This window comes from Ochotona princeps, chromosome 27, assembly GCF_030435755.1.
Source record: "Ochotona princeps isolate mOchPri1 chromosome 27, mOchPri1.hap1, whole genome shotgun sequence".
Classification (NCBI taxonomy): Eukaryota; Metazoa; Chordata; class Mammalia; order Lagomorpha; family Ochotonidae; genus Ochotona; species Ochotona princeps.
The window spans coordinates 1,652,487-1,792,637 of NC_080858.1; the positions used below are offsets into that span (position 1 = coordinate 1,652,487).

The following is a 140,151-nucleotide window of genomic DNA, read 5'->3' on the forward strand; positions in this document are numbered from 1 at the left end:
CAACAGACAGAAGATCTTCCTCTCTGTGTCTCTGACTTTCCAATACACATAAAATGCATCTTTAGGAAGAAAAAATAGGATTTTTTTTTCAGTTTGCCTTCTTGATAAATAAATCGAAAAAGACATGGGCGTTCTAATGTTACTGCAGATCAACTTTCCTTTTCATTCTGTTTCCACACAGAATCCCTCACACACTATCAGGCCTTACACACTCAACTTTCATCCGCCTAACATAGCTGAATTAGCACCTGTGACATTGCTAATGCCTGTTTTTCCGGTGTCGCAGCAAGACTCAGGGGCAACCACACAGAGCATGCGTACAAGCGGGCAGCGGAAGCTGTGTCTACGAAGATTGATGCAATGGTTTTATGAGTGGAGTGACAGACTGATTCTCCCCACCCACCAGTTCACTCCCCAGATGATCACAATGGCCTGGGCTGTGCCAGGAACCAGGGGCAGGGGGCTTCAGCTGAGCCGCCCCCATGAGCGCAGGGGCTCAAGCAGTTTGGTGAAGTTTTGCTTTCACAGGTGCCGTAGTGGGTACCTTCATCAGAAGCAACCAGGGCTTGAAGGAGAGAAAGAAGAAAGATCTTCCCTCTGCTGATCTCTCCCCATCTGGCCACAATGGCCAGAGCTGGGCTGGATTGAAGCCAGGAGCCAGAAGCCTCATCCAGGTCTCCTACATTGGTGCAGGGCCTCAAGCCCTTGGACCATCTTGTCCTGCGTTCCCAGGCAGATTAGTAGAGTGCTACGTTGGAAGTTGAGTAGCTGGGATTTGAACCAGCGCCCATAGGAGATGCTGTGGCTGCAGGCAGTGGCAAGACCACACCGGTTCCTTTTACTTTTGTCTTCGTGTGTGTGCACCAAGTTCTTTAGCAGGACCAAGGGCTCCTTTGTCAGAGCCTGTAGGTGCCCCTGTTCCTTATGCAGGGTCTCCTGGAGGGGGCGCTGTACTGAGAGCACCTAGCAGGAGGTCCCTGGGGCAGGTGGCCAGTGCCAGAACCAGTGCATTCCACACTCGGAAGGCAGGGACCTAATTTGGCTACCTTGGATAATTCTGCCATTTGTTTCGCCTTGAGGCAGGATATCAGCCATCCTGACCCTGTGGTCAGGAAGCTCTCAATAGACGGTGGGTATCAATCAGTAACACATTCCTACTGCAATCCTCCTTCTCCAACTTCATCTTGAATCCGTTAAGGGAGGAAATGCGTCACAGAAGGAGGGAGCTAAAGATCAAGGAAAGAGGGAAAGAATAGCTTCCCACCACACCTAAGGACTGAACACCCTGGGTTAGCATACGGTCAATGGGGGAGAAAAACCCTAAGCATAGGTTCCTGCTACACCCTTCATTAGCATAAGGCCAATGGGGGCAGACGAGACAGCATGAATAGTAAAAGGCCCTTTTGCTAACACTGTATCTGCAACATCAGCTTCCAAGCTCACTCTGATAGTGAAGACCAACTCCACGGTGGCAGACAATGTCTAAATAGGTTACAGAATTCTCAGCGGGGTTGTCCGGTGCCCATGCAAAGGGAGGTGGAAATGCCTTCAGGTGGATGCCGGTTCTAATCCCAGCAGTTCCTCTTCCCATCCAGCTCCCTGCTTGTGGCCTGGGAGAGCAGTTGAGGACGGCCCAAAGCCTTGGGATCCTGCACCTGCGTGGGAGACCTGGAGGAAGTTCTTGGCTCCTGGCTTCGGATCGGCGCAGCACCAGCCATTGTGGTCACTCGGGGAGTGAATCATCGGATGGAGGATCCTCCTCTCTGTATATCTGACTTTGCAATAAAAATAAATAAATCTTAGGAAAAAAAGACATCCCATCTGAGAAGGAGCCGGCACTGTGGTGCTGCGGGCTAAGCCACCACATCCGTATCACTGCGCCTGGATGCAGGTCCCGCCCCTACTTCCTGTCTGGGCTTCTGCCATGGCACTCCTGGGAGGCAGCAGTGAAGGTACCACTGTCGCCTGGGTGACTCTGGTCCTGCAGTTCATCCTTCGCTTCCAGCCTTGGCCACCTCAGCAGGCAAGACCCAGAGCAGCCACTGCCCTGCTCAGACCTCTGCAATTGCTGGGCATTGCCTGGCTCACCTGCACACCCTCCCCGAGGGCAGCGAAGCTTCCTGCTCACGGATACCCTGGGAGGTTAGCCTCCTGTCATAACCCTGGAAGACCCGGATGGAGTTCCAGGCTCCTGATGCAGCCTGGCCCAGCCCTGGCTACTGTAGGCATTTGAGGAGTGAACCAGGAGATAGGAGCTCTCGCTCTCCATCTTTCTGCGGTTCAAATAAAAATGAAAGTTCATAAAACACACACACATATTAAAATACCTTGTCCAGCTTCCTACTCGGCCAAGGAGCCACAGGCCCGGGGCCGTGGCCATTGGCTCCCTGCTGCCCCCTCACCTCCTCGCTGCCCACTCCTCCCCAGGCTCACGTGAGAGCTGGCGGCCACCTGCTTGCTCAGCTTTGCTGCCTCTGCGCCCCCCGCGCCCCTCTCCAGGGAGCTGCCTCGACCACGCCTCGCTGACGGCTGCGCCCTGCTTCGCGTCTGCATTTCCCCCCCGCTCCCCGTGTATTCTGAAGGGTTTACCCGTCATGCTCTGAATCCTCTAAGTTTTCAAGCCCCCACAGCGGAGCCTCCATTCAGTCTTCTGTTCCGCCCTGGGTGGGAGCATCTGGCAGGCCACCCGGCTGTCCCCTGACGAGATCCTCCCGAGACAACAAAGATGGCCAGGAGGGGGAGCCCTTGCGTCGGGCAGCTGGCCCAGAGTCTCCCACTCCGGGGGCAACTCTGAATTGCACCTGCAGGGCAACTTGGAGCCTGAGCAGGACTGTGCGAAGAAACACAGGCAAAGTCTCTTCCTGCGTGTCTCGGGCACAAGGGTGGGCGCCCCAGGCCCCAGCAGCAGTCATCTTGCTTGCCACCACTGAGCCCGGCTATATAGCTCTTCCCCTCAGACCACCATTTGGACCCCTTACCCTCTTCTCTCAGCTCTTTTTTTTTTTTTTTTAAAGATTTATTTATTTTTGTTGAAAGGCAGATATACAGAGAGGAGGAGAGACAGAGAGGAAGATCTTGTTTCTGATGATTTACTCTCCAAGTGACCACAACGGCTGGAGCTGCACCGATATGAATCCAGGAGCCCGGAGCTGCCTGCATGTCTCCTGCGTGCGTGCAGGGACGCAAGCACTTGGGCCCATCTTCCACTGCCCCTCTCAGGGGGCACTAGCAAGGAACTGGATTGAAAGGGAAGCAGCCGGAACATGAACCGACACCCATAAGGGATGCTGGCGGTGCAGGTGGATTTGCCCCATATAGAGATCCTGTCCACCGGCTCACTGCCTGGGTGACTGCTGGGCCAGACAGAATACAGTCTGGACCTCCCCCGGGGGCAAAAAAGGGCTCCCCGTGCATACCAGCGGTAAGCTGCAGTTAGGCACTGGAGCCAGGATGCAGGGCCTGGCCACGAGGCTAGCTGCCCAGCCCCCTCCTTCTTGTTTTGTCATTGCCTGAGTCAGATTGTCATCTGGATCGCCAAAGTCGCAAAGGCCCCGGGAGGGGATACCGCAGGCTGCCGCGCGGCGTAATGCAGCATAATGTATGTGTGACCAAAGCAGGTGTCGTTCTGGTCGCTTGCAGAGGAGGCAGCGGCAGCCCAGGGCCGGTGCTGGGGCCAGGCTACAGGGACAACCGCTTCTGCCTGCCCCACTGCAGGGGACACCCTGACCTCTCCCAGCGTGGCCAGGGGCCTGCAGCATGTCCAGCCAGGACCTGAGGTGAGTTCTGGCTGGCTCACCCAGAGTCCAGCAGAGGACGGGCGGGTCTGTGTAGTCCCAGGCACATCCATGCATGTGCATGTCAGGCCCTGGAGTCAGCCGCCGCATCTGCCCAGACGGCAGGATGCCAGCCGCAGCTCTCGTCGCCGTCAATGTTTCCTGCTTATTTGTCAAGGCTGCAGCTCCTGTTGGCCCTTCCCGCTTGAGTCTGAGAAAGCTTCCTTGGTGATTTCTCAGTTTATTACAAGTTCCCCACTTAGCCAGAGGGCTGCATCACGTGCTGTGTGGCTCGACCTTCCGCTGAACTTGGAGCCATCTCTCTGCTTGCACCTGCTTAGCCTCTGCTGCCCGAAGCCCTGTCCATTCTATCAGCCAGCACCCTCCCTGGCCCCCCGCATTTGCTCATTCAACCCCAGAGCCATGGGAATGAGGGCTTGGGCTTCACCTGGCCTGAACCCCAAATGGCCTCCACCGTGGCCACGAGGGCGAGCCCAGGAGAAGCCCCTGGGTGCAGGTCGGTAAAGGATGCTCTGTGGACCCCTGTACCCTGCCAGAGCCCCAGGGTGCTGAGCTGGCTCCTTGCCAGAGGCCCCCGGAGTGTCCCCGCTCTGCAGGCAGCTCCCCATGGGTCTGGGACCACGCTTCAGGCCTGGCGAGTACAGTTCTCCAGGAAGAACTAGCCGGGTCCTGAGCGTAGCAGGGCAGGGTGGGGGGAATGAGGGTGGGGGAACAGCCATCTCTACTCGCCCCTGTACCCCTGGCCAGCCTCCTTTCCTCACTGCACCTGTCTCCTCTGGGCCCAGCCTCACGGCCAAGCTCATCAATGGAGGTGTGGCGGGGCTCGTGGGTGTTACGTGTGTGTTCCCCATCGACTTGGCCAAGACCCGCCTGCAGAACCAACACGGGAAGGATTCATACAAAGGAATGTAGGTGCCAGCGTGGCAGGAAGGGGGCGGGCACCCCTAGGAAAGCTGTGGGGCCTTGCTCCTTCCAGATACTCCCCAGGGTGTGTGAGCACGTGGGAAGGGGGTGGGCAGGGATGGGAGCGAGCTTCCGGGCACTCATGGGCATGTCTGGCTTCTGCCTCCAGGATCGACTGCCTGGTGAAGACCGCGCGGGCTGAGGGCTTCCTGGGCATGTACCGAGGTGAGCCCAGCAGGCAGATCAGGGATCTTAGGGGAGGCCTGGCTTGTGCCTAAGGGGCTCTGGGGTGTGGTGAGGGGCGTCAGGGCATGTGAGCTTACAGGGAAAACACAGCAACAGCTGCCAAGGGTCACCACCTTCCATGACACTTGGGGGCCCGGGGCAGGTAGAGGCAGTCCTGCCTCCTGATGGAGCTCTTGGGGACCCCAGCAGGTGCAGCATGGGGCCCAGGGACACTGGGCTAAAAGGCAGGCCAGCCAGTCCCGACCCCTGCCCTCCCTCCAGCCTCAGCTCCTGCCCCCCACAGGGTATCAAGACTTCCAGCTATGAAGAGAGGTCACGGGCGGTTTTCCGACACGCCCCAGTGCCACGGCCGTGGCTGGCAGAGTCCCTCCCAGGGTTGTGGCCATGGCCTTGAAGTCACTGTTAGGAGCCTGGGCCTGCCAGTGCCCCGTGGCCCTTCGGGGCTGCTGGTTTGCCAACAGAGGCATGACAACGAGGGAATGAGAGGCGGAGAGCCGGGACAGCCGGGACCGCTCAGCTGAGCTCCCCTCTCGCAGGCGCTGCGGTCAACCTCAGCTTGGTCACTCCAGAGAAGGCCATCAAGCTGGCAGCCAACGACTTCCTCCGGCAGCAGCTCCTGGGAGATGGGTACGGCCCACTGGGGTTTGAGGGATGCGGGGCGGCAGCGGGCAGCTTAGCCATCTGCACGTGGACATGAATGGGGGAAGTCTTCAAGAAGCTCGTGTGTGGATTTTCCAGTTATAAAAAAAAGACTATCCATGGACTTCAAAATGTTGCTGTGTCCAAATAATTGTTTTTAAAGATATTTATTGGGAAGGCAGGGGACTGAGATTTTTAAATTTTTTTTTCATGGTGTCTTTTTTTTTTTTAATTTTGATTTATTTTATTACTCAGTCAAATATACAGAGAGGAAGAGAGACAGAGAGGAAGATCTTCCGTCCGATGATTCACTCCCCAAGTGAGCTGCAACGGGCCGGTGTGCGCCGATCCGAAGCCAGGAACCTGGAACCTCTTCCGGGTCTCCCACGTGGGTGTAGGGTCCCAAAGCTTTGGGCCATCCTCTCCTGCTTTCCCAGGCCACAAGCAGGGAGCTGGATGGGAAGCGGAACAGATGGGATACAAACCAGTGCCCATATGGGATCCCAGTGCATACAAGGAAAGGAGTTGAGCCACTAGGCTACTGCGCTGGGCCCACAGCAAAGCTAGGAGTTCCATCCTGGTCTCCCACATGTGTAACAGGAGCACGAAGAGGAAGCTGGCTAGGAGGAAGTGGAGGATCCAGGACTTGAATCGTACAGTTTGACTTGGGTTACAGAAGTCCTACGCAGCATCTTTAAATCATCATTCATCTGTAGATGGGGCCGGCACTGTGGCAGAGCGAATTAAGCCGCCACCTACAATGTCAGGATTCCATATAGGCACTGGTTCAGACATCAGCTGCTCCCAGGGCCTGGGGTCTCTACACCCCCGTGGGAGACTGGGCAGAAGCTCCTGGCTGCAGCCTGGCCCAGCCCCAGCTGTGGGAGCCATCTGGGGAATGAACCAGTGATGGAAGCCTCTTTGTAGCTCTGCTTTTCAAATAAAGAGAAAATTCATTTTAAAGAATCAATTTTAATAATAATAAAAAGATTCACTTATTTGAAGACAGAGCAGCAGAGCCAAAGAATCTCTCATTTGCTGGTTCTCTCCCTAAAAGATCTTAACGGGCAGGTCGGGGCCAGGCTGAAGCCAGGAGCCAGGAACTGCATCCGTCTCTAACGTGGGTGTTGGCAGCCCAGCACCGTGGGCACCTTCTGCCGCTCTGCCCAGGTACATCATCAGGCGCTCAAGTCAGGACCAGCAGCACCTGGACTTCAAGCTGGTGCTCTGACATGGGACGTGGGTGTCGTGAGCGGTGGCTTCATCTGCTGTGCCACTAAATAATCAAACTTTCAATGTGTTTTAGAGCCAGAAACTGCAAGACACAGAGTTCTCATCTTCTGGCTCCATCTCCAAATGCCCTCAACAGCTAGAGCTGGGCCAGGCTCAAGACAAGAATCGGGAACGCTGAGTCTGCCAAATGGCTGGCAGGGCCCCAGTAGTTGGGCCATCTTGTGCAGGCAGCTAGGTCAGAAGTGGCACAGCCAGGGATCCTAACTGGCATTTCAATATGGGAAGCAAGCATCGCAAGTGGCAATGTAAGGGTTGGTGTCCGTGTAGTGGGTACAGCTGCCACTGAGATGCTGGTTCGAGTCCTGGCTGCTCCACTTGTCATCTGGTTCGCCGCTAATGTGCCTGGAGAAGCAGCAGAAAACGGCTCAAGTGTTGGGACCCAAAAGGGAGATCTGGAAGATGCTCCTGGCTCCTGGCACTGGCCCGGCTCAGCCCGAGTGAGCCAGGGCATCACTTCTGGCACCATACTCCACTGCACCACCACATCAGCCCCTACATCATCTTTACGAAAGAGCTCCCATTCCCCGGTTCACTCCTCAGATGCACAGAACAGCAGGGGAAGGGGCAGAACCCAAACCAGGAGCTGGGCCTGCCACCCAGGTCGCCCTCCCCGGAGTGTGCCAGGAGCCGAGTCCCCGGAGCCATCTGCAGAAGCAGGAAGCTGAATGCATTGGGCTGCGATGCCTGGGGCTGGGCCAGGCCAAAGCTGGAAGGCTGGCACTTCGTCTGCGTCTCCCACATGGCTGCCAGGCTCCAGGTCCTCGGGTCACCCTGTGCTGCTTTCCTAAGTGCCTGAGCAGGGAGCTGAGTGGAACAGCTGGGGCTCCTGTGGGATGCTCCATTCGCGCTGTCAGCCCCGGAACTTCTCCTTCAATTGCGTTCTCCATGATTCTTTTTGAAGTCGTTCATGGATATGACCACTTATGGCTGAGTTGCTGTGTGAGGGGAGAATGTGCAGCTATAATCTGGAAGGGGGACAAGCTAGACGGGTAACATATGGAATACACAGCGTGCCCGCAGATCACCACTCACTAGCTGCCCAAATGCCCTCTCTGCCCCTCCCGCTACCCGAGTGACTGACCACCTAAAGAAGCAGAGAATCCAGCCTCCACTATGGGCTGTTTCAAACTTACTCTTTAAGGGATCAGCGTGGTCGCCTAGTGGTTCAATCATTGCTTTACCTGTGCCAGAATCCCGTATCAGCACTGGTTTGTATCCCAGCTGCTCCACTTGTGGCCTGGGAAAGCAGTCGAGGACGGCCCAAAGCCTTGGGCCCTTGCACCCGCGTGGGAGACCCGGAAGAAGCTCCTGGCTCCTGGCTTCGGATTGACTCAGTTCTGGCCGTTGCGGCCACCTGGGGAGTGAACCAACAGAGAGAAGATCTTTCTCTGCCTTTCCAACAAAAAAAAATTTACTCTTGAGCTGGGCCTGAGGGTCAGGTGACCATTTGCCAACCTGGGGGAGTGGCCAAGAATGCAGAATGCCAGTGCCCATGCCAGGGCAGGTGTGGCTGGGGGAGGCAGGCCCGAGACGGAGGGCTCCCACTGCTGACCCCGCAGGACGCAGCAGAACCTCAAGCTGGAGATGCTGGCCGGATGTGGAGCAGGGCTGTGCCAGGTGGTGGTCACGTGCCCCATGGAACTGCTCAAGGTCCAGCTGCAAGACGCAGGCCGCTTGGGTGAGCTCATCTCGACGTGCTGTCGGGGGGGAGAACCCATGTCCCCCCGCGCACAGCACACCCTGCCAACACTTCCAGCCAGCAAGGATGAGACCTTGCTTCGGGAGGCGCTGGTCCTCTGTGACTCAGTGTTACGACTGCAAGTGAGCACCTTGGTCAACAGTGGGTACCTGGTGGGAAGCCTCCTTTCTGGCTTTCCCTGGATGCAAAGTTTGGGCCTCTCTACCCTTGGTCCTCCTGGGCAGGACTGGGGGAGTGTGCCCTCTGGGCTGAGCTGTACTGTGGGTGCCCTTCCCGCCTCAGTTGGGCTGCTGTGCTGGTTAACTTGGCCCGATCTCTGGAAGGGCTGCACCAGCCTGCAGCAAGCGTAAGTGAGGTTAGGCGAGCCCCACCGTGTTCCTGTGTGCCAAGAGGAAAGTCATGGTCATGTTCCTGGACACCTGCCCTTCTGTGGGGTAACTGGTGCAACCGCCCTGTTCGGGAGGGACACACACAGTGCCCCACTAGATGGTGGCAAAACTGGGGGTACGGAGTGGGAGAAGGGACAGGATCCTGTCCTTTTAACAAGCAGTGAAATTAAAAAAAAAAAGAATTCACACAATCTCAGGCTATTGAGTGCTGTGAACATTAACGGAGTTCTCATCTTAAGTGTTTTATTAAAATGCTCAGGAAAAACCAATTCCCTTGTAATCTGTAGACACTGAGCCAGCACAGGACCTCGCCCTGCCACCTTGTGGCCAGGTGCTCCTGTGCAAGGCTAGCGCCCCCTGCAGGATTCCAGGAGCGCCTGTCCATGGTGAGAGGTCTGTCCTGTCCTTCCAGCTGGGCATCAGGAGTCTCCAGCCTCCATGCCTCCCTCCTCCGGGTGCTATGCCCACGGCTCAGCGACCGCACACGAGTGCCCGTCTGCCACTCGTATTGCCAGGGAACTGCTTCGCACCCAGGGCCTGGCTGGCCTGTACAGGGGCCTGGGGGCCACTCTCCTCAGGTAAGCCTTTCTCCCTGACCCCCAGCGGGCAGAGGGCATGGCAGCCCATTCTGCCAGGCTTCCTGCTTTCTCCAGACATGGCCAGGGTGGCACAGTGAGTACCTGAAGGGTTGGCTCAGGCTCCTTCCCCAGTGACCTGGCCCATTGGGGTCATGGGTATTCTGTGACCATTGCCAGCCACAAAGTACGAGGGGACCAGCCTCACCTCCCTGCCCGCTTGGCGGTGCCTCCCTCTGTCCCGGGCCCACCCCGTCCCCATGACAGCGCTGGGCGGGGCGCAAGGGCTGGTCTTTCCTGCAGTGTCCAACAGGTGGTGTGGGCGCTGTGCCCACCCCACCCAGGACCCGCCTCCTCCTCCCCCTCCGCAGGGACGTCCCGTTCTCCATCATCTACTTCCCACTGTTTGCCAACCTGAACAGCCTCGGGTTCGACGAGCTTGCCGGGAAGGCTTCCTTCGCCCACTCCTTTGTGTCAGGCTGTGTGGCAGGTTCCGTAGCAGCTGTGACAGTCACCCCGCTGGACGGTGAGTGTGTGGCACCAGAGCAACGTGGGGTCCCAGGGTTGGCTTCACTTCCACAGCAGGCATTTCTTTGTGTACGCGTCGGTGAGGTCAACAGGACCCTGGGCACTCAGTTCGGGCACAGAAACAGCTCCAACCTTGAAAGTCTGCTTGTGCTGGAGTCTGTGGCCATTCGTGCAAACGCCCCCGAGGTCCTCGCTGGGAAGTGGGGCTCGGTGATCGCCCCCCATGGCCTCTCGCTGCCCCCCTTCCTCACCTTCCAGGTGCAGCTGGCAGCCTCAGCAGCATAAAGCGAGAAGGGAACCCTGACCGTAAGGGCTAGGGTAGTTTCTGACTGCTTCAATTTACACACGAGGCCCAAAGAGGAAGCTCTTCCTTAAAGTCACGCAGTGGCAGAACTGGCCTGGGGACCAGGTCCGCGGCGTTTGGGAGGTGAGGGGATGCCATCCAGGGCGGGAGGCTCACTGGTCCGCACCTCTGTTGTAGTTCTGAAAACACGCATCCAAACGCTCAAGAAAGGCCAGGGTGAGGCTGTCTACAGCGGGGTCATTGACTGCGCCAGGTGAGCGCCCCCCGGACCCCTATTCCTAGAACTCAGCCCACTCTCTCTCCTAACAAAGGAGACACGCTGGGGGTTCTCCTGTCCGAGGTAGCATCTCCCCCAAACTGTTGCTGATGGAGCCCTGGGCCTTGCCCCAGCGGCCCAGGGGCGCACCGCACAGGGTGCAGCTCCCGCACGCCTCTCCCCCGCAGGAAGCTCTGGACCCAGGAGGGACCATCCGCCTTCCTGAAGGGAGCAGGCTGCCGGGCACTTGTCATCGCGCCCCTCTTCGGGATCGCCCAAGGTGTCTACTTCGTGGGAATTGGAGAACGTGTGTTAAAGGGCTTTGAGTGAACGCGGCTGGCACTCAGCCCTTCCACGTGCGGCCTGCTCGCTCAGCTTGAGGTGCGGGGCTGCAGCGAGGCAGCCCAAGCACACACTTTTATGCCCTCTGGGTTGCATCCACTCAGAAACCCCTAACCACCCCGCTTCAACAACATCTCTGGCTACGTTAACTACAGTGCCTGTTTAACACACAGTAAGACTGTACATGGTAACATTTCTGGGTCAGGCTCAAGTTCAGCACTGTTGACTAAGTTTGAGGAGTTACTTGTTTTCATCTCGCACTCACTGACCGATGGATCAGAAGGTCAAGGAACCGAGCAGCACCTGTAAGGACCCGTGTCATCCAGGACGGGGGCACAGTCAACGGGAGACTCAATGGGCCGCCTGCGGGAGGCTGGGCGGCCTTCTCGGCCACGCGAGACACCCCTGAGCTGCTCCTCCCCTAAGTCAGCTGCTTCCCAGAGCCAATGACATCACACAAATGGGACCGAGCCCTAAGGAACACCTGCCTTTCCCAGGAGCTGGCGTTCACCTTCATCCCCACCTCATTTAAACCTCGGGCTGATGGGAGAGAGGGTGCTGCACTACCAGCCTTGGAGGCCTCACCCTCAGGCTTCTGGGATGCTCCAGCTCTGCCCTGTGCCACCTGCAAGACTGGCAGCGCTCAGCCGTCACCTGGAGAATGAGCCCCGGGAGTGAGGGGGGGAAGGATGGCCCTTGGGAGAGGGTTTCCAGGGCAAAGTATCCGCCCTCCAAGTTACTTTTCTTGTGCTACTAAAACTAATAAAACCAGTTTTCTGAACGCAGCTGTACAACTGTGCCAGCGCATGTCACCTGCCCTGCCCTGCCCTGCCCGTGGGAGGATGTGTGGTGACTGCGGGGGACTGGCAAGGCCACTTCTGGGGGACCAGAGGACTGGGCGGGGACAAGGGGCTCCAGTTCTGCCGACTGCTGTGGATCGCGCAGGGGTCTGGAAGGGACAGCTTTTCTGGCTCTCAGGAAGAACTCCACTCTCACACCTGTTTAGTGTCTTCCACAGAAACCTTTCGTTTTAATAAATACAGCGTACTCACGGCTTACACTTGAAGTCACTACAGCTGGTAGGAGGGTGCAGCAGGTGCAGATGGGGGAAGCCACTATTTCTAGAAAGACACATGTCTGCACACACTTAGACACAAAGGGCAGGGCCCCTCACACACAGCACCCGCGCCAGGAGACCACGGGAGGAGCAGCAGGCCCACGCAGCCCACGCCCGCGCCCTCCCCACGGGGCACGACAGCAACAGAAGGTGCAGCCTCTGTGGCACGGACAGGCAGGTTCTTGGTGACCTCACCTTCATCTCGCCCACTGGGTAACAATGAGCTCCGAAAGCGTTAGCGACACAATAGTATCTACTGACTGATAAATACGGAACAACATCAAAACAGCGAAGAGGAAGCTACATGGATAATCTTGTTTCTTCAAATACCAGAAACTTCTGTATCGTAGTCATGGAACAGTGGGTGTACTGCACCTCCCGAAGGCTTAGTCCATAAACTTCCTGTTGGCATTTGCACCAAACAAAGCTCCCCGCACTTCCGGCATCATCTGTGCAGGAACAAGGATGCGGTGAGTCCTGGCTGTACTGAGCTGATGCGCTGCAGCAAGCCCAGGGCAGCTCAACCAACTGCAGCCAAGAGAGAGACGGGCCGGTGCTAGGGCGCAGGGGACCAGCCTCACCTCAGCACCCGCAGCCCACCCGCACGTGCTTCCTGCCCCAGGCACTCCCTTCCAACCGGGCTCCCCGCTGCTGGCCTGGGAACCAGCAGCACATGGCCCAAGTGGCTGAGCCCGGGCTGGTTTGGGCTGTATGGGGAGGGTACCAGTTAGGGATTTCTACTTCTCTGTAACTCTACCTTTTAAGCAAATAAATGATTCAATCTTTCTTTTTTTGGAAAAAGGGACAAAAGAAGAATGTACATCTCGGGCCACTCCTTTGTGGGCCCGTGATGCTGGGACACAGGGAGTAGTAGGAAGACCCCACACTACGCTGCCTCCCCCTTTCCCTCTTTGAGTGTCCGGTGTGTCAGTAATGACCGCACAGACGACTTAACAACGCAACTCTGGGCTGAAGAACTTGTTGTGGCAACTGCTATATCATGCTCACGTGGCTAGTGGCTGCTCACTCGGACAACACTGCCTCAGGGTTCAGGTTACCAAGATGATACTGAAAGTCAAGGACTTGAGTTTTAAGACAAGTACTGGGTCTAGCACGATGGCTCAACTGGCTAATACTCCCCCTGCAAGTGCCAAGATCACATATAGGTGCCAGTTTATGCGCTGGCTGCTCCACTTTTCATCTGCTCCCTGCACTTGAGGACAGCCCAAAGCCCTGACCCTGCGACCGCATGGGAGACCCAGAGGAAGCTCCTGGCTCCTGGAGGCTTTGGATCGGCTCAGCTCCGGCTATTGTGGCCATTTAGGGAACGAACCAGCAGATGGAAGGTCTTTCTGTAAATCTGCCTCTCCCACAAGCAGGAAACTCAGGGAGGAACTCAACAGCCAGAGCAGATCACCGCTGCTGAAGCTGCGCAGAATTGCAAAGCAAGTGAGTTTCTCCCAACTTGCTTCCAAGAGCTCATCTGTGCAATGTGCCAGCATCTCCCTCGGGATCACTCCTGTACACACCCGCCTCCAGAGTTCCCATCTTTCCAGCAGAAGAAGAACTGCAGCCAGCCCCTGTGTCTGTAGGAGCACACGTGTGGTACGCCATCCAGCCCGAGGCCTCCCACGCGAAACACCCCCATGTCGGAGCGCGAGTGGCCAACCCCAGATGCCAGGACTCTGTGCCCTCACACGGCTTCCGAGGGGCAGGAAGCGGCCCACTCACCTGCTGGGCTATGAGGTCCAGCCGGCTTTCTAGGGTGTTGGAAACTTTTATTTTACGATCGCCGTTATAGATCTCAACTCCACCAGCTCTACAAGGAACACCAGAGAGAAAGACATTCAGAGATTTAAGGAAGACACACACACTCGCAATGGCTGACTTCTACTCCCTTACAGGAGGCAGCTTTAGTATCTGGAGTGGGGTGTGAAACAAAACGGCCAGGGGCCAGTACAGTGGCGCAACTGCCTAATTCTCCATCTCCAAGTGCTAGGATCCCACGTGGATGCCGGTTCATGTCCCAGCTGCTCTGCTTCCCATCCAGCTCCTTGGGAAAACCGTGGAGGACGGCCCAGACCCTTGGGACCGGGACCCTGCACCCATGTGGTGGTAGACCCAAAACAAACTCCAGGCTTCAGATCAGATCAGTTCAAGCCGCTGCAGCCATTTGGGGAGTGAACAAGCAGGTCTTTTCTGTCTCTTCTTCTCTCTGTAAATCACTTACAAAAGTTTAATTCCAAAAACTGTGAGGACTTCAAGCATGCATGTCCACAGTACCAAGTGGCTGCAGCGTGCCGTCCAGTTCTGCTTCTAGCACCCAGTTGCCCTCTCCCAGGCAGTCCCACCCAGCAAACCAGAAAGGGCAGGTTTTGCCTCAGTGAGCAGGGAGGAGGGACCTACTGAAGAGACAGGGTCCTCGTGGGACATTTTTTCCGTGTTTTCCTGAAGGTCGCTTTGAAAGGCAGAGTGAGAGAAGCAATGAGTTCACCCAATTTCCCCTAAATCTCCATCCTTCCTGCCCCATCAACTATGCAATCATTATTAAAAAAAAAAAAAAAAAAAAAAAAAAGGCTTGCGAAGTTTCTTTGGAAAAGAACCCTCTTGGGCCCGGCGGCGTGGCCTAGTGGCTAAAGTCCTCGCCTTGAACATCCCGGGATCCCATATGGGCACCGGTTCTAATCCTGGCAGCTCCACTTCCCATCCAGCTCCCTGCTTGTGGCCTGGGAAAGCAGTCGAGGATGGCCCAAAGCCTTGGGACCCTGCACCCGCGTGGGAGACCTGGAAGAGGTTCCTGGTTCCCGGCTTCGGATCGGCGCGCACCGGCCGTTGTGCTCACTTGGGGAGTGAATCATCGGATGGAAGATCTTCCTCTCTGTCTCTCCTCCTCTCTGTATATCTGACTTTGTAATAAAAATAAGTAAATCTTTAAAAATAAAAGGAAAGAACCCTCTTTACCTGTCCCCATCCCATATTTCCTTGCTTTTTGGGGGGGTTGCTGTGAAATGATCAAGCTTTCCTGAAAGCGTCTGATGAGACACTGTCCATGTTGCACAAGAGGGAAGCGCCACTGCTCAGCGGACGTGAGGGCCAGGGCTTGGCACACCTGCCATCTTATCCCAAGGAACCAGCGGCAGAGACGGGCACTCGGCCCGGTGGAGAAGAGGACGCATGGCACGCTGGCTCTCACGCCAGAGGGCCTGAGTTCAAGTCCAGCTCGACCCCCGAAGCAGCTGCCTATGGACGCACACCCTGGAGAGCAAGCGCCAGCTAAGTGCTGGGGTCCCGCCGCGCGTGCGTTCTGGGCGCCCAGCTTCGGCCTGGCCTGTCCCTGCTGGCTGCGTGCCTGAGAGGGAACCGACGGGAGGAAGACTTGTCTCGGTCCCTCTTTCACACACATGAAATGACACGGCCCTGTCCTGATCTGCTACTTTAAAATACCCACCAGTTTAATGGTGAGTCCACAATCCTGAGCTGCGACCACGAATTTCAAAAAGCTCTCAGAACACAACAGAAGCGAAATCCACACAGCTCCCCAAACAGGCCCGGCCTCTAGGCACTCCCTCACAGCAGCAGCAAGCAACCCTGACTCAGTCACAGCACAAAGCCCCCATTTCCCTGCAGAGGGATTCGCAGATTGGGGTACGGGGTGTGGCCGGGACTGCATCAGGAATATGACATGACAGGCAGTGTACATACGGTATTACTTTTCTAAACTCTGAAATGCGGAGATTCAAACCCAAATGTGACAGCGGCGCTCCCCGGGTCATCAGCCTGCTTGGTTTAGGAAGAGCTTTCGCGACACTTCATTTCACAGACGCAGACGAAAAGGCCAGGGCAGCAGCCACCCCCGGCCTCCCAGCCCGGCACTGCTGCTCCTTCCGCTCAGCTGCCCAGGGCACACCTCACGGCAGCCTGACGTGGGACACGCCAATGCAGGCATGACTCCACTCTCCCCTGTCGGGGACCCTACTGTCTACCCCAACAGGCACTCAGTGGATTCGGGCTGCTAGGCCCAGAAATATGCTATTTCCTCACAGTCAGCCCCTGCTATCTTTCAGGAGCCCGGTTGTCATGCAGACATGCTCATCGTGGTTCCAAGACACACAGACAGGGATTATCTTCCCTAGTATCTGACGCAGAGACGCACCCCGCTGTGGGTTCTGGCTGCAGTAGTGCCACCTCCACAGGATGACCAGAGTGATGGCAAGCTAGAATTCAGACACAGCGCACCGTAACCGGGCAACAGCACAGCTGTGAGGGGTCCTACATCACCCCGTCCTGTGGCCAGGACTCTACTGAAGGGAACACCTGTGCCACAAAGGCCCAGTGCATCCGGCCACTGCCCGAGCTGCCGGCAGCCCACGGGAGCGCTGCTTCAAGCCTCGTGGCACATCTCTGCCTTCCAGGACCCAGCCACTCCCCCCTCCGGGAGCGGGGAGACTCCTTACATGTCCTCCGGCAGGTAGGCTTCCTGATCGATCTGCACGTCCACGTCTTTTTTGGTGGCGATCTTGTACATAGGAATCGCCTTCTGCACGGCAGCCTGGGCGAAGGGAACACAGGGAGAGGTCGTAGGTACTCCGTCATCAAGAAGCGACGCGCGCATAAAGATGTTCCCAGCACAGATGCATGGCTGGTGGGCAGCGAAGTGCTATCGTCACTGAGTACGACGGGCTAAGGCAGGGAAGCTGTCTCAAGAGGGAAAGGAGGGAGGGACTTCTGCCAGCAACACAGTTATGGGGGGGTGGGGGGGGGACACAGAGCGCAGAAGCACTGCAAGCAATGGGGAGACGACACAGCGGAACGCTGGTCAGCCTTGATTTTGCTAAGTGCCGTGCCGTGGATGAGCCCTGAGGCCACACCGAGTGAAGGCCACCTCACAAGGCCAGGTAAGGGGTGTGTGTGTGTGTGTGTGTGTGTGTGTGTGTTCAAGTACATACCTGAATGGCAAAGTGACAAAATAAGATCTTACATCTGTCACTTTAACCCTGGAATGCCCACAACAGAGCTGAGCTAGGAGCTGGGAAGGCAGTCTGTGTCTCCCACGTGGGCGGCATGGGGGATGGAGCAGCCAGGAACCCCAGGGCTGGACTAGCACCCTGGCCCCTGGTTCTCTTAAATGTGTAGTGTTAGTCTCGGAACCTGGGGTGTCGCCCTCCACTGCTTTTCCCAGGTGCACGCGCAGGGAGCTGGGTCCTCAGCCAGAACCGACACGCATGCTGTGTGGGAAGCAGCAGCTTGACAGGCCGTGCCACAATGCTGGCCCCAACCATGTCAGAATCTTAAAAGCCAAGTGACTGACACAGTACCTCCTACACTGGAACAAAGATAGGTACATAGTATCATCTTAAAAGCAGCAGCCACGGCTTAAGTCCTCGCCTTGCACGCGCCAGGAATTAAATACATTGACCTATCTAAAGTAAGGCTGTGACTAGCAGGAATTGGTCAATTCAGATTGTATATTAAGTTACTCTTCGTGGGCAGGTACTGAGAGCCTGTTCGACACAGGAGTTCCCAGGAGCAGCCCCGGTCCTGGCTGGATCCTGACTGACGTGGGCCCAGTGGCTGCAGCATTTGGGGAGTGAATGGGAGATGGGTGGATCTGTGTATTAGACTTCAGGAACAGGGAACTATTAGATGTAGGCATCAAGTTGTTCTATGAGTAATGTTTTCAGAGGAAAATGCGGAAGATCCTTCAGCTCCCCCAAGAAACTATTCTTTCCGAGAACACTGGAGTGTGCACCCTTGGGAGACCAGTTACTGGGGGCTGTTTGGGCGTGAATTAAGTGGCTCCCTGTAATGCCAGCATCCACTCTTCTGCTGGTCTAGCCCCCTGCTGACACCCGTGGGCAGGCAGTGGAAGACGGTCCAGTGCTTGGGCCCCTGCCGCGCGCAGGGAAACGGGTGGAGCTCCTGGCTCCTGGCTCCAGCCTGGCTGTGGCATCCTTTCGGGAGTGAACCAATGGGAAGAAGGTCCCTTTATCTCTGTCTCCTCTAAATCTTTGTGGGGAAAAAAGTACTTTTACCAATTATGTCTGCCACATTATTGTAAATAAAAACATTTTCATCTATTTTGTTCTGGTGAGCTCATTTTAGTTTTTCAGTTTTTTTAAGTCCTTAAAATGTTTTTTCTTTAAAGATTTATTTTATTTTTATTGGAAAGTTAGATATACATAGAGGAAGAGAGGCAGAGAGGAAGAGCTTCTGTCTAGGAAGTGAAATACACTCCCCAAGTGACCGCAATGGCTGGAGCTGAGCCAATCTGAAGCCAGGAGCCAGGATCCTCTACCAGGTTTCCCATGAAGGTATAGGGACCCAGGGCTTTGGGCCGTCCTCGATTGCTTTCCCACGCCACAAGCAGGGAACTGAATGAGGACTGGCACCCACATGGGATCCCAGCACGTTCAAGGCGAGGAGGACTTTAGCCGCTAGGCACCATGCCGGGCCCCAAAAATACAAACATCGAGTTCCACAGGAGTTCCTGGGCTCTGGTTCCAGCTTTGGCTCCCAATTCTTGCTAAAAGGCTCTGAGCAGTGACAATGACTCGAGGTGCTGGCATGGACTGCGTGTCCTGCTCCCAGCTGTGGCCTGACCCAGTCCTGGCCGTTGGAGGCATGTGGAGAGTGACCTGCGCACAGGAACCCTCACTCCCAATTCATAACAAAGAAGGATTTCCTCACCTTTACCAGAGGAAAATCTTGTTTCCTGCAGCGAACAATCATTCGGGGCTCCAGCAACTGATACAAACCCTGAGATACATGATAGATGTAGTTATTAGAAAATATAAACTATAAAATAAGGCCAAACAACCCCCGGTGAGTTCCCCTAGACAGAATGTACATATATTCTATCCCTTAGGAAAGCAGATCATAGTATCAGAAACCAGAGAACCATGCTTTGGGGCCAAAAACAAAATTCACCCGAAAGTCTTCTCTGACACCAACGAGGATGAACACAAGAGCATTGCAGTGAACACGAACTCCAAGCTCGACAGTCAAGAATTATGAGACTTAGAGCAATTATGATACATAAAACGCTCCCTAACGTCCATGGCAAGCTTGAACATTGCGGTTAACTTCGGGAAGTGGAGAGCGGGAGGAATCCCAGTGGGTACCTGGAGGACCAATCCATCGAGCAGCACCTGGTACCTCGTTGTATCTTTTACCACCTTGCTGAGTCTCTGCTTTGCTTCATTCAGAAGATCCTACAAGCAGCGGGGGAAAAGTTAGCTCACGTCGGGGCAGGCAGTGCAGAACTCCCTGTGAAGACGGGGCTGGTCACCCAGCTTCTGTCATAGTGTGCCCGAGGTGTGTGCTGAAGCAGGCGTGGCAGGCAGTCCCTCCCGTGTGTGTGTGTGTGTGTGTGTGTGTGTGTGTCTGATACAGCATGGGCCAGACACTGTGTATTGTGTGTCAGTTCAGGCCCTGGCTTCCCGCTTCCAATAGAGCTGCTTGCTAATGAGTCCTTGGGGGCAAAAGATGGCAGCTGCGGTGCAGGACCCTGCTGCCCACGGGGGCCGGGATGGAGCCCTGGCTCTCGGCCTCAGGCAGGCCTAGCCTAGGCCGTCTCAGCCATATGGGGAATGAACCAGTGGGTCAAAAATTTTTTTTTTTTGTTCCTCTGTTACTCTGCCTTTTAAGTGATGGGTGGGGGGAGAGGGAGAGAAGACGGTCACTCCCAGCATCGGCACCTGGGGGTGTCATCCCAGGACCCCTGATGTGGCGCACGCTCCAAGGGTTCTGCTCAAGAGGTCTTGATAGTTCTGAGACGCTGTTGCTTTCATTGCTCCAAGGATGAGGAAATCCTTCCAAGGTCCACTGGCTGAAATAGTGCACCTCAGAGTCTCCACTAACCTAGAAGCTTGCTGTCAATGCTTGGCTGGGAAATCTGTCCAATTTGTTCTGTGCTTCATCCTCTGCCGTGGTACTAGATGTCGTCTGCAGGCCTCACTGAGCTGTCATGTCCCCCAGGTGCACCTGGGCATGCTGTCCACGGCGTAGGCTTCAGCAACTGGCAAGGCCCAGTTCTGACGCATGCGCTCCACAGTCAGACCACAGATCCTGGGATTTTCCCCATGGTCAGGAGCTTTGATGTAGCTGTCCAGTTGGAGGCGGGTGTCCTCAACGAGACCTCACCTGCAGTGACCCCAGACCTGACTGCTGTGTAAGCTAGTGCAGGGTCCAGCTCATTACGTCACCTCCATCAGCCTACACACGCACTAGAGTCACATGGTCATTTGTCCCTAGTCCCATCTCATACACAAAACAGACGCTGTGGCCCAGCCTAACTGCCCACCACACACTTGGCCCTCATGCATTCCAGTGGGAACTGCAGCCCACTTGGACTGACCCACGATAACCCCAGCCCCTGGTTCCTGCGCATGCTGGTACGTGCAGCAGACTAGTCTGGTCCGTCCTGCTTCCCACTCGGCTCTCGTACACACCAATGGCAGCTGCAGCCTAGCTCAGCCTGAAAAATTACATTATCTAGACCACACGTATGCTGGTGGGTAAAACCACACGTCCAGCCTGGTTCCCGTGTTCACCGGAGGGAGCTGCAGCCCATGAGAGGGGGGCCCGCAGTTTCCCTTCAAGGCCCACTCCCAGCCCTGGACCTCGCACTTTCCAGGTGCTAGTGTGGTCTAGCCTGTCAGGGCTTGCCCCCAGTCCTGGCACTTGTCAGCCAATGATGCGGCAAAGCCCAACCAGCCTGCACTTACTCTGGTTCGTGCATGTGGCAGCAGATACGGTCCCCTAGCCCAGCCTGGCTCTCCCCCTAACCCAGCTCTGACTCTCACCAGTGAGTGAGTGCTGATGTGGATTGAAAGCAAGAAGTAGCTCTCTCTCCCTCCTTCCCTATGTACACAGAAGAACAAAATGGAAACATTCGTCTTACCTCCTCCATACCTGACCACCCCCACTCTAACTCTAACCTGGGGCCCACGTGGGTGTGCGTCCCTCTCAACTATGTAAGCAACATAAAATACAAGATTAAAATCCAAAAAAACCCAAAAACAAAAACAAAAAAAAACCCAAGTTTGTTTTCTTTGTTGAATGACTATAGTAATGTTCAAAAGTTTGGAGTAATCTCTTCCTGTTAAATTTAGCCGACATACTCATTCCTTTGGTCCTATCTTTTATATTTTCCACAAAACTATTCCATCCACTGGTTCACCCCCCAAATACAACTGGGACCAGGTAAGGTCAAAGCCAGGAGCCAGGAACTCCACACAGGCCTCCCACGAAGGTGATGGGGGCTGGACAAGTAGGCCATTGTCAGCTGCTTCCCAAGTGCATTAGCAAGGGACTGGGTTGGAAGAGCAAGAGCCGGGATTTGAACCAGCACTCTGACATGGGATGTGAGTATCCCAAGTGACAGCATAACTTGTAAACCACAGAATCTTAATTATTCGTTTTCTTAATTAATGTTTCAGCTGACTTATAAAATTATGTGAATTAAATAGGAAAACCACAGACATCTTCCAAGCGCCTGGAACTCAAGCCGGGCCTGCTATATGAGTGGGACAGACCCAGCTGCTTGAGCTATCACCGGCACCCTCTCCAAATGTGCGTGAGCAGGAAGCTGGAACAGAAGCGGAGCCAGTACTGAAACCCAGGCCCTCCGACAGGCCAGGGGTGACTTAGCCGGGAAGGGAAGTGCAGCCCAAGGAGAAGCTCTTTAACCTTTCCCTCACGCCTCCCTGTTCACTCGTCCGACCTCCTCCCCGCAGTGGGCAGTCTGCCTTCACCCTCGGGGACCCGCGGGAGGCCCGCTGCTGTTCAGGCTGGAAGGTCGTCACGGACAGGCCTTGGCCTTCTCTCGTTTGCATCACTTAGCAAACCTAACGATGTGCTGAATCGTGTTGTCTTTGTCAAATTCCTAACTCGTAATTAATGCTGACTGCCTCTGTAACAAGCATTTTCTAACAGTAAACCACAGACGCTGTCATTACTCACCGTGATGAGGTCATCTCTCGCTCTGAGGACTTTCAGCCTCGCTTGGTTCATCAGGTTGGACATCTGACTGCAAAAGGCACGGAGAAGTGACATCAGTGTGACAACCTGCAGACAAGCAGGCGATGCGACAAGGGCCTCACAAGCAACAAACACTTCTAGGATCCAACAGAAAAACAGGGAGATACAGCCCATGGTTTCTACCACCTGATTTTTAAAGCAACAGAAATAATTAACTTGTGATTATCAGGTAGCAAACAAGCAATTTCACATCAGTTATTACAATATAGTCATTCAACAAGCCTGCATGCCTGGTATTCTTAGAAAGAAAACGCACACACCTCGCCTATGTCAGAGCAGTGACATGTCCTCAAGTGGCGCTCTCCAAGGCCTCTGCTCGGTCCTCCTGCCTCACTGTGCTGCCCCTGCCCTCGGGCCCACATTAAAGGCAGAATCACAGAGGCTGAAGCTGAGCGAGGCCAAAACCAGGAGCCTAGAACTCCAGCTGGGTCCCCGACGTGGGCTGCAGGGACCAAGAGCTGGAGCCACTCCCTACTGCATGTCGGACGGATGCCTTGGAAGGGAAACAGACTACAGGGGGAGGTGGGACTCAACCCCAGGCCCTCTAGCATAGGATGCAGAGGTCCCAAGCTCCAGCTGCACCACAGCACCTGCCTTTTTGCCACTGACAAGCTTCTTTCTTTTTTAAAATATTATTTGATTGGAAAGGCAGGTAGAGTTATAGAGAGGAGGACATACGGAGATCTTCCGTCTCCTGGTTCACTCCCTAATGGAGGCCGTGGCCAGAGCTAGGACAGCCTGAAACTAGAGAGCCAGGAGTTCCATCCAGGTCCTCCTCGTCGCTGCTGTGACCAAGGATTCTGGCATCTTCCTCTGCCTTCGAGGCCCATTTGTACGCAGCTGGACTGAAAGTGGAGCAGCTGCGACTCAAACTGGCACTTAAACATGGGACGCTGGCACTGCTGGACTGCCGGCACAGGCGTAACCAGCTATGCCAGGATGTTGCCTCCTGAAAATTTTTTTTTTTTTTTATTAGAAAGTCAGATAAACAGAGAGAGGAGAGGCAGAGAGGAAGATCTTCCGTCTGATGATTCACTCCCCAAGTGGCCACAATGGCCAGAGCTGAGCCAATCCGAAGCCAGGAGCCTTTTCCAGGTCTCCCACGCGGGTGCAGGGGCCCAAGGCTTTGGGCCACCCTCGACTGCTTTCCCAGGCCACAAGCAGGGAGTTGGATGGGAAGTGGGGCTGCCGGGATTAGAACCAGTGCCCATATGGGATTTTGGTACACCCAAGGTGAAGACTTTAGCCACTAGGCTACCATGCTGTGCTGGGCCCCTGAAAGCAGTTTTAGTTTTTTTAGAGTTAGTATTGCAACCAGGAGCTACTTACATTTTCTTCTGCTGCTCAATCTGTTTTTCCTTCTTCTCATAGTATTCCATAATCTTCAGTCTCTGCGTTTGCACAAGACGCCCTTTCTCAATGTTGAACTCCTCCTCGGCCTACCAGAGAATTAAGCAGTACGAACTCATTACACTGGATCTTGGAGAGGCAATGTTGCTTTAAGCACTTTCTTTCAACTAGTGTATTTACTACACATAAAAATCAGGACTATATGATGACTCATCTTCAAAGGCAGCTCCAGGGCAGTCAGGTAGCCTAGTGGTTAACGCGTGTCTGTAAAGGCTACTGACTGCAGCTTCCTGCGGATGGCCTGCAGGGGGCTGCAGGGCCGCTCTGGGCAAGGGGGCACCTGTCCTGACGGGGGGACACCTGCCCTGGAGGTCCCAGCTGTCAGCCTGTCCTGTCCTAACTCGGGCTGTTGCAGACAGAGTGGAGCAGCAGTTGGGAGCTGTCTCTCAAACATTTAAAAAAGATCACTTGTAATTTAATCAAAAGGCAGGACCAAAAGAAGACAAAAGACTAGTAATTTTCATCGCAAACAATAAACTAAAAAAGTAGACTTAAAAGAATTATTTTTATTGGAAAATCAGATATAAGCGAAGAGAGACAGAGAGGAAGATCTTTTGTCCACTAATTCACTCCCCAAGCAGCTGCAATGGCAGGAGCTTAGCCAATCCGAAGCCAGGAGCTGCTTCCGGGTCTCCCACGCGGGTGCAGGGTCCCAAGGCTTTGGGCTATCCCCGACTGCTTTCCCAGGCCACAAGCAGGGAGCTGGATGGGAAGTGGGGTTGCCGGGACTAGAACCGGCGCCCACATGGAATCCCGGCGCGTTCAAGGCGAGGACTTTAGCTGCTAGGCCATGGCGCCGGGCGCCTGGAAGCTGACTTCATTAGAAAGCACAACGGGCAAAGGGACAGAGCCAAGTTGCCTGTTGTGCCATGGTGGCGGCGGCATGACACAGTCGAGGTGAGGGCCCTGCAGCTTTGTGCCGACTGCGCCTTGGCCAAGCCTTTCTCTGCCGCCAGCTACGCTGTTATCTTTGCATGTTCCAGAGCTCCCTGAGCTGTCTCACGTCGTGCTTCACATGCAAGCTTGACTAGGCTGTGCTCAAACCTCTTTCCCGACTGCTGCTGATTCTTAACTTCCAGAGGCCAAACAGGCCGCAGAAAGCCCAGGCTGCTTCTGCTTCGGTCCCTGGGATCAGAGATCACAGGGCAGAGCCGCTGTCCCTCCGGGCCATGAGCAGGCGCGGCTGCTGTTCCAGGTGCAGGATCACCGCCTGCTGTTGTAGGTCCACCTGGCAGTCGTTGGGAAAGTGAACACAACTGGGGGTGGCGGGGGGGAAACAGATGCTCTCCCAAGGGGGCCTTTCTGTTGGCCTGGGTCACGGGTCATCCACTCGCGTGCCATGCCCCTCTGTCAAGTCTGCTGTGGGGTCAGGTATGGCTGCCACAAGACAATGAAAGTTGACTCAAAGAACTCCAAGCCTGCTCTGCTACACAGAATAACTCCCCCCCCCCACTTCCTGTCCGGGGTAGGCTCAGCATCTGCAGCCTCAGTGCCCAGGAGGCCCGTGAAGCTTACTCCAAGTCAGGTTCACAGCTCACACTGCCCTGGCCAAGTCGTTGCTGCCATCAGGAAAACTCGACATCTGATCTAGGGTGACGGCACCAAGCAATAAAGTTACTTATGCGGTACTGTCGGAAGGTTCCAGCACTACCCACTTCAAGTTTAATCCATTTGATTAGTAGTGGGCTAACTAAAAAACACAACTTTGGGCCTGGTGCAGTGGCTCAGTGGTTAAATCCTCGCCTTGTAAGTACCAGAACCCCATATGGGTGCCAGTTTGTGTCTCAGCTGCTCCAATTCCTTTCCAACTTCCTTCTTATGGCCTGGGAAAGCAGTCGAGGACGGCCCAAAGCCTTGGGACCCTGCACCCACATGGGAGACCCATGGAAAGCGCCTGGCTTCAGACTGATTCAACTCTGGCCTTCTTTTTTTTTTTAAGATTTATTTATTTTATTGGAAAGGCAGGTATACAGAGAGGAGGAGAGACAGAGAGGAATATCTTGTGACAGATGATTCACTCCCCAAGTGGCCACAATGGCCGGTTCCGCGCCGATCCGAAGCCGGGAGCCAGGAACTTCTTTCCGGGTTTTTCACAAGGGTGCAGGGTCCCAAGACCTTGGGCCATCCTCAACTGCCTTCCCAGGCCACAGGCAGGGAGCTGGATGGGAAGTGGAGCCGCCGGGGTTAGAACAGGCGCCCACATGGGATCCCGGCGCGCGTTCAAGGCGAGGACTCTAGCCACTAGGCCATGATGCCGGGCCCAAATCTTTTATTTTCCAAGCCAGTTCATAACAACCATTGGCAGACCTGAGAGGCAGGATGGGATGCAGCACAGGCCAGTTTGGACCGCAACACCAGCCAGTTCACATTAGGGCCAGGACTGGGGGCTGGCTGGGCGGGGCTAGGCTGCAGCACCTACCAGTCCAGGTGAGTCCCAGGGGCAGGGGGATGGGGGCAGCAGACATCACAGCTGGGTCACTGTCCCCACTGGTGAGCATGTGGATTGGGACTCGGGGCAGAACAAGCTGGGCAGGGCTACAACACCTGTTGGTTCGCACGCAAGCTGGGTTATGTAGCAGTCAGGCTGGACTAACCGACCAATCCACTGGTGCATGCGTGGGTGAGGGTAGGTGTGGGCTTGGTCGGGCTTTGCCGCAGCATCACCTACAACTGCTGGGACTGGCGGCACATCCTGGCAAGCTGGACTGCAGAGTGCCAGATGTGGAACTGGAAGTGGGCCCAGGAGGGGAACCGGGCACCTCGCTGATGGGATGCAGCTCCCACCTGTGAACATGAGAACCAGGGCTGGGGGCGGGTCTGGCTACAGAGGTGGTAGCACCTGCCGGCATGAGTGTGGGCTGGGTGGGTTGTACAAGGTTCCAACGCCCATTGGTGTACATGAGAGCTGAATGGGATGTGGGACAGCCTGGGCCAGTCTGCTGCATATACTGGCCGGGGGCAGGCCTAGTGGGGTTGCTGGGTTGCTCCGACTAGGGTACAGTCCCTGCTGGTACACGTTGAGGGCTGAGTGTGTAGTGGGCTGGGCCACAGCATCCACTGGTTTGTGTAAGAGATGGGACTGGTGGCAGAAATAACCCAACGATTGCAACTACCAGTGTGTTTGTAGGTGGATGTGGGTGATGGACTGAGCCAGATCCCGTACTGGCAAATACACAGAATCACAGATCACCTCAGACAAGATTTCTTCGGGGATCACCCCAAAGGAACCTCTGGATTCAGAACTCCAACCATGGGGAGAAATGCAGGATCTGCGCATGTGTCAGAGCTGGGCCTCCACAGTGGCTAAGACGGAGCTGTGGATGGCATGCGCACGTGTACACGGAGCATACAGCAGTGCACTGGGGCCTGCAGAGGACAACTGGGACCAGCGCCGAGAAAGGAGGGCGGAACAAAGTGGACAAGTACCCCAGCCAAGCACTGAGAGCAAACATCTGGGCGAATGGTAGGCTGCCAGTCAATGGACCTTGGCAGATTTCCTCATCCTTGGATTGGTGATGATATCAACAGCATTTCAGAACAGCGAAACCACTTAAGCAGAACCCTCGGAGCATGCTCCACATCAGGGACCATGGGATGACACTGGGTGGCAGTTCCCTGCGTACTGAGGTGGTTGGGAGGCCAGGTGTGGCTCCTCCCCTTATTCCCTCCTTTCCCCAGATACAGGAGGAAGCAAAAGAAAATCTGGAAATAATGGTCTCACTCACTTCCCCCAATCCTCGATCCTTTCCAGCCTGATCAACTAAATAAAGATAAATAAAAAAGTTTATCTTCTTTCCCCTTTTTAAAAGATCTATTTATTTATTTGCAAAATAGAGTTACAGAGAGAGGAGAGAGAACTTCCCTCGTTTGGTTCACTCCTAGGCCAGGCAGGAGGCAGGAGCCCACAGATCCATGCGAGTCTCACATGGGAGTGCAGGGGCCTAAGCACTGGTCTCATTCTACTGCTTTTCCAGGCACACTAGCAGGAAGCTGGATGGAAAGTGGTGCAACCAGGACTTGAACTGGTACCCATACGGATGCCAGGGTTGCAGGTACTGATTTTAGCCCTTAAAAAGTTTATCTTCATCTATTTGAAAAATGATGGAGATCTTCTGTCTTTTGAGCTCATCCTCAAAAGTCTGCCTCACCCAGGCTGGGCCATGCTGAGGTCAGAAGCCCAGAACTCCATCAAAGTCGCCTATGCAGGTGGCAGGGGCCCAGGCACCTGTGCCACCATCTGTTGCCTCCCAGGAAGCACAAGCAAGAGCCAGGTGGAGGCAGGGTAGGCAGAACTCTAACAGCCTCTAACACGGGGTACAGACATGGCAAGCAGAGCTCTAACAGCCTCTAACACGGGGTACAGACATGGCAAGCAGAGCTCTAACAGCCTCTAACACAGGGTACAGGCAGAGCTCTAACAGCCTCTAACACGGGGTATAGGCAGAGCTCTAACAGCCTCTAACACGGGGTACAGGCAGAGCTCTAACAGCCTCTAACATGGGGTACAGGCAGAGCTCTAACAGCCTCTAACACAGGGTACAGGCAGAGCTCTAACAGCCTTTAACACGGGGTACACGCATCGAAGCGGTAGCTTAACCCGCTGTGCCGCAGGAGTGCATCTGACCAGGACAGTAGCAGGCCGTTCATTCTGACAGGTGGAGATGGAGATAAAGTCCTAGTACCCAGGCTCATCCCCCAAAGCCTCCAAGTCATAGGAAGCAGTAGATGACTTAAGCTCTTGGGCCTCTTACCATGTAGGAGCCCAGTGGATTTCTGGGCTCCTGGTTTCAGCCTGACCCAGCGCTAGCTGCTGCTGGAAACAGACCAGCAGATACAAGACCAATCAACCTCTCTCCCAGTTACTCTGCATTGTGGCAGAGTAGCTTAAGCTTCTATCTGCGGTGCTGGCACTGCCATGTGAGTGGCGGTGGTTCATGTCCAGGCTGTTCCATTTTCTGATCCAGCTTCCTGCTTATGGCCTGGACAGCAATGGCAGAATTCAAGTCCTTGGATCCCCGCATCCACGTGGGAAATCTGCAGGAAGCTCCTGACTCTGGATTGGTTCAGCTCTGGCTGTCGGGCCATTGAGTGCCAGGCAAAGACTTGAGCCATTCTCCTATGCTTTCCAGGCCACAGGCAGAGAGCTGGATGACTACGGAAGCAGGACAGGAACTGGCAGCCATACGGGAGCCAGGGCCACAGGCGATGTAGACTACTGCCCCACAGCACCCTGCTCCCCGACTCAGCTCCCTGTTCATGCCTGGGACAGCAGCAGGCATCACCCTGCACCCACACAGCACACCCAAACGAAGCACCCAGCTTTACAATGGCCCAGCTCCTGCTGTCACGGGCATTTGGGGAGTGTGCCAGTAGAAGGAAGATCTTCCTGTTTCTTTTTAAAGATTTATTTCAAAAATTTATTCATTCATTTACTTTATTGGAAAGTCAGAATTACAGAGAAGGAGAGACAGAGAGAAGGATCTTTGGTTCACTGGTTTACTCCCCAAGTGGCCGCAACAACCAGAGCTGTGCTGATCCGAAGCCAGGAGCCTCTTGTGGATGTCCCATGCAAGTGCAAGGTCCCAAGGCTTTGTACCATCCTTGACTGCCTTCCCAGGCCAAGCAGGGAGTCAGATGGGAAGTGGAGCAGTCGGGACACGAAGCTGTACCTATATGGGATCCCCGCGTGTGCAAGGTGAGGCCTTTAGCCACCAGGCCATCACGTTGAGCCTTTTTTTTTTTTAAATAAAGTTTAGGGCCCAGCGCAGTGGCCTAGTGGCTAAAGTCCTCACCTTGAACGCCCCGGGATCCCATATGGGCGCCGGTTCTAATCCCGGCAGCTCCACTTCCCATCCAGCTCTCTGCTTGTAGCCTGGGAAAGCAGTCGAGGACGGCCCAAAGCCTTGGGACCCTGTACCCACGTGGGAGACCTGGAAGAGGTTCCTGGTTCCCAGCATCGAATCGGCGCAGCATTGGCCCGTTGCAGCTCACTTGGGGAGTGAATCATCGGATGGAAGATCTTCCTCTCTGTCTCTCCTCCTCTCTATCTGACTTTGTAATGAAAATAAATAAATCTTTAAAAAAAAATTGTCATCCTTTATCTTTAAAAAAAAAAAATAAGTAAAATAAAATAAAGTTTAAAGACACATAAGACAAGCAGTGAGTGAGGAGAGACAGAAAGACCTTCCATCTGCTGGTTCACCACTCAAGTGCCACACTGGCTGGAACTGAGCTCAAGCCAGGAGGCAGGAGATCCCCAAGGCCTTGGGTCTACCACTGCTTTACCGGGGAGCTGGAGGAGAAGCAGAGCAGCCAGGACATGAACTGGCACCCGTATGAGATCCTGGCACTTGCAAGGTGAGGATTTAGCCATTAAGTCCTCGTGCTGGTCAGCCAGCGGATGCTGGCACAGGTGGCTAATTCGGTAAAGCCAAACTGCAGAACCACCTGGAGAGTGCATGATCTGGGAGTGGGAGTGGGCCCAGTAAGGAAACAGTGGGCGCCTCCCTCCTGGGTTGCCATTCTGTCTGGTGAGCATGAGAACCAGGACTAGGGGCAGGCATGGCTAGACAGTGTGGCACCTGTTGGCAGGTGCGTGGGCTGGATAGTGGAGTGGTTGGGTTGAACTAGGTTTCAATGCCCACCGACATTTATGTGAGCTGAATGGGATGTAGGACAGACTGGACCAGTGTGCCGTACATACTGGCAAGCATGGGAACCAGGGCAGGAGGCAGGCCTGGTGAGGGTTACTGGGAGTTGCTCCAACTATGCCGCAGCTCCTACCGGCTTGCATGACCAAGTGTGTGGTGGGCAGGATTGGGCTGGCCTCCAACACCCATTGGTTTGTGTAGAAGACAAGACTAGAAACAGAACTGACCCAGCAATTGCATCCACTAGCATGAGCACAGGCTAAGTGGGGCGACAGTCTGTGTTGGACCCTGTACTGGCAAGCACACACAAGAATCTGGTCTGGGATCACTTCAGAAGAAGTTTCTTTTGGGATCCCCCCAAATCGAACTGCCAGACTCAGAACCCCAACCATGAAGAGAATGCAGGTTCCATGGTCTGACTGTGGAGTGCATGTGTCAGAGCTGGGCCTCCTGAGTGGCTCAGATGGAGCAGTGGACAGCATACCCAGGTGTACATGGAGGATATGGCAGTACACTGGAGCCTCACAGGACACTTGTACCACAACAGAGGGCAGAAGAAATTGATCAATTACCCCAGCCAAATGCTGGCAGTGAAAATCTGGGCAAGTGGAGACGCTAAGGTGTGCTATGTCAGCCAGTGGATTCTGGAGAGATTTCATCATGCTTGGAATGGCGAGACTGGCAGCAATCCAGAACAGTTGAACTATCAAAACCACTTGAGCAGGGCCCTCGGAGCGTGCTCCACATCGGAAACCCTGGGATGGGTGGGAGGGTGCGTGCGACTTTTCCCTTTGTCTCTCTCCTTTCCTCAGATACAGGAAGGAAAAAAGAGAACGTGGAAACAATGGTTTTACGCATTTTCCTGTAGCCCTGGAGCCTCTGAGCCCTAATTAACTATGTAATAATCAAAACAAAACAAATGAACAAAAGCACTTTGACAGCCAAAAAAAGAAGTCATCATGCTGGGCCCGAAGATCTTTTCCTGTCTCTCTGCCTTTCAAATAAAGATAGTTTAAAAAAAACAAAATTTGGGCCAAGCGCAGTGGCCTAACGGCTAAAGTCTTCGCCCTGAACGCTCCGGGATCCCATATGGGCGCCGGTTCTAATCCCGGCAGCCCCACTTCCCATCCAGCTCCCTGCTTGTGGCCTGGGAAAGCAGTCGAGGACGGTCCAAAGCCTTGGGACCCTGCACCCGAATGGGAGACCCAGAAGAGCTCCAGGCTCCTGGCTTTGGATTGGCACCACTCCGGCCGTTGTGGTCACTTGGGGAGTGAATCATCGGTCGGAATGGAAGATCTTCCTCTCTGTCTCTCCTCCTCTCTGTATATCTGCCTTTCCAGTACAAATAATTCTTCCTGTTTCAATCTGAGAGGCAGCAGGCAGAAGGCAGAGAGAAAAACAGAGCCCATGGATGCCAACTCCCACTCACTGGTTCATTTCGCACATGCTGGGGTCGCGAAGCCAAAGCTGAACCCAGGAGCCGGAGACTCAGCTCTGCCATGAGGACAGCAGAAATCCAGTGGCCTTAGCTGTCACCACCACCTCCCAGGCTTCACACTGGCAGGAAGCCGCAGCTCGGAGCGAAGTGAGCTACTGAACCTACCTATTCTCATACAGGACACAGGTGCAATTATTATCAGTACTTTTCTGGCAATAGAGACAATAAAAAAAGCAAAAGGACAAAAGACTACATTAAAATTAGCTAAAGATGGCTAACTGCTGACTGCCAGACTGGTAGCAGAAAAAAAAAAAAAATCAACCCACTCACTACTTTTCTATCCTTACCATCAAATCTCAGGACACTTACTAGCGGTAACAATTTGAAAGGAAAACTGATTTTTAACTGTGAAGCATCACACACGTGACCCGTTCTACACAAGGCAGCGTTCAACAACTTCACTAGTGACGCTGTCCAGTAAAGCAGACCAGCAGGAAACCCTGAAGATGCTCTCACCTTTGCATCTATTTCTTCTGCTTTCTCATTGGCTTCTTGCTCGATGAAAGCCATCATATGCTTAATCTGCAAGGAGAAGAGTTCTTTAGTGTTCAATTCAACAGCAGAAAATATATACTTCACTTTCCTGACTCAACAATCAATCACGTACGGAAAGCCTGCGGCTCGTGCACGGAGTATAAACCAGTATATGCGAGAGCTGTGTCGTTGCAGCCCACTGACGACACACAACACTTCATAACATCAACTGGTCATGATCCTACACACAATGAATGCGCTCTCAAAGCGACAGTCTCCTTGCCCTTGAATCTTGATAGAAATGTGATTTTATTTAAAACGTGAAGGGAGAGGAAAGCGGGGCATGAGGAAGTAACAGGGCGGGAGGGCTGGGAGGGCGCGGCCTCGCCAGATGCCTGCAACAGGCAGGGCTGGGCCGGGCCAGAGCCCCAGCTGCTCTCCCACCCGGGCGCCCAGTCACCATCAGCTCCCTGCACCAACCTGACCTGACCTTCCAGCGTAACTTGATGTGAGGACCAACTTCCCCCTTCTTCAACCATCTCTTCCCTTGTATAATTCCCTCCCTGTTTTCCTGTGTCCAAGCACCGTTCTCTTCTGCTGCCTCCGAGACAGTATTCTGGCCATCCCACTAACCTGAGCCTAACACAGACAGGATTACCTGCTCATTAGTCCTCACTCTGACTCTGTCTCACAGACTTCAACACCTGTCTCTGCTTCCTTCTCCCTCAATTTGCACCAAGTCTTATCAATTCTTCCTCTTTCCAAAAATCTTACTTGAAAGTCTGAGTTCCAGAAGAGACACGCATGCAGCGGGAGGGGAGGGAGGCTGAAAGATCTTCCACCTGCTGGTCATTCCCTAAATGGCTGCAACGGCCAACTGAGCCAAACCTAAGCCAGGAGCTTCTTCTGGGTCTCCTAACATGGGTGCAGGTGTTCACTTGGGACCGTCTTCTGTTCCTTTGCTAGGCATAATACCAAGGAACTCCACCAGAAGTGGAGTTGCCAGGACTTGAACTGGCACAAACATGGAATGCTGGCATCACAGGCGGCAGCTTTATGCACTCTAGCACAATCCTGGCTCCTCAATTCTCTCTCTCTTTTTTTTTAAAGATTTATTTATTTGATTACAAAGACAGATATACAGAGAGGAGGAGAGACAGAGAGGAAGATCTTCCGTCCGATGATTCACTCCCCAAGCGAGCCGCAACGGCCGGTGCGCGCCGATCCGAAGCTGGGAACCAGGAACCTCCTCCAGGTCTCCCACGCGGGTGCAGGGTCCGAAAGCATTGGGCCGTCCCCAACTGCTTTCCCAGGCCACAGGCAGGGAGCTGGATGGAAAGCTGGGCCTTTATAGGATCCCCGTGCATGCAAGGTGAGGATTTAGCCACTGAGCCATTGCACCGGGCTGAGAGCAGTGTTTCTGAAGAGAGTTATGTACAAATTGAAGAATGATTAGAAAAGAGAATTGATGGGCCCGGCGGCGTGGCCTAGCAGCTAAAGTCCTCACCTTGAACGCATCGGGATCCCATATGGGCGCCGGTTCTAGTCCCAGCAGCTCCACTTCCCATCCAGCTCCCTGCTTGTGGCCTGGGAAAGCAGTCGAGGACGGCCCAAAACCCTGGGACCCTGCACCCACATGGGAGACCTGGAGGAAGTTCCTGGCCTCTGGCTTCAGAATGGCGCAGCACTGGCTGTTGCAGCCGCTTGGGGAGTGAATTATCGGATGGAAGATCTTCCTGTCTCTCCTCCTCTCTGTATATCTGACTTTGTAATAAAAATAAATAAATAAACAGATCTTAGAAAAAAAAAATAGAATCTACTATGATGGGAAGCATCTCATTCTCAAAACAATGCTTTTTCCTACTCTTCCTGTTATTGGTGGTTCTGAACGTTAGACATTTTCCCCATGGACTCAAAAGGCACCTAAGTATATGACTGTGAGTGGGAAACAGCGGACAGAAAGCAGGTATTGGCAGTGTTTCTGCTTTCATTTGTGTGCGGATTTTTAATATAAATGAGGAAACAAAGCATTAATGCAAGTCCAAAAGTCTCAGTGAGCAAGTTTCAGCAGGTCAAGTTTATTACAATTATAAATAAATCCGTGAAAATTTTTCGGGAAAATGCCAGAAGTTTGATTTTTAAAAAACAAGTAAATATCTTCTTGACAGCAACTGAATGCTGCCTGTAGCCTTGCGATCATACAGTAGTTCCACCCATTCAGCACTTCACTGAGCTGTCCTAAGGGAACGTGCCTGTTAGGAATGCTGTCCAGCTTCTGTGCTGCTTCTGGAGGCTTGCTATGAAAACACATTGAACTGTATCTAAAAAAAGATTCATTACTTTGTATTGCAAAGACAGATCAGACTTACGGAGACGGGGAGGCAAAGAGGAGACGACCTTCCATCTGCTGGTTTGCACAGAGCTCAAGCTGAGCCAATCTGAAGCCAGGAGCCAGAAGCTTCTTCCAGGTCTCCCATGTGGGTACAGGGTCCCAATGCATTGGGCCGTCCTTGACTGCTTTCCCAGGCCACAGGCAGGGAGCTGGATGGGAAGCGGGGCACCCAGGACATGGGATCCCGGCACTTGAAGGGGGAGGATTAGCCAACTGAGCCATAGCACTGGGTCTGAAATGCTATCAATCCGACACACAGAGTGAGTCAGAGCTAAGGACTACAGAACAGGTTGCTGCATGGACACTGGCATGCCACATTCCTGCGTTACTACATTCCAGGCTCCTGCTCATGTGCCAGGCAAGGCAGCTGGAGGTGACCCACCGCACCAGACACAGATGAATCTCCTGGCTCCTTGGCTTCAGCTTAATCCAGCTCCAGACACTGTCATCATGTGGAGAGAGAACTGTGGATAGAAAGACTTGAGTGATGGCTCAATGGCGAACCCTTCACCTTGCAAGCGCCGGAATCCCACACCGGTGCTGGCTTGTACCCTGGCGGCCCCACTTCCCATCCAGCTCCCTGCCTATGGCCTGGGAAAGCAGCTGAAGATGGCCCAAAGCCGTAGGACCCTGCACCTGCGTGGGAGACTCAAAAGAAGCTCCTGGTTTCGGATTGGCTCAATTCTCTGGCCACTGCAGTCACTTGGGGAGTTAACCAGTGGACAGAAGATCTTCCTCTGTCTCTCCTCTCTCTATACATCTGACTTTGCACTAAAAATAAATAAATCTTTAAAAAAAAACATACACAATATCTCTGTTACTACCTTTCACATAAACTTTTAAATTTAAAACAAAAACGGGACAGACGGCGTGGCCTAGCGGCTAAAGTCCTCACCTTGAACGCCCCGGGATCCCATATGGGCGCCGGTTCTAATCCCGACAGCTCCACTTCCCATCCAGCTCCCTGCTTATGGCCTGGGAAAGCAGTTGAGGACGGCCCAAAGCCTTGGGATCCTGCACCAGCGTGGGAGACCCGGGGGAGGTTCCTGGTTCCCGGCTTCGGATCGGCTTGCACCGGCCGTTGCAGCTCACTTGGGGAGTGAATCATTGGGTGGAAGATCTTCCTCTCTGTCTACCTGACTTTGTAATAAAATAAATAAATCTTTAAAAAAAAAGAGCTAAAAAAACCAAAAACAAAAACACAAGTTTGTGGCTTCAAAGTCTTAAAGAAATATGGAGTAGTTTTAGAGTTTTTTTTTTCTTATCACAAACCCTAGTAGCCAATCTACTCTAAAATGGCCAAAAAAAAAAAAAAAAAAAAAAAAGATAATCAGAGCCTACTATATGGCACAACTTATACAATCTCAAGCAGGCCTTGAAATAAGTGGGGATCGGCTCCCGAGCGGCACCTGCGGGAGATGGAAGATGTTCTCTCTTAAACATCCAGTCCCCCCCCCCCCCCCCCCCCCGCATGCTGTCACTAGCGAGCAGGATGTCCCTCCTTAACACAGCCTGAAGCATCACCAAGCTCCCGTAGTCTGGGATCTTTAGTGTAAGTACAGTAATCAAAAGTGGTATTTATAACTGCTGCAAGAAGGGTCTGGTCTGTGGGGGTGAACCGACTCCAACCTGTGCTATCCGCCTTGAACTGCTGCGCTGCCAGCGACTGGTTCCAACCAGAGCAGCACAGCCCAGGGTCAAACACACCCACTTCATCTAGTGCAGGTCCCCCGCAGCCTGTTTACTGTCAATCAGGCCCTTCAGGATATTTAATTGGACCCCAAAGGCAGGAAAAGAAGAAGAAAAAAAAAATCCCACTTTCCAACAGTACTTCTCTTCTTGCTAACCCTAAGGAGACAAAGTCAGGGAAAACTGGATGAATTAAGCACCTACTACGTGCCTGGCCTAGTCCCTGGGGAGATTACGGTGAGCCACAGAGCGCAGACGTGCGGAGTGGTACGGAGCCAAGAGTCCTTCACTCCTGCCATGCTCTGGGAGCAGCCTTTTTGTATAGGTTCCCAGGAACGCACGGCGCTGCCTGTACCCTACACTGTGTCATCAGCAAGCCTTCCCTAGACACAGCCAGGCATGGGGACAAAGGGACAGTCCGAGCGAGGGCCTCAGAACTGCGCCCGCTCAGGCGGCGTGGAACGCAGCCCACCCCTTCACTGCCCAACACGCAGAAGGCCCCACCGATGCCCCAAAGCCGCATTCGCCCCAAGATCATGGTCAGACTTTTTACAGTTCCCCTTAAAGAATATATCTATATTTTTTCATTTCCATTTCCCCTTTGTGATTAATGAGGAAATGCCTTGCTCACTCGTTGGGGGCACCATTAGGCTAGGAACAAGACGGAAAGATATTTTCATGGAAACATCCAGCGAAAACCCTTTTTATAGCTCGGGAGCAAATTCGTAAGCCGGCTGACGGTGCTTCAAGTCACGGCATTTTCCTAGGACTTCGAAAATGAGTGGGATTAGTTTCCCTGAACGACATGCTTATTAACTGCAGCCTGAAACGAACCTTCTCTGCCAAGCTCTGGTCACGGGGCCCTTCGAGCACGGACGCCAGACAGCCGCAAAGCACCTCTCCACCCACCCGGCCACGCCGCCCACGGAGGCGGCCACACTGCAATTCTCCCAACACCCACCCGGCCACGCCGCCCACGGAGGCGGCCACACTGCAACTCTCCCAACACCCACCCGGCCACGCCGCCCACGGAGGCGGCCACACTGCAACTCTCCCAACACCCAGGAGCCCGAAGGCGGGGCACGTCCGAGAACAAAACGACAGCAGTAATTACACCCTTCGGTGCGAATGAACGCGGGCTCACGACTTCCACCGCATTTCCCCGCTTGAACCATACAGGCCAAACACCACCGCCCAGAGCCGACGAGCCGCGCCGGGGCAGACGCCGCACCGTGCGGAGACGGAGCCCAGGACAGAGCAGAGCTCGGGCTCCCGCAGGCCTCCCTCACGGCGGCACGCCCGGACGCGGGGCCCGACCCGCCACCCCGAGCCTCACCTGCTTCTGCACGTCGGCGTCGCTGAGGGCCATGGCGAGGGCGAGACCGGGTCGGCACCCAACGGACAGCAGCTGCGCGGACCGAGAGCCCCGGGAGCGGCGTTCGTCGCCTTTACGGACCGCTCCGGCTTCCGATTCCTGCCCGGGAGGCCCTCGGTCCCGCCCCCGAGCAGCCGCCTCAGCCAGTAGGAGGAGAGGAAGCACACGGAAGTCCCACCTTCCGCCCCCGTCAGCCAGTGAGATAAGAGGAAGCAGGCAGAAGTCCCGCCTTCCGCCGGCCGCCGCACCGCCCTCCCTGTGCCGGGCGCATGCGTTCTGCAATCCCCCGCGTGACCGCGGCTCGTGACCGCTCGTGTTTATCTTTTCCAGCTGAGCTGATGTTGGGGGAGGAAAGGTGTCCGAGTCTCCCTTCAGCTCTTTGGGCTTCTCTTCATATATTGTCTGTTTAAAGTTCAAATATCGTACTTCTACACGAGCCGGCCTTCACTGTATTTTGCTTTTTTGTATTGCTAGGACAGCCTGGGCGCCAAGCCAGCAGAGGGAGAGCAGGGACGGAGCGGTGGTCAGTGCGTGAGGTCCTGGGGCCAGGTGACCAGCTGCTAAGCTGGGCCGGCGAAGTCGCTTCCTGGCCTCACTTCGTCCTATAAAGGCATTTCAGAACCTTCTGGGTCTCGGAGATTCCTGACTTCCGCCTTTTTTTTTTTTTTTAAAGATTTCTAATTTTGGGGGGGGGGGCTGACGCGGTAACCTAATGGCTAAAGTCCTCGCCTTGCACGTGCCAGGATCCCACATGGGCGCCAGTTCTAATCCCGGCAGGATCCAGGAACTTCATGTGCATCTCCCACGCGGGTGCAGTGTCCCAAAGCATTGGGCCGTCCTCGACTGCTTTCCCAGGCCACAAGCAGGGAGCTGGATGGGAAGTGGAGCTGCTGGGATTAGAACCGGCGCCCATATGGGATCCCGGGGCGTTCAAGGCGAGGACTTTAGCCTCTAGGCCACGCCGCCGGGCCCATTTATCACGTATTTCCCATCTATAGTTGATAGAGTCTACAATTGGGACTTGCTGTGGACATAGGGGCCCACTGCACATGGAATGAAATATCTTTCGGTTGTTTTTCTTCTTTATACTATTTTATCTATTAGTAAGGCATATTTAGAGAGAAAGATCTCTCCACTGGTTCCCTCTCCAAGTGGCCGCAACAGCAGGAGCTGTGCTGATCTGAAGCCAGGAGCCAGGAGTTTCTTCTGGATTTCCCATGTGGGTGCAGGGTCGCAAGGCTTTGGGCTGTCCTCGACTACTTTCCCAGGTCACAAGCAGGGAGCTGGCTGGGAAGTAGAGCATCCAGGACATGAACTGGCACCCATATGAGATCTCAGTGCTAACAAGGTGAGGAGTTAGGCACTGAGCCATCATGTCATGCCCACAACTTCAAAACAACAGAAAACTCGAACCTGCACGGTGACCTAGCGGTTTAAGTCCTCGCCTTCAATGTCTGGGATCCCATACGGGCGCCGGTTCTAATCCCGGCAGCTCCACTTCCCATCCAGCTCCCTGCTTGTGGCCTGGGAAAGCAGTTGAGGACGGGACCCTGCACTTGTGTGGCTCCTGGCCTCGGACTGGCACAGCCCTGGCTGTTGTGGTCACTTGGGGAGTGAATCATCAGCCAGGATTCTTTCTCTCTGTCTCTCCTCCTCACTCTAGATATCTGACTTTACAATAAAAATAAATACATCTTTTTAAAAAAAAGTATAGAATTACAGTTTGCAGTATATCCATACAATGCCAACTATCAATACTGGATTTTGGAATTTCTTAATTCCCCTTGTAAAGAAATTCAATTCCATCCAGCAGTCACACCCCGTAAGATTATGATCTGGCTGATAAGATACTCCTCTAACCCTTATCTTCAGGCTGGACTCTTCCCAGTCCTCTCAGCATACCACCCCCATTGCCTACAGAACAACAGGACGCCCTCCTACCTACGTCCCCTTAAATCCAACACCTGTGAGTATAAATCATGCCCCCGGCCGTGTGAGTACAGATGGCAAGAGGTGCTGGGCTTGGCAGCAGAGCCTGGAGACCAAACCCTGCCACCCCAGGCGTCCCCCATGCGTACGGCCTGGACGCTTGGGGTCACTGCCTTGTGGCAATCCAGCTGGAGTCCTAGGAGCCCGGCTCAGCCTGCTGAGCCCGGCCATTGCAGCCATTGCAGGGAGTGAACCAGCTGCCTCCAGGCAATGGGCTTCCTGTACAGCCTCAACGCTGCTCAGCGAGGTCCCCTACGGCGAGACCACCACTCAACCCATCCGAGGGTCCCCCTTCTCACCCTGCTAGCCCCCTCAAAATCCTTCTCAGTCTTCAAGGACCACCTTCCCTCCTGGTTGGCAGCTCTTGCATTCCTCACACTTATTTCACGTGTTTGCACACGCTCAAAACTGGTAACACATCTGGACCAGGGGCCAACACTCCGTCCCCGCACAGGACTTGGCTCTTCCGTCTCTCCTTCCAACCTGTCTCTTCCCTCTAACTCTGGAACCGGAGATAAGTTAGGGTGCAGGAAATTCCGCAGCCCCGAGAACCATCCCGATTTGAGGACACCTCGGGCAGAACGGGCCTGGGGAGAGGCCGGTTCCGCAGCTCGCGTCCTCCGCGCTTCCTCTCAGGATAAACAGCCGGCCGCTTCCGGCGCTCCCCGGCGCCCTTCATCCGCCCGGACGCCGGCCGTGACGCAGCACGCCGACCGTGACGGCAGCACGCCGGGGTGACCTCACCCTCCAACATGGCGGCGGCGGTCGATTAGAGCCGCGGGTGGAAGCAGCCGCCGCCGCTGGGGGACCCGGTCGGAAGCAGCCGCTGTCGCCTGCTTCTTCTCCTGTGGGGCAGGGGCCAGGGCCAGGTGAGGGGAGCAGGGCTTCGGGCAGGCTGAGCTGGGCGAGGAGGCGGCTTTCACGTGGGCCTGGCTCCGACGGCTGGCGGGTGCTGTGTGTGTAGGGCGCCGTGTCGTGTGTGTGTGTGTGTGTGTGTGTGTGTAGGGTGCCCCGTGGGGTGTGTGTGTGTGTGTTTAGGGCGCCCTGTGGGGTGCGTGTGTGTGTGTGTGTGTAGGGTGCCCCGTGCGGTGTGTGTGTGTGTGTTTAGGGCGCCCTGTGGGGTGCGTGTGTGTGTGTGTGTGTTTAGGGCGCCCTGTGGGGTGCGTGTGTGTGTGTTTAGGGCGCCCTGTGGTGTGTGTGTGTGTAGGGTGCCCAGTGGGGTGTGTGTGTGTGTGTGTAGGGCGCCCTGTGGGGGGTGTGTGTGTGTAGGGTGCCCCGTGGGGTGTGTGTGTGTGTGTAGGGCGCCGTGTGGGGTGCGTGTGTGTGTAGGGTGCCCCGTCGGGTGTGTGTGTGTGTGTGTGTGTGTGTGTGTGTATAGGGTGCCCCGTGGGGTGTGTGTGTGTGTAGAGCGCCCTGTGGGGTGTGTGTGTGTAGGGTGCCCCGTGCGGTGTGTGCATGTGTGTAGAGTGCCCTGTGGGTGTGTGTGTGTGTAGGGTGCCCCGTGGGGTGTGTGTGCGTGTGTAGAGCGCCCTGTGGGGTGTGTGTGTGTGTGTGTGTGTATAGGGTGCCCCGTGGTGTGTGTGTGTGTGTGTGTGTGTAGGGTGCCCCGTGGGGTGTGTGTGCGTGTGTAGAGCGCCCTATGGGGGTGTGTGTGTGGGGTGCCCTGTGGGGTGTGTGTGTGTGTAGAGCGCCCTGTGGCGTGCGTGTGTGGGGTGTGTGTGTGGGGGGCAGTGGACGGATCCGGGCGTGGCCCCCCTCCCCACCGCGAATGTCCCTACGGAAGCCCTGGCGCTGTTTGTAGGGCCAGGCTGGGGAGTGCGGGCTTATTTCTGGTCGAGGAAAAAGGTTTTTCATCCGGCTCCCTTGGACTGGTTATAGCCTAGGGGTTGATCTGCCAGTCTTGGTTGTTTCTGCTTACATAGATGGTTAGAGATCTGAAGTTTCCAGTGCGTTTTTCTCAGTAGAGCCTGCTTGTTGTTGTGTTGTTGTTGTTGCTCTGGGAGCGAGTCCATTCACACCAAGTCACTTTTCCTTTGATTTTGTGCTCTGGAAATGCTGTGGAGATCCCAGGCTTCTTGCCTTCCTAACCCACCCTGGAGGAGGCTTTAACCTAGGGTTTAAAATCAGGATCGGTCTGGCAGTTGTCACATGCTGTCGCTTTGTTGACATCTAACCACTCCCACAAGTGCTTTTCTTCCTTCAGAATAGCTGTCAACTTGTTTTGCCTTATGACATAGAACAAAACTGGAAAGAATTGCAAAACCGTCACTACCATTTTCCCCTGGGTTTGGTATAAGCCGGAATGTTGCTCTCTGCCCTGGCTTGCCGTGTGACCTTGGATGAATTGCCACACCCTTTCAGATATTTTTTAATCCTCCAGAAAGTTAAAGAAGCCATGTAGGTGGTGAGCTGCTTCTGCATGCTAAATGCAGTTGGGTAAATGTGGCCTGCAAGTTTGTGTCTGAGTTGAAAATATTTAAGCTGGCGTAAACTCTTGTTCATTTGCTAAACGGAAGTTAAGGATTTTGAAATTTATTTTTCCTGGAATCAGGTACTCAGTGTTTTTTTTTTTTTTTTTTTTTTCGAATAGCTCATTTTCTTATGTGGAGATGTTTATGCCAGTACTTGAAGTCAGTAGAAGGATGTATGATGGGGCTGGTGCGTTGGCTCAGCTGGCTAATCCCCCACCTCCAGGCACAGCATTCCACATGGGCCCTGGTTCAAGTCCCAGCTGCTTCATTTCTCATCCAGCTCCCTGCTTGTGGCCTGGGAAGACAGGGGAGGATGGTCCCAGGGCTTGAGGCCCTGCACCCATGTCGGAGCTGAGCTGATCCGGAGCCATGAGCTTCTGATGGGCGCCGGGTTCCCAGGGCTTTGGGCCGTCTTCCGCTGTGTTCTCATGCCATAAGCAGGGAGCTGAATGGGAAGTGGAGCAGCCAGGATACGAACCCGTGCCCAAAAAAATGTTCAGTAACACACCATTCAGGCACACTTTATTCATGCCCTACACATTGAGCTTTGAGGACCAGTGACTGCAGCAGTGAAGTCAATTTGTAAAATGTAATTTTCTATTTTTTTTTAAGTACATTTATTTGAAAGACAGAGCGACAGAGGAGGAAGAAGGAAGGGAGAGACAGTTTTTTTTTTTTCTGCTGTTTCACTTCCCAGATGGTCACTGCAGCTCGGGCTGTTGCAGCTGGGCTTCTTCCAGGTCTTCCTGCAGGTGCAGGGGCCCGAGCACTTGGGCCATCCTCACCTGCTTTCCCAGGCACGTTAGCTGCATTGGAAGTAGAACAGCTGAGCCTTGAACCAGAGGCCAGGTGGAGGGTCAGCAGCACAGGGGCCAGCTTAGCCCACTGTGCCACAACCCCAGCCCTGCATGGATTTTTCTTCTAAGATAGTTCGGACATATTGGACAAATTTTTTTCTTTTATTAAACAAGTTCTAAAACAGTATTTCCCTGTTTCTTTTCTCCTTTTCAGACTTGATTTTGATTCATATCCTCTCCCAAATAAATGATCACCGAGAGTTCTTGTTTAATTATGGAGCTGGGGCACGGGGATTTCTTCAGAGTAACAGATTGATTCTTTCAATTTTTATTTATTTGATAGAGTTACGTAAAGAGGGAGAGAAGGGGAGAGATCTTCCACCTGCTGGTTCACTCCACACGCCCCTGTGGCCAGAGCTAGGCTGCTGTGGGGTCAGGAGCTTCTTTTGGGTTTACCATGTGGGTGCAAGGGCCCCAAATACTAGGATTGTTGTAGCTGTTTTTCCAGGCGCGTTAGCAGAGGGCCGGATGAGACGTGCAGCAGCCGGGATTCGAGCCAGTGCTGACATGATGTGCCGCTGCTGCAGGCTCCACTGGCCATGCCACAGCACTGACCTTAACAGATTTTTAAGAACAGTTTCATTGAAACAAACAAACAACAAACAAACAAAAAGTTTCATTGAAATACAAGTAACATATACAACTCACAGTTGTACGATTTGTTAGATTTTATTGTATCTCCAGAGTTGTTCAGCCATTACTACAAGTGTTCATCACTGCACCCCCTACAACCCCCCAAAACCCTTGTGTACGGATCAGCACACATTCTTAACTTTGTTTTTTTTTAAAGATGTATTTATTTTATTGGAAAGGCAGATATACAGAGAAAGGAGAGACAGAGAGGAAGATCTTCCATCTGATGATTCACTCCCCAAGTGGCCACAACAGCTGGTGCTGCGCCGATCCGAAGCCAGGAGCCAGGAACTTCTTTCCGGGTCTCCCACGCAAGTGCAGGATCCCAAGGCTTTGGGCCATCCTGCTTTCCCAGGCCACAAGCAGGGAGCTGGATGGAAAGTGGAGTTGCCGGGATTAGAACCAACGTCCATATGGGATCCCGGGGCATTCAAGGTGGGGACCTTAACCATTATGCTATCGCGCCGGGCCCCAACATTCTTATCTTTGAAAAGCAGAGAGCAATAGTGCATGTGTGAGAGACAACACAGAAACATTGAAACACTGGTTGACTCCTCAGGAGCCTGCAGCTGCGGGGGCTGGGCCGGCAGGGCACCTGGCCCCTGGCCCTCTCAGGTGATGCCTGAACTGCTCTGCCAAATGCCTGCCCAGGCACTCAGTGTTTTCACTTAAGCCTCCTCTGCGAAGGCAACTGGCTGCACAGCTTTTCTCAATAGATTGTCTAAGTAGGATCACTTCCTCTGTGCTTTATTCTGATTGCCGTTTTTCACTCCGCATCACGTTATAGTGGTTAGCATTTCATCCTTTCTGGGGGCCACATAGTACTCATCCTGTGGCCACGACACCTGCTTTTAAATGCACCCGTTTCTGCCTTTCGGCTCTTGTGGATGCTGCTGCTTCGAGCGTTCACGTACAGGTTTCTGTTCAGACACGTTTTCATTTTCCTCTGACATGTGCGTAGCAGGGTAACGGAGGGAACAAGTATATGTCTTCCTTTCCCACAACCTGTGCACACACTTGGGAGGACTACGTATTGTGAAAGTCAAATTGTGCAAGAGGGGAGGGTGGCTGAGTTATCTGCCAGTGCCAGCTGCTGAGTGGAAATGTCTCGAAGCTGCTCTTAGCACAGGATTGGACCAGTGTGTTTCAGTTAGACGTGTGTAATCGGAAAAGGATAGTCCACACTTGGGCCCAGCAGCTGCTCGCTGCTCGGTGTTAAAAGTGACACCTTGCAGAAAAAAAAAAGAGAAAGACATCTTAACTGCAGTTCTCAGCAGGGCAGGGCAAATTTTTATACACTCATAATTTTTATTAGGGTTATTTTGTTTCTCTGAAGAGGTTCTAGAATTTAATAGAAGCTAATAAAGTGTGGATTAAACATTACCACTACTGGAATTTATGTTACTTAAAAAAATTTTTTTACCTACTCAGATCACTCCATGACTGAAGATCAACAAACTTTGTTAACGTGTAAAGTTCTGGGGTTTTTTTCATTTGAGAGTTTGAGTTTTTGTCCATTACAAATTTAGGACTATTGATGTTCTTGAGTCTTTGACTGCCAGATTTGAACAGTCTTATAAGTTCTACGTTGGTGGAAGGAAATGATTTCACAAAAACCAAAAAAAGTTCCTGAAACAGTATAACAGTGTTCTGAGCTTCAGGGTGTGGAAGTGCTGCTCCAGCGAGGCCAGGTCTGTGCGGATTGGAACAGTCCCTGGCAGCGCTGTCACGTGCAGCTGTGCAGCGTGTCCCGCGCACCGCCAGGGGGCGCCACTCGCCAGCGGCCGTCTTGCCCAGTAGCCAGCAGAATTGCCTCCCCCCGGGGTGTTTGGTGTCCGGCCACGCTAGCAAGAGTGCTGTTTGTGTTCTTTCCATTTTGTTTTGTGACAACATTTAATCATTTAGTTCTACAGCAGTGCTGCTCGTTCCAGAAACCAGGGCAAAGCGGAGGGCTGTAAAGTAAAAGCTGGTGATTTTATGCTTGCGGAGGTAGCTGTGCCCGAGTGTGATTGGCTCCATCCCAGTTGTGCAATGCTGCTCGTGTTTGTTTTGCATTTTAACCAGATTGCGCGCAAAGCATGATCTTGCATCTGTTTCTAAGGCATAAACTGTGCATGTCTAGTTCATTTTGTAACCATCTTTCTGTTGCTGTGAAGATGAGACCGGGAGGGGAAGCAGGAGCTAACAGGGGTGGGCATCACCGTGACATGGGCGGTCACATCTGCTTCTCAGATATTTACTGATGCTGTTAACACCCGGTGACTTCTGCAACTGAGTGTGGCCCCCCAATTATTACTGTTGTTGTTTTAAGATTTATTTGTGGGAGCCTGTGCCGTGATTCAGTTGGCTAATTCTCTACCTCTAAGCCATGACAATCCAAGTGTGTGCCAGTTCTAATCCCAGCTGCTATGCTTCCCATCCAGCTCCCTGCTTGGGGCCTGGGAAAGCAGTCGAGGACAGCCTAAAACCTTGGGACCCTGCACCCGCGTGGGATTCCTGGAGGAAGTTCCTGGCTCCTGGCTTCCAATCAGTGCTGCTCTGGCTGTTGGGGCCACTTGGGGAGTGAACTAGTGGGTGGAAGATCCTTCTCTCTGTCTCTCCTCTCTGTAAACCTGCTCTTCCAATAAAAACAAATATTAAAAAAAAAATAGGTCAAATCAGTGTAATTGTGAGGACGTTGTGGGGCACTGGTGAAAATTAAGTTCCCAAATAACAGTATGGCAGTTACAAAAACAAGGTTAAAATAAGGTTAAGACATAAGTAATATACAGGTATTCACACAGCAGAAATGCCGAATACATGAACTGGGTTTTTTTCCAAAGTGTTGGGTTTGGACAAAGTAGAAAGACAACTGTGGATACATGGTAACTCTAGCCGAGTCCCTGGGTTGCTGTGTCCACAGTGAGCTCGGCGGGGCGCCGTGATGGAGTGGTGTTTGTACGTGCCACAGTGTCTGTTCTGTCAGCTTTAAGACACTGTTGCGGAGAGGCACAGCAGGGTCTGTTAGATGTAATAGTTCATTTAGTTCCTGCTAAAGTGCTCCCTTTGGTTCCTAATCCAGTTTTTGTCCTTTGTCGCCATAGCTTTTGAGATGAAAAGTGCTTTTTTTGTAGATTGCAAGAATGAAAGTCTCCCCCCCCCATGAACTGTTGACTTTGTGATTAAACTAGATTTTTAAAGAAGATTTATTTATTTTTATTACTAAGTCAGATATACAGAGAGGAGGAGAGACAGAGAAGATCTTCCATCTGATGATTCACTCCCCAAGCGGCTACAATGGCTGGAGCTGTGCCGATTCGAAGCTGGGAGCCCAGAGCTCTTCTGGGTCTCCCATGTGGGTGCAGGGTCCCAAGGCTTTGGGCTGTCCTTCACTGCCTTTCCAGGCCTTAAGCAGGGAGCTGGATGGGAAGTGGGGCAGCTGGGACACAAACCGGTGCCTATATGGGATCCTGGTGCATGTAAAGTGAGGACTCTAGCCACTAGGGTATTGCACTGGTCCCACAGGCTCCTTACTAAGGTGATAATGGTGACACAAGTTTGAGAAGTCAATATGACAGAGTTATGGGATGCTATGTATATGCTTTTTCTAAGAATTCATAGTAGTGGGGCCCGGCATGGTAGCCTAGCAGTAAAAGTCCTCGCCTGGCACACACCAGAATCCCATATGGGCACCGGTTCTAATCCTAGCTGCCTGCTTCCCATCCAGCTCCCTGCTTGTGGCCTGGGAAAGCAAGGAGGACAGCCCAAAGCCTTGGGATCCTGTACCCACGTGGGAGACCCAGAGGAGGCTCCTGTCTCCTGGCTTAGGATCGGTGCAGCTCCGGCCATTGTGGCCACTTGGGGAGTGAACCATCCAATGGAAGATCTTCCTCTCTGTCTCTCTTCGTCTCTGTATATCTGACTTTGCAATAAGAATACAATCTTAAAAAAAAAAAAAAAAGGCTTCACAGTAGTGTTTAATAGTTGCTACGTAGTTTCTGGTGATAGTTTTTAAAATGTACCTAATTTTTACAACACTGGCATCTTCAAGTGTGCACCTCGAATACCATTCAATTAAAAAAAAGTAAAATAATGGGTGTTACACTTAGTGCTAGAGGATCATGAATATTTGTACCCGGTTTTGGAGATGTTACTAAACACAGGATTTGTTGACTTCAGATATGTGTTTGAAAGGGTTTTATTTTCAATATGTGCTTGAAGCGCAGTGACACAGAGCCGGGGTAACTCTGTGCCACAGACCCAGGTGCTGGGACCGTCATCAACTACACGACAGGCAGCAGAGTAACGGATTCAGTCAAGCACGCCACCAGGGCTCGCGGGTGTCCCCGCAGTGGCTTGACAAGTACATCTGACGGCAGACATTTGTGCCAGTGGTTAAGTCGCTCTGTAGGACACCCGTGTCCCACATCCGAATGTCTGGCCGCAGCGTGCTTCCTCTGCTCCGTGTCCAGCTTGCAGTGTGTACGTGAGAGCAGTAGGTGTTAGCCGAAGTCCTTGGGTTCCTACCAACTCCGTGCATGGGGAATCGAGTTGGAGTTTGTGAATTCTGGCTTAATCCTGACGCAGTCGTGGCTGTGCTGAACATTTGGGGAACAAACCAAAAGGTGGATGATTTCTCTCCATCTGTCTGTGTGCCTTTCAAAGAAGTTTTTAAAATTAATCTATTTTTGTTTCTCTATTTGGAAGGCAGTTACAGAGAGGGAGGGGCAGAAGCCTTGCGCTCACTGTTCTCAGCCTTAGCGGAGTGCCGCCCTGACTGGCACAACCACACCTTTCTGGGTGTTCTTTCTACCTTTCTGACTCTGTGGGGTTTTTTAATCTTTTAGCCAATTTAATTTATTAAATTGATTTTTTTTTAAAAAAAGATCTATTTATTTTTACCGGAAATGCAGATATACAGAGAGAGAGGAGAGGCAGAGAGGAAGATCTTCCATCCGATGATTCACTCCCCAAGCAGCCACAGCGGCTGGAGCTGCACCAATCCGAAGCCAGGAGCCAGGAGCTGCTTCCAGGTCTCCCATGGGGGTCTGGGGTCCCAAAGCTTTGGGCCATCCTTGACTGCTTTCCCAGGCCACAAGCAGGGAGCTGGATGGGAAGTGGAGCCACCAGGATTAGAACGAGTGCCCACATGTGATCCAGGGGCATTCCAGGCGAGGACTTTAACCACTATGCTGTTGCACTGGGCCCAATAAATTGCTTTTTTTTTTTTGCTGCACAATTTTATTTGCTATTCTTTTTTTTTATTGTTTTTTTTTTGATACAATTTAGTTGGCAGTGGGCTCCCTCCTTCTCCTCCCCCAATTAAATTGATTTTTTAACATACATTTTAATTTATTTCTTTGACTTGAGAAGTCATAGTTACAGAGAGGAGGAGAGACAGAGTGACCTGCCGTCCTCTGCAAGGTGATCACATTGGCCAGAACTGAGCTGACCGCTGTAAAGCTGGGAACTAAGAATTCTTCTGTTTCCCACTTGGGTGCAGGCATCCAAGGTCTTGGGCCATCCTCTGCTGCTTTCCCAGGCTGTAAGCAGGAAGCTGGATGGGAAGTGTTGCCACTACCTGTGCCCGTGTGGGATGCTGACCTGCTGTGCTACCACAGCAGCTCCAATTATTTTTTTTAACGTTTGGTTCATTATTTTAAAGTCAGTGTTGGGCCCTGCACAGTGGCCTAGCGGCTAAAGTCCTCGCCTTGAACGCGCCGGGATCCCATATGGGTGCCGGTTCTAATCCCGGTGGCTCCACTTCCCATCCAGCTCCCTGAAAAAAAAAAAGAAAAACCCCAAAACAAAGCAAAAGGCAGTGTTACAGAGCGGGTGAGGCAGAGGCCGAAGCGGCTGAGGGGCTCTGAGTGGCTGCGGCAGGCTCGAGGCAGGAGCAGGGAGTGTCTTCCGGGTCTCCCAGGTGGTACCAGGCCTAGTTACAGTCTTCCACTGCCTTCCCGGTGTGCCGGAATAGGGAACTGGACTGGACGTGAAACAGATGGACGTGAGGGTGACACTCACATGCCTTTATTCTCACCTGGGTAGCTATTTTTGTTTTCTGCTTATTTGAGAAGTCCTGTGGGTTGGTGACGTCATCTTATCCTTGTGCCTGACTTCTGTAGAGTGCCTTGTAGTTTCAGAAACGTAAAAGGAATAAAACTAAAAGATGATCAGAGGGCACCATCTTCTATTTCAATTCAAGAGTGTAATTTTATATCTGAATGTAACCACACTGCTAGGTTTATATGTGGATTTTGTAGAATTAGAAGATTTCTGTAAACTAGAGCTCATAAGCTTCACTGTGTTATTGGACGTGGCACTGCCTTAGAAATGGAAAGATTTGGTTCCAGTCATGGCCATTCCAGGTTGGTCTTGACCGCAGGCAGCATAAGCTGATTTCAGTTTACTTAAGTAGACAATGACTTACGAAAAGGGGTCATGGTTAACCCATGGATGGGAAAGCTGGGCGGCTGGGCTTGGGAGTCCAGCAGAAACGGAGGGCATCAGCCTGTGTGTGGGTAAAGTTACATTTTTCAAGATGACTGGACGTAAGTGTGAGAAACACATGCTTCAGCGTTCGAGTGGTTGCCCTCAATAATAAAATGTGCTGACATGTATCCAACCATACACTACAAGTGTCTTATGTCTGCGTCTGTCGCTTGACCCCGTAGGAGCTGTGCCGGCCAGTTCGATGGCGTCCTCTGCTGCTGTGCCTGCCGGATTCCACTATGAAACCAAGTATGTTGTCCTCAGCTACTTGGGGCTGCCTCAGGAAAAGCCGCAAGAGCAGCATCTTTCCTCCCCCCAAGGTATTCCCTTCGGCTGATTGTAACAAGTCGCAATAAGGACAGCGTTTGTTACGAGCGTATATGTTCCAGTCATGTGCATGGTTGGAAAAGCGAGCTTAGAATGAGTGCCCCTTTACCCCATCCACTCCCATCTCCTGGTTCATTCTCGGAGGCAACTACTTGTAATGTTTTTTCTCCCCTAAATCTTGTTATTTTAAGTGATTTCCATTGGTACAATACAAATGCATTATATACATGTAACTAATAGAAAATCATGAGAGATTTCATACTCAACGTATTGGAAATGAATAATGCTCTTTAAACGTATAAAATTCAGTTTTTAAAAAATGTATTTATAGATTTAAATAATCAGAATTATAGACAGAGAGGAAGAGAGAGAGAGAGAGATACTCAGTCTGCTGGTTCAGCTCCCAGATGACTGCAGTGGCCAGCACGGAGTCCGACCCAAACCAGTGGTCCAGCTCCCAGATGACTGCAGTGGCCAGCACGGAGTCCGACCCAAACCAGTGGTCTGAAGCTTCATCCCAGTCTCCCTTGGGTGCAGGGACCCAGCACCTGGACCATCGTCTGTCTTCTCCTGCCATTAGCAGGGAGCTAGGTGGGACATAAATTTGCCCGTATGAGATGCCAGTACCAGTGACAGTCTTTATCTTCTTCGTCAGGGCACCTGCCCCCTAATTACACACAGTAATCTACTGTAGCCGTGGGGATGCTTTCTTATCTGTTGCTACTTCCGGCTCAGGCAATTCAGCACTGCTGAGACCCAGTGGGCAGGATGACAGAAGGTCTCCCGAGCTTGCTCATGTGTAGAATTCAGTGTAACGAGTACTGTGTTGTGCTTTGGGGTCCGTCACTGGCACAGAAAGGTAGGTCCTTCTCCTGGACGTAGGCATCTCTTACTGGAGTGTTCTTTCTACACCTGGCCACTTGCCCTCCAGTGCAGCTTCCTTCTAACAGTGTGCTTGAGAAAGCAAGCAGGGCAGGACCCGAGGACCTGGGCCTCCCTGCACCTGGGAGGAAGGCTAGGTGGGGCTTGTGGCTCCGGGCTTCAGGCTGGCCCCGAGCCAGCTGTTGTAGGCGTTGGTGAGTGAGCCAGGGCCTGGGAGATCTCTCCCCAGCCCCCGTCGTTTCCCCTCTATGTTGCTCCGCCTTTCGAATAAACATTTAGCAAAAATGGATTATGTTTGAAATACAGTAAGGCAGGTGGCTATTTAAATAAAATTTCATCAAATGACTGAAGATCTATGAAGGCAAGTGTACAAAGTATTAAGTTTCTAATCTCACTGAACTCACACAGCAGCTGTTTTACTTTCTGTTGTGATGTAACTTGGTTTTAAGATTTATTTATTTATTTTTATTGGAAAGGCAGACTTACAGAGAAAAGAAAATACAGAGAGAAAGATCTTCCATCGCCTGGTTCACTCCCCAAATGGCCACAGCAACTGGAACAGAGGAGATCCAAAGCCAGGAGCCCAGATGCCAGCACAGCAATGGGCAACTTTGCCCTCTATGCCACAGTGGCAGACCCTATGTTTAATTTAAAAAAAAAAAAAATGTTTTTGTTTGTTTGAAAGGCAGATTTGCAGAGAGAAAGAGAGCCAGGCAAACAAGGTGTTCATCCACTGGTTCCTTCCCCAGATGACCACAACGGCCAGAGCTGAGCCGGGCCAGGAGCCTCTTCTAGGTCTCCTGTGAGGGTGCAGGGAGAGGGACTCGAGCCATTCTTCCCTGCCTTCCCAGGCCATAAGCAGGGAGCTGGATGGGGAGTGGGACAGCTGGCACATGAAGCAGTGCCCGCATGGGATGCTGGTGCCACAGGAGACATGGCACCAGCCCCTGAATTTTGAAGGAAACACCATATGGTCCCCCCAGTGACTTTGTCACTTTAGAGACCCAACAAGAATGTACAAGTCTTCCGTTTTCCACCCTATGTCCTTCCCAACACTTAGTTTCTATTTTTTTGATACTAGCCATTTTACCAAAAAAGATTTTGGTTGTTTATTTGAAAGGTGGAGTTACAGGGAAATAGAGGGAGAGATCTTCCATCTGCTGGTTCATTCTCCGGATGGCCTTAGTGGTAGCTGGGACTTGAACCCATACCTAAATGGGACGCTGACATTGCTGGCAGAAGCGTAATCCACCCCCATTGTGCGTACAGCGCCGGCCCCGGAGAAAACCCTCTTGACGTTTGCTCATTGTGATGCGTAAGTTGTTTCATTACTGAATAATTTGCCACCCTTATTGCTGGAGCCCTGGGGTAAGTCGTAACCTGATGTATATCCTGCAAACTTGTTCTTTGTTTTTTTATAGTGCTTTGATTATTTTACATAACTTTTAGTTCTCATGAGTTTTGCAATCGGTTTGTCTTCTGGATAAAACCAGTCTTCATTCTGGTAGGAATTTCACTAATTCTAAAGAGCAATTTGAGAGCATTAGTTTTTCAAATCAGGCCTTCAGGAGAGATTTTTGTCATTCTACCTCAAATTTTGAATTAAATACTATTTCTGTATACATGTTTCGTTCTTATTTTTAAATGAAGATTTCAGTTTTATTTAAAAGGCAGAGTTGCACAGAACAAGAGACAGACACAGAAATTCTATATGCTGGTTCACCCCCAAACGGCCCCAAAGGGCAGAGGCAGAGCTTCGTGTGCCAGTACTTCCTAGGCCCTTCTTTCTCTCTCTCTCTCTCTTTGAAAGATTTAGTTCATTTTTTTTTTTTATTGGAAAGTCATTTATATAGGGAAGAGACAGAGAGGAAGATCTTTTGTCAGCTAATTCACACAAGTGGCTGCAACGGCCAGAGCTGCACCAATTTGAAGCCAGGAGCCTGGAGCCTCCTCTGGGTCTCCCACACAGTACAGGGTCCCAAGGCTTTGGCCCGTTCTCCACCTCTGTCCCAGGCCTTAAGTAGGGAGCTGGATGGGATGTGGGGTACCTGGGACACATAGCAGTACCCATATCGGATATTGGCACTTACAGATTAGCCTGTTGAGGCCCCACATGTTTCATTCTTACATTTTTTTTCTTCAACATTTATTTATTTAACTAGAAGAGTTATACACACACATGAGAGAGAGGGAGAAAGAGAGAATATCTTCATCCTCTATCTCACTCTACAAGCAAGAGCCAAAGTTGAACTGATACGAAGCCGGAAGCCAGGAGCTTTTTCAGGGTTTCCCACAAGGGTTCAGGAGCCCAAAGACTTGAGCCATCCTCCTCTGCCATAATCTCCTAAGCCCTAATTAGGGCACTAGATTGGGAAGTGAGCACTTGAGATCCAGATCAGTGCCCGTATGGGACGCAGTACTGCAGGTGCAGGATTAGTCACTATGCCACTGTACCAGTCCCTCACGCTCAACTTCCCATCATGAGCAGGTGTTTGACCCTGGCCACTGGGAGACTGACCTTGCTTATATGGGGAATCTCTTTGCATCCTTCTTCCTCACGTCTTCTCTCCCTCAGTCTGTCTGCTGGTTCCCAAGAGGCCTGGGGAGAGAGGTGTGTGCCAGTAGAATCTGAAAACTACCATCATGAGGAGCTGTTTTGGAATTTTTTTTAATCTGAGTTTTAATTCATTGGTTCAGTAAGGTGGTATTTGGGTATGTTTGCTATTTAATGAACACTTGAACAAATTGGGTACATGTTCAGTAGACATTTTAAATGTATAGGGCCAGCATGGTGGCATAGCAAGTAAAGCTACTGCCCACCGTGCCAGTATCCCATAGGGGTACCGGTTCAAGCTCCAGCTGTTCCACTTGCAATCCAGCTCCCTCCTAATGGCCTGAGAAAACAGTGAAAGATAGCCCAAGTACCAGGGCCTGCGCCACCCACATGGGAGACCTGGAAGAATTCCTGGCTCCTAACTTCAGCCTGGCTTCATCCTGGTCATGTGGCTACTTGGGGAGTGAACCAGAGAGAGAATCCGTAACTCTGAGCTTTTAATAAATGTCTAATAAATTTCATCTCTCCTCTGCTCTCCTGCCCTCCCCTTCTTCTTTTTTTTTTTAAGATCCATTTATTTGTATTGGAAAGGCAGATTTACAGAGAGAAGGAGAGACAGAAAGATCTTCCATCTGTTGATTTGCTCCCCAAGTGGCTGCAGCGGCCAAAGCTGAGCTGATCAAAGCCAGGAGCCAGGAGCCTCCCCCTAGTCTTCCACCTGCATGCAGAGTTCCAAGGCATTGGATTTTTTTTTTTTTAATCTTTTTCTTCTCCTTTTTTTCTATTTTCTTTCTTTCTTTTTTTTTTTTTTTTTTTTTTTAAACCAAGTTCTACTGCCTTCCCAGGCCACAAGCAGGGAGCTGGATGGGAAGTGGAGCAGCTGGTACACAAACCGATTCCCATATGGGATCCTGGTGGTTGGAAGGCAAGGGATTTAGCCATTAGGCTAATGTGCTGGGCCCCAAATAAGTGTCTCTTAAAATAATTTTTTTTTTAATTGTAATTGCTGGGGTTTTCTAGAGTGTTATTTGCCAAGGTCTGGCTACTTAGATAAAGATCATGGAGGGCTACCCTAGGCCTACAGAACCAATCTAGAGTGGGGCCTGGGAATCTGTGTTTAAGTACATTCTGTACATCACTTTAATGTGCCCCTGATTTGGAGAACCATAGGTTTAGAAAGAATCTGGTTGTGTAAGGTCGAGTCCCTTTAGTTGGTCTAAACTTATTAATCTGATACGTTCTGAATGAATTTCAGGGTTGGAATATGGCGATTGCTGACTCACCGGGTTTCATTTGGAACCGAGATGGATGGTGGCAATTCATGGGCCAGAGTCTGTCTGTCTGTGAAATGTTTTCCTCCGGGTGTTTAGTGCAGCATTTCTGCTGCATTGGCTGCTGTGTGGCTCTGCCGCTTAGTCCGGGCGGAGGGGATTAGCCCCATGAAAAACACAGTCTGTCTGGGCCGTTGGTTAGCTAGAGAAATGCCCTTTTGTATCCTCAGAATGTTGACTTTTTCTGCTTTAGGTTTTCTGCATGGTCAGTTATTGGGTATGACAGCTCATCATGTGTTATCAGCGTCACATTAGTCTCATGAGAACAGGCAGGCACTCCTTGTACCGGCTGCTCCTGTTTCATCAGGGCGGCGAGACGCACGGTAGCCAAGACATCACCGTCATTTAGTTTGTGTGATGGTGGAGGCATTGGGGGTAGAGCGATTGTGTGTGTGTGTTTGGGGTATGTGGAAAGCCCACAAAGAAGCAGATGAGAGATGGCAGATAAAGTATATAGTCCTTATTTGTCACTCTGCGTCAAAAATTATAAGCATGTGTTCTAGGATTCGGTAATAATTTTGTTTACCAGAAAATAAATTTCGAATCTTGTGCCTCCATGATTTATTAGAGCCCAAGTAAGTCATTTAAGTGATGCCTTTTCGTGTAGTGAGGGGAGTGGGCTTAGCCTTCAGAAACCGTCAGTATAAACCTAAAGTCTGTCATTCAAACCAACGTTGATGACCCTCACGGTCACAGTTGCGGTCTCGTCTCTCTGTCCCCCTTCTCAGTATTCCTGATTGTGTTACATCACGGTAGCAAATGACCTATGTATTGTTTTATCTGTGTGACTGCTTTGTTCTCATCTTTAAGTAGAAACTATGTTCCATTTTCTTTAACTTTTATTATTTGCACTAACCTCAGATAAACTGCTTTACTAGGCGCCCCTGAATATATCTGATTTTTGTTTCGTCACTTTTTACAGGTTTATTTATTTTTATTGGAAAGATTTACAGACAGAAGGAGAGACAGAAAGATCTTCTATTTGCTGGTTCACTTCCTAGGTGACCGCCAGAGCAGAAATTCTGCACTAAAAACCTGGAGAAGAATATTTCAAAGATAAACAGACTTTGGCCCAGTTGGAGCTGAGCCAGTCTGAAGCCTGAAGCCAGGAGCTTCCTCTCTGGATCTCCCATACAGGTAGAGGTCCCAAGGCTTTGGGCCGTCCTCGACTGCTTTCCCAGGGCACAAGCAGGGGGCTGGATGGGAAGTGGGGCTGCCGGGATATGAACCGGCGCCCGTATGGGATCCCAGACATGCAAGGCGAGGACTTTAGTCACTGTGTTACCACTCTGGGCATACTGTTTTTTTCTTAAAGATTTATTTTATTTATTTGAGAGAGAGGGTGAAATGATGAAAGATCTCCTGTTTGCTGGCTCTCTCCCTGAATGGCCACAGTGGCTAGGACTGTGCCAAGCTGAAACCAGGAACTTCATCTGCCTCCCATGTGGGTACTGGGGCCCAAGCACTCGGACCATCGTTTGCTGCCTTTCCTAGGTGCATTTAGCAAGGAGCTGGCTTGACAGTGGGGCAGCCGGGACTCCAGCTGGCACACACATAGGATCTGGTGCCACTGCTTGTGGTTTTACTTGGCACATGACAGCGCTGACCCCTAGTTGTGTTTTTTTTTCTCAGTCATATGTCTTCAGTAAGATTGACAAATGCACATAAGGAACACAGAGAAGTTGTCAACACATGTCCTAAGCCTTTAAGTCTTTACCACATTAAGTAGTGGGAGTTACCAGTATTCTGAAGAAGAATCTTGGGGCTAAGGACACCTGGGAAGCAGAGAGGATGGCCCAGGTGCTTGGGCCCCTGCACGCATGCAGGACAGTCAGAAGAGCTCCTGGCTTTGAATCAGTCCGGCTCCAGAAGTTGTGACCATTTAGGGCATGAAACGGCATTTGAAAGAATGTTCTGTCTGTCTCTGCTTCTCTCTGCTATTGTTTTGTTCATACTAGATTTACTGTGTATGATTACATCGTTGAGAAGGACGCATGCCCACGTGGAGCACCAGTTAGGGCGGGATGTGTCAGGGAGTGGGGTCAAGTGCATGAGACAGCTGCTGCCAGTCTTCCTTGCTCATTTCCTGTGTCTGTTCCAGCAGCCTAACCACACCATCACCCGAGGATGTAGGACAGCCACTTGATGTCATTCCAGTCCCCGATGTGGAGCATGTTCCGAGGGTACTGTTGAAGTGGTTTAATAGTTCTGAGATGCTGTTCCTCTTGTTGCTCCAAAGTTGAAGCAATCCTTCCAGTGTCCGTCTGACTTAGTCCACCTCGGAGCCTCAACTAGCTCAGATACCTGCTGTTGAAGCTCAGCCAGGAGTCTTGACCGGTTTGTTCTGCCACCAGTGGTATTAGGCATCCTCTGCTGGTCTCAGTACTCTGTCATGGCCCGCTCGTGCATTTGTAACTCTGCATTTTTTTTTTTTTACATTTATTTATTTGTATTGGAAAGTCAGATTTACAGAGAGAAGGAGAGAGAGAGGAAGATCTTGCATTCATTGGTTTACTTCCAAAGTGTCCGCAATGGCAGAAGCTGAGCCAATCCGAACCCAGGAGCTTCTTCCGGGTCTCCCACGCAGGTGCAGGGTCCCAAGGCTTTGGACCATCCTGGACTGCTTTCCCAGGTCACAGCAGGGAGCTGGATGGGAAGTGGGGTAGCCAGGACGTGAACTGCCATCCAAAAAGGATCCTGGTGCTTGCAAGGCGAGGGTTTAGCCACTGAAGCATTGTGCCGGGTGCAGAGTTTATTTTAGATTTGAGGAATATATGAAGGCAGTTCTGTTTAGAGGTGAGCCACCCCTGGAATTCAGAAACGTGATTTCCTATTGCAAATTTTTATTGAATTTGTTGTAATTGTACCCTTTTTTAAAAAAGATTTATTTATTTTACTTAAAAGGCGAAGTTGCAGAAAGAGAGAGGGAAAGCCAGAGATCTTTCACCTGCTGGATCACTCCACAGATGGTTGCTACAGTCAGAGCTTAGCCAGTCCCAAACTGGGAGTGAGGAGCTTTTCTGAGTCTGTGACGTGGGTACAGTGATCCAAGGCCTTGGACCATTCTCCGTTGCTTTCCCAGGCCATTTGCAGGAGCCAGATAGGAAGTGGAGCAGCTGGGACTTGAACTGGTACCTATATGGGATTCCAGTGCCGCCGCTGGAGGATTTGCATGTCAGCAGTGCTGGCCCCATGAAATGTACTCTCTAAGTAATTAACTTCGTTTCTCCATTTTGAAATATACATCAGTGGTATGGAGAAAAATATTTTGCTTTTAGTTCAATTCATATTAGTTGTAATTGATGAACAGCTGTCAAGATATTTCCTAATGAGGTTGACCTAATGGTGTCACAGTTTACCTGTGCTTTGCAGCACCAGCATCCCACCTGGGCTCCTGTTTGAGTCCTGACTGCTCCACTTCTGATCCAGCACCCTGCTGACAGCCTCTGGAGAGCAGCGAAGGATGGCTCAGGTGCTTGCGCCTCTGCACTCAGTTGGGAGCCCCGGATGAAGCCGTTGACTCCTGGGTTTGGCTGACCCCCGGCCAGTGCAGTCATCTGAGGAGTAATCTAGTGGGTGAAATGTCTTTCTGTCTCTCTACCTGCAACTTTCTTTAAGGATTTCTTTATTTCTGTGAGAAAGGCCGATTTTCAGAGAGAAGAGGGGACAGACCTCTCCTTCCTCTGGCTTACCGCTCAGATGGCTGCAGTGGCCGCAGCCGAGCTGATCCGCACCCCGGAGCCTCTTCCGTGTGTCCCACGTGGGTGCAGGTGCCCGAAGCACTGGCAGGGGGAAAGATTAGCCAGTTGAGTCATTGCCCTGGGCCCTGTTGGGCATAGTTCATGAGAGAAGGTCACGGACTTCGTATGATTCTAGCCACCTGCATGATAGGTACTGTCCTCCCTATGTTATATAGGAGTGTTTGTCGGACTTTTCCTTCTGCTCTTGGTTCTGGGCTGGAGACTAACACCTTCTTCTTTTACTCCATGAAGAATAGCTTATGCCCAGCGGTTCAGGTACACTCAGCGTTTTCTCAAACCGGAGCATATAAATCTTTGATCTTTTCTTAAACTGCCGACTACACGGCTTGAAGTTTAACAAGCGACCCGGAGTGTCAGTGTCAGGAGACATTGGTGCTGATCTAGGCAATCTTTCTGGCCTGTGTTCCTGTTAATTATGTAATAATGCTTCTGCGATGGTTCCCTGAGCCACCTTGCCGGAGGATTGAGGGTCCCTGCCTTTGTAGTCAGGCTCATCTGCCGTCCAGGGTCAGCTTTTCCATTGTGTGGGACAACCTGGCTAAGCTTCAATTTCCTTCTTTAAATGGAACTGTTATTTCCTTGTATTTTTTTTTCAGGATTTATCTATTTTTATTGGAAATGCAGATTAACCGAGAGAAGGAGAGACAGAAAAATCTGTCTTTAGGTTCACTCCTGAAATGTCTATAACAGCTGGAGCCGAGTCAGTCTGAAGCCAGGAGCCTCTTCCGGGTCTCCCACACGGGGGTGCAGGGTCCCAAGGCTTTGGGCCGTCCTCGACTGCTTTCCCAGGCCGCAAGCAGGGAGCTGGATGGGAAGTGGGGCAGCTGGGACATGAACTGGTGCCCATATGGGAAGCTGGCACTTTGAGAGGAGAGGATTAGCCAGTCGAGCTAATGTACCAGGCCTGGAGCTGTTGTTTCATTCCTCATAAGGCTGGCATGGCAGGGAAATGGGATGGAATAGCTTTTGCATCTTAGACATGCAGCCCAGTGTCTGTTAAGGAAGTGCTTGTCACTTTCCTGCCTCTGTCACAGTGAGTACTCGCTTTTGTCCTACGGTGATGAAGCAGTGCCTGGGAAAGAGCAGGCACCCTGAAGTGGCTTGGCTTTATCTTGTTGTCTGTGGATGAGCAGTAGAAGCTGTGCGTCTCGGCGCCCCTGGTTCTGCCTTGCGTTTGGCTGGGATTCTGGCAGGGCAGACGCAGAGCTGGTCACAAGGCCCTTTGCCTGCGCCCAGCTAGGCACTGCTCTGGCTGTACTCAGTACTCATTCATCACAGATCTTCAGGGAAATGAAGAGCCTGGTTTTTAAGATTTGGTCAATACGTATCTGAATCAGCAGCCTTGGGATGTTCAAATAAGCTTGTGTATCCATCTTAGAAATGAGCCACGTTTCTCGAATGGCTCGGAATTATTTCGGAATTATTGTTCGAAACCTTCCAGGGCTGTTGGAGTGACCGTGGCTCTGGGCCGCGTCCCAGGAGGGTGGACTCTGCTGAGTCAGTTGGTTTATCTGCTGTTTACCACACATTTCTTATATAGCTGGAAACTTCTCCACACTGCTAAGCTCATCTGCAACCCCCCAGCATTTATTCAAGAAAGGTATCGCAGACTGGGGTTTAACCCCCTGCACCACAGCACTTCCCCCCTAAAGTGTTTGGGTGCTGACCTTGGCCCCCTGCACATTCAGTCAGGTTACCCAGTGGCGCAGAGCTGTGGTAGATTAACCAGGTGGAAGAGGAGTAGGTTGTGCAACGAGTTGGGTGTGCGGCAGTCAGTAAGTGGGGGAAGAGAATTAGGCTATGATTAGTGAAGTTTTCTTCCCCCCCCCCCTTTTCTTTTCTGAAGATTCAAAATCATTTATTTGATTTGAAAGACAGATTATAGAGAGGAGAGACAGATCTTCAGTCATTGTTCAGAGGCCGCGGTGGCTGCAGTGGTGCCCATCTGAAGCCAGCCTCCAGGAGCTTCCTCCGTGTTTCCCATGTGCATGCAGCGGCCCCGAGGACTTGAGCTGTTCTCCGCTGCTTTTCCAGGCCGTAAGCAGGGAGTTGGCTTGGAAGTGGAGCAACTGGGACCTGAACTGGCACCTCCAAGAGATGCTGGCACTGCAGGAAGAAGCTTAGCCTGCTCCACCACAGCACCAGCTCCAGGATTAGTCAAGTTTTCTAACCGAGGCTTGTGGAAGTCTCAGGAAGTTCCATGAATACCTTGAAATTTCTTGCCAAACATCTATAAAAGGGAGCAATTTTTTCAGATTTTCTAAGGGACTAAGCTTCAGAAAAACCTCAGAAGAGCTGTGATTAGTTTATCATCACAAAGGCAGACTTTTGGGTGTTCGCTTTTACATCACCCACTTCCTCAGGCGTGGTAAGAGGCAATGTTAGGTAATGGCTAAGGGTCCGCCCCTAACCAGACTGCCTGGCTTTGTGTCTGAGCTCTGTGGTCCGTGGGTCTTTGCCGATGTATTCTCTGCCTTCGTCAGGAGGACAGTGGCAGTCCATGGCACCGGGCAGTGGGGTGAAGGTGTAAGGAGGGCGAGAAGGACAGCGTGCTGGGTAGAGGGCTTGTTATTTCCTATGAAGCCAGTATTACTATGCATGGATGCTACTACAACTACTCAGTGTTACTTTATTTTTTTTTTTAAAGATTTATTTATTTTTATTGGAAAGCCATATACACAGAGAGAAAGATCTTCCATCTGCTGAATCAAGCAGTTGCAGTTCCTGGAGCTGTGCTGATCTGAAGCCAGGAGCCCAGAACCTCCTCTAGATCTCCCACGCGGATGCAGGATCCCAAAACTTTGGGCTGTCCTTTCCCAGGCCACAAGCAGGGAGCAGGGTGGGAAGTAGGGCCACCAGGATTAGAACCGGGGCCCATATGGGATCCTGCTGCGTGCAAGGTGAGGACTTTAGCTGCTAAGCTACCACACTGGGCCCATATATATATATATATATATTTTAAAGATTTATTTATTTGGAAGTCCAGGTTACACAGAGAGGAAAGGAAGAAAAAATGTAGAATCTTTGATCTGCTCGTGTGTGTGTGTGTGTGTGTGTGTGTGAGAGAGAGAGAGAGAGAGAGAAAGAGAAACAGAATTTCTTTCATCTGCTAGAGAGGGAGAGAGATGTTCCATCTGCTATTTTATTCTCCCAAATGGTCGTAGTAGCCGATGTAGTCCAGGCTAAAGCTACCTGGGTACAGGAACCCAAGCCCTTAGCATGCACTGCATCGAAAGTGGAGCAGCTGGGACATGAACCGGTGCCCATATAGAAAGCTGGTGTTCAGGAAGCAGCTTTTCTTGCTATGCCACAACTCCAGTCTCCTCCCCACCTCCAGTTTTTTTATTTGTTCGTTTTTAAAAACAGTAACAGAGATCCAGGAGATACTCCATTCAATTAGCTTGCTTCCCAAATGTTTGCAACCACTGGGGCCGGGCCAGCCTGAAGCCAGGAGCCTGGATTTGCATCCACAGTGGATGGCAGGGGCTCGGGCTCGTTAGCTGGAAGTTGGAGCACAGGAAGAACAGCCAGGACTTGTACTCTGATATGGGATGCCAGCGTTACAGGCAGCAGCTTCACCTGCTCATCACAGTGCTGGCCTCTGTTCATTGGATTTAAAAAAATGATTGGACCACATGGGACCTGTGTCGTGGTGTAGGCACTTGTGTGCCTGACTTCTGTATGGTGCTGGCTGCGCTGCTTCCAGTCCGGATGTCTGCTGCTGGGCCAGAAGGGCATGTGTTTCTTGCGTATGCAAGCCTGGGGCAGGCTCTGAGCTTCTGCCTGGGATCAGCCCAGCTTTGGCTGCAATGGGTATTTGGGAAGTGAAGTCATGTATTGAAGGTCTCTTTCTCTCTCTGTCTCTCCTTATCTCTATAGCTCTGTCTTCTTAAAAATTTATTACAAGAAATGAATGCTCTATTAATAAGCAGAAATGGGATGAGCATAACTTATAAATCACATTAATTTTACTGAGGTAAAGAAATCATTATGAGGCCTGGCAGGGTAGCCTAGTGGTTTAAGTCCTCACCAAGTGTGCCCCCGGATCCCATATAGGTGCCAGTTTGTATTCTGGCAGCTCCACTTACCATCCAGCTCCCTTCTTGTGGCCTGGGAAAGCAGTCAATGATAGCCCAAAGCTTTAGGGCCCTGCATCCATGTTGGGAGACCTGGAAGAAGCTCCTGGCTCCTGGCTTTGGGTTGGCTCAGCTCTGGCCGTGAATCATCAGACAGAAGATCTTTCTCTTTCTGTAAAATCTGACTTTCCAAATAAATAAATAAATATATGCATATATGTGTATATATACATATACATATTTATTTATACATATATACATATATTTTTAATTCTTTTATTTTGATCATCTTTACAGAGTTGATTAGGGCACAAAGGGTCAAGGGTTACAGGAAAGTGGGTAAGACCATTGTTTCCACATTAATATTTTTTTTCTCTGTATCTGGGGTAAGGGGAGAGATAAAGGGAAGAACCCCACGCAGCCTGCCACCCATCCCAGGTCCCTGACGTGGGGCATGCTCTGAGGGTCCTGCTCATGCAGTTTTGATAGTTCAACAGTTCTGAATTGCTGCCAGTCTCACCGTTCCAAGCGCAATGAACTCTTCAAGAATCCACTGGCTGACCTAGTCTCTTCATGGTTGGGGTTCTGAGATCAGCAGTCCAGTTGGAGGGATCTCCAAAGAAACTTTGTCTGAGGTGATCCCAGACCTGATTTTTGTGTGTGTTTGCCAGTACAGGGTCTGGCACAGTCCGTCGCCCCCATCAGTTTATGCATATGCTGGTGGTTGCGATTGCTGGGTCAGTTCTGTTTCTAGCTCTGTCTTCTACGCAAACCAATGGGTGTTGCAGTCCAGCCCGATCCTGCCCACTTCATACTCGGTCCTCACACAAACCAGTGGGAGCTGCAGCCTAGTCGGGGAGACTCCCCATAAACCCCACCAGGCCTGCCCCCTACCATGATTCCCATACTTGCCACTATGTACTGCAGACTTGTTCAGTCTGTTCCACATCCCATTTGGCTCTTGTACCTGTCAATGAGCATTGAAGCCTAGTTCAGCCCGACCTGCCCTGTTATCCAGCCCACACACATGCTGGCAGGTGTTGTTCTGTCTGGTGTGATGGTTCAGTGACTAAATCCTCACATTATAAGCGCAGGATCCCATATGGATGCCAAAGACTTTAATTGGAAAGAAGAAGAGTTAGAAAGATCTTTCGTTCGCTGTTTCATGCACCAATCCGCCGCAACGGCCAGAGCTGAATCCTGAAGCCAGGAGCCCTTTAGCTTCCTCCGGGTCTCCCACACTGGAGCCAGGTCCCAAGGCTTTGAGTCAGTCTCTGTTTTTGCAGGGCACAAGCAGGGAGCTGGATGGGAAGTGGAACAATCAGGATACGAACCGGTGCTCATGTGGGATCCTGGTACGTGCAACATGAGAATTTAGCCACTAGGTCATTGCACCGGGCTCTATAAATACATCCTTGAAAAAAGAAATAAGAAAACACAGAGGGCATGGCGTGTGGGCATAGGCTAGTGACTAAAGACCTCACCTTGCCAGTGCCAGCATCCCATATGGGCACCAGTTTGTGTGCCGGCTGCTCTACTTTTCATCCAGCTCCCTGCTTGGGTCCTGGGAAAACAGTGGAGGATGGCCCAAAGACTTGGAACTCTGCGCCCGCATGGAAGACCCAGAAGAGGCTCTGGGCTCCTGGCTTCAGATAGGCTCAGCTCCAGCCATTGCAGCTACTTGGGTAGTGAACCAGCATATGGAAGATCTTTCTCTCTGTCTTCTGTCTGTGAATCTGACTTTGCAATAAAAACAAATATATCTTAAAAATAATAATCAGTATGACTGGGCTGTCATCGTGGTGGTGCGGCAGGTTAAGCTGCCATTGGCGATGCTGACATTGCACATGCGCACTGGCTTGTGTTCTGAGTGCTACACTTCTTCTGATCCATTTCTCTGCCAGTCAGCCTGGGAAAATGTGGAAGGTGCTACAAGTGCGTGTGCACCTGCCGCCTGTGTGGGGGACCTGTTTGAACTTCTTAGCCCTTGGTTTCAGCCTGGCCTTGTCCCTGGCTGTTAAAGCCATGTGAGTGGACAAAAGACATCTCTCTGTCTCACCCTCTCTAACCCTTTACCAATAAGTAAATATTTTTTTTAAAAGAAAGATAAAGGATTTATTTATTTTTATTTGAAAGCAGATTTAACCAAGAGAAGGAGAGACAGAGAAGGTGGTGTCATCTGCTGGCTCACTCCTCTAATGATTGCAATGGGTGGAGTTGAGCTAAAAGCCAGGAGTCAGGAGCCTCCTTTGGGTCTGTTACAAAGGTCCAGGGTCCCAAGGGCTTGCACCATACGTTGGTGTTTTCCCAGTCCACAAGCAGAGAGCTGGATTGGAAGTGGAGCAGCCAGGACACACGCTGGCACCGATTTGGGGTGCTGGTGGCACAGGGTGGAAGACAAGGCTGACGGTCACCATGCTGGCTGCATCAAACAGATCTTAAGGCGTGGCCTAGCAGCTAAAGTCCTAGCCTTGAACGCCCCGGGATACCATATGGGCGCCGGTTCTAATCCCAGCAGCTCCACTTCCCATCCAGCTCCCTGCTTGTGGCCTGGGAAAGCAGTCGAGGACGGCCCAAATCTTTGGGATCCTGCACCCACGTGGGAGACCCGGAAGGGGTTCCTGGTTCCTGGCTTGGGAATCGGCACAGCACCGGCCGTTGCGGCCACTTGGGGAGTGAATCATCGGATGGAAGATCTTCCTCTCTGTCTCTCCTCCTCTCTGTATATCTGACTTTATAATAAAACTAAATAAATCTTTAAGAAAAAAAAAGATCTCAAAGAAAGAAAAAAGTCAGTATGGGCCTGGTACAGTGGCCCCAGTGGCTAAATCCTCACCTTGCATGCCCTGGATCCCATATGGGCACCGGTTCTAATCCCAGCAGCACCGCTTCCCATCCAGCTCCCTGCCACACACTGCTTGTGGTCTGGGAAAGCAGTCAAGGACGGCCCAAAGCCTTGGAACCCTGCGCCTGCGTGGGAGATTCAGAGGCGGCTCTGGGCTCCTGGCTTTGGATCGGCTCAGCTCCAGCTGTTGCGGCTGCTTGGGGAGTGAACCAGTAGGCGGAAGATCTTCCTCTCTGTCACTCCTCCTCTCTGTACATTTGCCTTTCCAATAAAAATAATAGCAGTAAAATAGATTTTTGAAACAAATCTTTACATAAAATCATTGTGCCCAAAGTGGTCAAATGTTAGCGTTCATTGTATGTTGTAGACTGTAGCAACTCTCAGCTCTGTTCAAATGTTTGAGAAGAAAGAAGAAAGAAAATTACAACGCATGTAAGGAATGCTAGTTTACATTTAAAAACTGTGTCGGGGCTGGTATTGTGCTGCAGCAAGCTAAGCAGCTGCTTGTGCTGATGGCAGCCCCGTGAGAGCAGAGGTAGACTGTGGGCTGCTCTGCCTCGGGTCCAGCTTGCAGCTCCTGTGCCACGGAAAGAAAGCAGGAAAAGATGGCCAAGTGCTCAGACCCGTGCCACCCACGTGGGAGAGCTGGGTGGACTCCAAGTGAGTAGCCGGAGGAAGAGTGTGTGGGTGTTGGTCTCTTTCTCTGCTGTTCTTTCAAATAATTAAGATATATCTTTTGCAAAAAAAAAAAAAAAAAAAAAAATGAGATACAGTTGGGGACTTGTATAATTTGTCTGTCTGTTGTAAAGATCTATTCATTTATGTTTGCAAGGCAGCTGGAGAGATTGATGTGTCTGTCTTTTCATCAACTGGTTCATTCACCTGAGAGCCACAGCAGGTCTGAGCACAGCTGAAGCCAGGAGCCAGGAACCCCGTGCCCATCTCCCACGGCAGGTCTGAGCACAGCTGAAGCCAGGAGCCAGGAACCCCGTGCCCATCTCCCACGGCAGGTCTAAGCACAGCTGAAGCCAGGAGCCAGGAACCCCGTGCCCATCTCCCACGGCAGGTCTGAGCACAACTGAAGCCAGGAGCCAGGAACCCCGTGCCCATCTCCCATGGCAGGTCTGAGCACAGCTGAAGCCAGGAGCCAGCAACCCCGTGCCCATCTCCCGCGGCGTGGCTGGGACCCAAGCACTTGGGCCATCCATCTTTGTTCTCGTGCTCAGCCTTGGGTTGCTGCTGTTACGAGTGCTGGCCCGACATACGGGATCTGTATCATTTGAAGCGAGGGGATAGGCAGCTTTCGTGACTGCTAAAATAGCACGTGTGTAAGCATGTAGTTAAAGCAGCACAGTATGAGAAGGAGAGGCCTGTGCGCATTAAAGGGGTCTTGGGAAGCTCCTGCTGTGTGTTTCTAAAAGTTCCTCTTTTCCTTTGACCTGGCAGGAACCTGCGGAAAGGGAGGACGTCCCTCTCACTAGATAAGCCCAAACACTTCAAATTATTTTTTCTTAGTGGTTGCAAAAAGTATCTCTGTTTTGGTACACTCCGCAGGCGGAAGCCAGGACCCAGGACTTCATCAGGGTGTGGCGCCTGGGAGGCAGGAGCCCACACAGGCTGATGCTCTGAGCAGACCGCCTTCAGGGAGCCAGACGAGCAGCGGATGCCGCCATGCTGGCCCCGGCTTCGATGAAGGATTTGGATATTCTGACAGTTAAAACAGTCCTGTACGATAATGATCTTTTTCTCTCCTCTTTTCCTTGCTAACATTTCCAATTGGTTTCAGGGCTGGCTTCACAGTCTCTGGATCAACAAGTTTCACAAAAGCTTAAATCTGAAATTGAAGAAGAGCTGAAATCCCTGGACAGAGAGATTTCTGAAGGTCTGTTGATTTCTTTTCTGTTTCATGTGGTTTACTGTTGGTTTGATTTGATCTCCACAAGAGTGTATTCTAAACATTACTCAGTTTGATTTACACATCATTTTTTATTTTTCTTAATTTTTATTGCAAAATCAGATACATATATATAGAGGAGGCGAGACAGAGAGGAGGATCTTCCGTCTGATGATTCACTCCCCAAGCGGCCACAATGGCCAGAGCTGAGCCAATCCGAAGCCAGGAGCCAGGAGCTCTTCTGGGTCTCCCACGCAGGTGCAGGGTCCCAAGCCTTTGGGCTGTCCTGACTGCTTTCCATATGGGCGCTGGTTCTAATCCCGGCAGCCCCACTTCCCATCCAGCTCCCTGCTTGTGGCCTGGGAAAGCAGTCGAGAATGGCCCAATGCATTGGGACCCTGCACCCACATGGGAGACCCAGAAGAGGCTGCTGGCTTCAGATCAACTCAGATCCAGCCGTTGCCGCCGCTTGGGGAGTGAAACATCGGATGGAAGATCTTCCTCTCTGTCTCTTCTCCTCTCTGTACATCTGACTTTCCAATAAAAATAAAATACATCTTTTTTTTTTTTTTTTAAGAATGTGATTTAAGAGGTACCACATTAGTAAAAGTGATGGATGGTTTAGTCAGGAGTTGCTTATTTATCATTTTCTTTTTAAAAAGACCGCTTATTTTAAAACAAGTTTTTTGAAGTTTATTTTACTTGAAAGGAAAAGTTAGAGACAGATAACCTTCCAGCTGCTAGTTCACTCCTCAAATGGCTGCGACTAGTAATGCTGGGCCACATCAAAGCCAAGAGACTGAAACTCTACCTGGATCTCCCGTGTGGGTGGCAGGATCTCCTGCCTGCCTGGGCTCTGTAGCAGGGAGCTGGATTGGAAGTGGAGCAGTCAGGAGGGACACTTGAATGGGTTGCTCTACAACGCTTGTCCCTGAAACTTTTTTAAGCCAGTCATTTTTTTTTTTAAGATTTATTTATTTTTATTACAAAGTCAGATATACAGAGAGGAGGAGAGACAGAGAGGAAGATCTTCCGTCCGATGATTCACTCCCCAAGTGAGCAAAACGGCCGGTGCTGAGCCATTCTGAAGCCAGGAACTAGGAACCTCCTCTGGGTCTCCCATGTGGGTGCAGGGTCCCAAGGCTTTGGGCCGTCCTTGACTGCTTTCCCAGGCCACAAGCAGGGAGCTGGACGGGAAGCAGGGCCGCAGAGACTAGAACCGGCGCCCATATGGGATCCCGGTGTGTTCAAGGCAAGGACTTTCGCCGCTAGGCTACGCTGCCGGGCCCTAAGCCAATTATTCTTGTTGATTTGAAGGCCATAGAGAAAGGCAGAGAGATGGCTTCCGTGTGCTAGTTCACCCGCAAATGCTGGTAACAGATAGAGCTAGATGAGTCTGAAGACAGGAGCCAGGAAGCATGTGGGTCTCCTAAGTGGCTGAGCTGCCACCTGCCGCCTCCCAGGCCTGTTGGCAGGGAGCAGATCAGAAGCAGAGCCAGCAGCTGAATTGTGCCTCCCACGTGGCAGCTGAAGCGCTGGACCGTATGCCCATCTCTCGTTTATCATTCCTGTTCAAAGGTGTATTGGTTTTTAATTTTATTTTAATAGGTATTACAAAGGGCGGGGGGATTGCAGACCCATGTGGGCCTCCAATTAGGATGGAGAGAATGGAGTGAGGGGGAGGGGTGAGTGAATTAAATATTTCGGATTTCCTTCCTGTGTCCTTGGAAGTGCATGCTCCTTGCTGCCGGTCTGTATCAGCTCCCAGGAGTCGGCGGTTGTTTGATGTTGCCGTCGAGACCCCACTGAGGGGAAGAATGTTCTGAGGGTCTTACTTGGGTGGTCTTGATTGTTCTGAGAAGTTGTTGGCTTCATTGTACCAGAGGGGAGAAATTCACTCTAAATCCTGTTGGCTTTCTGTGTCTACTCGGCGTTCCACAGACCTCGGTATTTGCTGTAGAGCCTGTAACTGTGAGGGTGCTCGTTAGCAGGAAGCCGAATCAAGTGGAGGAGTTGGGACTTGAACTTGGCACTCCCAATACGGAATTTTCAGTATTCCAAGCAACACCTGCTCTCAAGATTCATTTGAGAACAAATCCTTTTGAAAAAAGTAGAAGGTTTATTTTTAAGGCTAAGATTTTCTTTCCATGCAAACTTCAGCTCTTTTTTTAATCTGAGTTTACGACTCAAGAGTTTTTACAGGAGACATCATAGTCTGTAGTAATGGTACGGCCCTTTTCAGGGGCATGCGCGTACAGCTTGGTCCCGCAGTATAGCCCGTAGCACTGCTCACTCAGGATCTTCTTTGCCTTGTGTTCAGCCTCCAGCAGCACTGGTTTTGACCGTCATACTTCTCCAGTGTTTAGCCCTGCTAACCCGGAAAGCTCCATCGAAGACTGCCTGGCCCATCTTGGAGACAGAGTGTCCCGGGACCTGAAGGCGCCTCTGCAAACAGCCCTGCAGCTGCTCCTCAGCCAGTGAGTTCCCAGTGCCCGGTGCCCTGTGGAGCTCACGCAGCACTGGTTGGTTAAGGCTTTGTTTAGGTCAAGAGTGTCCTTTCTTTTCACACTTTGCTATCCTTTTAGCTTTTCTGCTTTCTCAAAGCATCTGTCTCTACTTTGAGTGAATCTTTACATCAGAGCAATGATGTGCCTGTTTCATCACAGGCTCGATCATTTGTGCTTGTTTGTTGAGCTGTCGGCCATGAACGCATGCCGTTGCGCTTGTCCTGAGCACTTCTGGGTAGCGTTTTCTGCAGCCAGCATAGGTAGTGGCTGGAGCTGCGCATTGTCTTATGTTATCAACATTGTATCTGTAGTTTAGATACCCGGACTGACCATTATATCTGCATCCCAGACATCGCTGAGCTCTGGGGTTGCACATCTGTCCCTGGAACTTGTGCATTAACAATGGGACCTTTTTTCCTGACCGTGGAAAAAAGCTAAATGCAAGAAGCTAGTGATAAAGCATATTACAATGGGATTAAATCACTTATTGTAAATCTGAAAAAATTAGTCTTTCCTAATTGTTTGCTCAGAATGATAGAATTGGTGTGAATTACAAAAATCTGAGGGGATTTCAGAAAGTTCATGGAAAGAGAATCAAGTGGTAAGTTGATTTTGGTGTCGAAATTTTTTATGATTTTTTTGGATTTCTTTTCCAAAGGAGAACATGGCAGTTCGCACACAGTCTCCATCCACTTATAACTTCGGCTTTGGCCTTTTGTTTTTCTTTTTGTTTTTTTACACAATATGTATCTTTCATGAACTTTTTGAAGACCTCTTACCTTATTGAAGATTGACAGCTCCATAAAACAGGGCAAAAAATTCTTTGCTGAAAAGGCTCGGCTTCACGAGTCAGATTGCTTGTGTGGTCATCGCTGTCGCCCTCTCAGGTGGACAGGGTTTATCCTTGACCGCTTGTTAGAAGGAAACAGTTTGGGTTTTCGAGGGATTCACTTTATTTCTGGGCTTCCTGATAAAATGAGCAAATAGGAAAGTCTTGACTGCAGTAGAGAAGGAGATTAAATCATACTTGGATTTTCTTAATTTTATATGCAGAAAGGTTTAAAAATAAATGGCGTGTCAGAAAAACAGGGGATTCAGATTTAGAGCAGTGGTTTTCTTTTTTTTTTTTTTTTAAGATGTATTTTTATTACAAAGTCAGATATACAGAGAGAGGAGGAGAGACAGAGAGGAAGATCTTCCATCCGATGATTCACTCCCCAAGTGAGCCGCAGTGGGCCAATGCGCGCCGATCCGATGCCAGGAACCAGGAACCTCCAGGTCTCCCACGCGGGTGCAGTGTCCCAAAGCATTGGGCCGTCCTCGACTGCTTTCCCAGGCCACAAGCAGGGAGCTGGATGGGAAGTGGAGCTGCCCGGGATTAGAACCGGCGCCCATATGGGATCCCGGGGCTTTCAAGGTGAAGACTTTAGCCGCTAGGCCACGCTGCCGGGCCCCGAGCAGTGGTTTTCAAAGAGTGTTCCTAGGAGCCTTGGGCCCTGAGAGGCTGTGAGCCATCGGGGGGTGAGGGAAGGACGGGGTCAGTGGGCCTCATGGTGCCTTTCCAACCCTCTTAAGCCAGAACACTTAAATCTTCATGGTTTTCGCATATTGAGGTTGTTTGTAGAAAGACACTAGCTTTTTTTTTTTTTAAAGACATTAGCTACTTTGGTTTTAGAAAAAGAAGAAAACCAAAAACTTGTAAAAGCTATTGGCACTGGGACTATAATAACAGATTTATAAGCAAAAGATACTGTTTCCAACTTTGATATAAATGAACTGTGGCTCTCAGTAAACCATTTCAGTGCTTTGAATAAAACATTTTGCTCTTTTTATCTGTTGATTCTCTATCTTGAGTTCTGTATTACGTTTGTCTTCGGTACTGTGTGTGTGAGTTACCGTAATCCCCCTTTTCTTTGCACGGTGTTATACCCCCACTCGGGCTGATCACTCATCTTAGCCTCTGTGTAGTATTTTCCCTTTCAGTGTTTTAATTTGCACCTTTCACGTGTTTATGTGCATGTAATCTTTGAAATCATGTTTCGTTCTGAAGGATGCTAAAGGATTTAGCTCGATAGACCCCGGTAGGACCTGCTTGTGACCCCCCCAGCAGCAGCAGAGAGTTCAGGGAAGGAGATGGAAGTACTGGTCCGTGCAAGTGCAGTTTCAGGAAGAATCTAGGTAGGTCAGCTCTCTGGGATCTGCTCAAGTGTAACGCTTAGAGGAAACTGGTGCCTAGCCCGAGGCTGCTAAAAATGAGTGAGGTTACTCTAATGAGGCTGTGATGTCAGGGAGATGTTGTGTACTGTGTACAAAAAGGGCATCCCTCATATCCTATTTTTCAGTGTGACTGCACTATGAATTCAATACTGAATTCTGTAGAAGAGTGATATGTCCCCAGAACCTTTTTTCTGAAATCTCTAGCTCAGTGCTGCCCTATCGATAAAACCCAAGTTGTATGTAAGTAATTGAAAATTTTCTGCCAGTCACATTAGGAAAAAAAATGGAGTCAATTTTTAAGTTTTTAGGAATGTATTTTTAGCCTGGTATATTCAAAGTGTCATTTCAACATCCACTCCATATAAAAAATTAATGAAATATTTTCCATTCTTTTTTCTTATTATTTGAAATCTAGTGTGTATTTGTTATCCCTCCAGTTGCACTCCAGCCACCTTTCCAATGCTCATTAGCCACATGTGACTCCTGCTCAGAGCTGTGTGGCATGTGTCGGAGCCGTCACTTGAGAGAGGAGAAGCGTGGCCTTTGGAGCTGGCTCTAATTGGGTAGGCAGCCCCACTTGGCTGCTCGCCTGCCATGTGATTTTACAATGGTCTGTTAATGTTTCAGATTTATTTTCATGTATATATCGCAATAATGCGTAATAAAATATAAATTCTGAAATACATAAATCCTGCACAGTAAATGGTTAGTCTAAATTGTTCACAGGCCAAAGAGTTCACACATCAGAGTGGTCCAGCAGATATGCCTCGAAAAAGGATTTAGAGGGCCCGGCGGCGTGGCCTAGCGGCTAAAGTCCTCGCCTTGAAAGCCCCGGGATCCCATATGGGCGCCGGTTCTAGTCCCGGCAGCTCCACTTCCCATCCAGCTCCCTGCTTGTGGCCTGGGAAAGCAGTCGAGGACAGCCCAATGCTTTGGGACACTGCGCCCGCGTGGGAGACCCGGAGGGGGTTCCGGGTTCCCGGCATCGGATCGGCGCGCATTGGCCCGTTGCGGCTCACTTGGGGAGTGAATCATCGGCCGGAAGATCTTCCTCTCTGTCTCTCCTCCTCTGTGTATATCTGGCTGTAATAAAATGAATAAATCTTAAAAAAAAAAAAAAAAGAAAAGAAAAAGGATTTAGAAATTTTATGAACTTCTCCCCTCATTTTCATATTTCTGTTCTTAGTTTATCCCAAAAAGGATAGAAGGAAGGGGAGATTTGTATTAAAACTGCCATCTGTGCTATGGATGCCTTCATACTTACTTGATAGCGTATTTTTGTGTTTTCAATTTACATGTGAAACTAATTCTTAAAGTACAGGATTTAAAGTCCTTTGACAGATTAGTGAGTGTTGTCATCACTCAAAGGTGTGAGTTTTGGGTGTGATTACGCAAATAATCAGAAATACTTCCATGTCTACCCTCCAGAATTTGATATCATAATACGTTAAAGACAGGACTGCAATTACTGGTCTTGCTTATTCCAGCTCCAGGTAGTCTCAGTTTGAAAAGTCTTCCAGTGGCATGTCTCTAGTTTTTAAATAGTTTAGACTTTCTGTTTTTTAAAAAAAAAAAAAAATGGGTCAGTAAAATTATGCTTTCAGTTTCACTCATTTTTATTGGTTAATGTTTGATCTTATATATCTTATATCAATAAGTTAAATATGTATCCGTAGCATAGAAATTCTGCCAGATAAATTGCAGGCAATAACAGGACATTTCTGAGAATAGGTGTTTATATTGCTGTGTGATTAACCACATTCTCAAGCATGCACCTCAGCCTAAATACTAAAAACATACAACCAAATGCATAGCAGCTCACCAAATGCATAGCATTTGGAAGCTCACCAAATGCATAGCAGCTGTGGAAAAGCTACATCTCATGCAAAGCGATGTGTTGAATAATCCTGTCACTTTAACCGAGTTCGGTGGGAGAGCAGTGACCGTATGTTTGTTCATCTGGAAATTTAGTTTTTCTTTTTCTTTTAAAAAAAATCTCTGCAGGCCAGTGACATATGAGGCATACCGTGAGTGTACGCTGCAGGCTGCCACCCATGCCAGCGGATGGAATAAGGTATTCTCCCCATTGTCTTTCCTTGTGTGAGATTTCTTTGTGTGTGTTAATAATAAAGGGCAGGTGGAATTGATGACGTCATTCAACAAGCCATCAGTCCGTTCAGTTCAGTTGTGCCAAGTGGACATTTTTGGTTCAACCTGGTTTTGTTTCGAATGAACACTGCCAGGTTCTACTCAGAAGTAAGTGTCCCTCGGTGTGTGAGCTTTTTGCCCCTGTCCTGAATTTCCTGTCACTCGTTTCTGTGCAGTTTTGGTGTGGCGTTTATCTTCAGTTAATACTGATTAACACGTAGGTATGTGTCAGGAGGGTGCGGGGCGGGGAAGAGAGTCTCCTGTGGTTTTCTGAAATGAGTAATGACGTTTGTATCTCACATTTCACAGACTCTGGTGTCCTGTCTCATTTGATCATTGCCGACGGCATGATGGATTTTGTTTTGTTAGGTCAGGCTACTCATGAAAAAAAAAATGTGAAATGATTGTTGCTTGACCAGTGCGTATTGGGACTGAACTAAGATCCTTAGATTCTTGCCTCAATGTTGTTTTCTTCCCTGCTGTCCTGTACTGTGTATCCCTTAGCATGGGCCGTAGTATTCATCACCTTAGAGACAGGCTAAGGAGGATGTCATAAAGACGGCTTAACACAATAAGAGGAGGGGGAAAAAAGCTCATAGATGGTCTAGTGCTAGGGGTGTGGCAGTTCAGTACAGTTACTTTAACAATCCCTCTACTTAGAATCATCCATACCATCTTCCCTTGCTGTCTGCAGGGATCTGGTTCCAGGACTTCCCAGAGAACCAGAACTCAGGGGTGCTTAGAACCCTTATAAAATGGCATAGTATGGATCCGGTGCAGTAGTACAGCGGCTAAAGTCCTCGCCTTTTGTGCGCCAGGATTCCATATGGGCGCCTGTTCTAATCCCGGCAGCTCCACTTCCCATCCAGCTCCCTGCTTGTAGCTTGGGAAAGCAGTCGAGGACAGCCCAAAGCCTTGGGACCCTGCACCCACCTGGGAGACCCGGAAGAGGCTCCTGGCTTTGGATCCTAGCTTAGGATCAGTTCAGCTCCGGCCATTGCGATCACTTGGGAAATGAATCATTGGGCAGAAGATCTTCTCTCTGTTTCTTCTCCTCTTTGTATATCTGCCTTTCCAGTAAAAATAAGTAGATCTTAAAAAAAAATGTGGCATAGTGTTTGCACATAAGCAAATACTCATTCCTTCCTTATGTTTTCAATCATATATAGATGACTTGTAATACCTAAGGCTGGACCCAGCGTATGGTACAGTAGATTAAACTGTCACTTTGGGTTTGAGTCCCAGCTGCCCCATTTCTGGTTGAGCTTCCTGTTAATCTGCTTGGAGAGGCAGCAGGGCCTGGCCCAAGCACTTGGGCCCTTGCCACGTTCTTGGCTGTTGGCTTTGGCCTGTTACAGACCTGGCTTGTGCAGTTATTTGGGGGCCTCGGGGGGGGGGGGTGGATTTGAACCTATTAGATGGACAATCTCTCTGTCCCTGTGTTTTTTGGTTGCTCTTCCTTTCAAATAAATAAATAAATAAATAAATCTTTAAAATGCAACATAAGCGATCCGTAAATACTTGTTTATTGTATCATTTAGGATAATGAGAATACGATCTGCATGCATTCACTGCAGATAAGTTGTCCCCTCTTCCAGGTCTCCCACGCAGGTGCAGGGTCCCAAGGCTTTAGGCCGTCCTGACTGCTTTCCCAGGCCGCAAGCAGGGGGCTGGATGGGAAGTGGAGCAGCCAGGATTCGAACCGGTGCCCATATGGGGTCCCAACACGTGCAAGGCGAGGCCTTTAGCCACTAGGCCATCGTGCAGGGCCCAAGAAAGGACTCTTAATATATTATCGGCTGGAGTTATTTTAGAATGCTCATAAATGAAGATAAATGTTTATTTTGTTCTTTCTTTTATACTTGGACATGGATTGCCTTGGGGCTGCTTTTAGGTAAAGCCGAAGGATATTAGTCTGAATACAAACTGCTTGTGTTTGTCTTCTGCTGAAGTATTTTATTCCACAGTCATTTCCTTGGTAATTTAGTAACAAGAAACTGGAATTGGTTTCATTTCCTCTTGCATTCCTCTTCTAGTCTTGTGGAATTCTGTTGAAGCGTAAGATTAAAGACATTGCATGCAGGGTAGCTGGAACACTTAGTTTATTTCAGTATGCCATTTTGTTCCGATGACTCTAGTTAGTTTTTGTTGTGCATTTTGATGGCTTTTAAATGTTGAGCAGCAGGACGAGGTATAGATTGAAGCTTCTTGTATGTTCAATTTTTGGTCATTTTTTATAAGGTGTAGTTCATAATTTTAAGAAGTTGTTATTTTCAGATATGTAATAAAAGCACATGATACAAAATGCAGGAACATATGGAGAGACTCACCTTGACCTTGAATATGGAAGTGATGTTTTACCTATGTTGACATTCATCTAGTTCCTCTCTTAGCAGCTACTGTCACCAGCTTCCTGGGTGTTTTTCCAGATAACTGGAGAGTTATGCAGACACCTAGGAGTACTTACATTTTGTTTCATCTGTTTTTACCTGACGGGTCCATATTATTTACGTTCTCCAGTAAATTTTTTATCACCTTTATATTTTCCTGGATGCCCAGAATTTTGGGTGGGTTTTCCTAGCCTTTTGATGTTAGAAATAATGCCTCAATGAATCTCCTTATCTGTAAGTTGTTGTTCACACACTCTGAGGTTATTTGCACATAGCTATTTCTGGTACTCTGTTGTCTAAAATCTACACGCAGTAGTTAGAAAAATCCTATTAGGATTTTGTGTTTCACTTCTCTATTATAATTAAAATGATGAGGTGATGATACAGCTGAGTATAACTTCTTCAGTATTTGAACATAAAATACATAAGAATTTTAGTTTGTTTTTTTTTTTTTTCTTTCTTTTTGTTCTCTTTGTGCTGAAGATTTTGGTGCCTCTGGTTTTGCTGCAAGAACTGCTTTTGGAACTGACAAGACGGGGTCAAGAGCCTCTGAGTGCACTGGTGCAGTTTGGCGTGACATACCTGGAGGAGCATGCCGCGGAGGACATCATTCAGCAAGGTGGCTGGGTATGAGCAGTCTTCCCCTTAAAAAAATTAAGTTCTTTGTTTTCAATAACATAGGTTTATATCCGTATTGGATGAGAGTTAATGAAAAGGCTGTTTAAGTTGTTAAATAATAAGTTCCATGAGTTACAAGATTTTGCTTATAGAGGTTGTTATGTAGTACTTCTAAATATTATGGACTGTTCCCCGCTAAATACATAAGCAAGAAGTGTGTCTGTCGCAGTCCAAGAAAAGGACACAGCGAACACTTGAATCTCCGTGTATTCTGCTTCTATATTTTGTCATGCTGCTGTCTCCCTCATAAGTATAACTCCTGTTATGTGTCATCTTTACCATACTTGTACAACATATGCATATATCCCTAGATAATATGTCATTTTCTATAACTTGATTGTTTCAGTCTGTGCTGTTGTTGAAATCAGAAGGATTTTTGAGGGAGAAAGACCTAGATAGCTCCTCGAATGGAAGTCCAGATCCAGTCCAGTCTAGGTGCCCCGTGGGTACAGGAATCCAATTTCTTTCTTTCTTTTAAAAATTATCTGTATTTGTTGAAAGGCACAGTTAGAGACCAAGAGAGGTCTTTTATCCACTAGTTCATTCCCCAAATGGCCACAATAGCCAGGGCTGGGCCAGACCAAAACCAGGAACCAGAAGCCTCCTCTGGGTCTCCCCTGTGGGCACTAGGGACCCAAGGGCCTGGGCAGCTTCTGCTGTCTTCCTGGGCACGCCCACAGGGAGGTGGACTGGAAGTTGATTAGCTGGGACTGGGATGCCAGCACTTTAGGAAGTGACTAAACCCACTACACTACTCTGATGCCAGCCCAAAGATTCTGGTTTCCTGAGACGTTGCTGCTGCCTTCCAGGCTATGCATTAGTATGAAGCTGGAATCAGGAGCTGGAGCCAAGGCCTTGAGTGCAGTCACATATCCTGAGATTTCTCCCACTCCTGAACCATGTTCACCCTTGATAACATCCCCATTGAGAAAGTGTGTCAGGTATTCCATTATGTAAATATGCACAGCTTATTGAGATAGGCCCGCTCTCTTACCCGTGGCCACTTCCACCTTTGTGTTTGATGTTACAGCATTGCTTTTGTAAATGTTACACATTTGTGCCGGAGTTCCTGGATGTATACTTGGGAGTAGAATCGCTACGTCATAGGGTATAGGTGTGTTTTAATTTCCAAAATAATGTGTTTTCCAAAGTGCTTTTTCAGTTTATATTTGTTAACTACGTGAGTTTTTGTCAGTCTGCGTCTTCTCCATCTTCTCTGTTGTTGATATTGTCAGATGAGCTTTTAAAATTGTTTGCTAAAAATAAGGTGTTTTTTTTTTTGTTTTTCTTTGTTTTTCTTTTTTTTTTTTCTTTTTCTTTTTATTGAAAAGGCAGATATACAGAGAGGAGAGACAGAGAGGAAGATCTTCCGTCCGATGATTCACTCCCCAAGCGGCCACAACGGCTGGAGCTGAGCCAATCCGAAGCCAGGAGCCTCTTCCGGGTCTCCGACTCGGGTACAGGGTCCCAATGCATTGGGCCGTCCTCGACTGCTTTCCCAGGCCACAAGCAGGGAGCTGGATGGGAAGCGGGGCTGCCAGGGTTAGAACTGGCACCCATATGGGATCCCGGGGCGTGCAAGGCGAGGACCTTAACCACTACACCATCGTGCAGGGCCCAAATAAGTTTTTTTTTTTTTGAAATAGCTAGATTTACAAAGAGGTTGCAAAGATAAAACAGAGTTCCCAAATACTTGTCACTCAGTCTCCCATAGTGTCAGCATCTTATATAACTATGATACCTTAAAAAATATTTTTTAAGATTTATTTTGTGTATTTCAAAAGCAGAATTACAGAGTGAAGGGGAGAGATGGAGATCTTCCACCTGCTGATTTCCTTTCCAGATGACCTGAACGGCCAGGGCTGGGCCAGGCTGAAGCTAGGAGCCAGGAGCTTCATCTGGGGTTTGGCCCAACCCCGGCCAATGTGGATATGTGGGAAATGAACCAGTAGATGGACGATCCCTCTCCCTGTAACTCTGACTTCAAATTAAAGAAATCTTAAAGTATTTTATGATAGAGTTTAGAGCATGTCTCAAGCTACGTTTGCATTTTCTTTTTAAAGCTTTATGTATTTATTTGAAAGTCGGAATCAGAGAAGGGGAGGGGAGACAGAGATCCACTCATTTGCTCCCCAAATGGCCACACAGTCAGTGCTGGACCAGGTACAGACCAGGAGCCAGAAATCCCGAGTCTTCTGATAGGTGCCAGGGGCCCGAGCAGTGGGTCAACCTCTACCGCTTTTCCTAAACCATTACCAGGAACTGGATCAGAAGTGAAGCAGCCAGCGTATGAACTGGCTCCCGTATGTTACCATAGGATCGCTCTACTCACTGCACCACAATACTAGGAAAGTCTAGTCCTTGCACAATTTATAGATTAGTTTGTCCTTACCTAAAGGCACAGCTTCACCTTTCTGTGTTTGTATTTGAACCCTATCTTTTGTTTCCTGGGACCATGCGGTCAATGCTTAAGACAAGAGAGAAGTCATTAATATCTGCAACTTTGGAACAGGGCAGGTCTTCCATGTTCTTACTACTACTTCTTTCTCCCATTTAAAAACTAGAGTAGAACAGTATTTTATTGTTGGTAGAATATGGTGTACGTTAGTGATTTTTAGCCTCTCTGTATCTCGGGAGTTACAGTAGCATCACTTTACTGTAGAAATTTAATGTGGATGCATACATAAAATTATCAAGTTTACATGTATGGTTAAGTGCTTACTGAATGGAATGCTGAGCATTTGTGTTAGGAAAATAGAATTTTTTAAAAGATTTATTTTATATGATGGGCAAATTTATAGAGAGAAGGAGAGATAGAAGGAAAGATCATCCATGGCTGGTTCACTGCCCAGATGGCCACAATGCCCAGAGCTGAGCCAGTCCAAAGCCAGGAGCCAGGAGCTTCTGCCAGGTCTCCCACAAGGGTGCAGAGTCCCAAAGCTTTGGGCCGTCCTCCACTACTTTCCCAGGTCATAAACCAGGAGCTGGATGGGAAGTGGAGCAGCTGGGACATGAACTGGCGCCCACATGGGAACCCGGCGTTTGTAAGGTGGAGGGTTAGCCAATTGAGCCATTGTGCTGGGCCCAAAAATGGAATTTTTTTTTTTTTAAGATTTATTTTTATCACAAAGTCAGATATACAGAGAGGAGGAGAGACAGAGAGAAAGATCTTCCATCCGATGATTCACTCCCCAAGTGAGCCGCAACGGGCCGGTGCTATGCCGATCCGAAGCCAGGAACCTGGAACCTCTTCCGGGTCTCCCACGCGGGTGCAGGGTCCCAAAGCATTGGGCCGTCCTCAACTGCTTTCCCAGGCCGCAAGCAGGGAGCTGGATGGGAAGTGGAGCTGCCGGGATTAGAACCGGCGCCCATATGGGATCCCGGCACGTTCAATGCGAGGACTTTAGCCGCTAGGCCACGCCGCCGGGCCCGGAAATTTTTTAAAAATAAAGATTGTTTATGTATGGTGTGTTAACCTAATAAGATAGAGGTAGAGAAATGTGTCTTGACACAGGTAAAATGAGTCCGATGCCTTTCCCGAAGCCCGCTGGCTGCAGAGCTGACTGGCCTGAGACTGTAGGTCGTGCATATTGCAAGATGTCTCTGAGTGAGCCCACTGCGGAGTGATGGAGCTCTCCTGCTCTCCTCTCCCCCCTCAGCCGCTCATTCTCTTCTCAGTGTGTGGTCATGTGAGAGCCGGGGCACACCTCAAGTCAATTGCAGTGTAGCCGATACCATACTTTATGGCAAAGGTGGGAAAATACAGAGGATATTAGTTTTATTATGATGTACATTAACATCTGCTTATGATTACAGTTTGTTAGAATTTCTTATTCAACACAAATATCTGTACAAGAGTTACCACATGACTAAATTCATTAATTTTTAAAATGCAATTTTCTCTTTCATTTTTAAAATGCAATTTTATCTCTGCGTATTTCACATTTTTGTGCTTAAAACCAAGGTGCTTGCTTTGTTGCTAATTGGTTGGAGTGCATCCTTGGTAGAAGGTGTCCCGTGAATCCTCCTCAAGGCACTTGGTATTGGACACTGCCGACAGCTCCTAGCACCATGCCAGGAGAGAGTTACTCCACTGCGTATTGCTGCCTGTCAGTGGTGTAAAGTCCACAAAGACTCCTGTGCCTTAGCCACTTGAACTTGCAGTTAAGTGAAGCAATCAGCTTTGCTTTCAGAATGGAACTGGTTTTGAAAACTCACAGAAGTGGTGTGTTGTGTTTCTTTATTAAGAGATTGAAAAGAGCATTTGGGCCTGGCACGGTAGCCTAGTGGCTAAAGTCCTTGCCTTGCGTAAACTGGGATCCCGTATGGGCGCCAGTTCTTTTTTTTTTTTTTTTTTAATTATTAGCATTTTATGATATAGTTCCATTGGCCTTGGAATTTCTCTTACCCCCACCCCATGTTCCCACTTCCCCACTGAGTTCCCTATATTATTACTATAGTATAGTTCTTCATAAACAGTCACATGTCCATCATTGCAGGCATGGACAATGGCTGAGAGTCTAGCATCCTGTTGTCAAGATCTAACAGTTTCACTGAGGATCCATCTTTGATCTAGAAGTAGAGATGCATACTGCATTGTATCCTTACATCTGGCTAGGGTGCCAGTTGTAATCCCGGCTGCTACACTGCCCACCCAGCTCCCTGCTGGTGGCCTGGGAAAGCAGTGTGGGACAGCCTAAAGCCTTGGGACACTGCACCTGCTTGTGAGACCCGGAAGAAGTTCCTGGCTCTTGGCTTCAGCTCAGTTCATCTCTGGCCATTGCAGCCATTTGGGCAATGAATCAGCGGATGCAAGGGTTTCCTCTCTGCTCTGCTTGTCTCAGGGCTTGGGTCATCTCTGGCTGCTTTGCCAGGTATGTTAACAGGAGGTTGGAGTGGGAGAACAGCCTGGGCAGTCGGCTGTGGGCAGCAGACTGGGAACCCCTCACATCAACTCACTGCTTTTCACTGGCTCCATTTTGAATTTAAAGTATCCTTAGGCTGCGACCTATTTGTCTTTTTAGTATGTTTATTTGATTGAAGTATTTGCACATACTTGTGAGTTACAGCAGCATTCAACACATGCATGCAATTGTACCGATCAAATCCACATTTCCCCTTGTTTGACATTACTTTCTGACTGTAACCTTATTGCTGTCTCCTATTTGCTCATAAAATAGATGATTGGTTATTGTGACAAGGCCTTGTTTTTTCTTTAAGAAACACGCACAGAGCTGTGTGTTACTCTGTCCTTGTCATCTCACCCAGAGACATTATTAAGCACATCGCAGGGTTAGGTCCATGCGATGTGAGGGGCTCCCAGTCTGCGGTGAAGGCTTTAACTGTTGATCTCGGCTGGCCGAAGCACTATTCTGCATACTCCGTGCGGCACAGAAGAGCCGGGGCGTCCGCCCTGGATGCGGGAACCAAAGCAGCACCACCCCGGCACCTCTTAGTGCCCACGGATGTTTGTTTCTGTCTGACTGCATGGCCTTGGATGAGTCATTTCCTCCATAATTTTCAGATTATTTACAAGCTTTAGTTTACAAATGAAATACAAGAACTGCTTACTTTATAAGGATTTTCTGAATGCTAGTTAATATCCATAATGTTGTTAAATCCTCTGAGAGATTAATTTTAGTGGACAGAAGACTTTAACTGGCTGCACGTACCGTGTTAGGCAGCGTGCTGGCTGCTGGCTCTGCAGAAGGCAGTGAAGTGCAGGCCCTGCGTTGAATTCACATCTGCTTGAGGAGACTTAAATGGAAACAAACTGTGTAACATTTCAAGTGCAGTGACCAAGCAGAAGAAGGGGACTAACCAAGGTGCAACAGAAATATAGGCTTAATAAGGAACACACACACCCGGGCTATAATCGGGCTAGAATTAGCCGAGTCAGAACTGAAATCTAGCTTCATATGGAATTATAAGGTAGGCGTGTTTGTAGTCTCCTCTTACCTGCACCCTTCCCCTGTCTTTTTGATTAAAGAACAGGGTGGGGGTTGAGAATTGGCTGGGAAGTTCCAAGGTTGATCTCCGGCTTCTGTTCTGACAAATACTAGCAATGTTATTATTGGGGGGAGAAGTCATTTAACTGGAGTTTTAGTTATGTCAGCTGTAAGTTCCTCTGTTTCACAAAGATGATGGTATGAACGGGTTCTATAAAGCTGTTGGGTTTCTATAAATGCTGAATTTTCAGTGTGGCCGAGCGTGTGTTTTTCTCTTTAAGTCTGAGGTTTTGATTGTGACTGATTGGCCCTGCAGCCCAGTTAGAGCCCGGGTGAGCTGGCTGCTGGGATTCTCTGTGACTCATCCTGGTTCCTCCTCCCCTTTCTCATTCTCATTTCCTGGGACTGTCTTGCTCCATTAGACCTGAGTCTGTCTCCTCGAAGGGTCAGAGTCCACGGCGGTAAGGCATCTCTGTTCTTCTCCACATTCTTAGGTATTCAGCCCAGTACCTACTGTGAGAGATTGTGGTTTTAGATTACAAAAAAAGGACTATTATGTTAATGTGATCTAATGTCTGTCAGAATATTTAAGTATATTGAATGAAATTAATCTGCCATTTTTCTCTTATTTTAAGATTCACTTCTGTTTTCAGAATAGCAGACCTTGAAAAGGCTGTCTGTTTTAACTATGTTTTTGTTTGCGAAATCAGTGCGTTTGAAAATTATCTCCTGGAAACTTTTAAATAAAGTATTTGTCAGTACAGTTTCCTTACTGTGGGAAGTAGGAAGTGATCAGAAATCGATTTAAATAAGGTACAGCTAAATCGTTCTGGCAGGGGTAAGTACCTCTGTTAGGAAAGTGAGTGTGATCTTTGTTGTGTCCTGAAGTCCGTTGTTTTATGGGTCCTAGTGACCACAGGAAGTGGAAGATTGGAATGTCTCTCACACTCAGCGTTCTCCTGGCTCAATTTGGTTGTCAGCTTGAATGTAGAAAATCATGGACTTGTTCCTGTTTGTAACCAGTACCTGAGGGGTGTTTTGTAAAGCGTGAGAGGCAGTGATGGAAGTCTGCTGGCTTGCTTTGGGGGGATCAGCCCTTGGCTGAGTCATGCAGTGGAGACGGGCTTTGGGATTCTGCCAGTGCGTCTCCTGATGCCAAGGTTAAGCCCACAGGGGCTCAGCTTGTCTGCAGCTGTGACTCAGCAGGTAAATGCTGCTGCAGGGGCTGGAACAGTTTGTAGCTGATCTTCACCAAAAAAAAAAAAAAAAAAAAAGGAAAACATAAAACATTTAAAAATGCAGTTGATAAGGCACTATGAAGCAACTACTGTACATTTTTTTTAATTTATTTATTATTTTTAATTCATTAATTACATTGTATTATGTGACACAGTTTCATAGGTACTGGGATTCTCCCCACCCCTCCCCAAACCCTCCCACCATGATGGATTCCTCCACCTTGTTGCATAACCACAGTTCAAGTTCAGTTGAGATTCCCCCATTGCAACTACTGTACATTTTTGAAATGAGCCTTTGAATACTCGCCAAGTTTTGTTTATATTTTGTTTATTTTTATTTACTTCCCACCATCAAAGCAGTTACATTTATATTTTGTTTAATGTTTATTAAAAATGTTGCCTTCCTCTCTCTATCTTAATTTCTTTGATTGTCATTTTAATCAGAGTTCCACGCATATATCTTTGTTTGGAGAAAACTCTTGAGTAGAATCTGCCCTGTCTGCTTCTGACCACAAACTCAAGAGGCACCGTGACAGAGTAAGGGAAGACTGGGGTTGGACTCGGGGCCTCAGCCCAAGCGTAGGGGTGACATGGTTTGTAGGTGCTCTGGTCCTGGAGACAGCCTACCTGGGGCTTCAGGCCATGGCAGGGTGAAATTGTTTACCCCAATCAAACAAGTTTATGTTTGCACAAAAATGTTGAAATCCATTTCTATAAAGTTCATCAAAGAGAGCTTATAGGAAGTGCATAACGGAGGGGAAAACGTATGGATTTTTAAGATGTACTCACTTGAATGGCGCAGTGACAGTCAGGTGGGAAAGAGAGATCTTCCACCTGCTTGCCACTCCCCAACTAACTGCAGTGTCTGGCACTGGGACAGGCTGAAATCAGGAGCCAGGAGCTCTGTGCTGGTCTCCCACGGGGGTGAGAGGAGCCCAGGCACTTAGGCCATCGTGTGCAGAGAACCGAATGGCAAGCGCAGCAGCTGGGACTCCAGCTGGCATTCTGATACAGGCCATGGCCAAGGCCAAGGCAGCCTCAGGGCTTGGCTCCCTGTGCCTCCCTGCAGACCCTTGAATTGCAAAAGGATTTTTGCATCCAAAGTTGGATGCTTTTTTTTTTTTTCATCCAAATAATTTTACCTTTGGCGTTAGTCTTCTGCAGACTCTTTGAAACGTCCCTGTTGTGAGGCTTAGCTGGGTTACTTCTTTCTTGGTATTAACACCTAATTCTTACTGGGAAGTAAGGGACTTGGAAAAGTTACATAATCTCTGGGTGTTGTTTCTGTTCAGTCACATAGTTCTCTGATTCTTTGTGCCTAGATGAACTCTGATACTTGATTCCAGTGAATTTTGCACTCGGGTAAATTTGAAATTAACCCCTTTGTGCTTTTTTTTTTTTTTTTTTTTATGTCAGTGGAAACAAAAGGATACAGTGTAAATGTCTTGTGTTAGAATTGATTTAGGTTATTAGAATGGCTGTGAAACTACTCGTAGATGTTACTCTGGAGAAAGTATTTATGAAGAGAGAGATGGCATTTTCGTGTTTTGTTTTTGTTTTCTTGCTCCTTTGATTTTCCGGTTGGAAAGGATGGAATGCGGGGTTTCTCCGGGAACTACTTTGCGGCGAGGTACATAAAGCATCAGAGAAACAGTTTCCCAAAGGACCCTGTCTCCAGACCCGCTATCTTTTAAATTTTATTTTTAATGTTTTGTTTTTTTTTTTACATAGTTGAGAGGGATGCGTGTCCATGTGGGTATCTGATTGGGATGGGGAGGGTCAGGTATGAAGGAAGGTGTGTGGGACGTACGTTTCCGTTTGGTTTTTTTTTTTTTTTCCTGTGTGTCCACAGGGGAGGAAGGGGAGATGGCTACTCCTTGCTGTCAGACCGCATCAGCACCCGGGGATGGGGAATGATCCTTTGATGACGCCCGAGAGACTCCCTTGTGGGGAAGAGTACTGCTTGAGTGGTTTTGATAGCCTGACATGTTGTTGGTCTCATTTCTTCAGGGTTGAGAAAAATCTTTGCGAGGTCTGCGGGTTGACAAAGTCCACCTCAGTGCAGCCACAGACCCAAGAACATGCCGCAAAGCTTAGCAAGAGAACTGTCCAACCCGTTCTGCTTTCCCTCCTTTGACGAGATGATTAACATCCCCTGTTGGCCTAGCCGAGCTGAATGTCCTGTCCCCTGTGTGTATCGGACATGCTGTCCACTACACAGGCATCCGCAGCTAAAGAAGCCCAGTACCAATACCTGCATGCCAAGGTGGGACTACACATTCTGGAATTTTCCCTATGGCCAGGGTCTGAGTCCAACAGTCCAGTCGGGGGGGAGACCCTAAGAAACTTTGTCTGGAGTGACCACAGACTTGACTTCTGTGTGCGCTAGTCAGTGTAGTGTCAGGTGTGGTCTGTCACCTGCCCCAGCCAACACACATACCAGTGGATCAGCTTTGTCACACAAACCAGTCACACAAACCAGTGGGGGTTGTGGCCCAGCCCAGCCAGCCCACCACAGACCTGGTCCTCATACATACCAGCGGATGACATGGCCTAGTTGGGGTGACCCCCCAATAACCCCCACCACCAGCCCCGTGCCAGCTTTTGCTGTGGCCTAGCCCAGTCCAGCCCATATCCCATCCAGCTATCATACACACTCATGGTTGCTGTAGCTTAGCTTAGCCCTACCCACCCCCCCAGGTCTGGCCACCATGTATGCTAACAGGTGACATCACCTTGTCTAGCCTGGCATGCCTCTGGCCCTGGTTCCTGTGCTCTCTAGCGATAGGTACACATAGCAGGGGAATGCCCACTGTTCATCTGCCACAGGGCCAGTTGTCCAGCCTGACATGACTTGTATCCAGTTCTGGCACTTTCCAGCTGATGCTTTGACCTAGCATGGCTGTCTGGAACTCATTCTGACTCTTGTGAATGATAGTGGGTGCAGCAGCCTAGCCCTACCTGGGCCACCACCAGACTGGCCCACCTCTAGTCCTAGCTCTCATGCTCACCAGTGGAAGCAGTAGCCCAGCAAGGGAGTCCCAAAAGTTCTTCTACCAGCTCTGCTCCCAGCCCCGGGTCCTGCATGAGCCAGAAGGTGTTGTGGCCCAGGCTGAGATGGCCTGCCCCCAGTCTCAGCATTTGCCAGCAGGTAATAGAGCCTGACTTAGCTCAGCCCACCCTCAGTCCCAGCTCTCACCAGTAGGCTCACCTCAAGTCAAGCTTTATATGAACTGGTAGATATTGTGGTCCTAACCTGGCCTGGCCTGCACCCTATCCTGGCCTTACTCATGCCAGTGTGTGCTGTAGACTGAATCTACATGGCCCACTCCAGACCCAGCTCACATATGTGCCAGCGGGTGCTGCAGATCAACCTTATCTAGCCTGCTCCCAGTCCCAGCTCTTGCATTCACAAACGGAAGCTGTGCCCAGAAGTGAAGTCCTGCAAGTTCCCCTGCCAGTATACACCCAGTCCCAGCCCTGGATCCTGTGTGTGCAGTTGGGTGCTGCCATTCAGACTAACATAGTCGGCCCCCAGTCCTGGCATTTACCAGTGTGTACTACAGCCTAGCCTGACTTGCCCACACCCATTCTGGCTCTCATCAGTGGATGCTACAGCCTGTCCCAGTCTGGCCACCCCTAGATCTAGTGTTTATGTGACCTGGTGGTGGTTGTAGCCAAGCTCAGCTTGTCCCACACCCATTCTTGCTCTCACCAGTGTGTCCTACAGCCTAGCCCAACCTGGCCCACACCCAATTCTGGCTCTTGTGAGTACCAGTGGGTACTGGATCCCTGGCCAGTTTGGTCTGCCCCCACACCCAAGCCACATGCATGCTAATGGTGATACAACCTTGTCAGGCTTGGTTCTCCCTCAGCCCCAGCTTTCATACTCACTAGTAGCAGCAGCAGCCCAATGAGGGAGTCCCCAGATTTCCCCTACCAGTCCCATTCCCAGCCCTAGCAGACTCTTAAACTCAACCTGATATGGCCCTCTGGTAGCCTCAGTTCTTGCTGGCAAGTGTTGCAGCCCAGCCGAGCTGGGCCCAGCCCACACTCTGTTCTGGCTCTCATGCATGCCAGCAGGTACTAAGGCCTTGCTCAGTCTGGCCCTCGCACAGTCCTGGCGTCCGTGCCTCCCCAGAAGGAGCTAAGGAGTAATAGTAGGGAAGTTCCCCAAATTCACCTTCCAGGTCTGCTCCCAGCTCCAGAGCTCGTGCATGCCAGCAGAGGCAGTGACCCTACTTGGCATGGTCTACTCTTAGCATCAGCCCTTACATGTGCCATTGGATGCTGCAGCCTAGCCACACCTGGCCTTCTCCCAGTCCTAGCCTCTGTGACTGCCAGGTGAGTTCCATGCATGGTCCAGCCTGGCTCAGCCCGTCACGACCCTTAGCCCTTTATGGAAACTAGTGGGTGCTGCAGGTATGCAGAGGTGAACCCAGAATTCCCCTACAGAATCTTCCCCCAGATCTACTTCTCTTATGTTCTGGTGCGTGCTCCAGCCTGACCTGAAGTGGCCCACCCCCTGCTCCAACACTCAGTGGTGAGTATGGCGAACTAGCCCAGCAAGCGTGCCCCCATCCCAGAGTCCCAACCTGTGTGAGTGCCAGCGGGCAGTAGGTAATGCTATTTAGCCCAGCCCAGATCTCCCACATGGGCGGGTGCCTTGACCTAACCCGGACATGCCCTCCAGTTTCCTCCCTGTAAACCACTACATCTCAGCTCCCTTTGCCTGCGTGTAAGTGTGGTGGCTCAGTCTGCGGGATGCCCCAGAAATCATTCCTTCTCTGTCAAACATGCCCTCAGCCACTCCTACTCCAATAAGTTCTCAGACTCCCTGCCCAGGCAGCCTGCAGCCCTCCAGCCCGGAACCTGGGGTGGTGTGTCATGTCCCAGAGTTCACTGCCTTCCCTTCTATTTTTAAACAAAGAGGAAAAAAGAGAAAGTGACTATTCTGGCATACTGGTATTTTTAATATATATTTTTATTTTGAATTTTGAATTATGTGGTACAATTTTGTATAGGCTGGGATTCCCCTCAAACTCCCAATCCCCAATAGATTTTCCCCATTTTACTACAGCGGTGTTGTCCTTCATAAAGAATCATAATTCTATCAGTCTCTCATTTCAGTGTACCCCAACATTGCTGGTACAGACAATCTTACTGGTATTATTAGTACAAATTTGGCATTAACTAGGCCCAGAATGCCTGCCATCTATTGACTGCTTTTATATCCCCCGGGCCCGCCCAGCCCTCCAAACTTCCCCCCTCGGTGAACTCACCATGAAGGGAGCAGTCTCTGGCACGCCCAGGGACAGGTCACCACGTGGACGCGGTGGCTGGAATCGGGGCTCTGAGCATGAAGACAATCCCTGCCTGGCACCCACCACCCTAAACCACTTCTTAAGACAACTTATTTATTCCCATTTCTTTTAGTATTCATTCCTGTCTATAATGATTATTTTTGTAACCAGCTGTGTAGGGCCAGACAGGAAGCTGGATCAGAAGGGGAGCGACCGGGACTCGAACTGGTACTGGGAATGCCTGTGGTACAAGTGGAAGAATAGCCCATCATACCATTGCTGGCCCCATAATAATTTTTATTTTAATTACTTATTTATTTTTTAAGATTTATTTGTTTTATTGGAAAGGCAGATATACAGAGAGGAAGATCTTCCATGCAATGATTCACTCCCCAAATACCCGCAATGGCAGGAGCTCTGCTGATGCGAAGCCAAGAGCTCTGGGTTTTCTTTGGGCTGTTCTTGAATGCTTTCCCAGGCCACAAGCAGGGAGCTGGATGGGAAGTGGAGCCGCCGGGATTAGAACCGGTGCCCATATGGGATCCCAGTGCTTGCAAGGCAAGGACTTCAGCCGCTAGGCTACTGCACCAGGTCCCCCATAGTAGTAAAAAACAAAACAAAACAAAAAAACATAATGAGTGTTGACAAGAACATAGAGAAATCGGGACCCTGGTAGAAACTAAATCACTTTTGGAATTGCGAGACAGGTACAGGTGCCTCCTGAGTTGCCAGCATCGCATGGGCACCGGTGACCCACGTCTGACTTAGCTCTTGCCAATCAGCCTGCAAAAGCAATGGAGGTTGACTCAAGACCTCGGGATCCGCTCAGCTCCAGCCATTGTGACCGTGTGGGGAGGAAACCAGCGGGTGGAAGATTCTCTCTCTTTCACTCTCTTTGATTTTCTCTCTCCCTCTTTCTCTGTAACTCTGCCATTCAAATAAGTAAAAATAAATCTTAAGGTAGTTTGGCAGTTCCTCAGTAAGTTAAATGTGGAATTATTATATGACCCAGCGTTTTCACTTCTAAGCTATACTCAAAAAATATCCATCTATCATACTGCCTTTCTGATAAATGAATAAATAACTTTTTGAAAAGGTATAAAAGTTAAAAAAAAAAAAATAGTTAACTCATTCTTGAAAAGTAGCAGTTAAGGGCCCAGCGCAGTGGCCTAGCTGCTAAATCTTTGCCTTGAATGCGCCAGGATCCCATATAGGTGCTGGTTCTAATCCCAGCAGCTCCACTTCCCATCCAGTTTCTTGCTTGTGGTCTGGGAAAGCAGTGGCAGACTGCCCAAAGTATTGGGACCCTGCACCCGTGTGGGAGACCTAGAGGAAGTTCCTGGCTCCTGGGTTCGGATCAGCTCAGCTCTGGCCATTGCAGCCACTTGGGAAGTGAATCAGTGAACCAAAGATCTTGCTCTCTGTCTCTCCTCTTCTCTGTCTGTCTGACTTTGCAATAAAAATAAATCAAAATCTTAGAAAAAACAGTTAAAAGGCTGATGCTATCAAATATCGACAACTCTTAGAAAGCTATAGTAATTGGGCCCGGCGGCGTGGCCTAGCGGCTAAAGTCCTCGCCTTGAAAGCCCCGGGATCCCATATGGGCGCAGGTTCTAATCCCGGCAGCTCCACTTCCCATCCAGCTCCCTGCTTGTGGCCTGGGAAAGCAGTGGAGGACGGCCCAATGCATTGGGACACTGCACCTGTGTGGGAGACCCGGAAGAGGTTCCAGGTTCCCGGCATCGGATCGGCGCGCATCGGCCCGTTGCGGCTCACTTGGGGAGTGAATCATCGGACGGGGGATCTTCCTCTCTGTCTCTCCTCTGTATATATCTGGCTGTAATAAAATGAATAAAATCTTTAAAAAAAAAAAAAAAAAGAAAAGAAAAAAAGAAAGCTATAGTAATTAAAAATCCAGTAAGACCTTGAAACGGGCAATCAAAATCCTGCGTTGTCACACAGTAGGTTAGCCTTCCAGCTGCAACACAGGAATCCCACATGAATGCTGTGATGGACGGTAAGTACTGTACCTGGCTTTTAGAACAACATTGTCAAATCAATCAACCCTATTATGCTTGTAAGTCAGTTGAAGCTTAGTTTAAGCAGAGTATCCATGTGCCCACAGCGTGTGTCTCTCTGGAGCCGGGATTCAACCCAGATCATTTTTGACTGCGGATGCTCTGTTGCTCGTGACTTCTATTCTGGTGTGCTGCCCACTGGGACCTGCTCTCCAGGGGCTGGGACAAAGGCTGGGGCAAAGGCTGGGGCAAAGGCTGCAGCGAGCACCGGGCAGGACGGTGCTGACAGCCTAACCTGCCACCTGCTTCTTTGTAGTTCTGAGTTTCATTTACTGAAAGACTCCTGAATGAGTCAGGCCCTTCGTCTACACAGGAGGCTTTTGGTCTTACTTGAAAGATAAAATTACTCTGCTTTGGCTGAATAGCAGCTGTTGTCATTTTTTTTTTTTTTTTTTTAAGTAATTTGCTCTCGATGTCCCGTTTGTCTATATATAGTATTCACGAATGCTGTGCGCTCTTTTTGTAAACGCTTTGTGGCGTTCTCTGCCGTTCCCCTGGCCTGTCTCTCCTCACTGTGTCTTCACCTCTGGCTTTGCCTAGCCTCTCCCTCCGACACTGTGTGCAAGCTCCTTTCTCAAAGCTGACCGGCTCGCGTTGAAACCAGTTGCATGGCAGCCTGCTCAGCTGCACCGTAAACTTTGCCAGAAGGACAAAAGAAATGGGCCTTGATTTTCCCTTCAAGCCGTCGATAGGCCGCAGGCACGTGGTGCTCCCAGCACAGGTGACACAGAAGAGCCACGCTCTTGGCCTTTAATACTTTCGCCAGGAGTCTTGCTAGAGCAGGAAGCATTTCTGATGGCTCTGTCCGGGCAGGGACTCTGGTAACTACCCACCGCCTGTTGAATTAAACTCTCTTTCCTAGTCCTCTGACCTTGAGCCTCATGCTGTCGGTTCTATGTATACTGTGTGCTGATTAAACCGGGCTGCTTGCTGCTCTCCCAGGGTGTGTCTTCCGTGCGGTTTGCAGCTGCTCCCTCAGGATTCTTCATTGGATGTCCCATAGGAGGGCTGCGTCCCCCGTACCTCTGATCGCCCTGCTTCCCCAGCCTCCACCTCTCACCTCAACTTTTAAAAGCACTTGGAGTATAGGCAGCTTTACCCTCCCCAGCGTGGTGATGTCCTTGAACCTGAAATCTTGCCTTTGTTCTGCACTTGGTTATGTGTTAATTACACAGAATACACATAAACTGGCCAGAGGACGCCAAAGTTTTTCCTGTGCATAAATGAGATCAGTTCAGAAACTCAGTAGGTTTAAGCAAGCACTGTATTTGTACTTAGCTTAGCAAAGGATTGTTTTCTGACAGCCGTTTATTCTTGAAGCGTTTCCCGTTCTTTGGGATGGGCATTTAGCCTAGCCACTGAGATATCCACATCCTCCATACCAGAGTCCCTTGGGTTTAATTCCCAGCCCTCGCTCCTGACTTCCTGCTAGCGCAGAGCCTGCGAAGCGGCGGTGACGGCTCAGTGATTGGATTCCTGGCAGTAGCCCTGGTCCAGCCCTGGTCATTGCAGGTATCTGGGGAACGAACCAGCAGTGCGAGTTCTTTCTCTGCCTCCCAGAGAAATCATTAAAACTGTGGAAAACCAGCGTTGACTCTCCCCTGTGCCTCCTCTCCTTCCTTTCTAGAGCGCTGTCTTCAGTCTAGAGACCGAGGAGGAGGAGGAGGAGGAGTACCCCGGAGCCATCGCAGAGGACAGCAATGACATTTACATCCTGCCCAGCGACAACTCTGCCCAAGTCAGTCCTCCGGAGTCTCCGACTGTGAACACCTCGTGGCAGTCAGAGAGCTTACCCGCCTCCCTGTCGGCCAGCCAGAGTTGGCACACCGAAAGCCTGCCCGTGTCCCTGGGGCCCGAGTCCTGGCAGCAGATAGCCATGGACCCTGAGGAAGTCAAAAGCTTAGACAGCAACGGGGCCGGCGACAGGGGCGAGAACAACTCCTCTAACTCGGACATTGTGCATGTGGAGAAAGAAGAAATACCTGAGGGTGTGGAAGAGGGCGCTGGGCAGCTGGCCTTCCCTCCCACCCCAGCCCCCTTGGCCCCGCACACCACTGCCACTTCCTCGCTGGAGACCAGGGCAGTCAGCCCAGAGGTGACTTTGGAGGAAACCAGCCCTGCCACATCTCTGTTTGTAGAACTTAGTGAGGAAGAATTGAGAGCAGCAGCCGTGCAACCCCCTGATGTGGAGGAGGTAGTGACCCCTGCACTGGAACCCACAGCCACACTGCCGAAAGGGGACGAGTCCCACGTTAGCCAAGAGAGCCTTCCAGAAGAGCCCACCCCTGCTGGAGGCACCAAAGCCAGCCCACCATGTGAGGGCAAAGTCATGCTGCTGCTGGGCGGGGCAGTGGCCGCCGCCATCCTGGCTGTGGCACTCGGGGTGGCCCTGGCGCTGCGCAGGAAGTGACCGGGCCTCCCAAGGCGGGACACGCAGCTCCTCGGCTGCGGTTGTGGGCGCTGGCTTTGGACTGCCAGCAGCGGACTGGACGTTTGTGCGACACCTGGAGAAAATTGGGGCTTTCTGCTCAGCAAGGCTGGTCACAGCGTAGGGTTCGAGGTGGAGGATATTCATGGTCCCAGGGGGACCTTGGCTTCTGCCAGACTCGGAATCACACAGGCACAGAGCTCCCTCCAGAGCAGGGGGTCCCTGCCGGGCTGTCTGCGGCAGCTGGCGACCTCCCTCTCCAAGGACACCGTCTTGGGCATTGTACGCTCTTTAGTAACACCTTGGCCTCTGCCCACAAGACACAGTAGTATCCCACCTGCCTCGGTGAGCGCTGAAGAGATCAAAGATGCTGCCGGGTGCCCGCTGTGGACAGTCGTCCCTGCTGAGAGCCAGCGCTGGGGGAGAGGGTGTTCGGGCTGGGCGTGTTTGGACGAAGCCTCCGCCTCTGGAGTGTTCGCAGGCAGTGTTTGTGCAAGCGGCTGCTCCGCGAGAAGTTCCTCTTTCCTGGTGGCCAGGCTGTGTGTGCAGCCCACTCAGTCTGATTCTTGCCCTCTGCCCTCTTGCTGCCCCCCCTTGGGCACTGGGCTCCCCTGCCATCTCTGCTCTCAGGTCGCTTCTCAGACCCCACAGGACAGGGCTCGCTCTGTGCTTGTGCCCAGGCCTGCCACTTTCCCAAGGCTTTCTCCACCTGCACCTTGCAAGGATACTACCTTTAGCAATCTTTTCTAAATTAAGTCGGTATGGAGCAACCTGGGGCGCCCTGACCTGTGAGCAGTGCAGAGAGGCAGGAGGATGACCTAGGTAACCTATCAGGTAGCCTCCAGCCCTTTGGTCCCTGTCGCCCCCTCGCCTGTCGTGGCTGCCCAGCACCGTGGGTGGTCTGTGTGTTCCCTCAGGGCTGACCTCAGGCCCATTTCCGCTCCGCCACTTCTCGGCAGGTCTGTTGTCACCCAGGGCTTATAGAACCAGTTGAAATCAAAGTCTAACTAAATATAATTATCACTGAAATAAAATGACAGATACAAGTTAATTTCAAGTGTCCTAGAAATAAGACAAATGAGGCTTGAATTTCAAGATGGGAGGCCACCTCGAGATGAGCAAGGCCTATTGTGCCCAGCCTCAGCCCAGCGCTGCCCAGGGGAACAGTGCAGCCCAGGGGAGCCTGGCACAGCCCAGGGGAGCCCAGCGCAGCCCAGGGGAGCCAAGCGCAGCCCAGGGAAACGCAGCGCAGCCCCAGGGGAGCACAGTGCAGCCCCAGGGGAGCCTGGCACAGCCCAGGGGAGCACGGCGCAGCCCCAGGGGAGCCTGGCACAGCCCAGGGGAGCACGGCGCAGCCCCAGGGGAGCCTGGCACAGCCCAGGGGAACACAACGCAGCCCTGGCCTGGCCGAGGAGAGGCAAGGTGTTTCCTTTCGTCTGGCCCGACGCACCCCTAAAGGCAGAGAGGAGCAATGTGCCCTTGCGAGGCTGAGGGCCGCAGTGTCTGCAGAGCACACGTGGTTTTTATAAACAGGCCATTTCAGATTCAGTTAATAAATGTAACACATGACTTTTTTAGATCCTGAAATTTATACTAAAATTACTTGACCCACCCTTACCACTAAAACCCAATGCTTTCAATGTTCTTTCTTTTTGAAAAAATAAAACCTGCTCCCTGAAGTGTTACATTGTTAACTGATCAGGAAAAGCTCTGAGAACGCCTCCCCTTGTTCCTGTTCTGAAGGGTCTTGTTGTGCCCTGACTGAGGTGGCTGCAGGTGAGGGGCCGGCAGCACCGGTGCAGAAAGGCTCCTGGCATTGACAGGTGCCCTGGAGTTTTCTGTATTCAGCCGGTCGCTCTGCTCCTGTTTCCTTAGGCTAAGAGACAAACTCGTTAAGTCATTTTGACTGTCGCTACCTTTTTCATAAAGCCTTTTCTTTCAGACTGGACTTGTCTAAGCCCTGGATCTCATGCCCAGCCACCAAGCACATCTGAGCTCTGATGGCAACCCCTGGCCTGGGACCCCAGGCCTGCTCCCTCCCCTCACCCCCCCCCCCCCCCCCCGCCACAGAGCAGGGGAACAGCGGGACAGTGGGGTCACACCCACCGTGCAGTAGGCTGGGTTTGGCTGGTTTGTTGTGGGTGCGTGGACTTCCCCCTCTGGAACGCTTGTTGCTTTCTGCGGAAGGGCAGATGTCACTGTCCCCAAGCTGTCCACACTCCTCTCTCTGGCAGCAGAGTGTGGCCTTCCAGCAACTCTGTTTTTTTCACTGTTGCTTTAGAATATTCCTCCAGATCCTCCTCCCCCTCCTCTTTCCTTGAGGGGGCAGATGGCAGGCAGCCATTGCTTTCTGCCCCAGCTTAAATGTTGGAATCCAAGGTAAAGGAAAGATGCAGCGTTAAATTTAGCTTCCTGGAATTCTCACCAGGGTTGGAAAAATCGTGGTCCTACCCCCGCCCCCCAATTCTTCAGCCAACACAGGGAAGCCCTGAGCCCTCCAGAGCCTTCCTGCCGGCTGCATTCACTCTAAGGATTTCTAGCAACTAGGCAAAAAGGAAGCTGACGAAGGTTTCTTGAGTTACAAGTGCCAGTTTCTGCCCCCAGGGTCAGTACCCAGTGTGCCTTAGAGGACTCCCGGAACCGTCGCCCTCTAGAGAACGTTCTAGGTAACTGCAGCATCCTTGTAGTCCACACCCAGAGGCATCCTTGCCCGTGTTTGTGGCCCATCTCCTAGTAAGTGGTGAACCAGGGAGGGATGTGGTTATCTGAACTGCAGCAGGGCCCGCCTTGGTGCCAGTCCTCCGTGAAGTGATGCCTTGCTGCCTGCCTTCTCCCCTGGTGGTGTGGCAGACACCTGCGCCACTGCCCACGCTTGACATTTGAATTTCTCGATCATGTTAAGAGATGCAGAAATAAAACGGTTCCGCCTTCTCTTTTCTCCTAATTTTTTTTTTGAAAGATGTACTTATTTTATTGGAAAGGCAGATACACAGAAAGATCTTCTGCCTGCTTTTTCACTCCCCAAGAGGCCGCAATGGCCAGAGCTGAGCTAATCTGAAGCCAGGAACCAGGAGCTTCTTCCGGGTCTCCCACATGGATGCAGTGGCCCAAGGCTTTGGGCCATCTTCCACTGCTTTCCCAGGCCACAGACTGGGAGCTGTGTGGGACGTACAGCGCCTGAGACAGGAATCGGTGCGTGCAAAGCAAGGATTTAGCCTCTAGGCTATCGCTCTGGACCCTCTCCTAATTTCTTAAGTCTTTAAAAACTCGTCTTTCAAAGGATTTGAGGCTGGCTGGTGACTGTCTTACAGCCCGTGAGCTGTTTCCTATGCAAGTATTGCCTTGTGTGCAGTCAACAGTGCCTGTCCCTGGGGAAATGGGTCTTGGCTGCTGAACACCCATCGACACGGAGGAACGTGTGAAGTTAGGGTGGCTCCTCCCTGCTGGAGTGTGCCTTCCCCACTGAGCACTTGGTGTGTGCCAGGGTTGCCCAATGCCCTCACACTCCCTACCGCACTGGCACAGTTAACAGGGTGAACCCTGTTCCTCAGCTCGGGTCGTCTCCTGGCACGCAAGTGGCAGTGATGTGAATTTGTCTAGTTTTTACTAACCTTATGACCCTACGAAGCAGTATTGGCAGGCTCCTGGCAATACCTGTGCCAGCTGATTCCCGCAGTGGGCATGGGTCAAAGGCAGTGTACGCTGCTGGCTGTGCTGTGTGCCCTGGAGGGGGAGCCTTCCCACGAACCTGCACAGCCCAGTGGATTCCAAGCCTGAGCCTTTAGAACATGAGTCAAGTTCTAGGCGGGGCTGTCGCCAACTCCTACCTGCACCAGGTGTCTGCCCTTTCTGTAGTGGTCCTGGCAGTCATGGCGGGGTCTTGGTTAGGGCAGTGGTTTTGCTCTAATGGTTAGGTCATGTAACACAAGTGCTAATACTAGGCCGGTGAAGGCAGCCCCACGACACCTTAGGTTTCAATCCCTGTTTCTGCCGTCGGCCTGGGTGGTCAGGTGGGGTGGGGAGCGCCTGTAGGTGTGGCTCGGCCACTCAGCAGCTTGGGGAAAGTAGGTGGGGCACGGGCACAGCTTTCTCAGAGGCTCAGACTGGGGGCATCCCATGGGACACGTGGGCTCCAGGGTGTGGGACAGTGGGGCCCTGTCACTCCTGGGCTTGCCTTGTTCATAAATTGCTGCGAAGTGGCGACTGCAGTGTTCCTAAACTGGGGTGTTCCGTCTTTCTGCATTTAACTCTGCAGGCTCTCCCCAGTTTGCCCTGCTCCCTGCATGGAAGACAGCCAGGTGCTCGTTGGAGGTTCACAGAGCCTGAGCCCTGGCTAGACAGCTGCTGCATTGCATGCTCAGGTTGGAACTGTTCTCAGGGACACTCGCAAGACCTTGTCATAAGCTAAAAAGTAGCAGCTGGCTCCAGAAGGTTCTTTCCCTGTTCTCCCCTCTCCCAAGGGGCAATTTTATAGTGAAGCCACTCACTTTCATGTTCACACTACTAGAAAAAAATGGTTAATAGATAACACTACTTACGACAAAAGTTAAGACCTTTAAAAATCCCATGTTTTTTTTTGCCTCCCTCTCTGGGGACAGGAAGTTGAGGTGGATCTTCCCTGTCCAGGTCTGGAATAACTCAGTTTGTTCTGGCGAGTTCCAGTTGTCAGAGTGACACGGGTGGGGTACTGGACGGAACCAGAGGCACAGACAGACCTTACTTGGCTTCGAGCTGCGGCCTCTTGGCTATGGTAGCCTTCTGTTTCTTTCCACCTTCAGGTTAAAAGTGCCTCTTCCTACTTTATTCCTTGAGTAAATTCAGATTTATTGTTTTTAACAATCTCAGAAATTAAATGGTACTTTTGGTAAGTCATGAATAGCATTTTACTTGAGCAGTGTGTTCATCCTGTCGTGTGTGCGGAGTCCCGTCCGCCATGCCTGCTGCAGCTCCGACTGGCTCGGTGTGTTCCTGTGGACTCTGCTGGCTCCTGTGCTGGGCCCCTGGCTCATCTGCCGCTCACCAGGGGGACGTCATGAATTGCGCTTCCTCTCAGAGGCAGTGTGTGGACAAGAACCCACTCCAGGTTGCAATAAAATGAGATTTGAAGAAAAGCGACGGGCTCACCGTTCTGTTCATGGGGGAAGCTGGCGGAGAGAAGCCCTCTCCAGTGATGGTGTAGCTCTGACTCCGCCTTCTGCAGTTAGGGTCCTTACGCCCCAAAGACGGACACTCAGCATCCCAGTCCCAATCAGCACAGCTGGCGCAGCTGGGCAGCCAGGGGAGGCTGTGGGGTTCAAGTGCTAAAGAGGCTTTGAGCATCTCCGCGGTCCATGCGAGCTCCCGGGCAAGGTCAGAAACAATCTTCTCTAGTGAGCTGGTCCCACCTTTCACAATAGAGTTCACTTCACCAGTACCTGAAAAGCAACAAAAACCGTATTTGCTAAGCAAATACCTCTCAATTACATCCCCAAATTACAGTGCCAGGGCAAAACCCCCTAACTCCTGGGGTACCCCCTAGTCAGGGTTGGGCCATGTTTAAGGTTGGAATGTCTGTGTCTGATGTGGTGGGATCTTGCCATGTCAGCAGAAGAGGGGTGTGACGCTGCTTTACGATCAAGAAGGCGTGTCTGGGTCAGACTGCAGAGGTCTACACAGACTGTTCCAGGCTATACGAAAATGAAGGAGTCAAAGCATTTTTAAAGATTGATTTATGTATTTGAAAGTCAATTAGAAGTCTTCTTTCCAAAAAGAAAAAAAAAAAATTTTAAAAGTCTTCCTTCCACTGGTTCATGTCCCCAGATGGCTGCACTGGCTGGAGCTGAAACCCAAGCCACGAGCCTGGAGCTTCTGGGTTTTCTTACATGGCTGAAGGAGCCTGAGAGATTTTGAGGCTTTTTTCGCTGCTTTTTTTATTGTATAAATTTTATTTTTGATAAGCTTTACATATTTGACTAGGGTGCAGAGGGTCAAGGGCTAGAGGAAAGTGGGAGGAACCGTTGTTTCCACATTTTCTTTTTTTCCTTCCTGTATCTGATGGAAGGGGAGAGATTAGGGGAGAAGCCACACCCACCCTCCCAACCATCCCAGGGTCCCCGGTGTGGGGCATGCTCTGAGGGTCCCACTCAAGTAGTTTTGCTAGTTCAACAGTTCTGGATTGCCGTCAATCTTGCCATTCCAATCATGATGAAATCTCTCCAGACTCCACTGGCTGACGTAGTCCACCTTAGAGTCTCTGTTTGCCCAGGTATGCACTGCCAACCCTTGGCTGGGGTAGTTGATCAATTTGTTCTGTCTTCTATCCTCTGTTATGGTACCAGGTGTCCTCTCCAGGCTCCAATGTACTGCCGTATCCTCCCTGTGTACCTGGATATGCTGTCCACTGCTCTATGCCAGTGTAGAGGCCCACGGTCAGACCGTGGAACCTGTAATTTCCTCCATGGTTGGACTTGAGTTCGGTGGTTTGGGGAAATTCCCAAAGAAACTTCATCTGAGGTGATCCCAGACCTGATTCGTGTGTGTGCTTGCCAATACAGGGTCTGGCTCAGTCTGTCGCCCAGTCAGCCTATGCACACACTGTTAGTTGCAATTACGGGGTCAGTTGTCTCCAGCCCTGTTTTTTACACAAACTATTGGGTGTTGCAGTCCAGTCTTATCCTGCCCCCGCACACATCAGTGGGAGCTGCAGCCTAGTTGGAGCAACCCACAATAAACCCCACCAGGCCCGCCTCCTGCCATGGTTCCCATGCTTGCCAGTGTATACAGCACACTGGTTCTGTTTATCCCACATCCCATTCAGCTGTCATACATGTCAATGGGCATTGAAGCCTAGTTCAACCCAACCAGCCCCACTATCCAGTCCACACACACTTGCTGGTGGGTGCCACTCCGTCTAGCCATGCCTGTCCCAGTCCTGGTTCTCATTCTCACCAGTCGGACTGGCAACCCAAGAGGGAGGTGCTCTGTTTCCCTGCTGGGCCCACTGATTTTCCAGGATCTTACATTCTACAGGTGGTTCTGCAGTTTAGCTTGATTTTGTCCCCCAAGCCACCATCTGCTACGTGATGCTGCAGCAAATCCCAACCAACCTTCACCCCCTCTAGGTTATGCACATACCAGTAGGTACAGTCTGCCCAGCCTGGCTTGTCTCCAATCCAGCTTACATCAGGGCAACAGGTGTTTTAGCCCTTTCCAGCCTGTCTGCCCCCAATCCCCGCTCTCACACTCACCGTAGGAATAATGACCTAGCAGGGGAACTCCTTGCAGCCCCCTTATTGGGTTTACCCATTCTTCCCCGGTTGGATGCTATGGCCCAGTCTGGCATGGCCCACCTCACCTTGGCATTTCCCAGTGGGTGCTGTAGCCTGGCCTGGCCCAGCCTACCCCCACTTCCAGCTCATGTTGTTGGGGGCTACAGCCTAACCAGCCCAGCCAGCCTCCAGTCCTGGCCCTAATGTGGACTGGCTGGTATTGCAGCCCAGACTGACATGATTTCACCATTCTGTTTCTCGGATTTGCCAGTGGGTGATATGAACTGGCCCAGCTTGGCTTGCCCCAGACCTAAGCCAAAGGTAAGCCTGTGGGTGCTGTATCCTGGCCTGGTCTGGGCTGCTCCCTGCCCTCACCTGCAGGGACTGTGTCCTGGCAGAGGAGTTTCCAAGCTCCTCCATCAGAACCTCTCCCAATGCCAGATCTCGCACACACCAGTGGGCCCATGGGCCAACCCTGCTTAGTCTACCTCCTGTCCTGGTAGGAACAATGTCCTTTCCTGTCCGGCCCTTACCCATTCTGGTTCTTATTATTGGGTGCTACAGCCCAGACAAGCCTGCTCCATACTCAGACACAGCTCATGCATGGCTCAGCAGCGACAGAGATCTAGTCTAGTCCATCTTGGTTCTCACGAACTCCAATGGGTGCTGGAGTCTAGCCCAGTCCTGCATGCCCCAGACCCAGTTCACACCATGCTGAGGGACTCTACATCCATGTCCAGACAAGATCACAGCGCCCACTCTGGCCCCACGCTCGCTAGTGGAACCCACAGCCCAGCCAGGGTGTCCCTTTAGCTCCCCAACCAGGCCTGATTCCAGCCACAGATCTCATGTGTGCTGATGGTTGCTCTGACCCAACTTGGCATAGTCCCTCCTCTGTCTTGGCCTTTGCCTTCGGATGCAGCCTGGTCTGGTCCAGCCAGCCCCTGGTCTCAACTCTCGCTGGTGGTGCTGCAATCTTGCCCTGCTCAGCCTGCTCTCATCCCTGGCTCATGTAAACCAGGGGGTGTGGCAGCCTAGCCTGGCATGACCTGCATTGCATCCTGATTCCTGCGCTTGCCAGTGGGCTATGGTTTGCTCTGCCTCACCTTCCAAAACCAACTCACACACTTGCTGACAGATGGAGCTGCCCTGCCTGGCCAGCTCAACACCCAGGCCTGGACCGTGTGCTCACCAGCGAGAGCTTTGACCCACTAGGGAAGTTTCTTAGGTTCCCCCTCTCGGGCCAGTTCCAGATTTCACACTTCCCAGTGGGTGCTAGGCTCTTACCCGGCATGGCCTGCCCCATCCATCCATCCATCCATGTGTTTGTGTGAGCTAGTGCGTTTTGGCCTGCCCTACATCCTGTTTTAGGGTATTCATGCGGGTACTGCAGCCTGGACCTGGCTCGATTGTTCCCAGCCCCAATACTGGTGAGCATCTGTGAGTTCCACGATTGCCTAGCTCAGCCCATTACCATTCCAATCTCAAGCTAACCAGTGGGATGTGCAGTTTCACAGGGTTGGGTCCACATATCCCCCACAGAATCCACGCCTGAACCTGGTTCTCTTGCGTGCTGGTTTGTGTCATGGCTGTCTGATGTGACTCATCCCCTGGTCTGACTCAGGCAGGTCCCCAGCCATAGCTTGTATGTGCACTGGTGTGTGGTAGTCAGCCATGTTCCATGCTAACAAGCCCAATCCAGGACTTCCATGTGGGCTGGTGGATCAGTCTGACCCATAAAGATCTTTAGGTCTCTCCCCTCCAAATCACCAGGTCTCAGTCCCCTCGCTAACTTCTAAGTACAGAAGCCCTGTCATTGGGTGTTCCTCTGAATTGATTCCTTGCTTGCATGCACAGTGGCATTATCCATGGCCAGCCCTAGTTAGTGATTTCATACCAAGACCCCAGAGCTCACTGCTGGGCGGCCTGCAGGCAGAGCCCAGTGCCAGTTGGCGCTCTGACCCACAAGCCCAGGACCCTCCCCTTGCCTAGCAGTGGTGGAAGGAAGGTAGGATGCCCAGCCACCTGCACTATGCGGGATGCCACCGGCACGGGTGGCAACTTTGTCAGCGCCATGGTGCTGGTCCTGCTAGAAGATTCTGATAAGGCACCGAATTATTTGCTGTTTGACATCTGTATTTTGACTTGGCTACTGTGTTTTTGTTTCAAAGATTTATTGCATTTGAAAGGCAGAGTTTCAGAGAGGAGAGAGAGAGATCTGCTGGATTATTCTCCATGTGGCCATAACAGCCAGGGCTAATTCATGCTGAAGCCAGGAACCAGGAGCTTCTTCTAGGTCTCCCACGCGGGTGCAGGGGCCCAAGGCTTTGGGTCATCCTCTGCTGCTTTCCCAGACCACAAGCAGGGAGCTGGATGGGAAGTGGAGCTGCCGGGATTAGAACCGGCGCCCATATGGGATCCCGGGGCTTTCAAGGAGAGGACTTTAGCCGCTAGGCCACGGTGCCGGGCCCGCTATTTCTAACCCTAAGCATTTCCCTGTTGCTTCTTGCATTCTGAGAGGTACTCCTGGAAGAGGGGACCACTTCGGGTGTCAAAGTTTAGGACTTTTAACTGCTCCTCCATCCTTTACTGCTAGAACCTGATGCTCGCGGTTGCACAAACGAATCGAGGCAGGTAACCGGAATCTGCAGGTGGATTACTGCAGGGGCACGCCCACCTCTGGCACACCATCAGCTCAAAGTGCAGTCAGAGTTTTGACTTCCCCAGGAAAAGGAAAGGTCTTGGTTTTGGAAATGGTGGTTTGTGTGGGCTGTTAGCTGACTCTCACATCTTTCTAACTCCCCCAGGTTTGTCTTCGTGACTGGAGAATCCCACTAAAAAAAAAAAAAAGCCAGACACCTCCATACAGGGGTTGCAGCTCCCCACTGTGCCTGCCAGGCGTGAGAGGAACACTGTGTCCTTGGAACTAGGATGCCCCCCTCCTGATGGAAAGTCTTCATGTGAAATTCATTTGGCAATTCTGTGAAACAGACCCTGCTGTGAGGCCTGTGTCCCAAGGCTTGTACTTTGAATAAACAGTAGTTTGCTTTTTTTAGTTGCTCTTTTTTTCTGCTCTATGACTTTTTTTTTCCTTTAAAGAATTATTTATTTTTATTGGAAAGTCAAATATACAGAGGAGGAGAGACAGAGAGAAAGATCTTCCATCTGTTGATTCACTTCCCAAGTGGCTGCAATGGCCAGAGCTGAGCTGATCTGAAGCCAGGAGTCCAGAGCCTTTTCCGGGTCTCCCACATGGGTGCAGGGTCCCAAGGCTTTGGGGCCGTCCTTGACTGCTTTCCCAGGCCACAAGCAGGGAGCTGGATGGGAAGTGGGGCACCGGGATACAAACTGGTGCCCATAGGGGATCCTGGTGCGTGCAAGACGAGAACTTGAGCCACTAAGCTACTGTGCTGGGCCCAACTTACTTTTTAAAATTATTTTTGATGGTGTTTATACAGTTGAGAAGGACCGATGCCCATGTGGACCAGCGATTAGGGTGGGAAAAGCCAAGGAACGGGGGAAACTGAATGAGACAACTGCTTCGAAATTTTTTTTTTCTTCAGTATCTGGAGGAACAGGGAAATAGAAGGGGAGAGGGCTGCCCCCAGGAGTGTGACTGCATCAGTAGCCAGGGATGTGGGATGGCCACTCAATATATAATCTGCTTTCGCGTCTAAGCTTTTACATCTAATGTTCTTTATTATTATTACTATCATTATTTTGGCTTTAAAACTATTTCAAATGTGAGATGCCTCTGATCTACTGGTTCAAGCCAACAACCCGAAAATGGCTAGACAGCCACATCCAAGAGCTGAGAGTTTGTCTTGGTATTCCTGGGTGGGTCTCCCGGTGGGCAGTGGGGCGCAGGGTAGCATTAGCAGGGAGTTGAAAAAATGCCCCAAAGGCCCGTGCCAGACTCTCCCCCATGGGGGTTTGCCGTTAGCACTGCTGGCAGCCTTCCAACACCTCCCTCTAGCCCCAGCTGCTGCCCCGCTTCCGGGGTCCCCCCACTGCAGAACCGAGGGGTCCGGCAGCCTGGGAGCCTTGTAGGGGGCAGGCAAGGAGGAGTCCAGGGAGGTGTCCTCAGGCGTGGACAGCTAACCTCCCAGCAGTGATGTCTATGGCCAAAAGAAGGCCCAGTGTGGAAATGTAGGGGGATGGTACGAAATCCACTCAAGTATGTGCAAGTTGACATTTCTCATTCAAGTATATTCATGTAGAAACGGTCTAAAACAGGGCCCCAGCTTAAATCACCAGCTTGAAAATACTATGCAATAAATAGCTACAACCCAGGTGCAGGGTTCTGGAGGTAACTGGCTGGTGGCCAGGGCAGTGCTCCTGCACAGGGGCTGTTCTCCTGCTGTCCGGATTGGAGGACTTCAACAGCCGTGCTGCTGTGGTCATCCATTCACTCCAAGCCCTAGGGAGGGAGAGGAAGAACACTTTGAGCCCATCTTACACACCAGGATTCCGTGCCCGAATGTTCCCCCGAAACCCAACCCGCCCATCCCTGCACCTCCACTGTGTAACAAGGGAGCAGCTTATGTCATCCAGGCACCAAGGCAAACGTGTGGGTTGGAGGAGGCACACATGCCTCGGCCCTCAGTATCTGGTCACTTTGGGGGACAACGGCCACACCTTCCTCTCTGACAGGTGCCCAGGATGTTTGCAGACTGCCCTTGTGCATGCTGTCCCAGTCACCCTCCTCTAACTGATAACCATGACACACAGGGAAGGTTCTCGAAGCTTATCAGCAAACACTAACAGAGCTAGATGCTACCTGTTCATCTACTCTATTTCAAAGGTAGAGATGGAGTTCTTTGGCCACTGGCTCACTGCCCAAGGCTCACAATAGTCAGGAACCTTCGTCTGTGTCTCTCAGTTGAGCGGCAGGGACTGACAGTCAATGCTCCTCGCAGGGTGTGTGTCAGCAAGACACTGGGAGGGAGGTGGCACTTGACCCCAGGCACCTGGATGCGGGATGCGGATGGCCAAGTGGCACACTGATGACCTTGGAGATGTCAAACGCCCCATTTCCCCATCCCCCCATTAAGCATGTTTAAGAACTGGGCACAGTGGCAAATGTGCAGCTTGTGGGCCTGCGGCTCATTTCTGGGCACGTAGACTCCAAGCCTCGGTTCCATTTTTTTTTTTTAAGATTTATTTATTTTTATTACAAAGTCAGATATACAGAGAGGAGGAGAGATACAGAAGATCTTCCATCTGATGATTCACTCCCCAAGTGAGCACAATGGCCGGTGCTGCGCCGATCTTAAGCCAAGAGCCAGGAACTTCCTCCAGGTCTCCCACACAGGTGCAGGGTCCCAAGGCTTTGGGCCGTCCTCAACTGCTTTCCCAGGCCACAAGCAGGGAGCTGGATGGGAAGTGGAGCAGCTGGGATTAGAACTGGAGCCCACATGAGATCCCGGGGCGTTCAAGGCGAGGACTTTAGCCGCTAGGCCACGGCGCCGGGCCCCGGTTCCATTTTCCATTCTGACTCTTGCCCCTGTAGAGCCTGGGAGGTGACAGACAATGGCTGCAGTATTTGGGTCCTTGTTCCCCATGTGGGAGACCCAGAGGAAGTTCCTGGCTTCAGCTTTGCCCAACGCCTACCCTGGTATTTGGGGAATGAACCGGCAGATGGAGACTCCTCTGTTGTCTATCTGCCTTTCAAACAAACAAATACAAGTTACTTAAACACTGGAATCACACCTGTCTTGTGACAGGTGACCTGAAGACACCTGTTGTTTCCCCAGCTGTGCTCCTCCGTCCCGCCACAAACAAAGCTCAGGACCTGAGCACGCAGGTGCCCGTGAACCCCTCCACCGCAGAGCCCTCCCGCCGGGCAGGAAGTGGTTGGGGCACATCAGCCAGTTCTCACATTGCCAGCTAGGTTCCTCACGTAGACGAGCAGGTCTTGGTGAATCAAGGTCACCGCCGTCCGAAAGACGGTCCGCAGCAGGGACGGTGCGTGCTCCGCCACCTTCTTAGCCAGCAGCATGGTCAGCATCAGCATGGCCTTCTCCTTCTCCATGTCTGCAGGCCACGTCTTCATCGCCTGCCCCACAGCTGAGGCCAGCTGCTTCCTTCTGTCCTGTGAAGGGTCGCAAGGCACGGGGGGCTTACTACACCGTTTCCTTCGGGAGCAGCCCCCAGCGCCCAGCATGAAGCAGCAACGCCAAGGTTCGGCACTAGAGGGCGATACAACGGGAAGCCCTGTTTGGCTCCCTGCGTTCACCAGTGGAGGGGACCTTTTCTTGGCTCAGGGCCATTGGGATATTTGATAACACCATTCCAGAACAATATGCAATTAGCAATACTAACTGTGCTTGGAGACACTGCTTTTCCACCTGTGGCTGCTTTGATAGGACCCTCGGGTCAGAGGGTTCCCACCCCAGCACAAGTCACTCCTGTCCCTGAGAAACTCGAATAAAAGTTGAGGGCCTGGTGCAGTAGCCTAGTGGCTGAAGTCCTCTCCTTGCAAGCGTCAGGATCCCATATGGGCGCTGGGTCATGTCCTGGCTGCTCCACTCCCCATCCAGCTCCCTGCTAGTGGCCTGGGAAAGCAGCTGAGGATGGCCCAAAGCCTTGGCACCTGTACCCATGGGGAGACCCGGAAGAGGCTCCTGGCTGGCTTTGAATTGACTCAGCTCTGGCTGTTGCAGCTGCTTGGGGGTAAACCAACAAACAGAATATCTTTCTCTCTGTCTCTCCTTTCTATAAATCTGCCTTGCCAATAAAATAAATACAACTAAGGAAAAAAAAAATGTGAGCCAATTCTCTCAGGGGTCGCAGGCCCAACGCCCTGGGAGCTCTGAGTCCCACTCCTGCCCATGGGACAGGCAGCAGACCACAGACCAGTGGATTAGTGACCCTTGGGAGAAACTTGTATCATGGGAACTTGAATTGACACCTGTGGAGCTTGCAAGGGTGCCCTCTGAAATGCCACAGCATTGCCAGGCACTTCTGCAGCCAGGGCCGAGAGGGTAGGGGACCCCAGGAGGCTCCGTGGCCGACCCTGACTCATGAGTGTGTATCCGGGTGCTGCCTGGATTTTCAGCTGTTGAGTGAAACCCTCCTCTCTTCTAGCTACAGGTGTGTGCCTGCGGTTCTGGGCTCTGGCGCTCTACCCGCTGCTAGGTTGCTGCTGGAAGGGCACACCCCGCCATGGACCCATCCCTGTCTCCCTACAGCACCAGCCTAACAGCAGTAGCTGTTCTACAGAGGGGTAGCTCTGTATGTCTCTGGATAAGCGATCTGAAGTTCTGTCTGGGTGATGGCGAGCTTCTGGCGCAGCGTGTTAAGCTGGCATCCCATGCTGGAGCACCAGTTCAAGTCCTGGCGGCTCCACTTCTATCCAGCTCCCTGCTAATGTCCTGGGAAAGCAACAGAGGATGGTGCAAAGTGCTTGGGCACTGGCCATCCGAGCGGAGTTCCTGGCTTCAGCCTGGCCCAGCCCCCACTGTTGTAGCCATGTGGGGAGAGAGCCATTAGATGGAAGACTTCTGTCACCCTTCCAAATAAATAACTAACAATCTTCAAAACTCACAGTTCTCTCTCGGAGGCTGCATTACAATCCCTAAGGCTGAAGGACGGGTCAGTTACTCCTGGCAGTCACCTGCAGGCTATTCGTCCTCTCACAGGCTTCGGTCCCTAACTCTGGTTACATCACAGCAGTTCTGACCGACAGCCCTGCTGCGACTCCACTCCCCCAGACCAAAGCCCTACACCTGGCACTCACGGTGCCCAGCACAGACTGTCCGTCCAACTGATGGTCCAAGAAGCCCTCCCACTTCCCACAGGCATGGGTGGGTCCTGTTCTTCTGCTCACCTCCTCCGACCGCCCGTTCCTGAACTCGGCAACCAGGTTGTTCACCAGGCCTGGCTGGATGTGGCGGTCCATCCTGTCCCCAATTTGGGCGAGCCGCCTGGCGATATTCCTGATGACCTCCTCTTGGCTCTCAGAATCTGAGTGTCAGGGCGGAGGGAGTCAGAGACAGAGAAGGTTCAGATAGACCCCAGTGCACACCTTCTCCCAGCCCAGCCCAGCCCAGCCCACAAAGCTGCCTTCTGCTTCTGCAGCCAGACTGCTGGGAAGACCTGGGTCTGGGCAGAGGTCATAGCCAAATACTGGCTGGAGGTACAGGCCTCTTTCCAGTCACCTGCCCATAGGCAGGCTCAGCTTGCTGGCTATTCAAAAGTGTGGGCCCCCTGAGGGCTAAGTGTGGCTGCCAATTTCAGGCATCGGCATATAAGAAGTGTCTGGAAGATGCTGTGCCAACCGTCCTGCCCCGGGATTAGGCACCCTACTCCTTTGCTAATAGGGTGGCTGAGGCATGCATACTGTCCCCCAGTCCCTTCTCCTAGCAAGCCCCGGACCCTAAGCTTCTGTTATGGGAGCTTGCATTGACATCTGTTGAGCCTGCACGGGTGCCTCCTGAAATGCCAGGCTCCGTGTGGCTCCCTGGCCTCCCCATGGACTTGACCGTGGTATGTGAAGTACCAACACAGCATCACTTCTTAAAACCCCGGGGTCGAGTGTTTCGTTTAGTGGCCAAACACACCATTCCTAACCCAGCTGAAGACTCCAGTTTCCTGCTGGGGCACCTGGGAAAGCAGGAGAGGATGGGCCAAGTGCTTGGGGCGCCGCACACACCCAGGAGAACCGAATGGAGTTCCTGGATCCTGGCTTCTGCCTGGTCCAGCCCTGGCTGTTGCGGTAGCCCCTTGGAGAGTGAGCCAGCGAATGGAAGGTTCTCACTGTCTCTCTCCCTCTCTGTCTCTCGTGCGCTTAACTCTTCAAGTGCAGAAATGAATTTTCTTAAGAATGCAGAACAGCTCTGCCGGTGCTGGCCTCTGCCGGAGCAACGAGTCGCACACAGCCTGGCCTCCTTGACTGCCGACTTCCTTCACATGGTCTCTGTCCAAGTGCTTGCTACACTCACTCAGTGCAGCTCTCACAGGGCCTGGGCTTTCACAGCTCCCAGCTTCTGCTTAAGCTACCGCCATTCTGTCTTTCCACTTTCCCCAAAGAACCCGACAACACTGCGTTGGGGGTCAGAGGTCCCCGCCCCCCGCCCCCCGCCCCCGACTTCTCATAGCATCGCTGGCCTGAGTCTGCACCTCATCCACTATCCTGCAACCTCTCCACCTGCTGTGCACCTGTGTTCCTCCCCTCGGGCCTCGAGCTCCGAGCCGTCAGGATGTGCATAGGACTAAGTGAATGAACTCAGGGCGGCTGCAGCCTCTCCGGCGCTGCTGGCCGCCGTGGACGGTCAGGGGCTTGGCTGGCCCGTGTGCTACCAGCGCTGCACTGAGTTTGCACAGAAGCCAAGCCAGGTCTACAGGCAAGGAAGGGCCTGTGTGGAGAAGAGCAAGACTGGCTGGCGTCTGCAGCAGCTTTGAGCCTAGACCTTGCCTCACGATCGAGTGCTTCTCTGTTCAGGGCCAGCCCAGAGACTTGCTGGCTAGGGAGCTGTTGGTGTACTCCATGGCCACCAGAGGGCAGTGCAACCCCCTACACAAAGGGACATGGCACAGCTGGATCCTGCGGTAGGGACTCTCTATTTTGTTTTACATCTTTAAAGACTGATTTTTAAAAATTATTATTGGAAAGTCAGATGTACAGAGAGGAGGAGAGACAGAGAGGAAGATCTCTTGTTCGTTGGTTCACTCCCCAAGCGGCTGTAATGGCCGGAGCTGAGCTGCTCTGAAGCTAGGAGCCATGAGCCTCTTCCAGGTCTCCCACGCAGCTGCAAGGTCCCAAGGCTTTGGGCTGTCCTGACTGCTTTCCCAGGCCACAAGCATGGAGCTCGATGGGAAGCAGGGGTGCTGGGATTAGAACTGGCACCCATATGGAATATGCAAAGTAAGGACTTTAGGTGCTAGGCCACGCCGCTGGGCCCCTGGCGAGGACTCAAACCAGGGTCTGAGTCACCTGTGAGGAAGGCAGGAAGCCCAAGGGCAGCACATTTCCAAGTGTCCTGTGTGACTCCAGCCTGTACATAGCCCGGGGCAGCCTCTGCCCACACAGCACCACTGACCATGGGCATGGGAACTCCGGCTGAGGCAGGCACGGAGGTCTGGAGACAGATGCGACACTGCGCCAGGGAGGCCAGGCTCTGGGGGGCCCTCACTCCACCTCTGATGAGCCCACCCTAGCCACCAACACTTCCTCACGCAGCAATGAGGCTCGGAACACTGTGATGTACCTGAAAGACCATGGGTCACCAAAACCAGCTACCACTTGTACTCAAAAATGCATCCCAGAGCAGCAGTGGGGCTCAGCTGGACCTGCTCAGGGCTAAAGTGTCCAAGTCACCTGCGAGGAAGGCTTAGGCTTAAGGCTTAGGGCTGTGTTCGCGAACGCCCTGTGGCAGCAACCAAACCAGGACCTGTGTAGGAAGGACCCACGGGTTGGTGTTTTTGAGAGTGGGAGACAACCACTTGCCATCCATCAGTTTGCTCACCATGAGGATGGGCTAGGAGCTAGGATCTCAATCCAGATCTCCCATGTGGTGGTGCCAGCCGGCTACGTGAGCAGTCACTGCTGCCTCCCGGGGTCTGCGTCAGCAGGAAGCTGGAGTCAGGAGTCAGGCTGGGAACCAAACCCAGGCACTCTGATGGGAGACATGGCATGCTGACCATCGGGTTGAACACCTGTCTCCTGCCCCCAGGGTTACCAAAAGCTCCCTGCGTGCTGGGAACTGCATATATCCAAGTTTGAGAATGCCTTAGGTCAGAGAATCCAAATGGTTCCCAAACTTTGATTTACATGGGAGAGCTGATAATACACACTATTCCATATTAGTTTCAGGCCCCAACACCTAAAAGGGGTTTTGGCTTCTCAGAACGGGAGTCCTTTCTGATGTGTTCACCCTAAAAGGCGGTCCCGGAGGCTAGCACAGCTGGACGCAATGGCGCACACAGCAAATGTGTGTCCTATAGGCACCCCGAGTCCCTCCCAGCCCGCAGATGCCCACATGCCACTGACGATGGCAGAGCCCAGCTTCAGCCGCGTGCCTACCTGCCCCTGCTCTCCCACCATGGAACTGGCTGGCCCGGTTGCCATCTGTCTGCAGCTCATCGTCGTAGGCATCAGCAGCTAGTGTGATTGGCGTAAGCAGCTCCCTGCCCAGCGCCTGCAGCTCATCATGCAAACTCTGGCTGGCACAGCTCTGCAGGAAGCCTAACACCAGCAAATTGGTGATGTGTTCGTCTCCGAGGCCTGGACCATTGCAAACCTAAGACGAGAGGGAGGCAAGGAGAGTGGGAAACAGGGCCAGGGTCAGCTGGAGGCCTTGTTGACAGCTGAGCAGGCAGGAGCCCACAGGAGCCCCAGGGGCATCAGTGCTCCGCAAGCGAGCTGAGGGCCCGCTTTAGCCAATTCCACCTGCAGATGCCAAACAGGGACGTGCGGTTCTGCTGCACGGCTCCTCTGCCACTGCTTCCTGAGGGCAGCCAGGGGGGTACAGGTGCTGCTCAGAGCCCCCAGAAACCCCGTGCAGCGAACCCTGCACCCCGGACCACAGGGGAAGAAACTTCTGCTATTGAAAGCTGGTCCGTGGCCCAGAAACCAGTACAAGCAACTTTTGCCCGAGGTCTTCCTTTGGAGCTGGGAACCTGTTCCTGGGCACCACCTTCGACTCTGCTGAAGCAAACGCCCACAGTCCCAGCTCCCACAAGAAAAGAGCTGCCTGGGAGGGGACAGAGGGGTTTCATGGGCAGATAAGGTGACCAGGGTCACCCACGACGCCATGTGCTTGCCAGCAGTGTCCACCTGGGCGCACAGGCACGGCACAGACAGAATGGAGTGACCACAAAGCAGGCAGTGTGCTTGGGAAGCGAGTGGGAAGTTTTGGCTTCTAAGCACAGACAGAATGTAGGACACGCCAGGTGTGGGACCTCTGGTGCCCTCTATCGACCAGTTAACAATAAGCCCTGGGCCCGGCGGCGTGGCCTAGCGGCTAAAGTCCTCGCCTTGAACCCCCGGGATCCCATATGGGCGCCAGTTCTAATCCCGGCAGCTCCACTTCCCATCCAGCTCCCTGCTTGTGGCCTGGGAAAGCAGTTGAGGACGGCCCAATGCATTGGGATCCTGCACCCACGTGGGAGACCCGGAAGAGGTTCCAGGTTCCCGGCTTCGGATTGGTGCGCACCGGCCCGTTGCGGCTCACTTGGGGAGTGAATCATTGGACGGAAGATCTTCCTCTCTGTCTCTCCTCCTCTCTGTATATCTGACTTTGTAATAAAATAAATAAATCTTTAAAAAAAAATGTAATTTCGGGCCCCTTACCCCCACGAGGGAGATCAGCATGGAGTTCCAGTCTCCTGGCTTTGGCCTAGGCCAGTGCTGGCCATCTTGGAGAGTAAAAGATCAGATGAGGCTCTCTCTCTCTCTCTCTCTCTGTCCCTGCACCTTATAAATAAATAAATCTTAAAAGAAAAGAAGAAGAGGCATCATAACCTGATAAAATCCATGCCCAGGGCTGGGTTTACTTACAAAGGGGATGGTTTAGGAAAATGCACCCCGCAGAGGTTAATGGGGTGACTCCAACCTGCAGGTGTTCAGGAATACAGAAGGGGGAGCAATGTGGCAGGGCAAGGACTGCCGGGCAGCTTTCCGATGGCACCAAGCAAAACTGGCCTTTCTTTTTCTTACATGTGTATTTATATATACACAAAGAGGCAAATGGCAGAGAAAGCTCCAACCCTCAGGTTCAATGCCCAGCTGCCTGTATGGACCTAGGCAGAGACTGAAGCCAGGAGCCAGGAGCCAGGACCCTAACAGGTCTCCTTATGGGGGAGGCAGGAAGCCCACCACCTGAGACCCCATGGCTAAGTGCGCAGGGAGCCGGAGTCAGGAGTTACGCACAGGCCTCCGACACGGGTCAGGGGCGTCTGAGCACTGGCGGAGCCCCAAGCACCGTGTTCTGACCGCTGATGGTTTTGACCTGGATAAGGGGTCATTGCCAAGATCGTCTCTGCTGTTTGCATGTCTGGCCCGCAGCATTCCTGCGCTTCTGTTAAGGAGACCCCTCCAGGCACCGAGCGCTTCTGTTGGCTCTCAGGGTCAGGGATGATAAGCTGGTGGTTAAATGTGATGCTCCTCTTTGCAAAGCTATCAAACAAGAGCCTGGGCTGGGGCAACGGACCCAAGGAGATAGAGCCGAGGACCCGGCTGACTCACAGCCACCTTCACGCCCCCTTTCCACAGCATTTGTATAAGAATCTTATGAGTCTGACCTTGGGATCCATGGCGCAGGCCGCGCTGGGCAGCTCCCCTCTCCCCTCTTGCTCCCGGATGTGCGATCGGCCAGCCTGGAAGAGAACACAGACTCAGGGTCGAGCAGGTCCCTGCGGGGACACCCCGTTCACAAACCTCCAGCAAGAGCAGGTGACGAGGTGCCAGGCTGGCACTCGGTCTCGCTGTGCCCGCTCTGGATGTGTCTCCTGCTCCCCGGCACACAGAAAACCAGAGACCGTTCCTTCCAGGAACTTGCCAGGGGCTTCAGCTCTCCCCAGGCAGGGTCCAGCGTCCAGCCTCCGAGGTCAAGGGTCCGGCTGCACATCCAGGAAGACCTCCTGGCTCAGGAAACTAGCGCAGCCTGGCCTACAAACTATGTCAAAACAAATACCCAGTTCATCAGTACTGCCTAGAAGTTTGCAGGGGATCTGTCTGACTAGGACACACCCACTGTGACAATGACTGCTCCCAAGAAGAAAACTCCCAACTCATTTCCTTGCTGAGCAACAGTTTGGGAGCGGCTCAACGAGCCCTGGGCAGTGCAGAACGCTGACTTTACGGGAGTGAAACAGCGTACATTAATCTTCCTTTAAAAAAGATGTACAGCCTATCTGTTTACTTATTTGAGAGCTGGTTCACTCCCCCAAATGGCCACGAAGGACAGGACTAAGCCAAGCCAAAGCCAGGAGCCTAGGGCTTGCTCTGAGTTTCTCCCATGGGTGCAGGGGCCCTAGCACTTGGCCGTCTTCCACTGTCTTCTCAGGCAGGGAACCAGACCCAAGAATGTGGGTCTCAAACCAAGTGCTCAGATGGGAAGCTGGGGTGGCCGTCTTTGAAATGCATTCACAAGCATGGATTTCATTCTCCACAAATTTTCTGAAGTCCCTTCTTTTATTTATTTATTTATTTTTATTTTGAATTTATTTTTATTGGAAAGTCAGATATACACAGAGGAGGAGAGAGGAAGATCTTTCGTCTGTTCGTTTTCTCCCCAAGCAGCCACAATGGCTGGTGCTACGCGCCGATCCGAAGCCAGGAGCCAGGAGCTCTTCCTGGTTTCTCACATGGGTGCAGGGTCCCAAGGCTTTGGGCCGTCCTCGACTGCTTTCCCAGGCCACAGGCAGGGAGCTGGATGGGAAGTGGAGCTGCCTGGATTAGAACTGGTGCCCACATGGGATCCTGGCGCGTTCAAGGTGAGAAGTTTAGCCACTAGGCGCCTCTTACAGAAAAGGCTCATGTGAAATATATATTAAGAGACTATATTTGATAATTATATAAAAAGTCAAGTCTTCCCTGTGACTCGCTTGAACTAAATAACCCATCATAAACAGGAAGCCAGGCAAAAGTCAACCGTAGCATTGATAAAAAAATACTAATAAATGCCCATCAGATGGAGCAGAAATAACCAAGAAAAAGAATGAAGGGGGTGTGTGCTCCAGTTTGGAAAGTTGCCCAAAAGATACTGTATAAAAATTTCCATAGAATAATCTGAACAGAATAATCTTATTCTAGGAAATAGTTGCCAGGACCAGCCTGCGGCCCAGGGTGCTGAGGCAGGGGGCATCTTGCAATGGTGTCCCAATTCCAGTCCTGGCTGTTTTGTTTCTGACTGCGCCCCCTGCTGACGTGCCTGGGACGGTAACGCACTTGGGTATCCTGTGTGACACACCGAGACGAAGCCCCCGGCCTTGGGCCAAGCCCCAGACGTTGCAACATCTGCAAAGTCGACCATGAGATGCAAGCATGCATTTTTCCTCTTTCTGTAACTGTCTTTGAAGTGAACCAAATGCATCTAAATAAATAAAACTGTTTGCCTATGTATGAATTTACGTATAATAATATTCGGTTGAACTACATGAAACCAACGGCTACTTTCTAAGATATAACCAAACTGGCAATTTCGAAAACAAAGATTAAACAAGCTACTTGCCCCTGGGGAGAAGGGAAGGATCTCCTGGTCTTTCTGGAAGCGGACACAGCGAAGTCAGGCCAGCCCAGGAGAGGTGGCCTCTCTCCGCCACACAGCCAACGGGGACTGTGCTACTGGCACCCGCACACTGTTCGGCCTTGTCCAGTTCCCTGTCTTAGGACCACATACCTGCCTCCTTCCCAGAAAGGCTGTACCCGGAACTTCCTCTGAGAACTGCATTAAAGCCCACCCACCCATGCTTCTGATCTGTCGTGGCTGGGTATGGCTCTGCATTGGGTCAGGAAAGGACCAAGTATGTGCGGACAGACACACACCGGGACGCTGGCCTGAGCCCATCCTCTGGGCCTCCCCAGGGCAGAAGGCTCGGCCAGTGGCCAGGAGGGGGCGATGGGGCAAGCACCTGCAGCCTGTCTTCCAAGCCAGTTCTCTGCACAGCACCTGGAACAGCAGAGCACACGGTGGCTCAAGGACCACCTCCTCACATGGGAGTGTTCTGCAGGGCTCCTGGCCTGTGGCTTTGGCTTGGCCATTTGGAGATTAAATCAGCAGATGGACGACATCTCTCTCTGTTTCTTTCCCCTCTTACGTTCTTTCCTTTCTTTTTCTTTTTTTTTTTTTAAGATTTATTCATTTTTATTGGAAAGCCGGATATACAGAGAGGAGAGACAGAGAGGAAGATCTTCCATCCAATGTTTCACTCCCCAAGTGAGGCACAACGGCCGGTGTTGCGCCAATCCAAAGCCGGGAACCTGGAACCTCTTCCAGGTCTCCCACACGGGTGCAGGGTCCCAATGCATTGGGCCATCCTCGACTGCTTTCCCAGGCCACAAGCAGGGAGCTGGATGGGAAGTGGAGCTGCCGGGATTAGAACCGGCGCCCATATGGGATCCCGGGGGTTCAAGGCGAGGACTTTAGCCGCTAGGCCACGCCGCTGGGCCCTCTTGCGTTCTTTCAAATAAATATTTAGGAAAAAATGGAAATAAACATAAGAAAAAAGCAACTGAAATCTAGACCACCCCCTACCACAGTGACTGCGCAGTTAGGAGCCTGCACCCCTCCACCACTCCGGTAAATAATACTGAGTAGGGGGCATCAGCCTAGTGGCTAAGACCACCCCCCCGTCCTGTAACCCAGTACAGGGGTTCAAATTTCCTAATTCCAGTTTCTTACGGACGTTCACCCTGGGAGGCAGCAGGTTCCACAAGCGATGGCTCAGGTACGTGGGTCCCTGCTACCCACAAGAGAGACCTAAACTGAACTCCAGACCCAGTCTTGAGTGCTGTGGGCACGAGTCCAATCAGCTAGAGCTCTCTGCTCACCTCTCTGCTTCTCAGACAGATTACTAACGTTTGAAGTTAACGGCAGAAATGCTCAGGAGGGAGATGACTCACTTATCACCCGGCACCCAAGACATACTTCATGCAATGTTTTTTTTTTTTAAAGATTTATTCATTTTTATTGCAAAGCAGATATTCATAGAGGAGGAGAGACAGAGAGGAAGGTCTTCTGTCTCCTGAGTCACTCCCCAAGTGGCCACAACGGCTGGAGCTGAGCCGATCCGAAGCCAGGAGCCTGGAGCCTCTTCTGGGTCTCCCATGCAGGTGCAGGGTCCCAAGGCTTTGGGCCGTATTCGACTGCATTCCCAGGCCACAGGCAGGGAACTGGATGGGAAGCAGGGCCTGCTGGGATTAGAACCGGCGCCCACATGGGATCCCGGTGTGTGCAAGGTAAGGACTTTAGTCACTAGGCTACCGCACTGGGCCCTCATGCAAAGTTTTAACGGACTTCCTTTCAGACTTGTGAGTGCAAACACACACACACACACACACACACACACACACACACACACACACGCATGCACACCCCACAGAAACATTTACCTCCTTTCACCTTCATCTATAGTGTGACCATTTCCTCACTTCAGTAATCTCCCCAAACACCCCCCTGCCCCGATCTTACTGCAGGAGTGAGTGTGACCTCAAAAAACACTTGCCAACATCTGCAGACAGTTTTACCTGTCATGGAGTTGGCGGGGGGGGCGGGGAGGTGCTCCAGACAACTCGTGGTGGGCGTCAGGGGAGCGCAGTCCCCTCTCCACACAGGATGACGGCCCCCAGAACCTAGCCGGCACAAAACGTCAAGTGCCTGACACTGAAAACCCTGTTGTAATGCGTCCCGATGTGCTACCCTACAATTAACTCTCTAGGTTGGACAGCAAAACAGCCTACACATCTTCCCCACTAAAAATAGGGCTGTGGGAAACACCCTGACATGGCATTTTCCTATTAACTCCGGAATCAAACGAGACAGAGCAGATGTGGAAGTGCAGAGTGAAGACAACAATGAAGATAGCAGTGACAGTGGGGCTGCCCGCTCAGCCTGCCGCCTGACCCCAGTGGGCGTGCCTGGTTTCGGGGCCTCCCTCTGGCTCCCAACCCCAGCTTCCTGGGGACAGCGGTTTGGCTCAAGTAGCTGAGTTAATGGCACCCATGTGGGGGCCCTGGGTTGAGCCCGGGCTGTGGCCAGCCAAATTCCAGCCACTGTAGATGTTTAGGGAGTGGACCACAAGATGGGAGCTTTTTTTTTTTCCCTCCCACTCAAATACATACATACCTAAATTTTTACAAATTTAATAATAAAGAAGTGACTGTAGCCCAACTGGGCTGCGGGTTGGAGTCCATCCGGGAACAGGTGGCCTGGAGGTCATAAAAGGGGAGTCTGCCTTCCAGGATTTGCCAGGGCACCTGCTTCTGTCGGGGTCAGCTCTGGCTTCCTTTCTGATGCAGGAACTGAGTCAATGTTAGCTACAAAGCGGACCAGCAGGACAGGGATGAAAACACTCCTGGAAAGCACACAGGCTTCGGAGTTAGCCCCAGGAAGCAGGGGTACACTTCCCTGCCCGGGCCAGGGAGATAGCGACCCATCACATTAACTCAGCACCAGTCTGGTCAGGACCCTAGGGTGCAGAGGTGGCCTTCCTGTTACCCATACCCAGCTCCCTCTGAATCCTCTCTGGGTGACTTACGACACACACACACACACAACGCTACCACTCTGTCCTGTCTCATGATGAAGTCTACTCAGGCCCAGCGTCTTTTAGGACTAGTTTTGCTCTGTGGTTGTTGGCATCTTCCAATGCAGGGAGCAAGCCTGGGGAGAACCAGTGCTCACGAAGTCCTGCCCATGGCCCTCGGTCAGTCACAGCCTTGCACAGTCTGCGTGGCCGAGGAGGAAGCCACCGCTTCGGTTCCCACGAGAGGGCCAGGAACGCAGCAGCTGCCCCATGACCCAAGGTGGAGGGACGCTGAAGCAAAGCCCCCAAACTCACGCCTCTGGTGTCAGTACGGCTGGGTCCCAGGCTCTCTCCCTCAGCCTGACCTCTGATGATGGGCAGCGTGCAGAGGAGAGGCAGCAGGAGCCAGGCAGCTCCCTGCTGAAGGAGAGTGGTACAAGGCTGGGAGTAAACTCACGGAACCACAGAGACTCCGAAGTCAGCCGCCACGTTAACACCCCAAGCGCCAGGCTATGGGTTGTCTGATTAGACAAGTAACTCCTGGTCTACCTGGGGACCCCAGACCCCAAGCTCGCTTGGACATCACAAAAAACACTCAGGCCCCTGTCACTGACCAGTCAGGAGAGGCCTCAAGCTCTGTGGATCAGCGCGTGTGATCCCACTCCGCAGCCGGACCCCCACTGCCACCTGGAGTATTCCTGATCCTCCACCTGCTTTGGGGTCAGGGATGGAGGCTGCCTGACTCCTCGCTCAACATGTTACAGGACACACTCCCACCCTCTTACCACCGCCTTGCTGCGTAGGGCTGGAAGGGAGGCTCAGTCTTTGGGATCTACAAGGGCAGTGGACAATGGCTTCCACCGTGTGTCTCCTCCAACTTCCGCCTGCCCTTCCTCATCCACACCCTGGAAGCCAGCTGTCTCAAAATGAACTGAAAATCCCGAAGTTGACCGAGGACCAGCACCACCCCACACAGTCAGTGCTGAGGCTTGGGCCACACATGCAGGAGCAATTTTCCCCAAGAGTTGCTGGAAGGAAAAAAAACACATTCTTAGCGACTCAGCTGGGCAGGGCTCCCTGTGGCCATCATGGGGTCGTCCCTAACTTCCTGGTCCTTGCAGTTGGCTGCAGTTGCCCCACCTCCCTCAACAGCCTGTCAATCTCTAGCTCACGCAAACATTGCCTAGACCTGAGCCATTACCTAGACCTGAGCCTGGGAAAAAGTTCCGTCCCACCCCGGCCCATCAGGACCCTGAGTGTGAAGTTTGTCCACCGGCAAACGTGTGGGGCTTGTTCATTGCACAGAGCTGACAGAATGGTTGCAAAAACGCCCACCTGTTCCCACCCTAGCACATGTTTTAACAAAAATGACCACCGCGGGAGAAGGGAACACGCTACCCAATAACCTGGTCATGAATTCATTTGTAAAGTATTTAGAATGCCCAACGAGGGCCAGGTGCCACGAAAGGGACAGGCCCAGGGGACAGAGCAGAATAAGGAACTTGACCTTGATTAGGAACCCAGAGGACAGAAAGTACCATGTGGCTCAGGGCTGAAGAATGGGTCATTTAACCAGAGAAAGAAGTGGGCAGAGAAAGGGCTTTCCAGTGTCCCGTGCTGGGGGCCCTGCTGTTCCCATCAGATGAAAGGGTCGGCATGAACTGGACTTCTTTTTGGCCCCTTTGGTTTGCTCTGACAAACATTCATTATTTAACGGGAGGAACAGTAAGAGGTTAAAACCATTGAGACATCCAAGAATTGTATGCGTATGCGATGGAGAAATAGCAAATGAATCCTCCAGGCAGTATTTGACTGCACACCTGCGGGAGAATTTCATTTTGTTTCGAATGCCTACCGTCTACAACTTACAGAGTTAGGAAGCAGCTACAAGATAATGAGAAGCAAAAGAAAAGAAAAGAAAAGAAAAGAACAACATAAACAAACCAAAAAAAACCAAACCAAAACAAAACAAAAAAACCCTAAAGTGACACATCAATATTATCAGCACCTTTTTTGGGTGCATTTCAGACTGGTCTTTCATATTTTCCTGCCTGTTTTTCTTGACAATCTCCCTGACTGTGGGAATACTTGAAAGGCTATTCTTTACTATAAAAACAGGGCTGGACCCAGAGCTAACAAGCAAGCTTACATCTGCCATGCAAATTCAGAGTCACCCAGTACTGTACGGCTACCGAGGCCACCAGATCTACATTCCATCCAGAGCTACACCCATCTCCCGAGTGCACTTTTAAAAGCCTCCCTGACTCGTTATCTGGAGAGTTAGGAAACTCAGGAAGTGTCCCGTGAGAAACCCAAGCGAGAAGCAGAAACACCGTAATCAGAGCTTGCACCTGCCTGGGATTCACCACCCGGAGATTTCAAAGCAAGCAGCATGGAGCAAGGCTCCACAGCCGGACAGGGGCAGGGCTCCAGGCGAGCCGGCCAGGGAGGCTGCTGGTCCAGGACAGCTGCAGACTGCTCAAGCAGAAGCGGGCAGCTCACCGATTACAGGTGCGCCACAAGATGAAGGCGGGCAAGACCCAGGGGACGTGTTTGTGACTAAGCAGACTCGGGTCATTTGCAGCTGAAGATCACAAAACTCACTTGGGGGCCCCAAGTTACTCCAGACAGCAATCCGGCTTCCTAGGCAAGTACCACACTGAGGCTGCCTCCCGGGCTGCAGCAGGTGCACCGAGAGTTCTGTTTTCATGTGGGACCCCTCACTGCCCATCTGTCCCTTCAGGCTCTTACGTCCCCCTAATATCTTACACGTCTGAGCCTGTCAGGAAGTGACGTTCTTGACCACGCTGCGAGCCACTTTTGCTAGGAGAATTCTGTGGATTCTATCACATGGGGTCAACTTCAGTTTCTCTAATCACAGCCAATCGCATGAGCGTCCAGATAAGGCACAACTCTGATGATGAATCTCCAGTCATATCCTAGTTTTTAATGAAGGACACAAATGACAGTTCCTCTAAAAATATATATATATATATAAGAATAGAAGGTCCATTTCATCTTGGATTCTGAAACTGGGTGTTCAGGCAAAAGAACTGAGGAAGGATCTTGGAGAGTGTTTTGTACATTAATAGTTTTTATGGCATTGCTCACAATAACTGAAAGGAAGGAATACCCGTCAGCAGATGAGAAACAAAATGTAGTAACCTTAAAAAAAGGATTGGGCCCAGCGCGGTAGCCTAGCAGGTAAAGTCCTCGCCTTGCACACATCGGGATCCCACATGGGTGCCGGTTCTGGTCTCGGCAGTCCCGCTTCCCATCCAGCTCCCTGCTTGTGGCCTGGGAAAGCAGTCAGGACGGTCCAAAACCTTGGGACCCTTCACCCGCGTGGGAGATCTGGTGGTGGGTTCCTGGCTCCTGGCTTTGGATCAGCGCAGCGCCGGCTGTTGCAGTCAGTTGGCGGGGTGGGTCATTAGATGGAAGATCTTCCTCTCTGTCTCTCCTCCTCTCTGTATATCTAACTTTGCAATAAAAATAAAATAAAGCTAAAAACAAACAAACAATAGGATCACAACTCCGACTCACGCCACAACCTAGAAGAGAACTGCTCAAATCAAAACAAGCCAGTCACGAAAGAACAAATATTCTGGGAATCCATTCTAATAGAATCACTTAGAATAATCGAATTCACATACAAAAGTGGCCACTGAATGCCAGGGGCTGGGAACAGGTCAGAAACGGGGCGATCATGTTTGGATTAAACGTGAGTTTCAGTTTAGAAAGAGAAGGAGTTCTGGCAATAGGAATGAACTTGACGCCACCGAACTCGAGCTAAAGAGGGTCCGGAGCAGGTGTCTGGCCTTCCAGGAGCCCACCTAGTTATTTTAACCAGGCGAATCGTCTACCAACTTTACGCACACAATCAGAAAAATTCAGATTCTTTTGGCTGAACATTTACAAACTTCTGTTACTAAAATATATAAATAAAAGACTTAGTAAGTGTGTTTGTGTGTGTGCAGTGGGGAGAAGGGAGCTTGTGCTACCCCGACACCATCTACAAATGTTTCATGGAGCAGTTACGACTGGCGTGCCCCACATTGGGAGGCTGGGCTCAACTCTCGCCTCCTCTCTGGACTCCAGGGTTCTGATAATGCAGCTTTGGGGTGCGGGGGTGTGCGTGGCAGGTGGCAGCAACGATAGTTGCAATGCTCGGGTTCCAGCCACCCTCTTGGGAAGCCTGGACGGAGTGCTCGTCTCCTGGCTTCAACCTGGCCCGACCCCGGCCACTGCCGGCATCCGGGGGAATAAACCAGGAGATGGGAATTGTGGGAAATTTTTTCCTCTCTGCAACAAAACTTTCTTCTAAATATTTATTTATTTTACTGGAGTTACAGAGAAGTGGGGGAGAAAGAGAGAGAGAGAGAGAGAGAGAGAGAATGTCCATCCATGGGTTCACTCCCCAGATGGTTGCAATGGCCAGAGATGGGCTGGTCTGAGGCTGGGAGCCGGGAGCTTCCTCCTGGTCTTCCTCGTGCAGGATGCCAAGGCTCTCGCCATCCTCCACTGCTTTCCCAGACGAGGAGCAGGGAGCTGGATTAGAAGTAGAGCAGCTGGGATACAACCTGACGTCCATACGGGATGCCAGCACCACAGGCAGAGAACTAGCTTGCTATGCTACTGACGCTGGCCTCTGCAATATTTTTTTGAAAGATTTATTTTATTTATTTCTATTAGAAAGGCAGATACACAGAGAACAGGAGATACAGAAATAGCTTCTGTCCGCTGTTTTACTCCTCAAGTGGCCACAACGGCTGGAGCTGAGCTGATCTAAAGTCAGGAGCCAGGACCTTCCTCCAGGTCTCCCACGTGGGTGCAGGGTCCCTAGGCTTTGGGCCATCTTCGATTGTTTTCCCAGGCCACAGGCAGGGAGCTGGATGGGAAACAGGGCCACCAGGATTAGAACCAGCGCCCATTTGGGATCCCGGTGCGTGCAAGGTGAGGACTTTAGCCGCTAGGCTATGCTGCTGGGCCCTGAAATAACATTTTTTAAAGATTTATTTATTTATCTAAAGCACTTGAGCCATCCTCTGTTGCTTTCCCATGCACATTAGCAAGAAGTTGGTTGGGAAGTGGAACAGCTGAGACTCCATATAGGATGCTAGAGGTTGCAGGCAGAGACTTAACGTGCTATGTCACAACACAGGCCCAAAGCTTTGGGCCGTCCTCCACTGCTTTCCCAGGCCACAAGCAGGGAGCTGGATGGGAAGTGGAGGAAGCGGACACGAACTGGCGCCCATACGGGATCCCAGAGCATGCAAGGTGAGGATTTAGCCACTAGGTTACTGCGCTGGGACCCAAGCGTTTTCCTTTGAATCATCACCAATTCCAAACAGCCACTGGGATCCCTGCCCATGAGTCTCCGATTCTGTCCTTTGTTGAACACACACACACACACTCTCAAATCATCTACAGGGGGCAGAGATGGACTACCTCCAATTAATTTCTTTTTCTGACCACTAACACGGGAAGCGTGCACTGTCGAGTTCTCCTTAGGAGTCACTCCATTGAACTTCCTAGCACCCTTGGCATTCCTCCTGGGGATACACGTGTATTTTATGTGGCAAAGACATTTGCCACTCCTCCCCAGCACTTGACCTACACGAGCACAACCAAGGGAAGCCTGCGGCAGTGGCTCTGCCGAGTGCCACTCCCCCTAGCAACACACAGCTCTCAGATCCGGAGGCTGGAATAAGGTCACCACGCTGATAACTGTGCTCCTCTTACAAGGTGGGCGGCTCAGCCTCTCTGACTCTCCAAGGGCCCCGGGCAAGGCCCGCGGCCAGCTATCAAATGCCCTAACATGTTTTTTTTTTTCCTTTTCTGGAGGTAGGGTTCAGTCATTGGTAGGCGATGCCAAAAGGTGAATCCTGCCAGACTTGGTTATCTATTAACGAAACCAGCAATCCTTACTCCTCCATAAACGAACCTTTGCTCTTTGGCCCCCACTACTGAAAAAACTGAAGACCATAATAAAATCAACAATAAAGGGCCCAGGATTGCTCTGCCACCCGCAATCTCTGCCATCCAAGTGAACTGCACAGAAAACAGAAAATAATCTTTCCCTCAAGAGAAAGGCACCTGGAATAAAACACGCATGCAAAACCAAGTAAACTTGGCTAAGCCTGCGCCATGTTTTATAGCTTCCTTTTGGACTCAAGATATTAAAAATCATGGCAGCAAAACCCAGTCTCCTGGCCTGGCAAAGTGGCCTAGTGGCTAAAGTCCTCGCCTTGCACGTGCCAGGATCTCACATAGGTGCCGGTTCATATCCTGGTTGCTCCACTTCCCTTCCAATTCCCCGCTTACAGTCTGAGAAAGGACGGTCCAAAGCCTTGGGACTCTGCACCCGCGTGGGAGACCCAGAAGAAGCTCCGGGTTTATGGCTTTGGATCAGCTCAGCTTCAGCCACTGTGGCCACTTGGGGAGTGAATCAGCGGATGAAAGATCATTTTTCTTTGTCTCTTTCTGTAAATCTGACTTTCAAAATAATAATAATAATGAAAATCTGGAAGAGGCTCCAGGCTCCTGGCTTCAGACCGGCGCAGCTCTGGCCGTTGCGCCATTTGCTGCACCAGCATCTGCTCCTCCACTGCTGCTTTTATTGCAGCTGTTGAATGGAACATCTGTGGGGATTTTCAGGCCATTGTAGTGTCTTTGTCATCTCTGAGGACTGAACCCACCATCCTGGACTCAGTGCCACCTTGAATGCCTGCTAACTCAGTGCTGCCCTACATCCCCTCGGTCCACTAAATACCTAGTTACCCAGCACTACCGTAAACCTCCTAGTTCTCAACCCCCTTAAAGGCCACTTGCCGAATCAAGCTTAGAGACCTTCAGGTTTAAAGTGTGCACTCCACCAATCCCTTGAGGCGTATATTCCTGGTGTCCACCCACAGCCACATCTGCCAATCCCTGACCCGCACACTGCCTAGCCCCCTCCCCTAGGACATAAAAGATGCCCCTCCCCTTTGCTCTCTCTTCTCTCTTTGTGTGTGCTGTCTCTGCTCATCTCTCAGTCTCTCTTTCTGCTCTATTCTTTGTCTCTCTCTGCTCTCACCTTCCCCCCTGTCCCACACTACCTCCCTTGCTGAAATAAAGGCCTCCCGGGCGGCTCACCTGCTGTGTCTGGTGTCTTGAGTTTATGGAAAAAAGCTAACACTCTGTATATTTAACTTTTCCATAAAAATGAATAACTTTTTAAAAAGGAAGTAGTCAGGACTTAAACCAGTAAACCTATGTGATGCTGACACCACAGGTGGAGGATTAGCCTATTACGCCACCAAGCCAGTCCCAAAAGATGATTTTAAATGAAATTAACTTTATACAAATCTAAAATAATAAATCAAACAGGTCTCAAAGATTTTTTTAAAGATTTATTTATTTTTATTACAAAGTCAGATATACAGAGAGGAGAGACAGAGAGGAAGATCTTCCATCTGATGATTCACTCCTCAAGTGAGCCGCAACAGCCAGTGTTGCATCGATCCGAAGCCAGGAACCTGGAACCTCTTCTGGGTCTCCCATGTGGGTGCAGGATCCCAAAGCTTTGGGCCGTCCTCAACTGCTTTCCCAGGCCACAAGCAGGGAGTTGGATGGGAAGTGGAGCAGCTGGGATTAGAACCGGCGCCCATATGGGATCCCGGGGTGCTCAAGGTGAGGACTTTAGCCCCTAGGCTACGCTGCCGGGCCCATAACCTGTTTCTTAATAACACGAATTGCTACGGTGCCTCCCAGCTCTAATATGCCCTTTCCTGAACAGAAAAGCAACAGTTCAGTGCTGCAGGAACACAAGGGGGTGAGCCCAGGTAGCCGAGGGCAGAGCTGGACCACTGACCTCAAAGCCCAGGCTGCCTCCCTCCCTTAGCCAGGGGCTACACAGGCTTCCCTGCACACGGGCTCCTCCCACCAGTGCTGACCCCACAGGAAGAGAACTCTTCCTGGGAAGCATCCTACGGTATCTTTCCCTGGAAATCTGGGGGTGGGAAGAGTTGTCACTGTCAAAGAGAACCTTTGGGGCAGGCCGACTTGCCTTAGCTTCACCTGGCGGGGACGCATCTGAAAAGAAGCCAGCTGCAGCTGAGGACATTGGTGCAGGCCACCTCCTTCATCCCTGGCCAAGTCTGATCTCCAGCCCCTACAGCTGTCTGCAAAGCCCTGGGAAACTCCTCCAATATACAAATAGTCCACCTGACTGTTCCCCTCCCTCCAACTTCAAGGGCATGGGACCACAGATCAATCACCCAGAAGTGTTCAAGCCCCACTGCCCACTTCCCGAATCAACCGGGAGGCTTTGAACTTCATGGATTGCATATGTTTTTCTCTACAGAAAAGTCCAAAAACCCATTTCAACAACTAATAGCTGGGTTCAACAAGATTGCACAATGTAAGTATTTATAGGATTAATTATGTTTTTACTCAATGACAATAAGCAACCGAAAATGAAACTGGGGTAGCATTTAGTGTAGCGGTTAGGATGTTGCTTGGGAGCCTGGCACAGTAGCATGGTGGCTAAACTCCTCACCTTGCTTGCACTGGGATCCCATATGGGAACTGGTTCTAATTCCAACAGCCACACATCTCATCCAGCTCCCTGCTCGTGGCACGGGAAAGAAGTCGAGGATGGCTCAAGCTTTGGGCCCCTGCACCCGGTGGGAGACCCAGAAGAAGCTCCTGGCTCCTGGCTTTGGATCAGCTCACCTCCAGTCATTGTGGCCACTTGGGGGGAGTGAATCAGCAGATGAGTATTTTTCTTTGTCTCTCCTTCTTTCTGTAAATCTGACTTTCCAATAAAAAGAAATCTTTCCAAAAAAAAAATAAACAAATCTTAAAAACTTGTTACAAAGCTAGCATATTCCAGATAGTGTGCTACTGGCATAGGATAAACACAGGTAGCTGACCACCAAGGAGGAAATCAACAAGCCTCAGAATTGTCAGTTAATTATCCTTAACAAAGGGGAAAACAAGAAAGAAAGAACAGTGTTTTCAACCAATGGTGCTGGGACAAATGGACAGCCAAATACGGAATTATAAATCCAGACCCAAACCTCTTGCCCTACAAAAACACGGATATAAAATAAATCAAAGGCCCAAATAGAAGACAAAGGTGTAAAGCAACTTTAGGGATAGCACAAGAAGAAAGCTCCATGACTTCGGATTAGACAGTGATTTTGTGGGTATGACACCTAGCCCTCAAGCAAGAAAATTAAAAAACAGATAAATTGCACTTCTTCGAATGGAACAACTTTTGTGTTTCAGAAGATACCATCAAGAAAGTGACAAGGGGGTCGGGGGTCTGGTACAACGGTAAGATCCCACCTGGGAGCCCAACATCCTGTATCAGACCACCTGAGCCCAAGCCCAGCCCCATGGAGTCCATTTCCTGCTAACGTGACACGCTGCACCAACAGGGCAGACCCAGGCTGACTCCTGGGTTTCTGTGTTCTGGCTTCAACACATCCCAGCTCCAGCTGAGGACTGAACGAGTAAATAGATCTTTGTGTTTATGTCTCTCTCTGCCTTTCTAATAAAATAAAAATAAATTTAAAGGTAAAATGTAGCATATTGGGCCTGGCGCGGTGGCCTAGTGGTTGAAGTCCTTGCCTTGCATGCACCAGGATCCCATATGGGCTCCAGTTCTAATCCTGGCATCCCCGCTTGCCATCCAGCTCCCTGCTTGTGGCCTGGGAAAGCAGTCGAGGACGGCCCAAGGCCTTGGGACCCTGCGCCCACATGGGAGACGTGGAGGAAGTTCCTGTCTCCTGGCTTTGGATGCAAGCACTGGCCATTAGGGAGAGTTGGCCTGGGGAGTTGTAGGACATTCAGAATCTTTGCTATTGTGGGAGACAATAGCCAGTTGCACCCCCCCCAACACACACCCCGGAAGGTGCCAGGAGCAATTGACAAGGAGATGAATGAACAGGATACATCCTGGTTCACAGGTTGCGATAAAGAACCTGCTAGAGAAACAAGCTGTGTTTTGGGAACTGTATCTTGCTGTTGAAATGTAAATGGATTAAACCCCCTTTCCCTGGTGCCTATGTGACAACCTCCCTTTTTTTTTAATTGGAAAGGCAGATATACAGAGAGGAGGAGAGACAGAGAGGAAGATATTCCGCCCAATGATTCACTCCTCAAGCGGCCGCAATGGCTGGAGCTGAGCCTATCTGATGTCAGGAGCCAGGAGTTCTTCCGGGTCTCCCTCGCAGGTGCAGAGTTCCAAGGCTTTGGGCCATCCTCGACTGCTTTCCCAGGCCACAAGCAGGGAGCTGGATGGGAAGCAGAGCTGCTGGGATTAGAACCAGCGCCCATATGGGATCCCGGGGTGTTCAAGGTGAGGACTTTAGCCACTAGGCCATCGCACCGGACCCATGACAACCCCCTTTAAAAACCAGACTCTGTTAATAAACTTCGGCTAAATCACCAAGACGTACTCCATGCGTGTCATTAATATGGCTCGGTGCACCAAGTCCATCGCTGCAGGACAGCAACAGGAGACCCCTAAGAGGCTCCTGGCTTCGGATCGGCACAGCACCGGCCATTGCGGCCGCTTGGGGAGTGAATTGTCGGACGGAAGATCTTCCTCTCTGTCTCTCCTATCTGTACATCTGCCTCTCCAATAAAAAATAAATCTTTGGGCCCGGTGGCGTGGCCTAGTGGCTAAGGTCCTCGCCTTGAATGCTGGGATCCCATATGGTCGCTGGTTCTAATCCCGGCAGCTCCACTTCCTCTCTATCTCTCCTCCTCTCTGTATATCTTTGTAATAAAAATAAAATAAATCTTAAAAAAAAAAAAATAAATCTTTACAAAAAAGTAGTATATTTATGTCAGTGGAAATTACTAGGCCATAGCAGGAATGACATAGTGCCCTAGGCTAAGGCATAGATGACCCTTAAAAAAACTTATGCTAAATGAAAAGAAAAGAGTATTTACAAAAGAATACACAGTGGGGTCAGCATTGCAGAGCGGAGAGTCTCCATCTCTGGCATTAACATAGTGTATTAGATCATCGGTTCAAGTCCCCGCTACTCCACTTCCAAGCCAGCTTCCAACTCATGCACCTGGGAAACTGGCAGAAAATGACCTCAGGACTTCGACCCCTATCAGCCCCATGGAAGACCAGGGAATGGTGGGTCTTTTCCCTCTATCTCTCAGCCTTTGAAATAAATAAGCCTTTAAAATAAAATAATAATAATAAAAAAAAACCATGGTGCATGATTACATTTGCATGAAGAACCCAGAGCAGGAGCTAAGGCCACAGAGACAAAATTAGGATGGCCCAGGGCTGCAGGGTAGGAAGAATGGGAAATGACCAAGGTTGCAAAAACGTTTCTGGGGTGTTGTATTGTCCTAAAACTAAACTGTGGTGATGTCTGCACACACACACTAAAAACCTGCCAACTGTACCCTTGACCCTGGATGCATCTTGCAGTATGTGTGATGCGTTCAAAATTGAGTTCATGTTTCAAACTTAATTCACTCATTTGAAAGTCCCAGAGAGAGCTGCTCCATGTCCTGGCTCACTCCCCCAGTGCCTACAGTGTCCAGGAGTTTCCCACAGGTGACCCACACGTGCAGCAGGGACCCAGTCGCCTGCATGGTGCAGGTGCCTCCCAGGGTATACATGAACAGAAAGCCGGAATCTGAGCAGAGCCGGGATGCAAAGCGAAGCCTTCTGCTGTGTGACCTCCAGGGAGGACAAGAGGGATAGCGCACGGACAGAGGAGGAGCCTGCCGCTGTGAAACAGCCGCGCTGCTGCCCCCCGCTTGCTCACCTGCAGAAGGGCATCATAACCCACCTTGAAGACACTGCCAGGCAGTAATTTCTCAAGATGAAAGACAGATCGCTCCACAGGGGCTCCAAAGGCCGCTAGGCGAGGACGGGTGCACCGTCTCCCAAGGTGTGAGGAGAAAATTGGGCAAAGAAAGGGCAGCTTTTGGGGGCAGCAGACACCAGGGTTAGGAGTGAGGAGCCAACTATGGCGGCGCCCGGGGCCACAGGTGCAGTCAGGCATGGGATGTAACAGGAACGGAGACGCCCAGCAGCAGGCAGTGTGATGGGCTGCAAGAGGAAGCCCTGCCACGCCATGGCTGTGCTGTCGCAGCCCTTGGGGCCAGCCAGCCTGCCGTCAGCTACAGCCACGCGGCCTCCCTTCCCAGGACCAGGTGAGGCAGTTCTTTCTAACTCAGTACCAGAGGGGCCTCCTCCTTCCTGACTCTGGGAGACGCCGAGGCCTCTCCCAGCCCCCACCGATGCCAGATCTGACTTCACAGCTGGTGTTTCTGGATTAATAACATCCTGCGCCAAGCAGAGCGTGGCTGCTGAGGGCGGGGTGGGGCTGGGGGACTCATGCATGAAGCCGACCGCCTCCACACTGAGGCACGTACGTTCCAGAGGCATCTTAGATTCACTGGGCCTGAGTTCCTCGGCCACAGATCACGGGCCTGGACGGATCTTGGGGGCACACGTGTCTGCTGCCTCCCAGGGACCCGTCTTCACGCCACAGCCCTTTTCCACCCCTGGTTCCTGGAGCCCTCTCAGCTCTGCACTCCAGGGAAGCTGTACCCCTCAATTTCATCTGCCTACTACGGCCTGTGGGGACCAGCCTTGTGGCACAGCAAGTTCAGCAGCTGTTCGTAACACCAGCAACCCCTGGGAGAGCTGGTCCAAATCCCAGTGGCTCTGTTTCCGAACCCGCTCCCTGTCCCTGCGCCTGGACACACAGCGGAGGACGGCCCAAGAACTTAGGTCCCCAACACCACTGGAGGAGAGCTGGGCGGAGTACCAGGCTCCCGGCTTTGGACTACACTAGACCTAGCCAGGGCCTCCATGCCTTCTATCATTCTTTCAAACAAGTCTTTTTATTTTGAAGTAAATAAATTAAAAGGCTTATGCACTGCTACCACCCAGAGGAACTCCTGAAGTTAGTGAGGTCATGTCTGCCCTTGGACCTATAAGGTGACCTCACCCGTCCCACCTGTAAAAAAGGGATATTTCCTGCCTATGCAACCTCATGAGAAAACACGGAAGGTACCCAGCATGTAATGGCCATTAAAAAGACTCCTCCCAGACCCAGGACAATGTCTCAATGGCTAAAGCCTTGCCTTGCAAGCGCTGGGACCCCATATGGGTACTGGTTTGTGTCCGGGCTGCTCCACTTCCCTTCCAGCTCCCTGTTTGCGGCCTGGGAAAGCAGTCGAGGATTGTCCAAAGCCTTGAGACCCTTCACCTGCGTGGGAGACCCAGAAGAGGCTCCTGGCTTCAGACTGGCTCAGCTCCAGCCATTACAACCATTTGGGTGTGAACGAGTGATGTAAGATCTTTCTCTCTGTCTCCTTCTCTCTCTAAATCTGCCTTTCCAACAAAAATAAGCAAATTTAAGAAAAAAAAAAATAAAGGTCCCTCCTCCCTCTGTGGCTTGAGAGGGCATGCTCCAGGGCTGCAGTCAGCTGAACACAGGTCCGCATGCCAATGATACGGAAAAGCTTCTACCTAACATCCTTACGGAAAAAACCGCACGCGTTATGAGCTAGTGGCCCAACTTACGGCGGTTCAACTGAAATTGTTTGCACTTTGCCAGGGAAAGTGGACCCAGGCAGCCACTCTGCCCCTCACTCAGGGACGGCAAGCTTCACACCCCTCATTACAGAGCAGACTTCCCGGGAGACGCCCGTGCCCAACTGCCACGCAGGCTACGCTATAGTGTGTGTTTCATTTGGTACACTTGATGTTTTAAAATCTTTCTTTAGGGCCTGGTGCAATAGCCTAGTGGCTAAAGTCCTTGCCTTGCATGCATCTGGGATCTGATATGGGTGCCGTTTCGTGTCCTGGTGGCCCCGCTTTCCGTCCAGCTTCCTGCTTGTGGCCTGGGAAAGCAGTTGAGCAAGGGTGCAGTTGGGAAGGGTCCCACTAGGGTACCCACGAGGGAGACCTGGCTTCAGATCGGCTCAGTTCCAGCCACTGCAGCTACTTGGTGAGTGAACCAGTGGCTGGAAGATCTTCCTCTCTGTATAGCTGACTTTCCAATAAAAACAAATAAATCTTTGAAATAAAATAAGATTTTCATTTGAAAGCAGATGCAAGAGTGGGTTCCCACCCACCCGCTGGTTGAACTCTCCCAGTGCCTGTATCGGCTGTGTCCGCCGCGGGCTTTCAGCGACTTAACCCAGGCTCCCCACGTGGATGGCAGGAACCTGATCATTTGAGTCATCTCTGCTACTCTCCAGCTCCTGCCTTCCCAGGAGGCTAGAGCCGAGCACCGGACCCAGCTCCTGCCTGTGGGACACTGTGGGACACAGGGACCCAGCTCCTCCATGCGGGACACAAGGGATCTGTCTCCTGCCTGTGGGACACGGGGACCCAGCTCCTGCCTGTGGGACACAGGGGACCCGGGTCCTGCTTGTGGAACACAGGGACCCAGCCCCTGCCTGTGGGACAAGGGGACCTGGGTCTTGCTTGTGGGACACAGGGACCCAGCCCCTGCCTGTGGGACAAGAGGACCCGGGTCCTGCCTGTGGGACACTGTGGGACACAGGGACCCAGCTCCTCCATGCGGGACACAGGGGATCTGTCTCCTGCCTGTGGGACACAGGGACCCAGCTCCTGCCTGTGGGACAAGGGGACCCGGGTCCTGCCTGTGGGACAAGGGGACCCGGGTCCTGCCTGTGGGACACAGGGACCCAGCCCCTGCCTGTGGGACACGGGGACCCGGGTCCTGCCTCTGGGACACAGGGACCCAGCTCCTGCCTGTGGGACACTGTGGGACACAGGGACCCAGCTCCTCCATGCGGGACACAGGGGATCTGTCTCCTGCCTGTGGGACACAGGGACCCAGCTCCTGCCTGTGGGACAAGGGGACCCGGGTCCTGCTTGTGGGACACAGGGACCCAGCCCCTGCCTGTGGAACAAGCGGACCCGGGTCCTGCCTGTGGGACACGGGGACCCAGGCCAAATGCCTACCCCTGGTGTATTTTTGACTCCGAGTATTTGCAATCAAATGTGAGTTTATCGATAAGAAATCGAAGCGAAGGGGCATCTATATTGACAAACACAGGGAGATTTAGCAAGTTGGACTACACACACACACACACACACACACACACTGCTCTTGGCCCAAGCTGCACGGCTCCAAGGGGGTTTGTGGTCATGCAAGGAGCCCCTTCCCAACTGTCATCAGCACAGCCGTGGGTACGGCTGGGGGGAACCTCAGGATGAGCTGACGCCCTGGCAGGCAGCCCCGGGCGACAGGCCTCTCCTCTGCAGCCACCTCCTGCCCCCCAGCCACCACCAAGGGCACCCGCACACGTCCACCAGGTCAGAAGGTCTGTCCTTCCGGTGGGTTGACCCCCACTTCATGTGGGCCGCAGGATTCCCTTTCAAGCTCTCACCTCCCCGCAAAAGCCTCAAGCCAAGAATGCCCATGTGCTTCGTGCTGTTGTTTTCTTAGCTGGTGGCTTTTAGTCCCACGGACAGAGCGCCTGAAGAGCCAGTCAAGAAGCCAGTCAAGAGCCTTGCGCCTGAAGAGCCGCGAGGCGACAGCACCCCCAGCAACGGCAGCTCGGCAGCTCACTTCAACCATCTTGTTTGTGTTTTCATTTGAAACTTCCCTATTCTGACTAAGAGAGGAGGAGGAAGCTGAGCGCTGCGAGGGGGAGGGGCCCTGGGCACCTGCTAGGTGTCCCTGCACTGCCTCCTAGCCCGCCCCCCTGGGCTCCCTTGTCACTTAGCCGCGGAGGCGACACGGGGCAGTACAGCCTGTGGCATGGAAGTCGGGGGGGGCGACCCCCAAGCTGGCGGCACAGCCTGGGTGGGGTGTGGAGTCTGACGCCCTGGGTCGTGACTCTGGGCCAGTGTGTCTCCTTGCTGGATACCCACCTGGTCTCTGATTAGTGCGAACTATCCGCTGCCTTCTCTCCGATGGCACACAGCAAGCTCCCCGCCTCATCACTCACCACCTTCTGTACCCTCCTGCAGCCTCACTTAGCTGCTCCTCCGTGGCTTAGGGACCGTGGCTTGCAGGTGTAGCAGCTGAGCAGCCGTCGGAGAGCTGCTGCCCTAGCTGCCCTCCGCTGTGCCCACCTGGTGACCAGGGAGCAGTGCCAGCAGCCACAGCTCCAGGGCAAGTCTTCTTGTGGCCCAACCGTGCTGCCTGGCACATGCGTGCCACCCCCAAAACTTCTCATTATCCTCAACGGTGCTCAGTGTTGAACACTGACATAGCTTCCTGCTCATCCCAACCCCTGCACCCCGCACTCCAGACAGGACACTGGAATGCCACTCCCATGAAGGCACCGATACCACGTGTCACGCCAGTGCTCTGCCCACGGACACTTCCCAAGCCGCTGTCCTTGGGCTCCGAGGCCACAGTCTCTCCCCGGTGCTGGTTTGCTAGCTTCCAGAGGACTCTAGGCTCCGGGTTCGGGGTCTGCTCAGATGAGGCGCAGCCCTGGGCCCAGGAGATGTGCCGGCATCTCCATCTTCGCGAGTGGGCACGTGCCCTGCCTGGGTGGAGATGGAATGTGGAAAAACAGCTCTTGGGGCTTCCCCCAGCTCCCTCGCTGGGAGGCCAGCTGAGGACAGAAGGCACAGAGCAGTCACACAGCTGCCAGGAAAGCTCAACGCTGGTCCCCACCCTGGGCCTCCCTGGCCCTGCCACCTGAAGGCCAGTGCCATTCCAGGAGGCCTCCTCTGTGTTGTTCAAGCCACTTCCTCACTGCCACCACTACCGTGCCCTCAGGAACCCCGTGACCCCTGCGCCAGATGCACAGACTCCTTGAAGAAATGTCAACAGCTGGACCACCAAGCCGTGAGGGTCTCCCAGGAATGTCTGAGGCCATTCAGTCACTCAACACACTCAACAAACTGCTTTCTAACAGCTGCCATCTGAACATCATTTCAAACCCCAGCAAGTCATTGGAGGGGCCGCCGGATCCCCTTGGTGCTCTGAGTGTAGGAGCCCATCTGCGCCCTCACTTGGGCCACCTGCTACGGCCCCATCCCATCAGTCTTTCCAACTCTGGAGTTAGCCCAGGGCCCCCACCCCACCCCACCCCACCCCCAGCCTGCCCACGCGGGGCCAAACGCTGCTTCCTCGGCTCTGGCCACGTGTCGAAGAGTGCCGCTTTCTGCCCTCCAAGGGGCGCGCCTTGGAAGCTTAGGGCCCACTCCACGGGGGGCTGCCCCCTTGGGCGGTGTCCCAGCCACCCCCGGGGCAGACCCAGAGGGCGAGGCGGCCGCGCCACGGGTGGCACCGTGCGGCCCAGCTTCCCGCCTCTCCCCCGGGGTTCCCCTGGGCGCAAGCGAACTGGCTCCGGCCCCCGGGGGAGAGCTGGACTCCTACGGAAGTGCCCGAGTGGAGAGCGCAGGAGAGGTTACTCACCAGGCAGCCGCCGCCACGGGCCGGGCGCGAAGTCCCCGTCCGTGAGGCTGCAGCGCGAACCCAGCTCCGCGCCCTCGGCTTCCTTTCTGGGGTGCGCGCACGCCCCGGGTGCCCCGACGGCTCGCCCCGCCCCGGCCCGCCCCACCACGCCTCGCCCCGGCCCGGGAGGGACTGGAGAGGGACCCAGAGCTCGCAGCGGTGGACGGTGCTGCAGAGTGACCTCTAGGCGCGCAGGGATCGGGCCTCACACTACCTCGAAGCGGTGCTCCGATGCAGCCACTCACCAGTCCCCTGCCCCACACCGAGTGCCCGGGTTGGCGCCTGCAGCACACCCGAGAGGAGGGACACACGTGACCCCAGCCAAAGAGAAACAGAAACGGGAAAGCGAGTTTCTGGAAAGGAGGAGGAAGCCAATAGTGCTGAGGCACTTAGTATAATCGAACGTAGGGATGGAAACGAAAAAATTTTTAAAAAGGACTGGAAGAAAGCCACGTGGCTGCGTTCAAATAACAAATCATAGCATTTTTTTGGTACTTCCTAATTTTTAAGTGACTACGACACTGATTTTACAATCAAGAAAAATGTACAAGAAAAAAATTACCTAAAGGAGGAATGGCTTTGTGGCAAGGAAGATGAGACCCCAGCACATCGAAGTACTGGGTGGAGTCCCAGCTGCTCCGCTATTGATCCAGCTGCCTGATAATGGCCTGGAAAAAGCAGCAGAGGCTGGCCTGGGGGGCTTGGGCCCCCCTCCGTGCCACCCAGCACTGGCTGTGGCAGGTGTCTAAGGGGTAAGACAACAGCTGGAGGATCATTCTCTCTCCCTTTCAAATAAGTAAGTACATTTGAAAAAGAAGAAGTGGGCACTTCACACACCGTACCATGATGCTGCTTCCAAATCATTTTATTCTTTATTGATTTTTTTTTTTAGGATTTATTTATTTGTATTGGAAAGTCAGATACACGGAGAGGCGGAGAGACAGAGAGGAAAATCTCCCGCCCACTGATTTCACTCGCCAAGTGACCGCAACGGCCGGAGCTGCGCCAGTCTGAAGCCAGGAGCCTGGAGCCTCTTCTAGGTCTCCCACGGGGGTGCAGGGTCTCAAGGTTTTGGGCCGTCCTCGACTGCTTTCCCAGGCCATGTGCAGAGAGCTGGAAGGGAAGTGGGACTGCCAGGATTAGAACTGGCATGCATATGGGATCCCCAGTGCGTGCAAGGCGAGGACTTTAGTTGCTAGGCTACTGTGTGGGTCTGAAGGAGATATCCAAAGGAGGGATCTGTGAGTTTTGAGCGGAAGTAGGCTCTTCCCAATACATACATTTGCTCGCTTGTTGGCCAGTGTGAACGGGATAGTGCTTCGACGTCTGAGATAATAGAACAAAGCATCCCACCTGTGGACCCAGCGCCGCATCCACTCTGGAGTCTGGAGGGCAGGGGCTGGGGTAGGTTGGAGAGGATACGCCAGTGTAGACTCCCTTCATTTTGCTCTAGGAAGCCGGAAGCCATCTCTGGGCACCATATGTTCTAAGACTGTAACTTGATTTCTGGTCTCTCCTATGGACCAGCAAGGCCAAATAGTGCTCCCAGAGCTGTGCCCAGACTGGCATCATGCACTCTTCTTAGGAGAACTTAGTTCCTTCTTCTTCTTTTGAAATATGTATTGACTTTTTTTTGAAAGTCAGAAAGAGATCTTTCATACGGTGGTTTGTTCCCTCCAATGACCGCGACAGCAAAGCCCGGACCCGGCTAAAGCCAAGATCCCAGAATCTCATCTGGGTGTGCCGTGTGGCTGACAGGGGCCCAGGCCCTTGCACCATTTTTCATCGCTTTCCCATTAGCAGGGAACTGGACTGGAAGTAGAGCCGCTGGGACGCCAAGTGGTGCTTAAATGCCAGTCTCCAAGTTAATGGCTGAAGTCATTGTGCCACAACACAGGAGCCAAGGAACATGATTTCTCACGTGTTATCAGCAAACGTTCCAATCTCAGTAACACTCTGACTCAAGCCCAGAGCTTAGGAAGACCCTCGCTGTTTTCAACCTGATGTTGTTTTAGCTCCCCTGAGCCCTGACCTCTTTCAGGCATGCTTGTCTGTACCTCTTCAAAATTTGCTCCCTGCCAATCCTGCCGTCACCATGGCTTTGTATCGAGCAGCACCCTGCCACCCCTACCTGTGACCTTATGCCCAATAGCCCTGTCCACCAGTCCCCTGGGGCCACTACACCCACCAATCCCTGTGGTCCCTTCCCTGGAGGCCCACCCTCCACCCCCTTCCCCCGTAAACTCTCTTTGCCCCTCTCTCTCACTGCCTCTGCACCCTGCCATGGGGCTGCTGCTTCCCCTGTGCTGAATAAGGACCTGCTCGCTGTGATTGGCATCTTGGGTTTGTGGCAACAAACTGAAAGAGTTATCACTACTGGAAAGAGCTGTACTGAAGAAAGCTAACACACAGCTACTCCACTTGTGATCCACGGCCCTGCTCATGGGCCTGGGAAGACTCCAGAGGCTGGCCGAAGTTCTGCGCTCCTGGCCTGGGCCTGACCCAGCCCTGGCTGTCGCAAGCATTTGAAGAGTGAACCATGGATGGAAGATCTTTTTCCTCTGTCTCTCCGTGTTGCTCTGCTTTTCAAATAAATGAAATCTCCATCCAGATTTCCCACATGGGTGACAGGGACCCCAACAC

The 140,151-nt window shown here is 51.5% G+C and overlaps 4 protein-coding genes across 7 annotated transcripts; 2 read left to right on the plus strand and 2 right to left on the minus strand.

The window, feature by feature from the left end:
* Nucleotides 1-3,756: 3,756 nt before the first annotated feature.
* Nucleotides 3,757-10,956, plus strand: SLC25A18 (solute carrier family 25 member 18). Its single transcript, XM_004588520.2, has 9 exons — nt 3,757-3,776; nt 4,580-4,702; nt 4,867-4,922; nt 5,480-5,570; nt 8,435-8,553; nt 9,376-9,541; nt 9,910-10,064; nt 10,548-10,623; nt 10,815-10,956. The coding sequence occupies exons 1-9, from the start codon at nt 3,757-3,759 to the stop codon at nt 10,954-10,956; spliced, it is 948 nt and encodes a 315-aa protein (XP_004588577.2).
* Nucleotides 10,957-12,386: 1,430 nt separating this feature from the next.
* On the minus strand, nt 12,387-37,721 carry ATP6V1E1 (ATPase H+ transporting V1 subunit E1). The gene is made up of 9 exons (XM_058656135.1): nt 37,576-37,721; nt 32,141-32,206; nt 23,456-23,565; nt 22,049-22,115; nt 19,207-19,296; nt 18,773-18,841; nt 16,540-16,634; nt 13,817-13,904; nt 12,387-12,534 (listed from the first exon to the last, which is right to left on the minus strand). The coding sequence occupies exons 1-9, from the start codon at nt 37,606-37,608 to the stop codon at nt 12,472-12,474; spliced, it is 681 nt and encodes a 226-aa protein (XP_058512118.1). The 5' UTR covers nt 37,609-37,721; the 3' UTR covers nt 12,387-12,471.
* BID (BH3 interacting domain death agonist) lies at nt 24,928-115,197 on the minus strand. 2 transcript variants are annotated; one of them, XR_009244335.1, is made up of 6 exons: nt 115,133-115,197; nt 112,914-113,130; nt 109,719-109,855; nt 107,769-107,981; nt 106,081-106,307; nt 24,928-24,937 (listed from the first exon to the last, which is right to left on the minus strand). XR_009244335.1 is itself a non-coding variant. In XM_058656136.1 (5 exons), exons 1-5 carry the CDS (start codon nt 115,142-115,144, stop codon nt 106,296-106,298), a joined length of 591 nt encoding a protein of 196 aa, XP_058512119.1. In that variant the 5' UTR covers nt 115,145-115,197; the 3' UTR covers nt 105,898-106,295. The 2 variants fall into 2 exon arrangements, 1 of the variants encoding a protein (XP_058512119.1); XM_058656136.1 differs by lacking the exon at nt 24,928-24,937 and having other exon boundaries at nt 105,898-106,307.
* On the plus strand, nt 40,323-94,785 carry BCL2L13 (BCL2 like 13). 3 transcript variants are annotated; one of them, XM_058656132.1, is made up of 7 exons: nt 40,323-40,472; nt 50,218-50,355; nt 67,598-67,693; nt 70,026-70,182; nt 74,434-74,503; nt 77,451-77,594; nt 93,840-94,785. In XM_058656132.1, exons 2-7 carry the CDS (start codon nt 50,238-50,240, stop codon nt 94,620-94,622), a joined length of 1,368 nt encoding a protein of 455 aa, XP_058512115.1. In that variant the 5' UTR covers nt 40,323-40,472; nt 50,218-50,237; the 3' UTR covers nt 94,623-94,785. The 3 variants fall into 3 exon arrangements, with proteins under 3 accessions (XP_058512115.1, XP_058512116.1, XP_058512117.1); XM_058656134.1 differs by having other exon boundaries at nt 40,466-40,472; nt 50,218-50,284; XM_058656133.1 differs by lacking the exon at nt 67,598-67,693.
* Nucleotides 115,198-140,151: the final 24,954 nt, after the last annotated feature.

Excerpts from the sequence above, each read along its gene's own strand:
- SLC25A18 (XM_004588520.2), top strand. The coding sequence starts at position 3,757 with ATGTCCAGCCAGGACCTGAG. Across the intron at positions 4,703-4,866 it reads AAGGATTCATACAAAGGAAT|GATCGACTGCCTGGTGAAGA; the intron begins GTAGGTGCCAGC and ends TTCTGCCTCCAG. Across the intron at positions 10,065-10,547 it reads GACAGTCACCCCGCTGGACG|TTCTGAAAACACGCATCCAA; the intron begins GTGAGTGTGTGG and ends CCTCTGTTGTAG.
- ATP6V1E1 (XM_058656135.1), bottom strand. The coding sequence starts at position 37,608 with ATGGCCCTCAGCGACGCCGACGTGCAGAAGCAG. Across the intron at positions 32,207-37,575 it reads ACGCCGACGTGCAGAAGCAG|ATTAAGCATATGATGGCTTT; the intron begins GTGAGGCTCGGG and ends TTCTCCTTGCAG. Across the intron at positions 23,566-32,140 it reads CAGAAGAAATAGATGCAAAG|GCCGAGGAGGAGTTCAACAT; the intron begins GTGAGAGCATCT and ends ATTCTCTGGTAG.
- BCL2L13 (XM_058656132.1), top strand. The coding sequence starts at position 50,238 with ATGGCGTCCTCTGCTGCTGTGCCTGCCGGATTCCACTATGAAACCAAG. Across the intron at positions 50,356-67,597 it reads GCATCTTTCCTCCCCCCAAG|GGCTGGCTTCACAGTCTCTG; the intron begins GTATTCCCTTCG and ends AATTGGTTTCAG. Across the intron at positions 70,183-74,433 it reads CTGCAGCTGCTCCTCAGCCA|GCCAGTGACATATGAGGCAT; the intron begins GTGAGTTCCCAG and ends AAATCTCTGCAG.
- BID (XM_058656136.1), bottom strand. Across the intron at positions 109,856-112,913 it reads TGGTGGGAGAGCAGGGGCAG|ATTCTGAGAGCCAAGAGGAG; the intron begins GTAGGCACGCGG and ends CCTGACACTCAG. Across the intron at positions 107,982-109,718 it reads GGAACGGGCGGTCGGAGGAG|GACAGAAGGAAGCAGCTGGC; the intron begins GTGAGCAGAAGA and ends GACCCTTCACAG.